Source organism: Thalassophryne amazonica, chromosome 10, assembly GCF_902500255.1.
Source record: "Thalassophryne amazonica chromosome 10, fThaAma1.1, whole genome shotgun sequence".
In the NCBI taxonomy this organism is placed as follows: domain Eukaryota; kingdom Metazoa; phylum Chordata; class Actinopteri; order Batrachoidiformes; family Batrachoididae; genus Thalassophryne; species Thalassophryne amazonica.
Window position 1 is genome coordinate 114401608 of NC_047112.1, and position 127537 is coordinate 114529144.

General features: G+C 44.0%; 1 protein-coding gene across 1 annotated transcript; it reads left to right on the forward strand.

Moving 5' to 3' along the window:
• Nucleotides 1-3135: 3135 nt before the first annotated feature.
• Nucleotides 3136-115513, forward strand: sec16b (SEC16 homolog B, endoplasmic reticulum export factor). The gene is given in 16 exon segments (XM_034179248.1): nt 3136-3234; nt 26687-26760; nt 40937-41019; nt 41022-41132; nt 41411-41544; nt 41635-41696; nt 47471-47609; nt 48474-48698; nt 51261-51358; nt 66802-66883; nt 66988-67105; nt 67196-67304; nt 78610-78718; nt 98778-98912; nt 98999-99112; nt 115000-115513. Coding segments are annotated over 16 exon segments (1713 nt in total). The 3' UTR covers nt 115021-115513.
• Nucleotides 115514-127537: the final 12024 nt, after the last annotated feature.

Here is a 127537-nt window from a genome sequence, read left to right on the forward strand (position 1 = left end):
CAACTGCACCACAGACTAAAACAGTTAAATGTGGTCTATTAAACATTAGGTCTCTCTCTTCTAAGTCCCTGTTAGTAAATGATATAATAATTGATCAACATATTGATTTATTCTGCCTTACAGAAACCTGGTTACAGCAGGATGAATATGTTAGTTTAAATGAGTCAACACCCCCGAGTCACACTAACTGCCAGAATGCTCGTAGCACGGGCCGGGGCGGAGGATTAGCAGCAATCTTCCATTCCAGCTTATTAATTAATCAAAAACCCAAGCTTTAATTCATTTGAAAGCTTGACTCAGTCTTGTCCATCCAAATTGGAAGTCCCAAAAACCAGTTTTATTTGTTATTATCTATCGTCCACCTGGTCGTTACTGTGAGTTTCTCTGTGAATTTTCAGACCTTTTGTCTGACTTAGTGCTTAGCTTAGATAAGATAATTATAGTGGGCGATTTTAACATCCACACAGATGCTGAGAATGACAGCCTCAACACTGCATTTAATCTATTATTAGACTCAATTGGCTTTGCTCAAAATGTAAATGAGTCCACCCACCACTTTAATCATATCTTAGATCTTGTTCTGACTTATGGTATGGAAATTGAAGACTTAACAGTATTCCCTGGAAACTCCCTTCTGTCTGATCATTTCTTAATAACATTTACATTTACTCTGATGGACTACCCAGCAGTGGGGAATAAGTTTCATTACACTAGAAGTCTTTCAGAAAGCGCTGTAACTAGGTTTAAGGATATGATTCCTTCTTTATGTTCTCTAATGCCATATACCAACACAGTGCAGAGTAGCTACCTAAACTCTGTAAGTGAGATAGAGTATCTCGTCAATAGTTTTACATCCTCATTGAAGACAATGTTGGATGCTGTAGCTCCTCTGAAAAAGAGAGCTTTAAATCAGAAGTGCCTGACTCCATGGTATAACTCACAAACTCGCAGCTTAAAGCAGATAACCCGTAAGTTGGAGAGGAAATGGCGTCTCACTAATTTAGAAGATCTTCACTTAACCTGAAAAAAGAGTCTGTTGCTCTATAAAAAAGCCCTCCGTAAAGCTAGGACATCTTACTACTCATCACTAATTGAAGAAAATAAGAACAACCCCAGGTTTCTTTTCAGCACTGTAGCCAGGCTGACAAAGAGTCAGAGCTCTATTGAGCCGAGTATTCCTTTAACTTTAACTAGTAATGACTTCATGACTTTCTTTGCTAATACAATTTTAACTATTAGAGAAAAAATTACTCATAACCATCCCAAAGACATATCGTTATCTTTGGCTGCTTTCAGTGATGCCGGTATTTGGTTAGACTCTTTCTCTCAGATTGTTCTGTCTGAGTTATTTTCATTAGTTACTTCATCCAAACCATCAACATGTCTATTAGACCCCATTCCTACCAGGCTGCTCAAGGAAGCCCTACCATTATTTAATGCTTCGATCTTAAATATGATCAATCTATCTTTATTAGTTGGCTATGTACCACAGGCTTTTAAGGTGGCAGTAATTAAACCATTTCTTAAAAAGCCATCACTTGACCCAGCTATCTAAGCTAATTATAGGCCAATCTCCAACCTTCCTTTTCTCTCAAAAATTCTTGAAAGGGTAGTTGTAAAACAGCTAACTGATCATCTGCAGAGGAATGGTCTATTTGAAGAGTTTCAGTCAGGTTTTAGAATTCATCATAGTACAGAAACAGCATTAGTGAAGGCTACAAATGATCTTCTTATGGCCTCAGACAGTGGACTCATCTCTGTGCTTGTTCTGTTAGACCTCAGTGCTGCTTTTGATACTGTTGACCATAAAATTTTATTACAGAGATTAGAGCATGCCATAGGTATTAAAGGCACTGCGCTGCGGTGGTTTGAATCATATTTATCTAATAGATTACAATTTGTTCATGTAAATGGGGAATCTTCTTCACAGACGAAGGTTAATTATGGAGTTCCACAAGGTTCTGTGCTAGGACCAATTTTATTCACTTTATACATGCTTCCCTTAGGCAGTATTATTAGACGGCATTGCTTAAATTTTCATTGTTACGCAGATGATATCCAGCTTTATCTATCCATGAAGCCAGAGGACACACACCAATTAGCTAAACTGCAGGATTGTCTTACAGACATAAAGACATGGATGACCTCTAATTTCCTGCTTTTAAACTCAGATAAAACTGAAGTTATTGTACTTGGCCCCACAAATCTTAGAAACATGGTGTCTAACCAGATCCTTACTCTGGATGGCATTACCCTGACCTCTAGTAATACTGTGAGAAATCTTGGAGTCATTTTTGATCAGGATATGTCATTCAAAGCGCATATTAAACAAATATGTAAGACTGCTTTTTTGCATTTATGCAATATCTCTAAAATCAGAAAGGTCTTGTCTCAGAGTGATGCTGAAAAACTAATTCATGCATTTATTTCCTCTAGGCTGGACTATTGTAATTCATTATTATCAGGTTGTCCTAAAAGTTCCCTGAAAAGCCTTCAGTTAATTCAAAATGCTGCAGCTAGAGTACTGACAGGGACTAGAAGGAGAGAGCATATCTCACCCATATTGGTCTCTCTTCATTGGCTTCCTGTTAATTCTAACCAGCTCCCAATTCAGATCAGGGAGACAGACACCCTCTCTACTTTTAAGATTAGGCTTAAAACTTTCCTTTTTGCTAAAGCTTATAGTTAGGGCTGGATCAGGTGACCCTGAACCATCCCTTAGTTATGCTGCTATAGACTTAGACTGCTGGGGGGTTCCCATGATGCACTGAGTGTTTCTTTCTCTTTTTGCTCTGTATGCACCACTCTGCATTTAATCATTAGTGATTGATCTCTGCTCCCCTCCACAGCATGTCTTTTTCCTGGTTCTCTCCCTCAGCCCCAACCAGTCCCAGCAGAAGACTGCCCCTCCCTGAGCCTGGTTCTGCTGGAGGTTTCTTCCTGTTAAAAGGGAGTTTTTCCTTCCCACTGTCGCCAAGTGCTTGCTCACAGGGGGTCGTTTTGACCGTTGGGGTTTTTACGTAATTATTGTATGGCCTTTGCCTTACAATATAAAGCGCCTTGGGGCAACTGTTTGTTGTGATTTGGTGCTATATAAATAAAATTGATTGATTGATTGATTGACAAGGGTCAGCGATGGCCAGCACTGGCCCCCATGGATCCTCACTACCGGGTCCCCTTCAGCAGTCCTCAGTATCCTCACGGCCCAGCAGAGCACCAAAGACCACTGACCAGGTGGATCTTCTAAACCAGAGCTCTTCAACGGATTCCAGAAAGGGCAGAGAGGCTGCAGGTTTTCTGTGCAACCACCCACTCCACCAGGTGATTTCACTGATTAACGTCACTGAGCAGATGGAATACAAATAATGAATGTTTATGAGTTCAATGGTATGAATATTTTATTCTGTGAAAGCTGGAACAAACTAGAGCTGACCGCTGTGGATTTTTTGAGGCCAATGCCGATAACGATATTTGGATGGAAAAAAATGCCGATAATCGATAAATCGGCTGATTTGCTGATAACCGATAAAGCAGCAGATATATATATATATATATATATATATATATATATATATATATATATATGTATATATATGTATATATATATATGTATATATATATATATATATATATATATATATATATTTTTTTATTTTTTTTTTTTTTAAATGAATAAAATTTTCTTTTTTGGACCCTTAACAAAAAAGGTATGAGCTAAAAGCTGAAGCTTTATCCTCATATTGATTAACTTTATAACAGAGAAGAATTTTCAAGTTCAAAAAATGCAATCAAGAATTAAACCTTTGTGAAATTAGCAAATACATATTCTTAAAAAGAGTTGTGAAATACATCTGATCTTGTACTTCTTGTTGCTGCAACTTAGATATAGGTTCAGGATAAGGATATAGATCCTTATAAACTTACGTGTATGCTTTTGTCAGCCGATCAGTGCAGTGTGATGGCGAACTATGGGGGCCGGCGATGAACACATTTAAGCAGGGGCGTAAGCAGCTCTCAGTTGAATGGAGTCAGAGCTCCATCTACTGGACAAACGGTGCAAGGACATTTTACATTGCCGACACAAACATTATTTCAGTAACTGTTCTGTTTATGAGAAATTATCGGCGTTCTATCGGCAAACTTTTGGCCGATAGTGAGTACTTTGAAAAAGGCTTATATCGGTCGATAATATCGGCTAGCTTTCAAAGAATGAAAAAAACATTCATTATTTATTTTATCTAACGGCTAAAATAGATCCTTGTCATTTGATATTATATTAATTTACAAACAATTCGCTGTGCAGCGAAAAAAAAATCAGGTCATCCATCACTTAGGGTGGCCGTTTCCATAACAACGAAAAGGATGCCATTTTTCAAGACTGAACAAAATCCAGATTAAAAATTCAAAAATAACATTAAACGCATAACGTGACTGGTTGTACTGCACAAAGAGGTAAATGTCTATTTTTGATATTTTAGGCCTTTTCCTGGCTGCTTCCAGGAGTTTTTTGTTTGTCAAGCATTTTTGGTACGTCTGTGAGCGTAAATGTGAAGTTCACACAAATCTGCAGCTCTGCAGTGACACCGTCCACATCCAGATGATTTCTGTCATTTCTCCATGCTGAGGTCATCATGGAGAAGACACATTCTGGATTTGTGTTGCTGCACGGGATGGAGATGATGTAGGACCTGACCTTCCTCAGGTTAACAAGGTGGACACTTTGAAAGTTGTTCTCAGAGAAGTCATACAGAACAGGAGTTCGCTGTTTAAGTTTGTTGTCCACAGCAAAGCCAAAAAACTGTCCTTCAGCCTCCGATCAAGTTTCCATTTCAGTTCAGTCATCACTTTAACCACAGAGGTTATCCTGAAAGATTTGACCTGAAGTGCTTCGATGCAGCCTGAGAAAACCTTCAGAATGTGACTAAGAGGAAGAACATCTCAGATACTTCAGTGTCATCCTCTGCAACACACTTCCACAAACTCTTGGGCCATTCTTCCTCACCAAGGCTCTGAAAACAGCTGGTCAGGGACTTTCATTACTTTAGCATTCGGTCGATAGATGGCAGCAGAGACGACCACCTGGTGATGATGTGCCGCAGCCCTGAAGTTGTCCGTTCTGCTTTTGGAGATGATTTCACACACACGTCCGTCCACCTCCACTTTCAACCATTCAGAATTAAACAAAGTCTTTCGTTTTGGCATTTCAATGGCTTGCTACCATTGCAGGTGGACTGAGTGTGTTCACGTCGCCTGGCACCACCTGATGTTAACCACATGGCTAATTTGGATACGTTCAGCTGTTGACCAATAGAATAACAGATATTAATTTGACACCGTTTTCATCCAATAATCTGTTAGAACAAATGTCGAAGGGGATATGCAATTGTCTTTAACATGTTTGTTATTTATTGTTTATTGATTTATTTTTATTTAGACCTATTTACTTTTTTATTTTATACAATTAGATGAAATACAAAATAGTGATGATCTCAAAAGGAGGACAAATGAGTGTCCAGCTCAAGGCTGCGCCGGACAGGGGACAGGCCTTTTTAAAACCGGACTGTCTGACTTAAAGCCACCGTACTATCACCAAAACAAACTCCACATGTTTAGCTAAACACTGCCCCCACTGGTGGGTGGGGTTCACAGTGTGCAATGGTACCAAACGTATGGAACCAAAATGCACACTAAATGGAACCAAATTTGTACTCTAAATGGAACCAAATTTGTAGTCTAAATGGAACCAAATTTGTACTCTAAATAGAACCAAATTTGTACTCTAAATGGAACCAAATTTGTACTCTAAATGGAACCAAATTTGCACTCTAAATGGAACCAAATTTGCACTCTAAATGGAACCAAATTTGTACTCTAAATGGAACCAAATTTGCACTCTAAATGGAACCAAATTTGTACTCTAAATGGAACCAAATTTGCACGCTAAATGGAACCACATTTGTACTCTAAATGGAACCACATTTGCACTCTAAATGGAACCACATTTGCACTCTAAATGGAACCACATTTGTACTCTAAATGGAACCACATTTGTACTCTAAATGGAACCAAATATGCACTCTAAATGGAACCAAATATGCACTCTAAATGGAACCACATTTGTACTCTAAATGGAACCAAATTTGCACTCTAAATGGAACCACGTTTTCACTCTAAATGTAGCCAAATTTTCACTCTAAATGGAGCCAAATTTGCACTCTAAATGGAACCACATTTGCACTCTCAATGGAACCACATTTGCACTCTCAATGGAACCAAATTTGCACACAAAATGCAATGCAACACAAATGGAACGAATAATCCATGTCAAGTGACATACAAAGCACCAATCAAATGACAAGGATCCACTCAGCTGTTATATAAAATCAGTTAATCAGTGAAATCATCTGGTGAAGTGGGTGGTTGCAAAGAAAACCTGCAGCCTCTCAGCCCTTTCTGGAATCAGTTTTAGACCTCTGTTCTAAATAGTTCAATAAAACTGACGGGATGAAGAGCTTGTCGGAATGATTTGTTGTTGTCCACGAGTGTGTTGTTGCCGTTGATATCTGGAGATAACAACCAGCCCGATGGGCCTCAGAATCTGTGTAGGACTTACATCTTCAGAAGTGGGAGAAATCTACTGATTTCCATGAAGATCCCAGATTATATGAATCCATATAATCCATTAACCCTGTACTTGCTGGGTTGTGCTTCAGAACGTCACTGTACTAATAGTTCTGTGCATCCGTGTAATCTGTGGACGGAGATCCTCAGGTAGGACTTGGTCAGCTGCAGCTAGACTTCTTGTTGGTCTTCAGCTTGTTTCGACTATTTCTTCAGTGTCATTTGGATGAATGGTGAAATGTTTTGGTGACCAACAAGAAGTGGAGATGCTGTAGAGTAAACGTCAAGGTATGTTCATACAATATGTTAGTGTTGAGACAAAAGTTGCATTACTTTCAAGTAAACAGTACATCCACATACAGTATAACCACTGTGTCTCATTGCCAGCTAGACCAACATCAACTATCCCCATAATCAGGTACCCCCATTATCAATCAGCCACATAACCAGGTTGTCCCATTATCAACCAGCTTCATAACCAGGTAGCCCCATTATTAGTTTCATAACCAGGTAGCCCCATTACTATCTAGATAGCCCTTTACCAACTGGCCCCATAACTAGCCAGTCTCATTACCAACTAGTTTCATAAGCAGGTAGCCCCATTTCCAATAGGGCACCGCAGTCTCGTTTGTACCCTGCATGATATCGCGGGATTTGACCACTTATGAGGACCTCTACTCCCATTGTTCAATATATACACAGCATAACTTCACATGGAAAAATGGTATACTGTTTTGTTTTGGCTGCAGTCGCAAAAAGCATTTTTTTCGGTTCCCAGTGAAGAAGAGTAGACGAGGCAGATGGTAGACGTTGTGTCGGTACATTTTAGCCTACACAGCTAAACAGAGTAGCTCCATTCTATCACATACAAAAACGGCCTTGACACGTTTGTGCTCCGGGCCATAAACAAACCACAACACATGTCCACTTTCCACCAGATCCTCACTTTTCCTTTGCATTTTCACTTTGTTTGCGTGTAATTTTCCCAAAATTCCGTGTTTTCCCCCGGAAGTAGAGAAATTACGTCATATGCATCATACTTTACCCCTTTGACACCTGCCCTCAAACGAGACTGCGGTGCCCAATTAGCCCTATAACCAGGTACCTCCAATACAACTAGTCTCATACCCAGGTAGGCTCCTTACCATCTTGCCCCGTAACCAGGTAGCCCCATTAACAACTATCTCAGTAAACAGGCAGCATCATTACCAACTAGCTTCATAAACAGGTAGTCCCATTACCAATTAGCCACATAACCAGGAATCCCCATTAACAACTGGCATTATAACTAGGTGCTGTCATTACTGACTAACCCCATAACCAGGTAGCCCCATTACCAATGAGACTTCTAAACAGGTAACCTCATGACCAACTAGCCCTGTAACCAGGTATAGCTACATTGTCAATAAGAGCAATCAGAGATTACTGACATCCCCCAAATCCGGATCTGGATCACCTCCAAAATTCAGTTGAGTCTTCCATGTCCTAATATCTATATGTGGTGAAAATGTGGTGAGAATCTGTTAAGTAGTTTTGACGTATTCCTTCAAAGACTATATAAAGAGAAATCCTGAGCCAGAATCCAGATCCAGATCTGGATCACCTCCAAAATTCAATGGAATCTTCGATGCCCTAACATCTATCTGTGGTGCAATTTTTGTGAGAATCCGTGAAGTAGTTTTGACATAATCTTTCAAAGCATATATAAAGGGAAACTTGATCCAGAATCTGGTGTTGCAGACCAAACAGTCTCCCCTAAAAATCGATCCGCCCTGCCTTCACTGCGCATGCGTCATTTCTGTGCGTCAGCAGTGGTTCACCGATTATCACCTTGTTTCTGCTTAAAGCTGCACTCCTGTCATCATCTATCTCAGTGACAGATATCTGAAGCTTTTGTACAACAATCATTTCCACATAAATTCAGCATTATTTCATAATAAAAGACTGAGTAAGTGATCAGAGCGCTGTGCCTATGTCATTTCAGAGCATCAGTAACGACTCACCAATTATCGCCTCATTTCTGCATAAAACTGACTTCAGAATGATTTAAGAGGTTTTGTCGTCTGATGGTTAATAATCACATTATTCCCTTTGGTCGCTTTTGGTGAAGAGAGTCAGACCCAGACGTGCTGCTGTGGTTCCAAATGATGCGTGCGCAGTGAAGGCAGGGTGGACCAATTTATATGGAGGACCGTTAGATCTGCCACACCAGATCTGGATCACCCCCAAAATTGAATGGATTCTTCCATGCCCCAATGACGTAATCCTGCTAGACAAATAAATAAATAAATAAATGCTGATGATTTTATTCTGTCCTTGGCGGACGTAATTAGCCACATAACCAGGTAGACCCCTTGCCAATTAACCTGTAACCATGTAGCACCATTGCCAATTAGCCACATGACTAGCCTTACCAACTAGCCTTATAACCAGATACCCTTCTTACCAACTAGCCTTGTTACCATGTAGCCAGCACCATTACCAGCGAGTCGTATAACCAGGTAGGCTCATTATCCATCAGTAATATAGCAGTCATCATCATTATCATGTTGCAGCTGTGGCCAAGATATCCTGCGCAGGAATAAGAATAAGAGGAACTTTACTAATCCTGAAGGAAATTGTTTAAGGGCTCACTAGTCTGAAGGTTCAGTCGTCTGAAGGTTCAGTCGTCTGAAGGTTTAGAAGCCTGTGTGTGTATTCACTCCAAATTAAGCCAAACATTGCAGTTCACAGAGTCACCCATGAAGGTTGGATAACTGCCATTTGAATTAAATGCCAAAGTCTTAATTACGGAATATTGTGTACGACATTCACGTTGTCCGGTGCATCTTTATAACCAGCGAAGTTAAAAACAAAGTGACGTGTTTGGTTTTTGTTTTTTATTAAAGTAACATTCACTCTTGCATAAGAAACATCTTTTTAATTGAAATGAAGCCTGAACCTGGACCTGAAAATGGACCTGAACCTTCAGAAAAGTGAAACTAGGATTAGTGGGATGTTCCCAGTCTGCACGATTCTTTGCCATACAGTCTTGTCTACCATGGCAGTAGGGAAGTTCTCAACCTTTATCTCCGTATCACAGGAGATTATGTCAGGAAAGGTGGGTTTTCTGCCCTTTGATGCCTCCCATAGAAGCAGGTCCCCCTTGGCATGAAATGCACGGCCTGCACATTGGGCTCTGTATAGCTTGCGATTGCTTGCCATAGCTCCAAGAACTATGGCAAGTGTAACAGATGGTGGCGCAATTTCCTGAAATAGCTGGGCCAGGGTGAGATGTTCCCTCCGAAGTACGTTTTTGTAGCAGCCATCAACCTGCCTCACCTCCTTTGATGTCTCTGAGCCATTTGTTAAAATACGTAGGTTGGATGACTGAACTGAGCTTGATGTTCAGGTTGCACCTCCTGTTCTTACTGAGCTAGTTGCAGACACTGTTCCTCTCGAATTCTGAAGTCCTTTGCTGAGCACATGATGTAAGAGCCAAGATACTGATAGTTTTCTACACTTATGATGGTATTCAGTGACAGTGAGTGAACTGCTGTATTCAGGTTTGTGGATGTGAATTCCATTTTTGATGCATTGTAGTGCAAGCCAAACATGAACAGTCACTTCTTCCAGTCCATGAAGACGTTCTTCTGAGTCTTGAACTGAGTCAGATGTGATGTCATTGTTGTTCATAAAATCAAGATTGGTAACATGAATGGAGGGGTGACATATGCTTTTCCAAGGATGACTTAGGGGGCCCTTTTCATGGTGGTTATCAAAAGATATGCAGAACACAATCAAGAATGATAATGAACAGGAAGGGTACTAGTGTATCACCCTGGAGAATCCCAGATCCAATGTCAAAACTTTCAGTTTCACTATGGGGAAAACACACTGCCTGAATCAGTGTATAGGACCTTGATGGCCTTGACTGTTTCTTGCAGAATTTCATATACTGTATATAGATCAAGTATATCAAATTTTGCTTCTCTGTCCATGTTCAAATGCCTTTTTGAAATCTACAAATCGATTTCTATTGAATCCACTAGATGGCGGATGCAGCCTCTGAGCTGTTGCCAGCAGCTGCCATCTTGCTTAGTGTTATTCTGCATCATCACGCTTTAGATAAAATAGAAATCTATGATGCGCTGACTTAAACTTGGGTTGATGTGATCTGAAAATGCTGTTTTGTGCAGCATTCAGGTGCTGTGACAAGCTGACAAAGGACTATCAGCTGGTTAAATAAATAAAAAATAAATCATAGTAAATGGAGTGAGCTTTCATAAGTGTGTATTATATGTAATATAAGTGATTTGGGGAAATGACTAACATCACTGAATAAAGCTTAGAAAATGATTTATTTTTTGTGTCAATCTGTATTCTGCAGTGACTTTGATTTTACTGCCTGAACACTTTGTCGTGATAAATAGCAGGCTGACTGGGTGACTGTGAGGAGGAAGCGTAGCCCTAAACAGAAGCCCTGTGTACACCGGCAACCCGTTCACATCTCTAACCGTTTTTCCCCACTCGACGACACACCTGCCGAGGATCAAACTCTGGTTATTGGCGACTCTGTTTTGCGAAATGTGAAGTTAGCGACACCAGCAACCATAGTCAATTGTCTTCCAGGGGCCAGAGCAGGCGACATTGAAGGAAATTTGAAACTGCTGGCTAAGGCTAAGCGTAATTTGGTAAGATTGTAATTCACGTCGGCAGTAATGACACTCGGTTACGCCAATCGGAGGTCACTAAAATTAACATTAAATCGGTGTGTAACTTTGCAAAAACAATGTCGGACTCTGTAGTTTTCTCTGGGCCCCTCCCCAATCAGACCGGGAGTGACATGTTTAGCCGCATGTTCTCCTTGAATTGCTGGCTGTCTGAGTGGTGTCCAAAAAATGAGGTGGGCTTCATAGATAATTGGCAAAGCTTCTGGGGAAAACCTGGTCTTGTTAGGAGAGACGGCATCCATCCCACTTGTGGATGAAGCAGCTCTCATTTCTAGAAATCTGGCCAATTTTCTTAAATCCTCCAAACTGTGACTATCCAGGGTTGGGACCAGGAAGCAGAGTTGTAGTCTTACACACCTCTCTGCAGCTTCTCTCCCCCTGCCATCCCCTCATTACCCCATCCCCATAGAGACGGTGCCTGCTCCCAGACTACCAATAACCAGCAAAAATCTATTTAAGCATAAAAATTCAAAAAGAAAAAATAATATAGCACCTTCAACTGCACCACAGACTAAAACAGTTAAATGTGGTCTATTAAACATTAGGTCTCTCTCTTCTAAGTCCCTGTTGGTAAATGATATAATAATTGATCAACATATTGATTTATTCTGCCTTACAGAAACCTGGTTACAGCAGGATGAATATGTTAGTTTAAATGAGGTCAACACCCCCGAGTCACACTAACTGTCAGAATGCTCGTAGCACGGGCCGAGGCGGAGGATTAGCAGCAATCTTCCATTCCAGCTTATTAATTAATCAAAAACCTAGACAGAGCTTTAATTCATTTGAAAGCTTGACTCTTAGTCTTGTCCATCCAAATGGAAGTCCCAAAAACCAGTTTTATTTGTTATTATCTATCGTCCACCTGGTCGTTACTGTGAGTTTCTCTGTGAATTTTCAGACCTTTTGTCTGACTAGTGCTTAGCTCAGATAAGATAATTATAGTGGGCGATTTTAACATCCACACAGATGCTGAGAATGACAGCCTCAACACTGCATTTAATCTATTATTAGACTCTATTGGCTTTGCTCAAAAGTAAATGAGTCCACCCACCACTTTAATCATATCTTAGATCTTGTTCTGACTTATGGTATGGAAATTGAAGACTTAACAGTATTCCCTGAAAACTCCCTTCTGTCTGATCATTTCTTAATAACATTTACATTTACTCTGATGGACTACCCAGCAGTGGGGAATAAGTTTCATTACACTAGAAGTCTTTCAGAAAGCGCTGTAACTAGGTTTAAGGATATGATTCCTTCTTTATGTTCTCTAATGCCATATACCAACACAGTGCAGAGTAGCTACCTAAACTCTGTAAGTGAGATAGAGTATCTCGTCAATAGTTTTACATCCTCATTGAAGACAACTTTGGATGCTGTAGCTCCTCTAAAAAAGAGAGCTTTAAATCAGAAGTGCCTGACTCCGTGGTATAACTCACAAACTCGTAGCTTAAAGCAGATAACCCATAAGTTGGAGAGGAAATGGCGTCTCACTAACTTAGAAGATCTTCACTTAGCCTGGAAAAAGAGTCTGTTGCTCTATAAAAAAAGCCCTCCGTAAAGCTAGGACATCTTTCTACTCATCACTAATTGAAGAAAATAAGAACAACCCCAGGTTTCTTTTCAGCACTGTAGCCAGGCTGACAAAGAGTCAGAGCTCTATTGAGCTGAGTATTCCATTAACTTTAACTAGTAATGACTTCATGACTTTCTTTGCTAACAAAATTTTAACTATTAGAGAAAAAATTACTCATAACCATCCCAAAGACGTATCGTTATCTTTGGCTGCTTTCAGTGATGCCGGTATTTGGTTAGACTCTTTCTCTCCGATTGTTCTGTCTGAGTTATTTTCATTAGTTACTTCATCCAAACCATCAACATGTTTATTAGACCCCATTCCTACCAGGCTGCTCAAGGAAGCCCTACCATTATTTAATGCTTCGATCTTAAATATAAAATCAATCTATCTTTGTTAGTTGGCTATGTACCACAGGCTTTTAAGGTGGCAGTAATTAAACCATTACTTAAAAAGCTATCACTTGACCCAGCTATCTTAGCTAATTATAGGCCAATCTCCAACCTTCCTTTTCTCTCAAAAATTCTTGAAAGCGTAGTTGTAAAACAGCTAACTGATCATCTGCAGAGGAATGGTCTATTTGAAGAGTTTCAGTCAGGTTTTAGAATTCATCATAGTACAGAAACAGCATTAGTGAAGGTTACAAATGATCTTCTTATGGCCTTGGACAGTGGACTCATCTCTGTTCCTTGTTCTGTTAGACCTCAGTGCTGCTTTTGATACTGTTGACCATAAAATTTTATTACAGAGATTAGAGCATGCCATAGGTATTAAAGGCACTGCGCTGCGGTGGTTTGAATCATATTTGTCTAATAGATGACAATTTGTTCATGTAAATGGGGAATCTTCTTCACAGACTAAAGTTAATTATGGAGTTCCACAAGGTTCTGTGCTAGGACCAATTTTATTCACTTTATACATGTTTCCCTTAGGCAGTATTATTAGACGTATTGCTTAAATTTTCATTGTTACGCAGATGATACCCAGCTTTATCTATCCATGAAGCCAGAGGACACACACCAATTAGCTAAACTGCAGGATTGTCTTACAGACATAAAGACATGGATGACCTCTAATTTCCTGCTTTTAAACTCAGATAAAACTGAAGTTATTGTACTTGGCCCCACAAATCTTAGAAACATGGTGTCTAACCAGATCCTTACTCTGGATGGCATTACCCTGACCTCTAGTAATACTGTGAGAAATCTTGGAGTCATTTTTGATCAGGATATGTCATTCAAAGCGCATATTAAACAAATATGTAGGACTGCTTTTTTGCATTTACGCAATATCTCTAAAATCAGAAAGGTCTTGTCTCAGAGTGATGCTGAAAAACTAATTCATGCATTTATTTCCTCTAGGCTGGACTATTGTAATTCATTATTATCAGGTTGTCCTAAAAGTTCCCTGAAAAGCCTTCAGTTAATTCAAAATGCTGCAGCTAGAGTACTGACGGGGACTAGAAGGAGAGAACATATCTCACCCATATTGGCCTCTCTTCATTGGCTTCCTGTTAATTCTAGAATAGAATTTAAAATTCTTCTTCTTACTTATAAGGTTTTGAATAATCAGGTCCCATCTTATCTTAGGGACCTCGTAGTACCATATCACCCCAATAGAGCGCTTCGCTCTCAGACTGCAGGCTTACTTGTAGTTCCTAGGGTTTGTAAGAGTAGAATGGGAGGCAGAGCCTTCAGCTTTCAGGCTCCTCTCCTGTGGAACCAGCTCCCAATTCAGATCAGGGAGACAGACACCCTCTCTACTTTTAAGATTAGGCTTAAAACTTTCCTTTTTGCTAAAGCTTATAGTTAGGGCTGGATCAGGTGACCCTGAACCATCCCTTAGTTATGCTGCTATAGACGTAGACTGCTGGGGGGTTCCCATGATGCACTGTTTCTTTCTCTTTTTGCTCTGTATGCACCACTCTGCATTTAATCATTAGTGATTGATCTCTGCTCCCCTCCACAGCATGTCTTTTTCCTGGTTCTCTCCCTCAGCCCCAACCAGTCCCAGCAGAAGACTGCCCCTCCCTGAGCCTGGTTCTGCTGGAGGTTTCTTCCTGTTAAAAGGGAGTTTTTCCTTCCCACTGTAGCCAAGTGCTTGCTCACAGGGGGTCGTTTTGACCGTTGGGGTTTTACATAATTATTGTATGGCCTTGCCTTACAATATAAAGCGCCTTGGGGCAACTGTTTGTTGTGATTTGGCGCTATATAAAAAAAATTGATTGATTGATTGATTGATAAATATCTCATCATTCGTTTAGCGATTCAATTTCATTTTTTTTCCATTTTCATTTATATAGCGCCAAATCACAACAGAGTTGCCTCAAGGTGACCTTACTTACACAAGTAAGGTCTAACCTTACCAACCCCCAGAGCAGCAGTGGTAAGGAAAAACTCCCTCTAAGGAAGAAACCTCAAGCAGACCAGACTCAAAGGGGTGACCCTCTGCTTGGGCCATGATACAGACTTAAATTACAGTTAGAAGTCTCACTTTCATAAGTTTCATGCAAAGCTCTTACTTTCACCTTTGATTATTTCCCATCTTTAACTTAACTTCTTAATGAAATGAATTAAGGATAGACAGATTTTATTGTCATTACAACAAGTGCAACGAAGTTACAAGTGCAATGAAATTATCTTCACACCCAATCACCTCAGAACTGAGGCAGTGTGAGTGTGGGGTGGTCGCACAGTATCCCACGCACCCGCAAGCTCACGGGGAAATGAAAAGCTGCAGCAGTTGATCCACACTGCCTCCCAGAGGGGAAAAGGAGTTGGCGGTGCAGAGGCCGGGGTAGTGGGGGGGTGGACAGAAACACAAGGATGGGGGGGCAGGAGGAGCGTGCCTCCATATGTGAGGGAACCAGCTACTAGATGGTTTGATTGGTCTTTCGCCCCTATACCCAGGTCGGACGACCAATTTGCATGTCAGGACCACTGCGGGAATTCACCAAAGTTTCCTCTGGCTTCGCCCTGCCCAGGCATAGATCAGACTAGTATCTGGTGTCATGGCAGACATTGTGTGTTTGACAAACTGATGGTATTAATTCCTGTCTGGAGTGGGACGAATACATGAATTCAAGTCTGTTATATAAATAGTATTTGTATTCTGTATTTGTTTTGACAAATCGTGGCTGTATAAATGTGGGACTGAGTGTGAATAAATGTAACAGCACAGAAAATGCAGATTTATGGTGAAACTCTCTTGAAAACATTGATCATGCTCACATTGATTCCTATTTATGTCTGCTTGTCAGACGCTTACCAAGAAGGTGGCGCTCTGACAACAGCCAGTGAATGAGCGGATCCTCCATCTAGTGAGTAAATAGAAATTGATGGTGCTAGAGATGGTTTTTCCAAAAGGTTCTTAAAATAATTGAACCAATTTTCTTTGTTCTTCACTTCAGAGCCCCCTTGATAGTAATAGATGATCTATGGTCCCTGTTAGGTTGTTGACTACTCCTGGGTAAGACTTTAAACTGCCTGAGGTCGTGAGGCTCTGGTTCAGGAGTTCCAGGGTTTTGGAGAGAATGTTACTACTCCCTAGTCACCACTGCTCTGGGGCACCATTGGGCAAGGTGTAGCACCCATGAGCCTCCCATGTCAGGGTTACAATACTGCCACCACTGTGGTATAGATCTTTTTCAGGGTCAAGTGGACAGGGGTGACCCCCAAACATGCCTGACCTGGGTGCAGCCGAGGATGTCTCTGATGGTGTATCTCAACTGAACCGCTTGTGTTTCCCAGTTTCTTGACCACGTCTTGTCCTGGATCCAGAAAGTGGGAAGGCCAAGTTTGGTTCCAGTTTTTGGACCTAATACTATCGCATGCTTCCATTGCAAATGGATTAAAGGCTGGATGCCCTGCGGCTCAGACTGAGTTGTTGCTCAATCCATAAGTCGCCATACTCACCTGTGAGTGGCTGTGACAATGATGACTCCTCATGCTGCTGTATGTTGAGGGGTAGTTGTGTAGTTGTTGTATTGAATTGATTTTTCCCTGGATATGGTTGCACTGTCATAGGCATGCAAAAGCTTCTCACGGGAGTGTTGACCTGGAGCCATGTCCATGCTGACACATGAACCTGCAGTGACATACTCCTATAGGTGGAAACAGGTGAAGAAACTGAAGTTAACCAGAGTGTCCTTTTCTTTTTAGGTATGACTACCCCCTACACAGGCACTGGGACTACAGAGAGACCTATGGACATTATGAACATCACTATTACAACTATAGTCCTTATGAGCACGACTATTACAGAAGACAGCAGGAACACCAAGGTACTGTGAAAGGACATGTCCCATTTTATCTGTGTCCATATGAAAATATAAAGTGCTGCCTGACTTTATCATCACTGCTTCATGCTACATTCAGAGAAACACAAATGACTACAACATAAATTAAATACACCTTTCAAACTCGATTATTCCCTACTGCAAAGTCTTCAGGTTTGTGGTGCCTCTAGCCTTATGGTATGTGGTGTTTCTTGATATAGGCGATATGGTCACCCACACTGGGAGGGGGTGGAACGAGCGCTCGCAGTAAATCAAATAAAAATAAATTTAATTGTGCAAACCGGTCTTGATGAATTTGCATGACAAGTCAGTCTGTATTGTGTCATGTTGTGGGGAGTGGGCCCCATCTGCTTTTTACAGGAATGCCTTCTCAGTCAGCTTCTGAGAAGGTGTCACACATGGTGGACACCCATCAAAGAAGCCCTCACAGAAACAATCCCATCTAAAAGGAGAGAAACGGGGCGCAGTAGATCTCCAATCTGGAGATCTTCCTGTTTTAATTATGCGTAAGCGTTTTACCTTTTAGTTGGCTGGAGTGGTAACAGTCCAAAGTGGGCGTAGGCGAGCACAGGCGGTGTCTTCAACAGCCCCTCTGGAATCAGTGAACGAGAGGCACACACGTGCAAACATGGCTGAACTGTTAAAGTATTGGAAATAAATACATTATGGATCATTACAGTTACTTTGATCTGAAAAGTAACAAGAAGTCACACAAAAGAAGCAAAGAAACATTAATAATTGTTTTATAACACAATCACAGCCCTCTGAAATATAATTGAATTAAATTGTGCAGTGACCTTGATAATTAGCACAAGTCTTAAGTTTGTTAGCCTCTTGCTATCGCTTATACAGTTTTAAGTTTTCAGTCACAAGACTTTTCAATCTATCTGAAATAAGAAACAGATCTAAACATTCAGATATTAGATATCAAACATTATCTTAAACGTTATAGTTTGTGCAGAAGGGGCTGAAGGGAGCGTTGGCCCAGGGTGCCATACACTCTAGAACCGCCTCTGGTATGGTTGTAACAGTAGACTGTATAAATATTAAACAAACCCTGTGTGATGTCACCTGCAGGTTTTCTGTAGAGACCCCGAAGAGCCGTTTTGATGTCCAAAAATTGCTGCTTTGGGTGTCGCCACGTTGACAGCACTTACTCTGCCCACGTCATGGCCAACCCATATCTGGATAAAGAGGTGGAGTGTAGGTGACACATGGGAGGGATGAATGAAGCCTGAACACACCAGGCCCGGATCCAGACCGGTTTGGACTGATGCAGTTGCATCAGTCAATTTTTTTTTTTACGCATTGTTCGTCATCGGTAAAAAAAAAAAAAACTTGAATAATCCCAAATAGTGCCGAATGTGTCCCCGCGGTGAACACAGCTTTTCGATGGTTTTCATGTCAACCTATAGTCCGTAAATTATACGGATTTTTCCAAGTTTCAGAGTCATACGGATGTACAAATATAATCAATCATTTCTGCAGTGAGGCTCCACTTTGAAGTTGTGAACCATTGAAGCAGTGCTTCAATCCACCAGCTTGTTGGTTCTTTGATTCGCTGCTCTTCAGAAACGGTAAGCCGCTTCTTAACCCCTCTCAAAGCCATTAAAATACCGTGAGTCACTTTTGTGTGGATTAAAGTCACTAACTGGGACTCTTGTCTTGTTGCTGTCAAGAAACGAGAATCGTCCTCCGTTCCCTTCACACAGCTTGAAACGCTGCACGGCTCTCTGCTGAGACAAAGTCCGGTTGGAATTACTTCAAAATGAATCACCGCTTTAAATAAAGTGACACCTTTTTCCAAACGTTGTAATACAAACAAGAAACTACAATCGACTAAAACGTTTTTTCCTCCCAAAATGAAACATGCTGTATTTCTTTACAAATTACATCCTGAAGTGAAGCACAGCAGCTTCAGCTCAGCTCAGATATATGGAAACACATTCATGTCAATAATATCTGAAAAGAAATGCCTTTGACAAAAACTACAGATTTTGTTTATTCCTATTCATGTCCAGAGATCAAGGAACGACCATGTAGAGTTTATTATGTCCAAAGTTTAAGGATCCAGTGACCAATTTCATATTCATTTATTTTAAGACTCAATAAAATGTTCAATTTCAATTCAATTTAATCAGCTTATAAAGTGCGAAATCACAACAAAATCTAAATATACTAAAACAAATACATCACAATTGTACACAAATCACAGCTGTGATATGTGTACAATGTAACTGTCTGTATCTCAATATATTATTATTACGAATATATGCCGTCATATGTTTATTGATTTTATCAATTGAAAAAAAAAATCATATATAGATTCAGGTATAATTGAAAGATTTTGGCAATAAATTTGATCCTGTTTACAGTCAATTTTTGTTTTTTAGGACATCATATTTATACAAATAAGAAGTGTTCACTATGGTCCATGAAGTATAATAAATATATTAAAAGAAGTGTGACAGTGTATGTTGCACACAAATAAAAGAATGAGGATTATTGAATAACAAGACGTGTACGATTTTATTTTATCATTGGGCAAAAAGGCATCTGTCAGATTTTCACTCTGGATCCAGCTCTGCACACCCCAGCTTAAAAATTACAGACAAAGATAACAAGCTAACTTTGTTTCAGCTGTTTATTAAATGATATTTTTGCAGGCTGGGTGGTGGGTCTCATAATGTTTGCTTTGGCGTGGGTCTTGAAATTTATAGCACACTAAAGTATAAGTCGCACCTGTCAAAAATGCCCCTTGAAGAGGAAAACCATATATAAGTTGCAGCTTTTTCTGTGTTATGAGCTCTTTAATTTGGGATTTTTGTTCGTTGTTGTAATGTGTTTTTCATTAGTGCCATTTATTCTTTTCAGTGGTGGGCACAACTAACTAAAAAGTTAGCTTCGATAACCGCTAATCCGCTAACTGAGAAGTTAACTTTGATAATGCTAAACTGATAAACCACAAAAAAAAAAAAAATTTTGTTGGGAAAGGGTCGTAACACGAACCCGTAACAGGGGGCGCAAAAGAACGGACAATGGATAAGACAAAGAGTAACAATTTAATGTTGTGAATCGCACAACGAAATACAGATACAGATAGTGCCAATTGTACACAAGGTGACGTGCGGGCAGGCTCGAAGATAGGAGACCTCTGGCGATCTGAGAGCCGGGACCCACACGGCTTCCACCACCAACGGCCTGAAGAACACCGGAGCCGCCAAGTTCTGAGTCCCCAGGTGGTCACCGTCTTCTGTTGCAGACCCTGGTACTGCTGGCAGAAGATGACAAAACAGTTAAGGTGAGTGTGTATCCACACACCCAGTAATCCTTGGAACTAGTTCCTTCGGGAAGGAGAACCTCCACCTCCAGTAAAGAACAAACGTGCAGCTCCTGTCAGTCGCTTCCTTAGGAGGAGTGAGAGGCAAGGACGTCGCTGACTCTCACTGTATACCACTCCAGCAGGGACTGAGACGCAGGAACACGGCTGCAAAGCAGAATAATAATGATAATAATATCGTTAGATACAGCAGAGAAGATTACCTTTGACGGTAGTAGGTTTCTCGGCGAGGAGGTGGAGTAATGATCCGGCTTTTGTAGAGCTGCAGGTGATTGGTGACAGCTGGTGTAAATGAGTGACAGCTGTCACTCTCTGTCTCGGCGCCCTCTCATGCTTGCAGCCCGCACTCCAAGCAGGGCGCCGACTGGTGGTGGTGGGCCAGCAGTACCTCCTCTTCAGCGGCCCACACAACAGGACCCCCCCCCCTCAACGGGCGCCTCCTGGCGCCCGACCAGGCTTGTCCGGGTGTCGGCGGTAGAAATCGGCCAGGAGGGCCGGGTCCAGGATGAAGCTCCTCTTCACCCAGGAGCGTTCTTCGGGTCCGTACCCCTCCCAGTCCACCAGATATTGAAAACCCCGGCCCTTCCGACGGACGTCCAGGAGCCGACGAACAGTCCATGCCGGCTCCCCGTCGATGATACGGGCAGGAGGTGGTACGGGTCCAGGAGTGCAGAGTGGTGAGGCGTGGTATGGCTTTAACCTAGAGACATGAAAAACTGGGTGAATCCGCAGTGAAGCTGGGAGTTTCAGCCTCACTGCGGCCGGACTGAGGATCTTGAGTATAGAGAAGGGTCCGATGAACCGGTCTTTGAGCTTCTGAGATTCAACCTGCAGTGGGATGTCCTTGGTAGACAACCACACCTCCTGCCCAGGCTGGTATGCAGGGGCCGGGGAACGCCGGCGAGCTGCATGGGCCTTAGCCCTCATCCGGGCCTGCAACAGGGCAGAACGGGTGGTCCGCCACACCCGGCGGCACCTTCGCAGGTAGGCCTGGACCGAGGGGACCCCGACCTCTCCCTCCACAAGTGGAAACAAAGGGGGCTGATACCCCAAACACGCCTCGAAAGGGGAGAGGCCGGTAGCAGACGAGACCTGGCTGTTGTGGGCGTACTCGATCCAGGCCAGATGGTCACACCAAGCCGCCGGATGCGCGGAGGTTACGCAGTGGAGAGCCTGCTCCAACTCCTGGTTCGCCCGCTCTGCCTGGCCGTTCGTCTGTGGGTGATACCCGGACGAGAGACTCACGGTGGCCCCCAGTTCCTTACAAAAACTCCTCCAGACTTGCGAGGAGAACTGGGGACCACGATCCGAAACGATGTCTGCTGGTATCCCATGCAGACGCACGACGTGGTGGACCAGGAGGTCTGCTGTCTCCTGGGCCATCGGGAGCTTCGGGAGGGCCACGAAGTTGGCCGCCTTGGAGAACCGGTCCACTATCGTGAGGATGACTGTGTTACCCTGGGACGGCGGGAGGCCCGTAACGAAGTCCAGGCCGAAGTGAGACCAGGGGCGATGAGGCACAGGCAGGGGCTGGAGGAGGCCCCTGATCTTGTGATGATCCGCCTTGCCCCTGGCACAGGTGGTGCAGGCCTGGACATAGTCCCGGATGTCGGCTTCCAGTGACGCCCACCAGAAGCGCTGCTGGACTACTGCCATGGTCCTACGCACCCCGGGATGACAGGAGAGCTTGGATCCGTGGCAGAAGTCCAAGACGGCAGCCCTGGCCTCTGGTGGGACGTAAAGTCTGTTCTTTGGACCGTTCCCCGGGTCCGGGTTCCTGGTCAGGGCCTCCCGGACGGTCTTCTCCACGTCCCATGTGAGGGTGGCCACGACAGTGGACTCGGGAACGATGGTCTCGATGGGGTCTGACAACTCGGCCTTGGCTTCCTCTTCGTGCACCCGGGACAGTGCGTCGGATCGTTGGTTTTTAGTCCCGGGACGGTAGGTGATCCGGAAGTCAAAGCGTCCAAAGAACAGGGACCAGCGGGCTTGCCTGGGGTTCAGCCGCTTGGCGGTCCGGATGTACTCCAGGTTCCGATGGTCCGTGAAAACCGTGAAAGGCACCGTAGCTCCCTCCAACAGGTGTCTCCACTCTTCAAGAGCCTCCTTCACCGCGAGGAGTTCTCGATTGCCCACGTCATAGTTGCGTTCTGCGGGGGTCAACCTGCGGGAAAAGTAGGCACATGGATGGAGAACCTTGTTGGACTCCCCGCTCTGGAACAGAACGGCTCCTATCCCTGTACCCTTTAATGAACCTCGGATAGAAATTTGCAAAGCCGAGGAACTGTTGCAGCTTCCTACGGCTTGTTGGTTGGGGCCAATCTCTCACCGCCGCAACCTTGGCCGGATCCGGGGCGACGGAGTTGGAGGAGATGATGAACCCCAGGAAGGACAAAGAAGTGCGGTGGAACTCACACTTCTCGCCCTTCACAAACAACCGGTTTTCTAGTAACCGCTGCAGGACCTGACGTACATGCTGGACATGAGACTCAGGGTCCGGAGAAAAGATGAGTATATCATGCAGGAAGTCCTGCAAAACGTCATTAACCAATGCTTGGAACGTCGCGGGGGCGTTAGTGAGACCGAACGGCATGACCAGGTACTCAAAATGACCTAACGGGGTGTTAAATGCCGTCTTCCAGTCGTCTCCCCTCCGGATCCGAACCAGGTGGTACGCATTCCTAAGATCAAGTTTGGTGAACATTTTGGCTCCATGCAGGGGCGTGAACACCGAATCTAACAGGGGCAACGGGTATCGATTGCGAACCGTGATCTCGTTCAGCCCTCTGTAGTCAATGCATGGACGGAGTCCGCCGTCTTTTTTACCCACAAAAAAGAAACCCGCACCCATCGGGGAGGTGGAGTTCCGAATCAACCCGGCGGCTAAGGAGTCCCGGATGTAGGTCTCCATCGATTCGCGTTCCGGACGTGAGAGGTTGTACAATCTACTGGACGGGTACTCAGCGCCCGGAATCAAATCAATGGCACAATCGTACGGTCGGTGCGGGGGAAGAGTGAGTGCCAGATCTTTGCTGAAGACATCAGAAAGATCGTGGTACACCTCGGGCACCGCCGTCAGATTGGGGGGGACTGTGACCTCCTCTTTAGCTGTAATTCCGGGTGGAACCGAGGATCCAAGACACTCCCGGTGGCAAGTTTCGCTCCACTGCGTCACCACCCCAGACGGCCAATCAATCCGGGGATTGTGCTTCACCATCCATGGGAATCCCAGAATCACTCGGGAGGTAGAAGGTGTTACATAAAACACAATCTCCTCCCTGTGATTCCCAGACACAACCAAGGTTACTGGCTGTGTCTGATGTGTAATCAACGGGAGTAGAGTGCCATCTAGTGCTCGTACCTTCAATGGTGAAGGCAGGGCCACCAGAGGAAGCCCTACTTCCCTAGCCCATCTGCTGTCCAGCAGATTCCCTTCTGACCCCGTGTCTACCAGTGCTGGGGCATGAAGGGTTAAATCCCCATACAGGACTGTTACTGGGATTCGTGCTGATTTATGGGTTTTCTCTGTGTAAATATTATGACCCACCCTTAACCCAGTTCCTAAGGATGGGCGTTGGAGTTTGATCGTTTGGGGCAGTCTTTTAACATGTGCTCACAAGAGCCACAGAAAAAACACTCCCCGCGGGCCAGTCTCCTTTGTCTGATATTAGGTTTTAATTTGGCCCTGCTCGTGTCCATAGCTTCGTCAGCAGGGGGAGCTGTTGCCACACGGAGCCCTCTGGCAGTGGAACGTGGGGAAGACGACACCCTTTCAGACCCGGAGGAGAGAGGGACGGCTTGAGCCCGACTACGCTTCCCGGCCTGCTCCCGACGGTGTTCACTCAACCGGTTGTCTAAGCGTATAACCAAACTGACAAGCCCATCGAAGTCTTGCGGTTCGTCCTTAGCCAATAAATGCTCCTTCAGTACTGGAGACAGTCTGCTTATGAAGGCGGCACGGAGCGCAACATCATTCCAGCCGGACCTTGCAGCCGCAATGCGGAAGTCGACTGCATAATCAGCTGCGCTTCGGCGCCCCTGTCTCATTGACAGCAGCACGCTCGAGGCGGTCTCACCTCTGTTGGGATGATCAAACACCTGTTTGAATTCCCGTACAAACCCAGCGTATGACGTCAGGAGCCACGAATTCTGTTCCCAAAGCGCCGTAGCCCAAGCGCGTGCCTCACCTCGAAGCAAATTAATCACATAAGCCACCCGGCTGGCATCTGATGCGTACATAACTGGACGCTGTGAAAAAACGAGCGAACACTGCATTAGGAAGTCTGCGCACGTTTCGACACAGCCTCCGTACGGTTCTGGAGGGCTTATGTAAGCTTCAGGGGACGGTGGGGGGGTTTGTTGAACGGCCAGTGGAACGTCTGTTTGTGGCCCAGAGCCAGCAGGAGGAGTCACTGCAGCAGCGCTCGAGTCACGCGCTTCCACTCTGGCGGTGAGAGCCTCCATCCTCCGATTGAGGACTGCATTTTGCTCGGTTACCAGATTTAACTGAGCAGTGAAAGCGGTAAGGATTTGCTGCAGATCACTTACCACGCCTCCTGCTGACGCCTGCGCTCCTTGTTCTCCCATTGGCTGTTCAAGCTGTGGTTGACGCCCCTCGGGATCCATGACGAATGGCCGAGAAATCCTGTTGGTTAAGGGTCGTAACACGAACCCGCAACAGGGGGCGCAAAAGAACGGACAATGGATAAGACAAAGAGTAACAATTTAATGTTGTGAATCGCACAACGAAATACAGATACAGATAGTGCCAATTGTACACAAGGTGACGTGCGGGCAGGCTCGAAGATAGGAGACCTCTGGCGATCTGAGAGCCGGGACCCACACGGCTTCCACCACCAACGGCCTGAAGAACACCGGAGCCGCCAAGTCCTGAGTCCCCAGGTGGTTACCGTCTTCTGTTGCAGACCCTGGTACTGCTGGCAGAAGATGACAAAACAGTTAAGGTGAGTGTGTATCCACACACCCAGTAATCCTTGGAACTAGTTCCTTCGGGAGGGAGAACCTCCACCTCCAATAAAGAACAAACGTGCAGCTCCTGTCAGTCGCTTCCTTAGGAGGAGTGAGAGGCAAGGACGTCGCTGACTCTCACTGTATACCACTCCAGCAGGGACTGAGACGCAGGAACACGGCTGCAAAGCAGAATAATAATAATAATAATATCGTTAGATACAGCAGAGAAGATTACCTTTGACCTTTGTAGGTTTCTCGGCGAGGAGGTGGAGTAATGATCCGGCTTTTGTAGAGCTGCAGGTGATTGGTGACAGCTGGTGTAAATGAGTGACAGCTGTCACTCTCTGTCTCTGCGCCCTCTCATGCTTGAAGCCCGCACTCCAAGCAGGGCGCCGACTGGTGGTGGTGGGCCAGCAGTACCTCCTCTTCAGCGGCCCACACAACAAATTTGACAGCACCTGTACCTGGATGTGTTGCTGTATGTGGTTAAATGATTTAAAAAAATGTTGAAAACATAAAAGGTCCATTCAGTAGTTCAGCGCAGTTGGAACCAAAATAGCGCCATGTTCTGAGATGACGCCACTCTCTGAATAAAGGGGCTGTAGCTTTTTCTCCTCTCCCCTAAGTATTCTCTGCACATTGTCTACACATAGTTAATAATGCACGTGTCTCTTCAGAGACCATAGTTGGATCTGCAGCCACTGTACGTGAAACAGTAAGTTGATGAAATCAAAAGCAGTTTGGCCAAAACTGCAGAGTTTGTGTTCACAACATTTAAAAAAATAAATAAGTAAAAATACAAATTGCAGGTTACATAATTGATTGTAAATAAAAAAGAAACTAACAAATACTGTGTTGGCAAATCTACTTCATGGAAACAACCTCTCAAGGGCTTGTGAAATATCAATAAATTGGTTTGAACATTAATTTAATATTGATACATTTATTCCAGTTTCTGTCAAAGAATTTTGGAGGGTCGACCTTCAGTCCTCTCAGTGGCAGAATGGTCCTTTTTAGGGGTTTTAGAGATTATTACAAATATTGTGGACAAAGGTCACGTGATGAAGTATATTATTCTTTTAATGAAGATGGTGTAAATGTTCTGTCCATCACTGAGTCTGGCCTGTTTGTCCTCTTATGAAGATTGTGGCCAGTGGGCTCAGTAGGACATCAGGAGATCAGATTGGTTCCAGGAAAGGTCAAGCTGGCAGGACTGTTCTGGACGCACGGAGGAACACAGGTGAGCCACACAGTGCAAACCCACACACACTTTGACATTTGCACCTGTGGCTCACGTATTACAGTTGTTGTCGACTTGGAGCAGGAGAAAAGAACAAGTTATTCTCCTGTTCCACAGAGTGCTCTTCCTTCCTGTTTCATCCCCAACAGCAAATCGGGCCACGTTTTGAAGCATCACAGTAACTCCTTGATCCATCTTTTGTCAATCTTGAGCAAACTCGGAATACACAGTAGTTACGGCGATCATCTGTATCAGTTTTGAAATCACAATGAAATTTTAGAAATTTTTGAAAAATTTGAAAAACACATGAAACACTGACACTCCATTTATGTTGTTGGGGGGCAACAGAGGGGCGCACACTCGTACGCATTTCATTTGTGTGGTGGTGGGGGGGGAGACAGTCACACACCATTTGTGTTGCTTGGAGGGGGGAGGACACACACTACACACTCACACACCATATGTGTTGCTTGGAGGGGGGGACACACACTACACATTCACACACCATATGTGTTGCTTGGAGGGGGGAGGGGGGACACACACGACACATTCACACACCATATGTGTTGCTTGGAGGGGGGGGACACACACGACACACTCACACACCATATGTGTTGCTTGGAGGGGGGGACACACACTACACATTCACACACCATATATGTTGCTTGGAGGGGGGGACACACACTACACATTCACACACCATATGTGTTGCTTGGAGGGGGGGACACACACTACACATTCACACACCATATGTGTTGCTTGGAGGGGGGGGACACACTACACATTCACACACCATTTGTGTTGCTTGGAGGGGAAGACACACACTGCACATTCACACACCATATGTGTTGCTTGGAGGGGGGGACACACACTACACATTCACACACCATATGTATTGCTTGGAGGGGGGGACACACACTACACATTCACACACCATATGTGTTGCTTGGAGGGGGGGACACACACTACACATTCACACACCATATGTGTTGCTTGGAGGGGGGGGACACACACACTACACATTCACACACCATATGTGTTGCTTGGAGGGGGGGACACACACTACACATTCACACACCATATGTGTTGCTTGGAGGGGGGGGACACACACTACACATTCACACACCATATGTGTTGCTTGGAGGGGGACACACACACTACACACTCACACACCATTTGTGTTGCTTGGAGGGGGGAGGGGGGACACACACTACACACTCACACACCATATGTGTTGCTTGGAGGGGGGGGACACACACTACACATTCACACACCATATGTGTTGCTTGGAGGGGGGGGGACACACTACACATTCACACACCATATGTGTTGCTTGGAGGGGGGGGGGACACACTACACATTCACACACCATTTGTGTTGCTTGGAGGGAGGGACACACACTACACATTCACACACCATATGTGTTGCTTGGAGGGGGGGACACACACTACACATTCACACACCATATGTGTTGCTTGGAGGGGGGGGACACACACTACACACTCACACACCATTTGTGTTGCTTGGAGGGAGGGACACACAATACACATTCACACACCATATGTGTTGCTTGGAGGGGGGGGACACACACTACACATTCACACACTATTTGTGTTGCTTGGAGGGAGGACACGCACTACACACTCACACACCATATGTGTTGCTTGGAGGGGGGGGACACACACTACACATTCACACACCATATGTGTTGCTTGGAGGGGGGGACACACACTACACATTCACACACCATATGTGTTGCTTGGAGGGGGGGACACACACTACACATTCACACACCATTTGTGTTGCTTGGAGGGAGGGACACACACTACACATTCACACACCATATGTGTTGCTTGGAGGGGGGGACACACACTACACATTCACACACTATTTGTGTTGCTTGGAGGGAGGGACACACACTACACATTCACACACCATATGTGTTGCTTGGAAGGGGGGACACACACTACACATTCACACACCATATGTGTTGCTTGGAGGGGGGGGCACACACTACACATTCACACACCATATGTGTTGCTTGGAAGGGGGGACACACACTACACATTCACACACCATATGTGTTGCTTGGAGGGGGGGGGCACACACTACACACTCACACACCATTTGTGTTGCTTGGAGGGAGGGACACACAATACACATTCACACACCATATGTGTTGCTTGGAGGGGGGGGACACACACTACACATTCACACACCATATGTGTTGCTTGGAAGGGGGGACACACACTACACATTCACACACCATATGTGTTGCTTGGAGGGAGGGACACACAATACACATTCACACACCATATGTGTTGCTTGGAGGGGGGGGACACACACTACACATTCACACACCATATGTGTTGCTTGGAGGGGGGGGACACACACTACACATTCACACACCATTTGTGTTGCTTGGAGGGAGGGACACACACTACACATTCACACACCATTTGTGTTGCTTGGGGGGGGGCGGGGGTGGCAGGGAAACAGCACACTCGCGGGGCACAGAAAATGTGGGGCTGTTCCACTGATCTGAGTATAACACAGGATAGCTCACTGGCCCACACACTCCATACAACCCGCTAAAGCACACTGGCAGCCATCTTATCACTCGCAACTTATGCGGACTGCACATAGACGGATTATTATGCATAATTATGAATTTTAAGCATAAAAATTCAAAAAGAAAAAATAATATAGCACCTTCAACTGCACCACAGACTAAAACAGTTAAATGTGGTCTATTAAACATTAGGTCTCTCTCTTCTAAGTCCCTGTTGGTAAATGATATAATAATTGATCAACGTATTGATTTATTCTGCCTTACAGAAACCTGGTTACAGCAGGATGAATATGTTAGTTTAAATGAGTCAACACCCCCGAGTCACACTAACTGTCAGAATGCTCGTAGCACGGGCCGGGGCGGAGGATTAGCAGCAATCTTCCATTCCAGCTTATTAATTAGTCAAAAACCCAGACAGAGCTTTAGTTCATTTGAAAGCTTGAGTCTTAGTCTTGTCCATCCAAATTGGAAGTCCCAAAAACCAGTTTTATTTGTTATTATCTATCGTCCACCTGGTCGTTACTGTGAGTTTCTCTGTGAATTTTCAGACCTTTTGTCTGACTTAGTGCTTAGCTCAGATAAGATAATTATAGTGGGCGATTTTAACATCCACACAGATGCTGAGAATGACAGCCTCAACACTGCATTTAATCTATTATTAGACTCTATTGGCTTTGCTCAAAATGTAAATGAGTCCACCCACCACTTTAATCATATCTTAGATCTTGTTCTGACTTATGGTATGGAAATTGAAGACTTAACAGTATTCCCTGAAAACTCCCTTCTGTCTGATCATTTCTTAATAACATTTACATTTACTCTGATGGACTACCCAGCAGTGGGGAATAAGTTTCATTACACTAGAAGTCTTTCAGAAAGCGCTGTAACTAGGTTTAAGGATATGATTCCTTCTTTATGTTCTCCAATGCCATATACCAACACAGTACAGAGTAGCTACCTAAACTCTGTAAGTGAGATAGAGTATCTCGTCAATAGTTTTACATCCTCATTGAAGACAACTTTGGATGCTGTAGCTCCTCTGAAAAAGACAGCTTTAAATCAGAAGTGCCTGACTCCGTGGTATAACTCACAAACTCGCAGCTTAAAGCAGATAACCCGTAAGTTGGAGAGGAAATGGCGTCTCACTAATTTAGAAGATCTTCACTTAGCCTGGAAAAAGAGTCTGTTGCTCTATAAAAAAAAGCCCTCCGTAAAGCTAGGACATCTTACTACTCATCACTAATTGAAGAAAATAAGAACAACCCCAGGTTTCTTTTCAGCACTGTAGCCAGGCTGACAAAGAGTCAGAGCTCTATTGAGCCGAGTATTCCTTTAACTTTAACTAGTAATGACTTCATGACTTTCTTTGCTAATAAAATTTTAACTATTAGAGAAAAAATTACTCATAACCATCCCAAAGACGTATCATTATCTTTGGCTGCTTTCAGTGATGCCGGTATTTGGTTAGACTCTTTCTCTCCGATTGTTCTGTCTGAGTTATTTTCATTAGTTACTTCATCCAAACCATCAACATGTCTATTAGACCCCATTCCTACCAGGCTGCTCAAGGAAGCCCTACCATTAATTAATGCTTCAATCTTAAATATGATCAATCTATCTTTATTAGTTGGCTATGTACCACAGGCTTTTAAGGTGGCAGTAATTAAACCATTACTTAAAAAGCCATCACTTGACCCAGCTATCTTAGCTAATTATAGGCCAATCTCCAACCTTCCTTTTCTCTCAAAAATTCTTGAAAGGGTAGTTGTAAAACAGCTAACTGATCATCTGCAGAGGAATGGTCTATTTGAAGAGTTTCAGTCAGGTTTTAGAATTCATCATAGTACAGAAACAGCATTAGTGAAGGTTACAAATGATCTTCTTATGGCCTCAGACAGTGGACTCATCTCTGTGCTTGTTCTGTTAGACCTCAGTGCTGCTTTTGATACTGTTGACCATAAAATTTTATTACAGAGATTAGAGCATGCCATAGGTATTAAAGGCACTGCGCTGCGGTGGTTTGAATCATATTTATCTAATAGATTGCAATTTGTTCATGTAAATGGGGAATCTTCTTCACAGACTAAGGTTAATTATGGAGTTCCACAAGGTTCTGTGCTAGGACCAATTTTATTCACTTTATACATGCTTCCCTTAGGCAGTATTATTAGACGGCATTGCTTAAATTTTCATTGTTACGCAGATGATACCCAGCTTTATCTATCCATGAAGCCAGAGGACACACACCAATTAGCTAAACTGCGGGATTGTCTTACAGACATAAGGACATGGATGACCTCTAATTTCCTGCTTTTAAACTCAGATAAAACTGAAGTTATTGTACTTGGCCCCACAAATCTTAGAAACATGGTGTCTAACCAGATCCTTACTCTGGATGGCATTACCCTGACCTCTAGTAATACTGTGAGAAATCTTGGAGTCATTGTTGATCAGGATATGTCATTCAAAGCGCATATTAAACAAATATGTAAGACTGCTTTTTTGCATTTACGCAATATCTCTAAAATTAGAAAGGTCTTGTCTCAGAGTGATGCTGAAAAACTAATTCATGCATTTATTTCCTCTAGGCTGGACTATTGTAATTCATTATTATCAGGTTGTCCTAAAAGTTCCCTGAAAAGCCTTCAGTTAATTCAAAATGCTGCAGCTAGAGTACTGACGGGGACTAGAAGGAGAGAGCATATCTCACCCATATTGGCCTCTCTTCATTGGCTTCCTGTTAATTCTAGAATAGAATTTAAAATTCTTCTTCTTACTTATAAGGTTTTGAATAATCAGGTCCCATCTTATCTTAGGGACCTCGTAGTACCATATCACCCCAATAGAGCGCTTCGCTCTCAGACTGCAGGCTTACTTGTAGTTCCTAGGGTTTGTAAGAGTAGAATGGGAGGCAGAGCTTTCAGCTTTCAGGCTCCTCTCCTGTGGAACCAGCTCCCAATTCGGATCAGGGAGACAGACACCCTCTCTACTTTTAAGATTAGGCTTAAAACTTTCCTTTTTGCTAAAGCTTATAGTTAGGGCTGGATCAGGTGACCCTGAACCATCCCTTAGTTATGCTGCTATAGACTTAGACTGCTAGGGGGTTCCCATAATGCACTGAGTGTTTCTTTCTCTTTTTGCTCTGTATGCACCACTCTGCATTTAATCATTAGTGATTGATCTCTGCTCCCCTCCACAGCATGTCTTTTTCCTGGTTCTCTCCCTCAGCCCAAACCAGTCCCAGCAGAAGACTGCCCCTCCCTGAGCCTGGTTCTGCTGGAGGTTTCTTCCTGTTAAAAGGGAGTTTTTCCTTCCCACTGTCGCCAAGTGCTTGCTCACAGGGGGTCGTTTTGACCATTGGGGTTTTTACGTAATTATTGTATGGCCTTGCCTTACAATATAAAGCACCTTGGGGCAACTGTTTGTTGTGATTTGGCGCTATATAAAAAAAATTGATTGATTGATTGATATTAGAACGTCAACAATTTTAAGTAATAACTGAGCTGATTCTCTTATTTCATTATTTTTGTTCTCCAGATAATTTAACCTTCATCCCTTCTAATCTATGTCTGCCAGGATTAGCTATTTGAATTATTCACTTTCTTTCTTTTAGTACTTTGACACTTTCTCCCCTTCTGTTCTCAGTTACTCACATCTCACTGGGACAAATACTCAATTCTAAAAATTATGATTCTTTAATCAAAGTTTATACAAGGTTTGTGTAATCATCAGCAACGTTTTATATTTATATATATATATATATATATATATATGTATATATATGTATATATATGTATATATATGTATATATATATACATACATATATATATATATATATATATATATATATATATATATATATATATGTATGTATATATATATATATATATATATATATATATATATATATATATATATATATATATATATATATATATATGTATGTATGTATATATATATATATATATGTATATATATATATATATATATATATATATATACATACATATATATATATATATATATATATATATATATGTATGTATATATATATACATATATATACATATATATACATATATATACATATATATATATATATATATATATATATATGTATGTGTGTGTGTGTGTGTGTGTGTGTGTGTGTGTGTGTGTGTGTGTGTGTACACCATATCATGAACAGAGTGAACAAGAACAAAAGTGGATGGATAACAAAAAGTCATATGCTTTTGACAAAAACTACAGATTTTGTTTATTTCTATTTATGTCCAGAGATCAAGGATCCACCATGTAGAGTTTATTATGTCCAAAGTTTAAGGATCCAGTAACCAATTTCAAATCAAATCAAATCAATTTTATTTATATAGCGCCAAATCACAACAAACAGTTGCCCCAAGGCGCTTTATATTGTAAGGCAAGGCCATACAATAATTACGGAAAAACCCCAACGGTCAAAACGACCCCCTGTGAGCAAGCACTTGGCTACAGTGGGAAGGAAAAACTCCCTTTTAACAGGAAGAAACCTCCAGCAGAACCAGGCTCAGGGAGGGGCAGTCTTCTGCTGGGACTGGTTGGGGCTGAGGGAGAGAACCAGGAAAAAGACTAATGATTAAATGCAGAGTGGTGCATACATGCATTCATATTTATTTATTTTAAGACTCACTAAAATGTTGTTCAATTTCAGTTTAATCGGCTTATAAAGCGCCAAATCACAACAAAATCTGTCTCAAGGCACCTCACATAGAACAGTTCATAAAAAAATTTAAATAAATAAATAAAAATTAAAAACAGAAGTAAAAGAATAAAACAGATAAAAAATAAAAACTATTCATAAGAAAGAGAATAAAAATAGGCTTTAAGTCTTGACTTAAAATGTCCACGGACTCAGACTGTCTCACGGTCACAGGAAGACCACTCCACAGAGCGGGTGCACAATAAGAAAAAGCTCTTTAACCTCGTGTGGCATCAGTCACTGCCCCACTCTGGTCAGGTTTGTTGTTTATTTATTTTTTAACCGTTTGTTTGCTCTTCATTTTGTTGGTGATATAAAGTCAGTTGGAAAACTTTGCTCCTACTGAACGCGGCGCTTTTGAGAAGAATACAGTGAACAAGGCTGACATATTTTCCCATCACTGGATGTTTGCATGAATCACCACATTCACACAGATCATTAAAAAAATAAACAGTCTTACAGACCACTTACACACATAGACACATGTAGCTGAACACACAAAGTAGCCTATATTCATATTTTTTATTGAACATGGCTGCATGTAGTTTCTGACATTTTATCACTGCAGTTCATAAAAATAAACTGATCAGTCGAACAACTTCTCTCTCCCTCTCACACAGTCACTCAGTCACACACACATGCACACACAGACACACACACACCTTTATCAGTATTGTTTAACTTTGTGTGGAAAAATGCCAAGAACGTTAGGTAGTAAAAATAAAGAAATAATTGAAAAAATTTTATTTCAAATAATTGAAATAAAATTAAAAAGAACTTAAGAAACTTAAGTTCTTATGTTCTGAGTTTCTAAAAAAACCTGTTCTGTAAATAGTTCCTTTACTATTGTGATCAGAAACATTGAATCTCAATTCTGAGGCTGTTCTGTAAATATTCATTCATACACTGAAGAATATTCATGTTCTGAGTTCATAAAAAAAAACAAAGAGCAAATAGTTCTCTTATTTTTGTGACCAAAAACATTGATTTGAATCTCAATTTTGGTTTAGGCCCCACCCACTATGAGTACAGATACGGATACAGATCATTTAGATGGTTGAACAGATACAGATAGTGGTGTGCTCGCTCATCCCTAGTTCCAGGTCTCTGCTGTGTAATTCCCAGCAGGTGGTGTTGCTGCACTGCTTGGACCTTTTTTAATTGTGATTATACATTGTTTTAAAAACTGTGTTTGTGAACTGAGGACTTTAGTAAACCCATTTCTAACACCAAAACAGTTTGTCCACATGAATAACTGGAACACTGTGCCAACACTAGTTTCCAATTTCACAAATTTTTACCTTGGAAAAAATTTTCAAGGTCAGACTCCTGTTAGAAGTGGCTCTTCATAAACTAAAATATAATACAAAATGTAGATCAAAAGGACTTTTCTATGTTAAAATCAAATATCCGCTAAATCAGCAATACAGAACAGATGTGGATCATTTTAAGCCCCTTTCACACCGGGCTTGCATACAGTTGCGTTGTGATGCGCATGGACTACGTTAGAATATTACACACACTTGGCGAAGTTCCTGTGTAGGCTCTGTGATGGTGCATGTGGTTGCTTACTGTGTGCTTACTGCCACATATTAGATTAGATATATTTATTGATCTCACAGTGGAGAAATTACATTTACACTCCAGTTACCTCAGACAGTAATTAGTCCACAATTATTACTTGTTTACCGTAATAATGGCACACATCAGAATTAAAGGCAACACATACACATTTGACATTGTTTATGTGCACTAAGTTTGAAGAAGTCCGTTATCCAAATTGAGGCAAGTGGATGAAGGCCACACAGCAACTCTGAGTTGCGCCGCCATCAGTTTGGGGGGGGAGTGACGATATGTAGTCGTCGCTGCTATTTTTCTGCCTCTCAGCCCACTCCTGCCTACAACCCCAATTCAACCATTAAAGCATTAGGGGTCCCCAATTCCAATGAAGTTGGGACATTGTGTAAAATGTAAATAAAAACAGAATACAATGATTTGCAAATCCTCTTCAACCTGTATTCAATTGAATACACCACAAAGACAAGATATTTAATGTTCAAACTGATTAACTTTATTGTTTTTGTCCAAATATTTGCTCATTTTGAAATGGATGCCTGCAACATGTTTCAAAAAAGCTGGGACAGTGGTCTGTTTCCCACTGTGTTACATCACCTTTCCTTCTAACAACACTCAATATGCATTTGGGAACTGAGGACACTAATTGTTGAAGCTTTGTAGGTGGAATTCTTTCCCATTCTTGCTTGATCTACAACTTCAGTTGTTCAACAGTTCGGGGTCTCCGTTGTCGTATTTTGCTCTTCATAATGCGCCACACATTTTCAATGGGTGACAGGTCTGGACTGTAGGCAGGCCAGTCTAGTACCCGCACTCTTTTACTACAAAGCCACGCTGTTGTAACACGTGCAGAATGTGGCTTGACATTGTCTTGCTGAAATAAGTAGGAACGTCCCTGAAAAAGATGTTGCTTGGATGGCAGCATGTGTTGCTCCAAAACCTGGATGTACCTTTCAGCATTGATGGTGCCATCACAGATGTGTAAGTCGCCTATGCCATGGGCACAAACGCACCCCCATACCATCACAGATGCTGGCTTTTGAACTTTGCACTGGTAACAATCTGGATGATCTTTTTCCTCTTTTGTCCAGAGGACACGATGTCCATGATTTCCAAAAATAATTTGAAATGTGGACTCATCAGACCACAGCACACTTTTCCACTTTGCGTCTGTCCATTTCAAATGAGCTCAGGCCCAGAGAAGGCGGCGACGTTTCTGGATGTTGTTGATGTTTGGCTTTCACTTTGCATGGTAGAGTTTTAACTTGCACTTGTAGATGTAACGACGAATTGTGTTAACTGACAATGGTTTTCTGAAGTGTTCCTGAGCCCACGTGGTAAGATCATTACACAAAGATGTTTTTTAATGCAGTGCCGCCTGAGGGATCAAAGGTCACGGGCATTCAGTGTTGGTTTTCGGCTTTGCCGCTTACATGTAGAAAGTTCTCCAGATTCCCTTAATCTTATGATTATATTATGGACTATACATGATGTATTCTGTTTTTATTTACATTTTACACAACATCCCAACTTCATTGGAATTGGGGTTGTAATGCCACGTTCACAGACGTGATCAGATGCTACAAATTCGCGGGGGTCGCGTGGCGATGGACGCGCCTCCTTCGCCCGGTGTGTCGCTCTGCTTTTGCTGTGAAATTTCGCCCCGGTGCGTCATCAAATAGGAGGAGCTTCCATTCCGCTCGCCGGCTCTGGTTGTCAGTCAAGTTAACATGGGGGACCTTGATCACACGGAGCGAGTTGTTGTGGAAAGCTCCCAATACAGGGAGTATCATTATTTGCTGTAGGAGCTGTGTCTGGGTGACGGCTGCTTTCAGTGGTTCTTCCACCTCTGCCGGACCCAGTTTGAGGACCACCTGTCCCGTTCACGCACGCACATGTAAACAATAAAAAAAAAAAGAAAGAAACTCCGCTGCTTGCTGCTGCTCGCTCTTCCCCCCAAAAAAACTCTGTCATAATTGTGTTTAGAAACCAGTCACCATTTGTTTTATTATACATCTGTGTAGTTAAGTAATAAAATATTCTCCACAGACGATTCGCTAGCGCGCGCACGTAGACTAGAAAGAAAAAGAAACTCCGCTCCCTGCTGCTGCGGGGCTGCTGCTCGCTCCAAAAACTGTCATAATTGTGTTTAGAAACCAGTCACCATTTGTTTTATTATACATCTGTGTAGTTAATAAGTAAAATAATCTCCATGGACGATTCACTTGCGCGCGCACGTAACATAAAAAGAAAAAGAAACGCCGCTCCTGCTGCTGTGGTGCTGCTGCTCGCTCCAAAACCTCTGTCATAATTGTGAAATAAAGGACAAAAGAGACATAAGTCCTGCTCACAGGCTGCTACCAGAGACAGGACATGTTCACATCTTCAGTCAAACTTCAGACATCTCCACGTCACTACATAGTCAGTCCCTGATTGGTCATCGCGGCGCGACGAGACGAAAAAGTTCAGATTTTTCAACTTGGGGAGGAGGGCAACGCGACGTGATGCGATGCAATATTGGGCCACAAACGCGCCAGTCGCTCAAAATTGCTTCACTCGCGTCACTTCATTCGCGTCCATCGCATCGCGCTGTGTGACTTGGCGCCAAAACACGTCGTTCCATAGGGATTACATGGCAACCTGTCACTGCTGTCGCTCACGTGGCGCCCGGTGTGAACGCAGCATAAAAGTGGGTACAAACTGAGGAATGTCTCTTTATTAATGGTGAGTTCATAACACAAAGTCAGACTTCTTCTTAAAGAAGATAAATCCAAAACACAAAATCAACTTCTTCCTCTTGAAGGTAGATTCAGGTAGTTAGGAAGGTAGGAAAAAGTAGTTTCATGGCAGCTCATGGACCACCTTACTGACAGTAATCTTTTTGAACCACTGCATTCTGCATTTAGAACATATCTTTCCACAGAGATGGCTCTCACTAAAGTGGTGAATGATCTTCTCCTTGCAATGGATTCTGGCACCACTATGGTTTTGGTGCTGTTAGATCTCTGTTCCCCTCTCCAATCAACTTTATAATCAAACTACGCTGTTCTTCTGAACAATGTCTTGAACGTCCCATTTTCCTCAGGCTTTCAAAGAGAAAAGCATGTTCAACAGGTGCTGGCTTCATCCTTAAATAGGGGACACCTGATTCACACCTGTTTGTTCCACAAAATTGACGAACTCACTGACTGAATGCCACACTACTATTATTGTGAACACCCCCTTTTCTACTTTTTTTTACTAATAGCCCAATTTCATAGCCTTAAGAGTGTGCATATCATGAATGCTTGGTCTTGTTGGATTTGTGAGAATCTACTGAATCTACTGGTACCTTGTTTCCCATGTAACAATAAGAAATATATTCAAAACCTGGATTCATCTTTTTAGTCACATAGCACTACTATTATTCTGAACACTACTGTACCTTAAGGGTAGTTTTTCTGGCTGACTGATTCTGTTTTCTTTTTTCTCTGTCTGAGATGCAGCTGGATTCATGTGCTGAATTAGATGATTTCTGTAACGGACATGGAACGGACTCTGCTGCAGGAACAGATCCAATGAGTGGCACCACAGTGGATTGGATGCTTGCATGGACTCTCATTAATTGTTGTGTTGTGTTCTGTATTGTAAACCTTTTTGGTAGAATGCCCTATGCAGTGGGTCACCCCTTTGAGTCTGGTCTGCTTGAAGTTTCTTCCTCAGTATCATCAGAGGGAGTTTTTCCTAACCACTGTCACCTGTGTACTTGCTCTGGGGTTTGATAAAGTTAGACCTTACTTGTGTGAAGTGCCTCAAGTCAGCTTTGTTGTGATGTTGTGCTATATAAACTAAATAAATTGAATTCAACACACAAAGTCAGATGTCAATTTCACAGAAATTTAATTCAAAATACAAATTCAGTAGGGAAGTTGAACCAAGGAAAAACATCTTCCTTAAATAAGAATGAGCTCAGTGGAAAATACTGCCCACTCAGGGTTACAGAGCTTCCAGGAAGTGTAGAAAAAAACCACAGAAAGAATATCAAAGAGCAAAACCCAAACAGAGTACTTAGTAGCAGAAGTGATTACAGGAAATACTGAGGACAGGAACCCATGAACATAAAATGGATCTCCCAACTAAAGGCAGAACTGTGACTGAAATATCCAAGCTGATTAGTAGCAGCTGCAGAATCCAGACAGGTGAGGTTAATTAGAGAGTATGACGTGTGAGGGACCTGAAAGAACACCAGAGGGCAGCAAATATCAAGACAATGCTTGAAGCATTCAGGCCTCTGTCGAACACTGACAGAGGCCGCTGACATTCGAGGCAACTTCGGCCCACATTTGCCATATTTGCAAGGCATTCTTACACAGCTGTCTGAGTATCCATCCCTCCCGAATGTGCCTCGAATTTTGAGATTTGTTTTTTCCCCTTCAGCCTCATTTGTGCTAAATGTGACGGGGCCTTAAGGCTTTTTTGGATTGTCTGAAAAACCAGCTATTTTTTCCTGTTTCTTTTCTTTTCTTGAAATCAATTCGGAACTTAACCCGTTTATGCCGAGGGTTTTTTTTTTATAAGTGGAAAAAGTTGCATTAGTACCTTTGAGATTTTTTTTATTGTGAGTAGAAAATTGTTGCCAGTGGGGAAAAATGGGTTAAAATTGCGCAGATTGGAGAGTAATGAAAAACCTCTGCATGAGATAGTTGTTAGATTAATATCTGTGCTAATTCCTTATTTTATGTTAGTGATTAAGTATTTGCCTGTTATTTGATTGGAAGTCTCTGAAATCTGGTTTAAACTTTAAACATAAGAGTTAAGTTTCACTTCCATCACGCATGTGCAAGTTGTAGATAAGGGATGAACTCCTCTTGTTTGTGAGAGCCAGTAACAGAACTGTGAGACTAAACCACACCCACTGTAACGCCCGCATTGGATAAAAGTGTTGTGCAAGCTATGTTTGTGGTCCCTTCACAAGATGGACGCTGTCTGTGGGGACCCCAGTCGGGTTTCAACGTGACTTTCAATAAATTCAAAATGAGGAATATAATGTTTTGGTTCTTGGAAAGGGGCAGTATTTTACATAAAGAACTGCGGTAAATTACACAGTCCACAGTCGCATTTCAGTGGCAACACTTTGGGAAATGAAGCCTTAAAGTGAAGAATTACAACTTCATTCATGAGCTATCTGTCTTACAAGTTTTTTTCGTGTCCTTTCTGATTTGTTAATGTGCTGTCCCATAAATGGTTCCTTCGGTGTTTCACACTGCAGGGCCACCATATTTCATACTACACACTGCTGCTTTACTGTGTTTAGGTCTGACCAGGAAAGAATCACTTCTCAGCACTTCCTCAGTGAGCAGGAGAACAAAGAGGATTCCGTTCGTCACACGTGCACCTTGCAAGTTCCAAACACTCGGGACTCTCTTCCAGCAGCTCAGAGCTCAGTCAGTACATCAACGCTGCTGAAAAGCGTCAGCCCGCCACAAAGCCTGTCCATGCATCTGAAGCAGGTGAGGTCATTTTCTGACTTAGGTGGGTGGCTTCCCTCACTCGTCTTCTTTTGGCATTGTTGCACAATTTTTGAAAACTCACTACCTCCCACAGTACCATAGTGTTTGATTAATGTAAATGAAGTCCAAGACATATTCAGTGACTTGGTGGCTTCTCTCACTGTTGTACAGTCACTTGTCTACTTCAGTCACATTTACCATGCAGTACCACGCTGTTTGCATTTCATGATGATTGATGTTCAGTAATGCAATATCTTCTTTTAATGTTCCTGTTTAAGGTTTGGGTGCTCCTTTGAAATACGCTGTCCCTCACGCTGTGGTCAGCATTGGACCAGCAGGCCAGTTGGTCCGCATCACTCCAGGCTTTTCCAGCCAGGACTCTGTTTCCCAGCTGGAAATCCACAGTCTGGAAGTATGCTCATCACATGCCTGTTTGCTTGTTTGTTTGTTTGTTTGTTTGTTTGTTTTTTTTGTGGGTGTGACCATGTCTGTGTGTTTGCAGGTCATTCTGAGTGAGTCACAGGAACAGATGGAGATGAGGAAGTTTCCTGGGCCCTTAAAAAGGTGTTTGCAATTTCTTCTGCAAACCTGAAATGAAACAATACAGTAGTGTTCAGAATAATAGTAGTGCTATGTGACTAAAAAGATGAATCCAGGTTTTGAGTATATTTGTTATTGTTACATGGGAAACAAGGTACCAGTAGATTCTCACAAATCTTAAGGCTCTTAAGGCTATATATATATATGGGCATGTCTGTGTCATGGAGCAACATCAGACAGAGGGAAGATGGCGAGAAAGACTGTTTGAAAAAGTGTGATAAGGAAACAAGAATCCATGGAATTGTCCCTGGCTTCATGAACACATCCCAAAGATTAAAAAAAACAGGAAAAGCGAAACTGCATCTTGTGTCATCAGGAAACACGGTAAGAATTTTTCTCTCCCTGGTAAATAAACATTGTGCTGTTCAAACAGGATTTTAGACAAGATTGTGACTTTTATTATTATTATTTTATTATTGTAGACTTTCTTGCATTGAAATAAAGACATTGTGGCTTTGTGGACTTACAGGAATTTACACAACATAAGTGAACTTTTTTGCTATGAGCTATGTTATTGATATTTTACCATTATTCTAAAAATATTCTACAAGCTTTAGCTGTGGTTTTGAAATGCTTTAACGGTGTTTTCAGTTGTCATGAAGTTCATGTAGTTTAATTCTTCTGAGTTAATGCATAATTTGGTTTACAATTAAAAGGAAAATCATTCCAGGTCCTACTTCCACGTCATATTTTGTTATTTCAACATTATCATTGACAATTCAATGAAAGGTTGAATCTAGAATAATTTAAATAGGCACTTTTTTGAGACTTTTTTTCTTCCTGTTGATACTGAAAATGTATCATTAGGTACAAAATTAATTTGATTTCTGGGGCCCCATGGGCCCCAAACCCTGGCTCCAGGGAGGGCTGTGCCCCCAGACCCCCTACAAATTTTCCTTGGATTTCACAATTTTCATTTCACAGCCCTGTATTTTTCTGTTTTCTGTCATCATTTGAAAGGGATTGTCAGGAATTTGTGACCCACCATTTTGTGGACAAGATTTACAACTCAGGACAGTCACGTTATTGCATTAAACCTGCGATCTGGTGACTGTGGCAAATATGACATAAAACTATGTTTTTGTTCTATTAATGCAAATATATACAGTAGTGTTCAGAATAATAGCAGTGCTATGTGACTAAAAAGATTAATCCAGGTTTTGAGTATATTTCTTATTGTTACATGGGAAACAAAGTACCAGTAGATTCAGTAGATTCTCACAAATCCAACAAGACCAAGCATTCATGATATGCACACTCTTAAGGCTATGAAATTGGGATATAAGTAAAAAAAGTAGAAAAGGGGGTGTTCACAATAATAGTAGCATCTGCTGTTGACGCTACAAACTCAAAACTATTATGTTCAAACTGGTTTTTTATCAATCCTGTGAATCACTAAACTAGTATTTAGTTGTATAACCACAGTTTTTCATGATTTCTTCACATCTGTGAGGCATTAATTTTGTTGGTTTGGAACCAAGATTTTGCTTGTTTACTAGTGTGCTTGGGGTCATTGTCTTGTTGAAACACCCATTTCAAGGGCATGTCCTCTTCAGCATAAGGCAACATGACCTCTTCAAGTATTTTGACATATCCAAACTGATCCATGATACCTGGTATGCGATATATAGGCCCAACACCATAGTAGGAGAAACATGCCCATATCATGATGCTTGCACCACCATGCTTCACTGTCTTCACTGTGAACTGTGGCTTGAATTCAGAGTTTGGGGGTCGTCTCACAAACTGTCTGCGGCCCTTGGACCCAAAAAGAACAATTTTACTCTCATCAGTCCACAAAATATTCCTCCATTTCTCTTTAGGCCAGTTGATGTGTTCTTTGGCAAATTGTAACCTCTTCTGCACATGTCTTTTATTTAACAGAGGGACTTTGCGGGGGATTCTTGCAAATAAATTAGCTTCACAGAGGCGTCTTCTAACTGTCACAGCACTTACAGGTAACTCCAGACTGTCTTTGATCATCCTGGAGCTGATCAGTGGGTGAGCCTTTGCCATTCTGGTTATTCTTCTAACCATTTTGATGGTTGTTTTCCATTTTCTTCCATGTGTCTCAGTTTTTTTTTGTCCATTTTAAAGCATTGGAGATCATTGTAGATGAACAGCCTATAATTTTTTGCACCTGCGTATAAGTTTTCCCCTCTCCAATCAACTTTTTAATCAAACTACGCTGTTCTTCTGAACAATGTCTTGAACGTCCCATTTTCCTCAGGCTTTCAAAGAGAAAAGCATGTTCAACAGGTGCTGGCTTCATCCTTAAATAGGGGACACCTGATTCACACCTGTTTGTTCCACAAAATTGACGAACTCACTGACTGAATGTCACACTACTATTATTGTGAACACCCCCTTTTCTACTTTTTTTTACTAATAGCCCAATTTCATAGCCTTAAGATTGTGCATATCATGAATGCTTGGTCTTGTTGGATTTGTGAGAATCTACTGAATCTACTGGTACCTTGTTTCCCATGTAACAATAAGAAATATACTCAAAACCTGGATTACTCTTTTTAGTCACATAGCACTACTATTATTCTGAACACTACTGTATAAGATGACTGTCAATCTCCATCAGTCTGGGGCTCCATGCAGCATCTCACCTCATGGGGTAAGGATGATTGTGAGAAAGCCCAGAACTACATGGGAGGACCTGGTCAATGACCTGAAGAGAACTGGGACCACAGTCACAAGGATTACATTAGTAACACACGACGCCCTCATGGTTTAAAATCCTGCAGGCCAGCAAGGTCCCCCTGCTCAAGACAGCACATGTCCAGGCCCGTTTGAAGTTCACCAGTGACCATCTGGGTGATCCAGAGGAGGCATGGGAGAAGGTCATGTGGTCAGATGAGACCAAACTAGAGCTTTTTAATTTCTACTCCACTTGCTGTGTTAAGAGGATGAGAACAGCCCCAAGAACACCGTCCCAACCGTGAAGCATGGGGGTGGAAACATCATACTCTGGGGGTGCTTTTCCGCAATGGGGACAGGACAACTGCACTGTATTGAACGGAGGATGGATGGGGTCATGTATTGTGGGATTTTGGCAAACAACCTCCTTCCCTCAGAAGATGGGTCATGGCTGGGTCTTCCAGCATGACAGTGACCCCAAACACACAGCCAGGGCAATTGTCTTATGTCTCTCTATAAAGTCATGAGTGTCCTCTTCACTAACTTCTTGATGTCTCACAACTTCAGTATGAGACTCAAGTTGTATAACTCTCCCTGCTAGGGAGGCTACAACGCTCTCACCTCCATCAGACATCTTGGTTGAATGAAATGATCTGGATTCTGTGTCAGGATCCTGCACTTGTCACCACGGTAACACAAAATGGGGGTGTGACATTGGTGGAGCCGAGAAATGGGGGCTCCTCCATCCACCCAACCATCTATCCATTTTCTTCCGCTTCATCCGAGGTCGGTTTGCGGGGGCAGCAGCTCAAGCAAAGCCGCCCAGACCTCGCGATCCACACACACACCACCCCAGCTCCACGGGGGAACCCCGAGGCATTCCCAAGCCAGCTGCGAGACGTAGTCCCTTCAGCATGTCCTGGGTCTTCCCCGGGGCCTGCTCCTGATGGGACATGCTCGGAACACCTCTCCAGCGAGGCATCCAGGGAGCATCCGAATAAGATTCCCGAGCCACCTCAACTGGCTCCTTTCGACATGGAGGAGCAGCGGCTCGACTCCGAGTGACCGAGCTCCTCACCGTATCTCTAAGGGAGTGCTCAGCCACCCTGTGGAGGAAACTCATCTCGGCCGCTTGTACTCGCGATCTTGTTCTTTCGGTCATGAGCCAAATCTCATGACCATAGGTGAGGGTCGGAATGTAGATCGATCCGTAGATCGATGCTCAGCTCTTTCTTCACCATGACGGTCCAATACAGTGACCGCATCACTGCAGATGCTGCACCGATCCGTCTGTCGATCTCACGCTCCATCTGTTTCTCTCTTGTGAACAAGACCCCGAGATACTTAAACTCCTCCACTTGAGGCAAGGACACTCCACCGACCTGAAGAGGGCAAAGCACTTTTTTCCGGTCAAGAACCATGGCCTTGGATTTGGAGGTGCTGATTTTCATCCCGGACGCTTCACACTCTGCTGCAAACCGCTCCAGTGCACGCTGAAGGTCCTGATTTGACGAAGCCAACAGGACCACATCGTCCGCAAACAGCAGAAACGAGATTCTGTGGTTCCCAAACCGGACCCCCTCTACACCCTGACTGGGCCTAGAAATTCTGTCCATAAAGGTAATGAACAGAACCGGTGACAAAGGGCAGCCCTGGTGGAGGCCAACGTGCAATGGAAACAGGCTTGACTTACTACCGGCAATGCAGACCAAGCTCCTGCTGCAGTCGTACAGGGACCGGATAGCCCTTAGCAAAGAACCTTACTCCCGGAGCACCCCCCACAGGGCGCCTCGAAGGGCACGGTTGACCGCCTTCTCCAGATCCACAAAACACATGTGGACTGTTTGGGCGAACTCACATGAACCCTGGAGCACCTGATGGAGGGTGTAGAGCTGGTCCAGCGTGCTGTGACCAGGATGAAAACCGCACTGAATTTGAGGTTTGGCTATCAGTTGAATTCTCCTCTCCAAGTACTCTGCAATAGACCTTACCGGGGAGGCTGAGGAGTGTGATTACCCTATAGTTGGAACACACCCTCCGGTCCCCCTTCTTAAACAGAGAGCCCACCACCCCGGTCTGCCAATCCAGAGGCACTGTCCCCGACCGCCACGTGATGTTGCAGAGACGTCTCAACCAGGACAGTCCCACAACATCCCGAGACTTAAGGTACTCCGGACGGATTTCATCCACCCCAGGAGCCCTGCCACCGAGGAGCTTTCTGACCACCTCGGTGACTTTGGCCTGAGTCCGCCTCTGAGTCCCCCGTCTCTGCTTCCTCTTCGGAAGACGTGACGATGGGATTGAGGAGATCCTCGAAGTATTCCTTCCACCGCCCGACAACATCCCCAGTCAGGGTCAACAGCTCCCCACCCACACCGTAGACAGTGTTGGTGGAGAGCTGCTTCCGCCTTCGGAGGCGTTGGACGGTTTGCCAGAATTTCTTCAAGGCCGACCAATAGTCCTCCTCCATGGCCTCCCCGAACTCCTCCCATACCCGAGTTTTTGCCTCTGCGACCACACAGGATGCAGCACGCTTGGTCTGTCGGTACCTGTCAGCTGCCTCCGGAGTCCCACCTGCCAACAAAGACAAGTAGGACTCCTGCTTCAGCTTGATGGCATCCCTTATTTCCGGTGTCCACCACCGGGTTCATTGCCGCCGCGACAGGCACCAGTGACCCTGCGACCACAGCTACGAGTGGCCGCATCAACAATGGAGGTAGAGAACATGCTCCACTTGGACTCCATGTCTCCAACGTCCCCCGGAATCTGGGAGAAGCTCTCCCGGAGGTGGGAGGTGATTTATCAGCCCTATTTTTTTCTTGTATCTCATGAGGGCTAGTTTATGAATATAGGGAAGATTTTTGTTGTAATATGTGATAACATAACCAACTTTGCTGGCAGAGATAATAAAATAATAATAATAATGATGATAAAAATAATCAACTGTCTGCACTGGCATTTTAATTAAGCTGTAGAGTGTAAATACTTTCAGGAGGATAATTAACACATCAGTTAATTTATGTTCAGTAAATTACTGTTAAATAAAATCTGGACATTAATGTCACTGATCATTTTTACATCTTTTCAAGGGAACATTTGCACAAAATAGATTCCATTGAATTTGCCACCCAGAAGGCTGCCACCTGCAGGAAAGACAGCACACTGCATGACAGTAGCTCTGCTGCCTTCCTGTGGAATTTCCTCATATTGCTCTGCAGACAGAATGGAGTAAGTGAATAATAACACAAATACAGTGGTCCCTCGCTATATCGCGGTTCACCTTTCGCGGTCTCGCTGTTTTGCGGATTTTTTTTTTTGTGCAATTTTGCATGCTTCTTCTTTTTTTTTTAACTGTCTGCTGTGCTTAGTTGCAGCCAAAATCTGGCAACAGGTCCAGAAACTACAGTCGCTGTTTTGATGCAAAGCGCTCCAGCAGCGAAGAAACAGCACGCGCATTGTGTTCTGCGTGTGTCTGTTTATAAGAATCTTCCTGCTCAGAAGAAAAAAACAGTGCCAACAACTACCCATATCACTCGGAAAAAGACACCTGCACCGAGGTGTCACTCAGTGGAAAAAGACGCTAGTGGAGCGGCGCGATCAGAGGAACTGTGAAATACTGGTCAGTTACTATTAATAATTTCTTATGTGTCCAACCTCGTAGGTTGATCGTTAAAATTAAATTTGTTAGTTCTAAAAGCCATCATAATTATTTATAGGAAAACGTTCTATTTTTATTTCTCAAACAAATGTTTGGGCCTGAAAACAGGTTTTGATCTTTGGTTTCATTCTATAATACTGGACTTATTTTTCTACTAAGGTTTGAACTTTGAGAGTGTTACACAGGAGAGAAAAGTGAGAAAATGTGTGTAGTGAGGGGTTTTACAGCCTTAAAACATCCATAATAATTGTAAAAAAATAATGCTGCTACTTCGCGGAATTCACCTATCGCGGGCTATTTTTAGAACGTAACTCCCGCGATAAACGAGGGACCACTTTATTTCATGTTCCACTTTCAGTTTGCCATCACACAAGAAACAGTCATTGGTCATCATTGATATTTTCTCACAAATGTGTTTTTTTACACTGATGCAGCAAATCGTGGGATGTGACATTGCTGAGCTGCTGGTGCAGGGGTCACACTGGGATGGCAAACAGGAGGCAGTTGGCTCCACACTCATCGACTTCAGTGACAGTCTGCCTCTTGAAGTGCCGCCTGGCAGGACCGAGGACGTGCTGACCGGGAGACGCTCCAGCTGTGACACCTCCAGAGACACCCTGCAGAGATACACCCAGCTGCTCCTGGCTGGAAGAAAGAAGGTGTCTGCACCTCTCTAATCTACGGAACCTGGGAGAGGTCGCTGAAAGTGATCATTTTTTCTGGCCATGTTCATTTGTGAGCATGTGGTCCTTTAACTTAAGAAAACTGAGCTCTCAAAATATTATTTTGTGCTTACATTTTGTCATTTCCAGCATTTTCTCACCATTCGCTGTCACAAACTATTGTACAGCCGAGTAAATAAATGGTAAATGGACTGCATTTATATAAGATGCTCAAAGCGCTTTACAATAATGCCTTACATTCACCCTGATGTCAGGGTGTTGCCATACCAGGTGCTCACTACACACTGGGAGCAACTAGGGGATTAAAGACTTTGCCCAAGGACCCTTAGTGATTTTCCAGTCAGGCTGGGATTTGAACTGAGGATCTTCTGGTCTCACGCCCAACTCCTTAACCACTAGACCATCACCTTCCCTGTAGACTATCTGTAACATAGTTAAGTAAAGTTGGAAAGATATTCAAAGATTTCATTTTCTGGAATCAATAACTTCAAATCAAATCATTGTTTCAAATCAAACCTCTTTCCAAACATTGTAAAACATACAACAAACTACAACAGACCACATTTAAGTGGGTTGTGCCCACAATGTTTTATAATGGGGTTCACTAAATTGTGCTCTCATTATACTAAAATGTTCCCTCATCATGCACACTATAGTAAAATGAGAACACAATTTAGCAAAATGCACACAATGTAGTACAACATGCACACATTCTCTTCATGAATCACGTCCTCATCCGCTCGTTCCATCTTCAAAGCACGTCCACACGCACCCACACCCACGCTGTCACGTCCACACGCACCCACACCCACGCTGTCACGTCCACACGCACCCACACCCACGCTGTCACGTCCACACGCACCCACACTCACGCTGTCACGTCCACACGCACCCACACCCACGCTGTCACGTCCACACGCACCCACACTCACGCTGTCACGTCCGCACCCACACCCACGCTGTCACGTCCACACGCACCCACACCCACGCTGTCACGTCCACACGCACCCACACTCACGCTGTCACGTCCGCACCCACACCCACGCTGTCACGTCCACACGCACCCACACCCACGCTGTCACGTCCTCACGCACCCACACTCACGCTGTCACGTCCACATGCACCCACACCCACGCTGTCACGTCCACACGCACCCACACCCACGCTGTCACGTCCACACACACCCACACCCACGCTGTCACGTCCACACGCACCCACACTCACGCTGTCACGTCCACACGCACCCACACCCACGCTGTCACGTCCACACGCACCCACACCCACGCTGTCACGTCCACACGCACCCACACTCACGCTGTCACGTCCGCACCCACACCCACGCTGTCACGTCCACACGCACCCACACTCATGCTGTCACGTCCGCACCCACAGCCACGCTGTCACGTCCACACGCACCCACACTCACGCTGTCACGTCCACACGCACCCACACCCACGCTGTCACGTCCGCACCCACACTCACGCTGTCACGTCCGCACCCACACCCACGCTGTCACGTCCACACGCACCCACACTCACGCTGTCACGTCCACACGCACCCACACTCACGCTGTCACGTCCACACGCACCCACACCCACGCTGTCACGTCCACACGCACCCACACCCACGCTGTCACGTCCACACGCACCCACACCCACGCTGTCACGTCCACACGCACCCACACTCACGCTGTCACGTCCGCACCCACACCCACGCTGTCACGTCCACACGCACCCACACTCATGCTGTCACGTCCGCACCCACAGCCACGCTGTCACGTCCACACGCACCCACACCCACGCTGTCACGTCCGCACCCACACTCACGCTGTCACGTCCGCACCCACACCCACGCTGTCACGTCCGCACCCACACCCACGCTGTCACGTCCACACGCACCCACACTCACGCTGTCACGTCCACACGCACCCACACCCACGCTGTCACGTCCACACGCACCCACACCCAGAGTGCCAACCTCAGTCTGCGTGGGGCCTCAGAGTGTGTTGGACTAGAATCCAGGAACTTCAGGCTCTACTTGCCAGTGTGCTTGAAGGGAGAAGCAGGCTGGGTCGGAGAAGAGTGGCAGAGAAGGGAAAGTTTGTTTTGATAGAACATCAGGCAACATCTAGTGGCAGATCTAAAGTGGGGTTTGAACTCACAACCTTGTGGTTGTGGGGCGACTGTGTGACTGCTTGGAGAGGCACGGTTTGTGTCACCAGAATGTCTTTCTCTCATGTCTCACTCTGTTCATGAACAGGGTTCAAAATAACATCTTCACAGATACATGATGACCTCTGAGAAAGCACTCAAACACTGTGAAAGGTTTCACACACACACACACACACACACACACACACACACACACACACACACACAGTGTTAAAATAACACTCTTTCAGGTGAAATCAACTCTGGAGCTTTTGACTCTGAGATGCCACCTTTACGGACTGTTTTTTTTGTTTTTTGTAGATACTGCTGACTGACTGACTTTGTTGTAAGTGTAACAACATCTTAAGGGATGATGTCTTTTTGTCAGGAGGCGTTGGAGGCGGCTATGAGCAGTGACCTTTGGGGACACGCACTTTTTCTGGCCAGTAAAATGGACAGCAGGTCCTACGCCACAGTACTGAACAGGTGAGAACATCATGACATCAGAAAACGTTGGGACAACGTGGAAAATACAATCACCCCCCCCCCCCCCCCCAAAAAAAAAAACAAGCATTTTCATTACTTTCACAAAAGTATAAAGATTAAATCGTCACTTTTACTGTTACAAACAGTTCAAACAGTCCAGAGGTGACCAGGGTCCAAAAATATCAAAAAACTACAGCAAACCTCCACCAGCACTAGTTTCCAATTCCACAAATTTTTACATTGGAAAATATTTTCAAAGTCCTGTTAGAAGTGACTTTTCATAAACTAAAATATCATACAAAATGTGATTCAAAAGGGCTTTTCAATATTAAAATCAAATATCCGCTAAATCCGCAAGATGGATCAGACGCAGATCAAACTTCGTCTGTTCATTCACAGTGACAGTTTGCACCTCATGTCACAGCTGAGAGTGACTGACGCACTTTTGATTGAGATAAATTCAAATGTCCACAAAAACCATAATCTGGATCAGATCCGGATCAAACTTTGTCAGCTTACATTCAATTATGAGAGTGATTGGGGCATTTCATTAAGATATAATGTAAAATATACATTAAATGGGGTTTCAATGTTAAATTTAAATGTCCACAAAATCTGTAATCTGGAACAGATCCGGATTAAACTTTGTCAGGCGATGAAGAACATAATTACATAATTTGAAAGAAATTTGATGTTTTTTGACAGAGTTAAGAATTTGGAAAACTCATTCGATATTAAAGATAGGGATTTTTTTCTCCAAATTTCCAAGGTTCACTTTGACCTTGAAAATTTAATCAATTCTTGCGTATCAGGATATGAATCTTCACTAAAGATTTCATAAAGATATATGAAAAATTGTGGTCTCCAGTCTGGGGCCATAATACAACCCCTGGCAAAAATTATGGAATCACCGGCCTCTGAGGATGTTCATTCAGTTGTTTAATTTTGTAGAAAAAAAGCAGATCACAGATATAACACAAAACTAAAGTAATTTCAAATGGCAACTTTCTGGCTTTAAGAAACACTATAAGAAATCAAGAAAAAAAGATTGTGGCAGTCAGTAACGGTTACTTTTTTAGACCAAGCAGAGGAAAAAAATATGGAATCACTCAATTCTGAGGAATAAATTATGGAATCACCCTGTAAATTTTCATTCCCAAAACTAACACCTGCATCATATCAGATCTGCTCATTAGTCTGCATCTAAAAAGGAGTGAACACACCTTGGAGAGCTGTTGCACCAAGTGGACTGACATGAATCATGGCTCCAACACGAGAGATGTCAGTTGAAACAAAGGAGAGGATTATCAAACTCTTAAAGAGGGTAAATCATCACGCAGTGTTGCACAAGATGTTGGTTGTTCACAGTCAGCTGTGTCTAAACTCTGGACCAAATACAAAAAACATGGGAAGGTTGTTAAAGGCAAACATACTGGTAGACCAAGGAAGACATCAAAGCGTCAAGACAGAAAACTTAAAGCAATATGTCGCAAAAATCCAAAAATGCACAACAAAACAAATGAGGAACGAATGGGAGGAAACTGGAGGAAACTGGAGTCAACGTCTGTGACCGAACTGTAAGAAACTGCCTAAAGGAAATGGGATTTACATACAGAAAAGCTAAACGAAAGCCATCATTAACACCTAAACAGAAAAAAACAAGGTTACAGTGGGCTAAGGAAAAGCAATCGTGGACTGTGGATGACTGGATGAAAGTGATATTCAGTGATGAATCTCAAATCTGCATTGGGCAAGGTGATGATGCTGGAACTTTTGTTTGGTGCCGTTCCAATGAGATTTATAAAGATGACTCCCTGAAGAGAACATGTAAATTTCCACAGTCATTGATGATATGGGGCTGCATGTCAGGTAAAGGCACTGGGGAGATGGCTGTCATTACATCATCAATAAATGCACAAGTTTACGTTGATATTTTGGACAATTGAAAGGATGTTTGGGGATGATGAAATCATTTTTCAAGATGATAATGCATCTTGCCATAGAGCAAAAACTGTGAAAACGTTCCTTGCAAAAAAGACACATAGGGTCAATGTCATGGCACAGGGTCAATGTCAACGAGCAGATCTGATTTGATGCAGGTGTTAGTTTTGGGGATGGAAATTTACAGGGTGATTCCATAATTTATTCCTCAGAATTGAGTGATTCCATATTTTTTTCCTCTGCTTGGTCTAAAAAAGTAACCGTTACTGACTGTCACAATCTTTTTTTCTTCATTTCTTATAGTGTTTCTTAAAGCCAGAAAGTTGCCATTTGAAATGACTTTAGTTTTGTGTCATGTCTGTGATCTGCTTTTTTTCCACAAAATTAAACAACTGAATGAACATCCTCCGAGGCCGGTGATTCCATAATTTTTGCCAGGGGTTGTATAACGATGAGAAAAAACAGGAGATAAGGAGAATAACCAAAAAACAGAACCAGAGCTTGAAAATACAATGGCAGGGCAGTGGCGATTCCACACCGAATTACTCCCCAGGGCGATACTCCGTCTGAGTGCCCCCCACCTAAAAAACACAGACAAAATTTTGCAAAACAGCCATTTTTTTATTATTATATTATTAATATTTTAGAAGTGCCCCTGTAATTGCAATTGAAACTGACATCCAAAGCGTGCAGGCTACAATTTTACTCCAAAACAAAACATCCATGAATTTCAAGTTTGAATGAACACGCCCTTTCATGCTAAATATCCGTTATTAGACACTTTATTATTCTGTCTTTCAGGAAGGAACATTAGCTCTTTTATTAAGGTACATATTTGTCTCAACATTCAGCTTGATGTTTGTATGTATTCGGCTAAATGTGTATTTACTTAGCATTAATTAATCTGCAAAAGTTTTAGGTTTGACAGAAATTTGATCTTGTAGTATTTGCCTTTTTTTCCTCCCAATTTTTCGTCTTCATCTCTGGATCAAACAAAAATCTAAACTGTTGCCAGCGTTCCCATGCCAGTAAAATCAAATGTGATTGTTTTTCTCTATTAAATAAACCAGTTAATTATGATGATGAGCCTAATTTTAAATTTCATTATCATTGTTGTTATTATTATTATTATTATTATTTTGTCAGTGTACATGACAACAAAAAGAGTTGCCAGTTGTTGGAAAATTATTGTAAAAACACACTCTTGCAGGCACAAAAAGGTCAGATTCATTCACTTCAGCTTGTAATGTGAACACATCATAAGTTCTCAGCCATCTTTACAAATAGGCAGTCTGTCCTTTCTGCAAACTATTTTCCATAAGTGGGCAGATTCAAACCCGTTCTTACACCCTGTCTGTCTGCTTTCAAATGCCTTTTATTTCATAAGCTGACTGCCTGCCTCGTTTGCTGTGTGATCCGCAGAGAAATGTGGCGCAGAGTTCTGGTTCTGTGCTGCGTCCTACGTGGACGGAGCCAAAGCGGAGCAGACGGGAGGAGAGCACCTGTCCACAGTTTCCTGACGCACACGGAGAGAATTCGGCTGCGCCCAGCTGGGGATAAAGCTGAATCCTCTCTGTGAGTGGCAGGACACATCACACAAATCAGAAAAACGTGCAGGAATTACAAGCCTGTATTTATAATTTTATGAAGGGGATTTGTGTTATTTGGAAGAAAGTCGAGGTGTCGCTGACTTTAGCACATGAACCCCCCCGCCACACTTGTCCGTCCCATTAGAGAAACCCAGAGGTGAACTGTCCACTAAGTGTGGCGCGCCCCTCCCCTTTCTTTCACCATCTCACTGCTTCAGCAAGAAGGGGCACCTGCAGCTGCCTGCAGGGGGCGCCAATTTGCCAATTCTACACAGTGACAAGAAAACCATTTTGCAGTGGAGATTAATTTTTTTTAAGTGCTCGTCCCTATGGTGCTGCCCCTCCATAAATGCTGAGGGTGACAGCCCACATCAAAAACTGACACTGGCAAGGTATCACAGGGAACCAGGTACTTACACGTACCATGGGAAGCAGACAAAGGCAAATGAACTGACAAAGAATGATAAACAAGTCAGAGCGTAAATAAAACAATCATGATCATGTCATGTCATTCACGTCATCAAGGGAGCCATCAGAAAGGCATCCATCCCATCATTAGAGGGACAGCTGTCCCGTCATTAGGAGAGTGCTAACTAGAGCACAATAGTTGCTAATTAGAGCTATTGTTAGTTACTAGCCTATAGCAGTCTGCCTCTCAGTAGGAGGGGTCTGGTTAGGTTTAAAACTCCAGCTTTTGTTGGCTTCTGTTTTATTCTTCTCTACAAGAGTCAGAAGTCAGACTTCCAGAGCAAGAATTTTAGCTGAGGAAGCTTCTGCGATTTGAAGCGAAACGTCCTCGCGTCAAGCAACCCAGTCCAGTCGAAGATTCAAGCTTCTCTACTATGGAAACCACCTGGACAACTGAGAGCCTACACAGAAACAGCGTAAATAATGAATGACTAAATGATGACAACAGGTGTGTGTAAGACAGTGAGCCGGTGTCGCAGACTGAATGGTCCACCCCTAAAAACTGGTCCGCCCTGCCTCCACTGCGCATGCGTCATTTCAGAGCTCAGCAGCTCATTTGAGACAGTCTCTCCACCCAAAGCAATCAAATGGATTAATGGGATTATTAGCCACCAGATGATAAGGTAAAGTCCCTTCAGCTGCTCCCTTGTTTGCACTCGGGGTCGCCACAGCAAATCCAAGGTGGATCTGCATGTTGATTTGGCACAGGTTTTACGCCAGATGCCCTTCCTGATGCAACTCCACATTACATGGAGAAATGTGACAGGGGTGGGATTTGAACCGGCAGCCTTCTGAACTGAAATCAAGCGCATTAACCACTTGGCCACCACCCCCACATCAGATGATAAGGTAAAACCTCTTAAATCATTCTAAAGTCAGATTTAGGTAGAAATGAGGCCGTTTTAAGCAGAAACGAGGCGATAATTGCTGACACTTTGAAATGACTGACGCGCAGTGAATGCATCAGCTAGAAGCTTGTGTAGCTGTGGCGCTCTGATCACTTCCTCTGTCTTTTATGAGGAAATAATGCTGAGTTTATGACTGGAGTGCAGTTTGAAGCAGAGATGAGGTGATACTCAGTGAACCGCGGCTAATGATGCATGCGCAGTGAAGGCAGGGCGGACCAATTTTTATGGGGGACCATTCGGTTGGAGACACCAGACCTAAAAGACGCACGTGAAAATGAACAGAACACAAGAAGATAAACAACTAAATAGACAATAGCCGGTGATAAATAATACAATGGGCATCAAAAGGTGAGTAACAAATAAATAGTAATAACCAAGAACTACAACCACAGACAAAGAGAAATAATAACAGGGAAATCAATCAAACTTAGAGGTGAACAAAGTGCAGCAATATGAAGAACTAAGAATGAATAACAAGGTGATAAAAACATAAATGACAATCAGAACAAAACCACGAGATCCAGAACTACAACAGAAATAACATGTGGAACTCAGAAATAAGCAGCGCACACACAAAATGAAAGAGAAGACACGGAGCGAACACACTAACAGACACAGATGAATGACATACTCAGGGGACGAGACACATCACATACACAAGACACAAAGAAGGCACAAAGGTGGTGCACACCACAACCACACACACAAAGCCCGGAAACGAATGATATATATATATAAAAACACAAACAGGATTGACAAACATTTACAGCCTATTTTTTCTTGAGGTCAGTCAGTGGATCAACACATGAATATTTTTACGTCGCTGAATATGTCTTGGACTTTATGTTGGGAAAGTGTAGTGACACGGACCCACAACAGGGGGCGCAAATGAACAGTCAATAGATGAGCCAAAATATAACAATTTAATGTTGTGAATGTGCACAACGAACATACAGACAATCTCAGAATATCATAACAGTCAATACACAAAGGTGACGTGTGGGCAGGCTCGAGGATAGAAGACGTCTGTCCTAAGAAGAGCCGGAACCACACGATTTCCGCCGCCCCAGAACCTGGTGAATACTGGAGCCGCCAAGTCCCGAATTCCCAGGTGATCACCGTCCCCGACTGTCGGATCTGGTACTGCTGGCGAAGAACAAAGACAGTCAAGTGTGGGTGTGTGTACACTCAGTAACAACAACGGTGGGAATGCCACCTCCACCTCTCACTCAAAATGCTGAGGTATTTACAGTGATCCCTCAGAGGAAAAGAGTGCCGTCCTGCACTCACTCAGCCTCGACAAGAAGAGGGACCAGTACTCCTGCAAACACTCACAATATACAGCTTATTAGAAACACAAATGGCTGAGGATATTACCTCCAATGAAGTATGATATCTCGGCAACGAGGTGGAGATGACGTCTGGTCTTTATGGAGTGAGATGATGTTGAGTAGATGGGTGACAGCTGTCAAGAGGTAATGAGCGACAGCTGTCACCCCCGGCTGTGTCCACGGCGGCAGCGCCCTCTCGTGCCTGAAGCCCGCACTTCAGGCAGGGCGCCCTCTGGTGGTGGGCCAGCAGTACCTCCTCTTCTGGCGGCCCACACAACAGGACCCCCCCCTCAACGGGCGCCTCCTGGCGCCCGACCAGGTTTGTCGGGGTGTCGGCGGTAGAAGTCGGCCAGGAGGGCCGGATCCAGGATGAAGCTCCTCTTCACCCAGGAGCGTTCTTCAGGTCCATACCCCTCCCAGTCCACCAAGTACTGGAACCCCCGACCCATCCGACGGACGTCCAGGAGCCGGCGCACCGTCCAAGCCGGCCCCCCGTCGATGATCCGAGCAGGAGGGGGCGCCGGTCCGGGAGCACAGAGGGGTGAGGTGTGATGAGGTTTGAGACGTGACACGTGGAAAACCGGATGGATCCGCAGTGAAGCCGGGAGTTGGAGCTTCACTGCGGCAGGACTGAGGACTTTGAGGATCTTGAAGGGGCCAATGTACCTGTCCTGGAGTTTCGGGGAGTCCACCTGGAGGGGGATGTCCTTCGTGGAAAGCCACATCTCCTGCCCGGGCTGGTAAGCAGGGGCCGGGGATCGCCGGTGGTCTGCATGGGTCTTCGCCCTCGTCCAGGCCTTCAACAAGGCAGAGCGGGCGGAGCGCCACACCCGATGGCACTTCCGCAGGTGGGCCTGGACCGAGGGCACACCGACCTCTCCCTCCACCACGGGAAACAACGGGGGCTGATAACCCAAACACACCTCAAATGGGGAGAGGCCGGTGGCCGAAGACACCTGGCTGTTATGCGCATACTCGATCCAGGCCAGATGGTTACTCCAGGCCGTCGGGTGCGCGGATGTGATGCAGCGGAGGGTCTGTTCCAGTTCCTGGTTGACCCGCTCTGCCTGTCCATTCGTCTGTGGATGGTACCCGGACGAGAGGCTCACGGTGGCCCCCAGTTCCCTGCAGAAGCTCCTCCAGACGTGTGAGGAGAACTGGGGACCACGATCTGAGACGATGTCGGAGGGTATCCCATGCAGACGGACAACGTGGTGGACCAGGAGGTCTGCTGTCTCCTGGGCTGTTGGGAGCTTCGGGAGGGCCACGAAGTGGGCCGCCTTGGAGAAACGGTCCACTATCGTGAAGATGGTGGTGTTGCCCTGGGACGGCGGGAGGCCCGTGACGAAATCCAGGCCGATGTGGGACCAGGGGCGATGAGGCACCGGCAGCGGCTGGAGGAGTCCTTGGGCCTTTGTGTGTACTGCCTTGCCCCTGGCACAGGTGGTGCAGGCCTGGATATATTCCCGGACGTCTCCATAGACGCCCACCAGAAGCGCTGCCGGACAACTGCCACGGTCCTTCGCACCCCTGGATGACAGCAGAGCTTGGAACCGTGACAGAAGTCCAAGACTGCAGCTCTGGCCTCTGGTGGGACGTACAGACGGTTCTTCGGACCTGTTCCTGGGTCCGGGCTCCGTGCCAGGGCCTCACGGACGGTCTTCTCCACGTCCCAGGTGAGGGTGGCCACGATAGTGGACTCAGGCAGGATGGGCTCCGGTGGATCCGACAGTGCAGTTTTGACCTCCTCTTCGTGTACCCGGGACAAGGCATCCGACCTCTGGTTCTTGGTCCCGGGGCGATAGGTGATCCGGAAGTCAAAATGCCCGAAGAACAGTGACCAGCGGGCTTGCCTGGTGTTCAGCCGCTTGGCGGTCCTGATATACTCCAGGTTCCGATGGTCAGTGAAAACCATGAATGGCACAGACGCTCCCTCCAATAGGTGTCTCCACTCCTCAAGAGCCTCTTTCACCGCAAGGAGTTCTCGATTGCCGGCGTCATAGTTCCGTTCAGCCGGGGTCAACCTGCGTGAAAAGTAGGCACACGGGTGAAGTACCTTATCGGTCTCTCCACTCTGGGACAGCACGGCTCCTATCCCTGAGTCAGAGGCGTCCACTTCAACCATGAACTGGCGGCTAGGGTCGGGCTGCACCAAAACTGGCGCAGTAGAGAACCGTCGTTTCAACTCCTTGAACGTGGCTTCGCACCGATCCGACCAGGTGAAGGGGACTTTTGGAGAGGTCAGGGCTGTCAGGGGGCTAACTACCTGACTGTAGCCCTTAATGAACCTCCTATAGAAATTAGCGAAGCCGAGGAACTGTTGCAGCTTCCTACAGCTTGTTGGTTGGGGCCAATCTCTCACCGCCGCAACCTTGGCCGGATCAGGGGCGACGGAGTTAGAGGAGATGGTAAACCCCAGGAAGGACAAAGACGTGCGGTGAAACTTGCACTTCTCGCCCTTCACAAACAGTCGGTTCTCTAACAACCGCTGCAGGACCTGACGTACATGCTGGACATGGGTCTCAGGATCCGGAGAAAAGATGAGAATATCGTCCAGATATACGAAGACGAATCGGTGCAGGAAGTCCCGCAAGACGTCGTTAACCAAGGCTTGGAACGTCGCGGGGGCGTTGGTGAGGCCGAACGGCATGACCAGGTACTCAAAGTGACCTAATGGGGTGTTAAATGCCGTCTTCCATTCGTCTCCCTTCCGGATCCGAACCAGGTGATACGCATTTCTAAGATCCAGCTTAGTAAAGATTTTGGCTCCATGCAGGGGGGTGAACACGGAATCTAACAATGGCAACGGGTATCGGTTGCGAACCGTAATGTCATTCAGCCCCCTGTAATCAATACATGGACAAAGTCCGCCATCTTTCTTGCCCACAAAAACGAAACCGGATCAGCCCGGCAGCTAATGAGTCCCGGATGTAGGTCTCCATTGATTCGCGCTCAGGTCGTGAGAGGTTGTACAGCCTGCTGGATGGGAACTCAGCGCCTGGAACCAAATCAATGGCACAATCGTACGGACGGTGCGGGGGAAGGGTGAGTGCCAGATCCTTACTGAAGATGTCAGCAAGATCGTGGTACTCAACCGGCACTGCCGTCAGATTGGGAGGGACTTTGACCTCCTCCTTAGCCTGTGAACCGGGAGGAACCGAGGATCCTAAACACCCCCGATGGCAGGTTTCGCTCCACTGAACCACCACCCCAGACGGCCAATCAATCCGGGGATTGTGCTTCAACATCCATGGGATGCCCAAAATCACGCGGGAGGTAGAAGGAGTTACAAAAAACTCAATCTCCTCCCGGTGGTTTCCAGACACCACCAGAGTTACTGGTTGTGTCTTGTGTGTGAGTAAAGGGAGGAGGGTGCCATCTAGTGCCTGCAACCTGCAACGGCGAAGGAAGCGCCACCAGAGGGAGCCCTACCTCCCTTGCCCATCTGCTGTCTAGCAGATTCCCTTCTGACCCCGTGTCCACCAGTGCTCGGGCTTGAAGGGTTAAATCCCCGCTCAGGATTGTGACTGGGAGTCGTGTGGCAATTTGTGTGTGTCTCACTTGAATGTTTTGACCCCCCCCTTAGCCCAGTCTCTAAGGGTGAGTGTTGTCGTTTTGGCCGTTTGGGGCAGTTTCTCTGTGTGTGCTCAGTTGAGCTGCAGAGAAAACACTCTCCACGGATCAGCCTCCCCATTTTGGCCCTGTGCGTTTCCCTAACAACGTCAGCAGGGGGAGCTGTTGCCCCACAAAGCGCTGCGGCTGTGGAGCGTGGGGAGGGCGGCCCCTTTTCGAACCCGGAAGGGAGAGGGGCGGCGCGTATCCGGTCACGTCCTTCGCCTCGCTCCCGACGGCGTTCCTCCAACCGATTGTCTAACCGTATAACGAGATCGATAAGCCCATCTAAATCCCGCGGTTCCTCCTTAGCTACCAGCTGCTCCTTCAGAACCAACGACAGTCCGTTTATGAAGGCGGCGCGGAGCACAACGTTATTCCAGCCGGACCTCGCAGCCGCGATGCGGAAGTTGACTGCATAAGCAGCTGCGCTCTCGCGTCCCTGTCTCATTGACAGCAGCACGGTTGAAGCGGTCTCTCCTCTGTTAGGGTGATCAAACACTGTTCTGAACTCCCCCACAAACCCAGTGTATGCTGATAACAACCGTGAGTTCTGTTCCCAGAGCCCCGTAGCCAAGGCGCGTGCTTTACCCCGAAGCAGAGCAATCACATAAGCTATTTTACTAGCATCTGACGCGTACATGACGGGACGTTGTGCGAAGACGAGCGAACACTGCATAAGAAAATCCGCGCACGTCTCCACACAACCTCCGTACGGCTCAGGAGGGCTTATGTATGCTTCAGGGGATGGTGGGAGGGGTTGTTGAACCACCACTGGAACGTTTATATCCTGCACAGGGTCGGCAGGAGGAGGAGCTGCAGCAGCGCCCTGAGTGCTCGCCGCCATCTGTGCGGAGAGAGCCTCCACCCTGCGGTTCAGGAGGATGTTTTGCTCAGTCATTTGATCCAACCGAGCCGTAAAGGCGGTGAGAATGTGCTGCAGCTCACCAATCACGTCTCCTGCAGACGCCTGCGCTCCCTGCTCTCCCATTGGTCGTTCAACAGCCGGGTGACGCCCCTCGGAGTCCATGACGCTGGCCGAGATATCCTGTTGGGAAAGTGTAGTGACACGGACCCACAACAGGGGGAGCAAATGAACGGCCAATAGATGAGCCAAAATATAACAATTTAATGTTGTGAATGTGCACAACGAAATACAGACAATCACAGAATATCATAACAGTCAATACACAAAAGTGACGTGTGGGCAGGCTCGAGGATAGAAGACGTCTGTCCTAAGAAGAGCCGGAACCACACGATTTCCGCTGCCCCAGAACCTGGTGAATACTGGAGCCGCCAAGTTCCGAATTCCCAGGTGATCACCGTCCCCGACTGTTGGATCTGGTACTGCTGGCGAAGAACAAAGACAGTCAAGTGTGGGTGTGTGTACACCCAGTAACAACAACGGTGGGAATGCCACCTCCACCTCTCACTCAAAATGCTGAGGTATTTACAGTGATCCCTCAGAGGAAAAGAGTGCCGTCCTGCACTCACTCAGCCTCGACAAGAAGCGGGACCAGTACTCCTGCAAACACTCACAATATACAGCTTATTAGAAACACAAATGGCTGAGGATATTACCTCCAATGAAGTATGATATCTCGGCAACGAGGTGGAGATGACGTCTGGTCTTTATGGAGTGAGATGATGTTGAGTAGATGGGTGACAGCTGTCAAGAGGTAATGAGCGACAGCTGTCACCCCCGGCTGTGTCCATGGCGGCAGCGCCCTCTCGTGCCTGAAGCCCGCACTTCAGGCAGGGCGCCCTCTGGTGGTGGGCCAGCAGTACCTCCTCTTCTGGCGGCCCACACAACACTTTATTTACATTAATCATAAACAAGTACAAACACTACGGTATTGTATACGAAATCTGTCTGGAGAAGGCATTTTTCAGAAATTGAAGGACCATGCTGGAAGGAAACTAGTGAGGGAAGCCACCAAGACACCCACACTGTTCTGAAGGATTTACAGTATAGGCTCCTGTGGTTGTGGATGGAGAAACAACGTGCAACTTTTGTCTGTTGCATCACCAGTTATACAGCTTCATGATGAAATGGAATAGAGGAGGCATGTGGAAAACCTGGGCTTGGATTTGATCTGTTCTCCACTTTTACATTGTTTCTCGACTCCACTCCAACATGAAGCTGTGAATGTGGATGCAAAAGGCAAATGTTGAACCATTCTCAGTTTCTCCACTCTCATCCGCGGAAGCCAATAACTCCTTTGTCTGACTCTTTTCAAGTTGTCTGGATGGCTTTCCTCACTAGTCTCCATCCAGCATGGTCAGTCAGTTTTTGAGAACTGCCTACTTGGTACAGATTTAACATACATAGAACCACAACTCCTTAGATCACAAACTGACTCCATGGCCTAGATAGAGTAAAGTATTCACAGCCCCTTCACGTTTTCCACATTTTATTATGTTATAGCCTTATTCCAAAAGGCATGAATTTTTTCCCTCAAAATTCTAGTCACAACACCCCATAATGATAATATGAAAAAAAATCTTTTTTGAGATTTTTTGCAAATTTATTAAAAATAACACAATTAAGAAATCACATGTACATAAATATTCACAGCCTTTGCCATGAAGCTCAAAATTGAGCTCAGGTGCCTCCTGTTTCCACTGATCATCCTGTTTTTACAGCTTAACCAGAGCCCACCTGGGATAACTTCAGTTGATTGGACATGATTTGGAAAGACACACATCTGTCTACATATAAGGTCCCACAGTTGACAGTCAGAGCACAAACCAAGCATGAAGTCAAAGGAATTGTCTGTAGACCTCTGAGACAGGATTGTCTGGAGGCACAAATCTGGGGAAGGATACAGAAATATTTCTGCTGTTTTAAAGGTTCTAATGAGCACAGTGGCCTCCATCCATAAATGGAAGATGTTTGCATCCACCAGGACTCTTCCTAGAGCTGGCTGACCATCTAAATTGAGCAATTAGGGGAGAAGGACCTTAGTCAGGGAGGTGACCAAGAACCCGGTGTTCATGTCAGAACATGAAGTGTATGTCCCAGCAAGTACATGTCAGAGCTCCAGCATTCCTCTGTGGAGAGAGGAGAACCTTCCAGAAGGACAACCATGTTTGCAGCAATCCACCAATCAGGCCTGTATGATAGAGTGACCACATGGAAGTCACTCCTTAGTAAAAAGCACATGGCAGCCCACCTAGAGTTATTTATTGAAGTGGAGACAGCACAAGCACCAGACTTTCTGGTGCGCCATGACAGCCTTTTTGATTTTGGATTCCCCTTTGTGCGTCTGTCACCTCGCCTTCTGATTGGCTGCACGTCACATTCAGCAGGCTGCGTGCTCATTTGTGTTCATGGGACACGACACACGCTGAGATATCGGGCGAAGACAATCCAACATGGTGAATGGCCACGATTTGAGGTCTAACTGGTTCTGACGTCCTTCCGAGCAGATTAGAGGGCTGTTAACACACCACACACAGCAGGAATATCTTTTAACATTATCTTTAACGTCATCACGATTGTCGGGGCGTCCTCAAGATTGTCGGAAGGGGAAGATTGGGTCAGATATCGGCCTAATTATCTTGCCATGGATGGATGGATGGATGAGATTTATTGTCATTGTCATTACAAGTGCAACAACAATGAGATTACGTCCACACTCACATTACCACAGACAAACAGCAATTAAGCCACAATTATTACTTGTTTACTGTAATAATGGCACACATCAGAATTAAGACAACACATATACATTTGACATTTTTTATGTGCTCTAAACTTGAAACAGTCCGTCATCCAAATTGAGGCAATGTGAGTGTGTGGTAGCTGCTGCAACTGGAGTCGCACCGCTGCTAGCTTGGGGGGAACAGGGACCTGCTGCAGCTAAAACTGCGCAGCCCCCAGAGGGGAAAGAGGTGGCGTGAACGGTGGCTGGGATGGGGTGTGTGATGGGGGACAGGAGGGGAGGTAGGAGGGAAAGTGGATCATGCTTCAGTCTTTGTCCATGTGTGAGTCTGTCTGTCCTTGTGTACTGCAGTAAGAAAGATAAGGAGGCAGCCAATCTTCCCAAGGCCATAGAAATTCTTCTGGAGGATAAACAATGGGCATTTTATCCTTGACAGGCTGATAAGCCTGCCATGTTTGTGGTTGAGCAGTGAAAAACACTTTTCCAGCTTCACATGAACAAACCAAAACCCAATTATGAAAAATTCCCCGGCCTCTGAAATCTTCACTTTCTCCTGCAGGGCACACATTTGCTCTGAGATGTTATCCAATTTGCATCTGAGTTCAAGGGTTAACGCAATCTGAGAATGCATCGCCTTGCCCAACTCATTAATAATGACGGACAAGCGAGGGGTTGTGGTTTTGGCGGCAGCCGTCTTGCCAATCTTCCGGTAGATCAGGGCAGCGCATAAGTCAATAAGTACCAGCCCTCCTACTATGAATCCAAATATGAATAAATCCTCGACGTCCTCCACAGAGAAAGGCGGAAAGCATGCAACCCGCCAAGTCTCCCAGGCATCGAGAATATAGCCTGCAGGGTAAGTTCCCTCCGGGCACGCAGGGTCCCCTGGCCCTGATCTTCTTGTAGAAAAAATGGTGTCAGTAGTGTTCAGAGACCAGCTGATTAATTCCAGTGAACCAGGCATTAGTAAAAGGCCTAGTTCACCACCTGGAGTTTGTCAAAAGGCACCTGAAGGACTCTCAGACCATGAGAAACAAAATTTTCTGGTCTGATGAGACAAAGATTGAATTCTTTGGTGTGAATGCCAGGCGTCATGTTTGGAGGAAACCAGGTACCATCCCTACAGTGAAGCGTGGTGGTGGCAGCATCATGCTGTGGTGATGTTGGAGTGGCTTCATGACAACTCTGTGAATGACCTTGAGTGGTCCAGCCAGAGCCCAGACCTGAATGTGACTGAACATCTCAGGAGACATCTGAAAATGGCTGAGCACCGACGCTCCCCATCCAACCTGATGGAGCTTGAGAGGTGCCGCAAAGAGGCCCAAAGATGTAGGTATGCAAAGCTTGTGGCATCATATTCAAGAAGACTTGAGGCTGTAATTGTTGCCAAAAGTGCATCAACAAAGTATTCAGTAAAGGGAGTGAATACTTATATACATGTGATTTCTTAGTTTGTTTGTTTATTTAAATAAATTTGCAAAAAAAAAAAAAAGAAAAAAAAACTTTTTTCATGTCCTCTAATCTTCCTAAGGTGTTCAAGTCATTCCCAGTCCATCTGGGAAAATAATTCCTCCAATGTGTGGGCTGCTGTGAATGATGCCTGTGTTCTGGCTGTGTCAGTGTGCGAGTGGTTATTTGTGTTTTTTGTTGGTAGTTGTATGAGTTAATGTGGCTGTTATGAGTTTTCTTTTATTTATTTGATAACAGCAGTGATTTGGGATACATGTGATGTCTGTTTGTAGTGCTGTGTCACGCTGTGTGTGTGATAGTGCATTGTGTTGTGGGAGGATAACTAAAGGCTGTGCTGTTGCATGGCTGCAGGTGTGGCTGCAGGATGTCACAGTCAGGGAGGGCAGACTGACCGGAAGTGATTTGTAGTAGCAGCTCTCTAATGCACAGTCTTTGTTAACATGTGATGTGCTGCAGGTTCACAAGCCAGCTCGCCACCACAGATCCCCTCCAGACGCTCTTCCAGGTGCTTTCTGGGAGAATTCCTGCTGTCGCCACGGTAGAACATCCAGAACACAGCAGTCACCAGCTTGAATGAGTCAATCTAATTAGCCAAGAGCAGTTTGTCGTTGCACGTGTTTACCTGTGATGTTCTGTGTGCAGTGCTGTGGAAATGACAAACGTGGAGACTGGAAGCCCCATCTGGTGGTTCTGCTCTCCAATGAGACTGTAGATCCTGCAGTACAGCAGAAGGCCATCGTCACCATGGGCGACACGCTAGGTACGGACTCACTGGCTGACTGATAGGTTTTAATATTGTCTGTGCGAAAGACTTGTGAGCGGGCCGTTCTGCGCTCTCATCTCCATACAGCCTCCAGAGGCCTCGTACATGGTGCTCACATGTGCTACCTGACAGCCGGCGTTCCCTTTGGGCTCTTCACTCAGAAGACGGACAGACTGGTGCTCATAGGCAGCAGCCACAGCCACTACCAAACCTCTCTGAGGTGAAACAGTGATGCACTAAAGTGTTTTGTACAACCCCCAAATAAGAAAAGATTGATATGAATGATATGTAAAATGCCAAAAAACAATAAAAACCTCATTTTTTTTTACTTCTGTTTCATTGCAGACAGTATGAACACAAGACATTTCATGTTTTGTGTGGTCATCTTCATGACATTTGTTAATATGCGTCCAGACCTGCAGCACATTCCAGAAAAAGTTGGAATGGGTGCAATTTATTCAGAATATAAGGATTAAATCATCACTTTTACAGCCAGTTTTCTTGAGATAAGTCAGGATATGGATACATGAACGTTTCAAAGTCACTGAATATGTCTTGGACTTCATTTACATCAATCATTAAGGGCCCTGTCCCACTGGGGAGAGGATTAATTGCGCATGAATTGAGTACACAAATTGCGGGCGTTCGTTGTCGTCCGCAACAAAAATGGCCAAAAATGACAAATGTCCCAGTATGAATTACGGATATATTAATAATATATAGTGAATATATGATGAACAATCACGGTTATATAACGCATGTAGTGAGGAAACGGATCAGACACATTGAGATTATCACAGCAGTATTACGGGTGTATTATGAATGCATCGCGCACATGTTGCGTGTGCACGGCACCTGCATTGCAGTCATAAAATAAGCGCACTTGGACCTTTCAGCATCACTATTCACACCAACAATACAGCCTCTGGAGCATTTGCTGGACTTGGACAAGTTGATCACAGAGTGTTGTCATGCGAGGGTTAACTGTTCATGAGTTTGGGGAGCGGGAGGGGGGAAGCCGCTCGGGGTGTTTTTCTTTTTTTTTTGAGTGAGTTGTGGCTGAACAGCAAGTCTTCCTTTTGTTGGTATTAAATAAAAGTCCTGGATTGCAGCAGCTACGTCTTTGTGGATCTACACAGTCAGACCGGCACTGACTGGCAGGTATGTTGCTTTCTGCCACATATAGTACTTTGGGTTTACGTGACGTCTTTGTTATGCATTTACAGATTGTCCACAAATCAGCTGCAAAGCAGATGTAATAAAAACGCTTTATTTGTGGCCAATTTGTATGCATTCGCTACAACATATTTTAGTTTGTGATGTGGACATGATGGGCACGATATATATCTGTTTTACACACTGTCCCAGTCCGCTTCCAAGCTGCAAATCCCCGTCAGTTGCGGATATCAGCGGTTAACGGCAGATATACAGCGCATAGAGTGAGTATGTATTGTGTATGAATTGAGTATATATGGAGTATGTAAGGCGGATGTCATCCGCATCCAGATTTTTGAACAGCTCAAAAATCCTGGCTGCGCACATGCGTGCCTCTGCGGATGATCGCGGACGTGTTCGGATGTCGGCCGACTCATACAGGCATGTTACACGGATATTGCGGATGTTTGGCGAATATGGGCCAATTTTGTGCGCAATCCATACGCAAAACCTCCTAAACGCCACTGGGACAGGGCCTTAAGGAAGAAAGTCATGCAGGAATTAAGGTGGTTCTGTACTGTGGTGGTGGCTTAGTGTTTAGCACAGTTGCCTCACAGCTAAAAGGTTTGGGATCGCTTCCCATCTGGGACCTTTCTGTGTGGAGTTTGCATGTTCTCTGTGTGTTCCCTCCGGGTTCCTCCCACATCAAATATTCGGTGAAATGCAAACTTGAAATTGACTGTAGGTGTGCATGCGGATGTGAATATATTTGTCTGTCTATATGTGGTTTTGCAAAAGACTGTCATCCTGTCCATGGTGTATCCTGCCTCACGCCCTGTGACTGCCACCCCCCCCCCGCTCCCCCACCATGACCCTTAATTGGATGACGCAGGTATAGAAAGTGGATGGATGTGCTGTGGTGGATGTGATGAACACCATCAATCTCTTTAGCTACACTGTTAATACAGTGATGAAAGTTTTCTGGAAATTCACAGAAATCTGGGTTTTTACTAAATCTGTTGAACGTGCCCGGGTTGTTTTTGATAACATACGTCAGAATCCATTCATGTTCCACACCCAAACAGTTGGTTGCAGTAGTGCACTGTAATGATTACAAGCCACAAATAATCTCAAAAGAAGGGTTGTTTTTGGGGGGAGTCGGATGTTTATTAAATCATATTTTTGGAGATTGCGTGATGCTTCTCCTAACAGTGTACTTTGTTGTGGACATTAAAAGTTATGAGCTGCGTTTTTTTTTTCTCAGTAGTCATGCATTAACTGGAGCTATGAGGTGAAGCTGTTGGGAAAGTGTAGGTACACGGACCCACAACAGGGGGCGCAAATGAACGGACAATGGAGGAGGTCAAATAACAACACTTTACTGTTGTGAAATAAGCACAACAAATACAACAGATTACAACAATAGACAAAAGCCAAATCACAAAAGGTGTTGTGTGGGCAGGCTCGAAGATAGGAGACGTCTGTCCAAAGCAGAACCGGAACCACACGATTTCCTCCGCCACCAGACCCCGGGAATACTGGAGCCGCCAAGTCCCGAACTCCCAGGTGGCCACTGCCTCCGCGTGTCGGACCTGGTACTGCTGGCGAGGAACAAAAAACAATTAAATGTGGGCGCGTTTGCACCCAGCAATCCGCACGGCAGGAAAACTACCTCCACCTCTCGTTGGAAAAGGAGTCGCACAAAAGTCACAAAAGATCACTGTCAAACAGTCAGCTGAGTACGTTACCTTCCAGGTAGAACGATATCTCGGCAAAGAGGTGGAGACGTCGTCCTGCTGATGTACCCCTGCCGATCAGATGATTGGTAACAGCTGTTGCAGGTGATGCGTGACAGCTGTCACCCTGGCTGCTCCTGTGAGGCGGCTGCGCCTTCTGGTGCCTGGAGCCCGCACTCCAGACAGGGCGCCTTCTGGTGGTGGGCCAGCAGTACCTCCTCTTCTGGCGGCCCACACAACAGAAGCTACCCAAAGCTTCTAAAAATACTAACGCATTAGCATACAGACGAGAGTTTAACTGTCAGGAAAATAAACTGGGAGGTAAGAAGATATTTTTATTTGATTAGCACTTGCATTATGTATAAGAAAAAAAAATGTTGGCATTATTGTACATTTTATATTTAAGTTAAGTTAAGCCCCCTTCACACATACTGTGAAGTCTGGTCGATATCTGGTCGATTACAGTGAAACAGTTCGAAATTAGTGCACCGTGAAACATTGCGCTGAAACTACTCACTACTTGGCTCATGTTATATTCATCTTTGTTGTTATAAGTAAAGTATGTTTGTTTATTTGATTTGGGTTCATTTGTTATAATACTATTCAGTATTTTCCATGTTTCCTTTATATTGTTTTTATTATCATTTAGTATTTTTCCAAAGTATGATTTTTTACAGTTCCGTCTAATAGTTGATAGTTTATTTTTATAGTCCTTATATTTAGTCTCTGTCTCTCTTGATTTACTTTTAATGAATTCTCTGTATAGCACATTTTTCTTTTTACACGACTTTTGAAGACATTTTGTTATCCATGGGTTAGTGTTATAGTTATTATTTTTATTATACTGTATAATTGGACAATTTTTGTTGTATAAATTGTGAAATATGTTTTCAAATTCGGAATATGCTACATTTGGGTCTTGCTTTTCGTAAATGGGATTCCAATCCTGTAAAAGTAAATCATTTTTTAAGGCAGTGATAGCTTCTTCAGATTGCAGGCACTTAGAATATTGTGTTTTCACAGTACATTTTTTATTGAACTTCAGATCAGTTACTATAAAAATAGTTAAATGGTCACTAATATCATTAATTAATAAGCCACTTAGTGTTTTGGTATCTATCATTTGTAAGTATATTTCCAGTGAGAGTAGCTGAATGTGAAATTATTCTTGAAGGCCAAGTAATTTTGGATTTAGATTTAGACTGTACGTAATGTTAATGAAAGCCTAAGTTACTTTATGCTGATACGGGTTTAAGAGATCAGTGTTTATCTCCACAAACAAATATTCTCTTATTACACATTTGTGAAAACAACTTCCTTGTCCAAATTTGGAACTCTTGAATTTTAGAGCCTGGAGCTCTAGATAGGCAGCTAATAATTATATTTTTGCCTTTTTCAATACCTATTTTGATTGTGATGGATTCCAAAAGATTTTCCACAGTCATTTGATCTTTAATTTTGTAGTTAATCCTTTTGTCAACATACAAAGCTACACCTCCTCCTCTATTTTGTCTATTCAGATGATTGAATTCATAACCCCCCAACTCATAGTTTGTATCATCACCCTCTGTAAGCCATGTTTCCGTTATGGCAATTATACTGAAGGGTTGATAAAATTGTTTTAAATAGTCTTTGATACTCCCAAAATTTTTGTACAGACTCCAACTATTAAAGTGGATTATTGACAATTTCCCATCATTTGTAATGCAGTTATTGTATTGTTCCTCTGTGTAATATTGACAGTTACTATCTATGATGAAGGAATAGAAAATGATTGTCTGGATCTGTCTCATATTCCAGATCTTGTATATGATGCTCAGTATACTGAAAAGGTTGTAATTCCAGACTCATAACCATGTATCATCTTGATTATACTGTTGCTGTTCAGAAGTACCAATGAATGGTCTTGTATGTTTGTCAGTCATTATGAAAGTTTGTTACCTTCACTGGCCATGTTTTATTCATACTTTGCCAGGTATGAATAATCTGATCAGAAACACTTTGGCTTCTTCAGGGGACCCGTTCAATTTGATTAATACTTTACAGTTTGTAGTTCATGTGTTTTGAATTTTTGTTGTTTCCTCAAGTATATTGCCTTCTTTGCTATATCTGCGTTGTGCTTAGTGAGATGCTCATTTAAGTAAACATTGGATCCTTTAAGTTTCTATCCTTGTTTGAGCAGAGTTGTTTTGTCTTTTCTGTTAATAAAACTCATGATGACTGTAGGTTTGTCTGATGAATTCATCCTGGGTAACGGGTGACACGCTTTCAATAGTGTTGATATCCAGATTGATCCCCTTAGTTTGTAGAATAGCAGCAAGTTGTTGCTCTGTGGAGTGTTCATCTTGTTCATTGGGCTCCCCCCGTTACCAGAGGCTGCTGCACGTGCATACGATCTGGGTCTGATGTAGAGCCCAGATGCAACATTGTTCATTCGGGTGTACTGCTCCATCTCAGTCACCCTTCTTTCCAACGACACGATACGTTTGTCCTTCTCCTCGATAAGGCCTCGCAGGTCCTTAACTTCCTTTACAAGTGCCAGTATCTCCTTCTGCTGAGTTTTTACGGCACCAACCTCCTCCGTGAGAATATCCAGAACCTTCTTATTATCCTCCAAATCCTCCGTCACGGGTGCTTTCTTTGGCCCCATTCTCACTGTCTTATTTAACAGCTGCTTGTTGTGCAACAGCTGTTAGCACTTAGCTGTTAGCCAAAACCAGGCTGGCTTAGCCTAGCCTGCAACATCCCAGCTTCCCTGCGGGGCTGGCAGGCCGACTGCTGATGTTAATTGCGGCTTCAAACGAGCCACGATGGGCCCAAGTGGTGTCTCCGGCAGCCGAGGGATGGTGACAACCTCCCTTGAACTACGGGGCTGGTGACGACCTCCCTTGAACTACGGGGCTGGTGACGACCTCCCTTGAACTACGGGGCTGGTGACGACCTCCCTTGAACTACGGGGCTGGTGACGACCTCCCTTGAACTACGGGGCTGGTGACGACCTCCCTTGAACTACGGGGCTGGTGACAACCTCCCTTGAACTACGGGGCTGATGGCGGCCTCCCTTGAACTACGGGGCTGGTGACGACCTCCCTTGAACTACGGGGCTGATGGCGGCCTCCCTTGAACTACGGGGCTGGTGACGACCTCCCTTGAACTACGGGGCTGGTGACAACCTCCCTTGAACTACGGGGCTGATGGCGGCCTCCCTTGAGCCGCAGTCCCGGCTGGGGCCTCTGGCGAGCTTTGGATGGCGGCCTCCCTCTAGCCGCAGCCCTGGCTGGGGCTATATCATTCATTACTTGTTCCATATATGACCTATTGCATTGAGCTTTGGGGAAACACATACAAAACTAAACTATTAGTTTATTAGTCTACTATTACTACTGACAAACCCTACTGTGAACCAACAAATCCATTATTTCTCGGTTTACATATTTTAAAATCCTGGGGCTTGGTTGAGTACGCTACAATTCAAATCATATATAAAGTCAAAACTATTTTTTTTCCCTCAACATGTCCAGGATCTGTTTAAAATGAAGGAGTCCAATTACAATTTGAGAGGAACGTTAGTATTTGAGAAGTCACAGATTTTAACTACTGTAAAAAGTCATTGCATTTCTGTTAAAGGTGTTAATATTTGTAATCATTGTCCTGACAACATCAAATTATCTGGTACATTAGTCGGCTTTAAAAGGCTCTATAAGAGCAATATGATTGCTTCTTATGATGAACTAGGTTTATAGATTTTTGTTACTGTTTTTGGGGGATTGTGCACTGTGTTTATCTGGCTGTGTTTTCTTTTTTATTGATTAATTTATACTGTCTGTGCTGACATTTACTGTGGCAAGCGTGTGTGTGTATATATATATATATTCGATATGAAATAATTAATAATACTTAAATTGCTACATATTTCATTTGTGCCCATGTATAAGGCATATTTCAATATTACACATTTTTTATATATATATATATATATATATATATATATATATATATATATATATATATATATATATATATATATATATAGCGCCTTGGGGCAACTGTTTGTTGTGATTTGGCGCTATATAAAAAATTGATTGATTGATTGATTGATTGATATATATATGAGGTCTATTAGAAAAGTATCCGACCTTATTTTTTTCAAAAACCATATGGATTTGAATCACGTGTGATTGCGTCAGACAAGCTTGAACCCTCATGCACATGCGTGAGTTTTTCCATGCCTGTCGGTTGTATCATTCGCCTGTGAGCAGGCTTTGAGTGAGGAGTGGTCCCGCCCCCTCGGCGGATTTTTATTGTCAGGAAATGGCAGAATGATTTGGGCTTTTTTCCATCAGAATTTTTTCAAAAACTGTTAGACTGGCAGCTGGAAACCATTCGAAAAATTTATCTGGCTTTCGGTAAAAATTTTACGGGCTTCACAGAGAATAAAGACTGTTACTACAGCTTTAAGGACGGCTTTAAGGACGCTCGGCGCGCTGCACTCCGTGCCGCCATCGAGAGCCACAAACCACCGGATCATTTCTAAACGGATGGCTCTGTGGAGCCGGGACCATCGTGTGCACTTTCTCTGGTTATCACAAGAGCTGGACATCAACCATTTTCCGGCAGATTTCACTTTTAACAAGAGATTTTGTCATGGAAAGCCGATTTGCTGATGGAGTGAGACAAAACCACCTCCATTTTGGTCTCACAGGACGGCTTTGAGATGGCGTTCAGACAGCTGTCGGTGGTTTTTCCATCGAGTGATTATCCAAGAAATTGTGGATGTGCCTGGACATGCCAGAACATGTCCCGTGAGGCTTCATCACGGCGTTGCTGTGCGCCATGCGGCACTGCCGCGACACGCGAAGCCTCCGCTCCTCTTTCCATGACAAAAACTCCTGTAACAGTGGAATGTGCCGTTCATTTCCAAACTGGACGCTGTGTTTTATCCGGGACATCGTCTGACTAGCACAGGAATTGTGAAAAGACGTGGACATCAGCACTTTTTCGGCACATTGAGACAGATGTGCGGAGGAATTCTGCACGTCTGTGCACGTCTCCGCTCTTGTGATAACCAGAGAAAGTGCACACAACAGTCCGGCTCCACAGAGCCATCCGTTTAGAAATGATCCGGTGGTTTGTGGCTCTCGATGGCGGCACAGAGCGCCGAGTGTCCTTAAAGCCGTCCTTAAAGCTGTCCTTAAAGCTGTAGTAACAGTCCTTATACTCTGTGAAGCCCGTAAAATTTTCACCGAAAGCCAGATAAATTTTTCGAATGGTTTCCAGCTGCCAGTCTCTAACAGTTTCTGAAAAAATTCTGATGGAAAAAAAGCCCAAATCATTCCGCCATTTCCTGACAATGAAAATCCGCCGAGGGGGTGGACCACTCCTCACTCAAAGCCTGCTCACAGGCGAATGACGCAACCGACAGGCGTGGAAAAACTCATGCATGCGCACGAAGGTTTCAAGCTTGTCTGACGCAATCACACGTGATTCAAATCCATATGGTTTTTGAAAAAAATAATAAGGTCGGATACTTTTCTAACAGACCTCGTGTGTGTATATGTATATATATATATATATATATATATATATATATATAGTATTACAGATGTCTACCCTGTCATCATTGAGTCCATCATCTCCTCCTGCATCACCGTCTGGTATGCTGCTGCCACTGCTAAAGATAGGAGCAGACTGCAGCGTTTCATCCACGCAGCAGAGAAGGCGATCGACTGCAATCCCTAAAGGACCTCTACACCCCCGGGGCCCTGAGCCGAGCAAGCAAGATAGTGGCCGATCCCTCTCACCCAGGACACGCACTTTTTGTTACCCTCCCCTCTGGCAGACAGCTGAGGTCCATCAGGACAAAAACAGCTTCTTTCCATCCGTGGCTAGACTTATAAATAATGCCAGAAACCCCCGTTTACCCTACCTCCCCACCACTCAAAGTACAGATGGATCATCCCTGTACTGTACATCTGCATGCATGCACAGCCCCATTCCACCATATCTATTTGACAGTAAACGTAGCTTTGCCCATTTGTCTATTAGACTCCTTTACTTCTTACAGAAATATTTTTTCCTTTTCTTTTTATTGTTGTTTATGTATCTATTACTTCTTACAGAAGTATTTTCTTTTATTATTGTTTATACACCAATGACATGATTCTGATTCTAATACGAGGTCTGTCCAAAAAGTAATGGACCTTTTTATTTTTTTCAAAAACTATATGGATTTGAATCACGTGTTATTGCATCAGCCAAGCTTGAACCTTCGAGCGCATGCATGAGTTTTTTCACGGCTCTCGGTTGCGTCATTCGCCTGTGGGCAGGCTTTGAGTGAGCACTGGTCCACCCCCTCGTCTGATTTTTTATTGTCAGGGTAATGGCTGAGAGGCTGCCGTTTTGCTCCATGAAATTTTTTTCAGAAACTGTTAGAGACAGCCAGTTGGAAACCATTCAAAAGATTCAGATGGATTTCGGTGAAGATTCTGTCCGCGTCACACGGATTAAGGAGTGTTAAAACCTTTTTAAAGACGACCCACAGCGGCGGAGGGCACGCGGCGCACCGAGCGGCCATCGACAGGCTGGAACGACCAGATCATTTCTAAACTGATTGCTGTGTTGATCCTGGACATCATGTGACTACCACAGAAACGGCAAGAGAGCTGGACATAGCACTTTTGCGGCACATTCCACTGTTACAGGAGATTTTGTAATGAAAGACGTGCAGAGGATTTCACGCGTCGGCATGGAGCCGCTCATGGCGCGCAACAAAAAAAAACACCTCCGTGTTGGAAACCATTCAGAAGATTCAGACGGCTTTCGATGGCTTTTCAGTCGAGTGAGTATCCGAGAAATTGTGTAACAGCTGGACATGCCACAACATGTCCTGTGAGACTTCCAACATGGAAGTGTTTTTTTTTTTGTTGCGCACCATGAGCGGCTCTGTGCCAACGCACGAAATCCTCCGCACGTCTTTCATTACAAAATCTCCTGTAACAGTGGAATGTGCCGCAAACACAGCGTTCAGTTTAGAAATGATCTGGTCGTTCCAGGTTTTAACACTCCTTAATCCGTGTGGCGCCGACAGAATCTTCACCGAAATCCATCTGAATCTTTCGAACGGTTTCCAGCTGGCTGTCTCTAACAGTTTCTGAAAAAAATTTCATGGAGCAAAGCGGCATTTCCCTGACAATAAAAATCCGACGAGGGGGGTGGACCAGTGCTCACTCAAAGCCTGCCCACAGGCGAACGACGCAACCGACAGGCGTGAAAAAACTCACGCATGCGCACGAAGGTTCAAGCTTGGCTGATGCAATAACACGTGATTCAAATCCATATAGTTTTTGAAAAAAATAAAAAGGTCCATTAGGTCAATAAAAAGGTCTGTTACTTTTTGGACAGACCTCGTACTGTCAGGATTTGAGTTTGGTTTGTTTTTATTTCTTTGTTTTGTTTTTCTGTTACTTTCTGTTTGTTCTCTTGCTGGGGTTTTTCCTGCTTGGGTCTGTCCCTTTCTCTCTTGTCTGTCTCTGATGGCTCTTAGTGGTGGATGTTTCCCTCTCTCTAGCCACGCCCCCTTTCTGGTGCATTCCACGCACACCTGCTTCCAATCAGCACCTCATCACCTGGGTGTATTTAAGCTCCTCTCTTTACCTTATTCCTTTGCAAGATTGATGCGCCTAGTGCCTTCTCTCCAGCTCTGTCTTGTGTATTCCCAACCTGCCTACCTCACGTGTGTTACGATTACCTACCTGTATCCTCAGCCCTCAGAGCCATCAGACTGGTGCCTGTCTCCAGTTTCTGTGGTGTGAAGTTGATGAACCTCCATGACTCCCCCTAGATGGAACACTAGGTAGTTGCAGGTTACTTCCCAGCCAAGGCCGGTGTCACAGACCAAACGATCCCCCCTAAAAATTGGTCCGCCCTGCCTTCACTGTGCATGCGTCATTAGCCGCGGTTTACTGATTAGCACCTTGTTTCTGCTTCAAACTTCACTCCAGTCATCATCTTTCTCAGCGACAGATATCTGAAGCTTTTGTACAACAATCATTTCCACATGAATTCAGCATTATTTCATCATAAAAGATGGAGAAAGCGATCAGAGCGCCACAGCTACACGAGCTGCTAGCTGATGCCTTCACTGCGCCTCAGTCATTTCACTTAAAACTGACTTTAGAATGTTTTAAGAGGTTTTACTTTGTCACCTCATGGTTAATAATCCCATTAATCCATTTGATTGCTTTGGGTGAAGAGACTCTGTCTCAGACGAGCTGCTGAGCTCCAAAATGACACATTTGCAGTGGTTCCCGTTTTACAGCTGGGTGGACTGAGACGATGCAGATTAAATGTCTTGTCCAAGGACATAATGGGTAACACAACCTAGATTCAAACCCAGGTCTACATTTTGCCACGCCAGTTCCTTATCCACTGAGCTACCTGCCCTGGACAAGTGTGTGCACACATGCACACCATGTTATGTTTTGCCCTTACTAAAGAAAAACAATTTAAAGAACAAAAAATCACTACAAATGGATGAGATAAATAGCTTCTGCGTCCAGATATAATCCTTGTGTTTTTGAGTGTGACTGCAGTTATTTTTTTCACCTATTCCAGGAAGTCTTTTCAGCACTTTGCCAGTAACTCTGCCATCCAGTGCACAGAGCTGTACGAGTACTGTCAGACACTCAGTGGAAAATTCTACTCCATTCCATCCTTTCAGGTCAGTCCACTGTACATCTGATCACCTTAGTTCTGTTAAAATTGGGTGAAATTGTTGACATTTTTATTTGTATATGAATAAAACTTTTTCCAAACATACACTTCCTGTTGTATTGATGTTTTTCAGGTGGTTAAGTTTGTGTAGGTCACTTTGGAGTTGTTGCAGCGATGCGTTCAGGGGCCTGTTTCAGAAACAAGGCTCGACAAAGTTTTTGGTTCCAGAACAGCTGATTTAAGTTATTTTAAGCAACTCAGTGCAGGTTAACTCTATTCAGCCACTAACAAAAATAAATAAACAAACAAACAAATAAATAAATGTTCAGAAAAACATGGTTGCTGCTGTGCCAGTGCGAGGAACATCATAGGAGAAAATTGATGCTGGAGTCAATGTGCATGTTTGATTTGTTTTTATATAACGGCTGTGTGGATCCTTGTCATTTGATTGGTGCTTTGTATGTCACATGACATGGATTATTCGTCCCATTTGTGTTGCATTGTATTCAGAGTGCAGTTTGGTTCCATTTAGAGTGCAAATTTGGACCATTTCTAGAAAAATGGTGCACTTTGGTCTCCCAGACCCCCCAACTCAATACTGCATTCCTGTGCATTTTAACAGACATATACCCCAATGTTAACTTGACTACAAATTAGGGTTAGGGGTATAAGATCTACAGTCACAGCAAAATATCAAATTTCACGCAATTTTCCAAAATAAGTAATTAAATAAAAGTAAGTGTAATTCATGGCTTAAAGTGTGTAATTCCCTTTGTGAAGGAAAAAAAAAATACATAATGCAATATTCTACAATCAAAACATTAAAGAACAGATTACCCATTTTATGTCATTCAGTAAACTCAGTCCATAATAATAACAAATTACTGTCCTGTCTTATGAGGTAATATAAAATAATGTCATAATAAAAATGACATTTTATAACCCTGTATTTGAAAAAGAAGGTAATTCCTGTAATTTCTTAACAATATTAGACTGAATAAATCAATGCAATATACTTTTGATTGTTAAAAAACATAAGTAAAAAAAGGTTCATTAATATTATATACTCTCTACATACATACCATAATAGCCCTATTCTTATTCTGTGTACTTTGTAATTCTCTGTAATATTGTATAGCCATCTGTCCCTCAGTTCCTGTGACTACAAAGAGACACCATTTATTAAGTAATCCGAATCTTAGCTCAACAAAAAAACATACACACAACAGGAAAAAAAAATGTAAAGGTTTGTAAAATTCAATTACATTTTAGTGAAATCATTTGCTTGTAAAGTGGCTCCATAAACTCACTGTCACTAACATCCTCATTTTGCTTGTGTTCATTTATAGTTTTGTCTTTTTCCATCCATCCATCCATTTTCTTCCGCTTTATCCGGAGTCGGGTCACGGGGGCAGCAGCTCAAGCAAAGCCGCCCAGACCTCCCGATCCACACACACCTCCCCCAGCTCCTCCGGGGGAACCCCAAGGTGTTCCCAAGCCAGCCGAGAGATGTAGTCCCTCCAGCGTGTCCTGGGTCTTCCCCAGGGCCTCCTCCCAATGGGACGTGCCCGGAACACCTCTCCAGCGAGGCGTCCAGGGGGCATCCGGAAAAGATGCCCGAGCCACCTCAACTGACTCCTTTCGACGTGGAGGAGCAGTGGCTCGACTCCGAGCTCCTCCCGAGTGACCAAGCTCCTCACCCTATCTCTAAGGGAGCACCCAGCCACCCTGCGGAGGAAACTCATCTCGGCCGCTTGTACTCGCGATCTCGTTCTTTCGGTCATGAGCCAAATCTCATGACCATAGGTGAGGATCAGAAGGCAGATCGATTGGTAAATCAAGAGCTTTGCCCCCCCTACGCAGTTCTCTCTTCACCATGACGGTGCAATACAGCGACCGCATCACTGCAGATGCTGCACCAATCCGTCTATTGATCTCATGCTCCATCCGTCCCTCGCTCGTGAACCCCGAGATACTTTAACTCAAGTAAGGCAAGGACACTCCACTGACCTGAAGAGGGCAAAGCACCTTTTTCTGGTCGAGAACCATGGCCTTGGATTTGGAGGTGCTGATTTTCATCTCAAGATGCTTCACACTCGGCTGCAAACCGCCCCAGTGCACGCTGAAGGTCCTGATTTGACGAAGCCAACAGAACCACATCGTCCGCAAACAGCGGAGACAAGATTCTGTGGTTCCCAAACCAGACCCCCTCCACACCCTGGTTGCGCCTAGAAATTCTGTCCATAAAAATAATGAACAGAACCGGTGACAAAGGGCAGCCCTGGCGGAGGCCAACGTGCACTGGAAACAGGTTTGACTTACTACCGGCAATGCAAACCAAGCTCCTGCTGCGGTCGTACAGGGACCGGATAGCCCTTAGCAAAGGACCTCGGACCCCGTACTCCCGGAGCACCCCCCACAGGGTGCCCTGAGGGACACGGTCGAACGCCTTCTCCAGATCCACAGAACACATGTGGACTGGTTGGGCGAACTCCCATGAACCCTCGAGCACCCGATGGAGCGTGTAGAGCTGGTCCAGTGTGCCACAACCAGGATGAAAAACCACACTGCTCCTCCTGAATCCGAGGTTCGACCATCGGTCGAATTCTCCTCTCCAGTACTCTGGAATAGACCTTACCGGGAAGGCTGAGGAGTGTGATTCCCCTGTAGTTGGAACACACCCTCCGGTCCCCCTTCTTAAACAGAGGGACCACCACCCCGGTCTGCCAATCCAGAGGCACTGTACCCGATCGCCACGCGATGTTGCAGAGGCGTGTCAGCCAAGATAGTCCCACAACATCCAGAGATTTAAGGTATTCAGGATGGACTTCATCCACCCCAGGAGCACTGCCACCAAGGAGCTTTCTAATCACCTCGGTGACTTCAGCCTGGGTAATGGATGAGTCCACCTCTGAGTAAACAGTGCTGGTGGAGAGCTACTTCTGCCTCCTGAGGCGTCGGACGGTCTGCCAGAATCTCTTCGAGGCCGACCGATAGTCCTCCTCCATGGCCTCCCCGAACTCCTCCCAGACCCGGGTTTTTGCCTCTGCGACCACACGGGCTGCGTCACGCTTGGCCTCCCGGTACCTGTCAGCTGCCTCCGGGTTCCCACCTACCAACAAAGATAAGTAGGACTCCTTCTTCAGCTTGATGGCATCCCTTACTTCCGGCGTCCACCACCGGGTTCGGGGATTGCCGCCACAACAGGCACCAGAGACCTTGTGACCACAGCTACGAGCGGCCGCATCGACAATAGAGGTGGAGAACATGGTCCACTCGGACTCCATGTCTCCAACCTCCTCCGGGATCTGGCAGGGATCTTCAACTCCCACCTCTCCTGGAGGTGGGAGTTGAAGACCTCGCTGACAGAGGGTTCCGCCAGTTGTTCCCAGCAGACCCTCACGATACGTTTGAGCCTGCCAGGTCTGACCGGCTTCCTCCCATCCCAGCAGATCCAACTCACCACCAGGTGGTGATCGGTCGACAGCTCTGCCCCTCTCTTCACTCGAGTGTCCGAGACACGTGGCCGAAGGTCAGATGATATGACTACAAAGTCGATCATCGACCTCCGGCTCAGGGTGTCCTGGTGCCACGTGAACTTATGGACACCCTTGTGCTTGAACATGGCGTTCGTGATGGACAAACTGTGACTAGCACAGAAGTCCAACAACTGAACACCACTCGGGTTCAGATTGGGGAGGCCGTTCTTCCCGATCACCCCCCTCCAGGCCTCACTGTCGCCGCCCATGTGGGCATTGAAATCCCCCAGGAGATCAATGGAGTCCCCAGTAGGAGCGCTATCTAGTACCCCTCCCAGGGACTCCAGGAAGGTTGGGTACTCTGCACTGCTGCTCGGCCCGTAGGCCGAGATAGCGGTGAGAGACCTGTCTCCGACCCGAAGGCGTAGGGTTGCGACCCTCTCGTTCACTGGAGTGAACTCCAACACCTGGTGACTGAGCTGGGGAGCAACAAGCAATGCGACCCCAGCTCTCCGCCTCTCCCCGTGGGGAATGCCAGAAAAATGAAGCGTCCAGCCCCTCTCCAGGAGTTGGGTACCAGAGCCCAAGCTGTGCGTGGAGGTGAGCCAGACTATCTCTAGTCGGTATCTCTCAACCTCCCGCACAAGCTCAGGCTCCTTCCCCCCCAGCGAGGTGACATTCCACGTCCCAACAGCCAGGGACTGTGAGCATGGACTGGGCCGCTGGGCCACCCGCCCTCGACCGCCACCCAATCCTCTCTGCACCCAACCCCCATGCCCCCTCTGCAGGTGGTGAACCCACAGGAGGGCGGGCCCACGTCGCTCTTTCGGGCTGAGCCCGGCCAGGCCCCATGGGCTAAGGCCCGACCACCAGGCGCTCGCGTGCGAGCCCCAACCCCAGGGTGGGGCCCTGGCTCCGCCATACCGGGCGACGTCTCAGTCCTTGATTTTTTACTGATCATGGAGGTTCTTAACTGCCCTTAGTCTGACCCATCACCTAGGACCTGTTTGCCTTGGGAGACCCTACAAGGGGCACAAAGCCCCCGACAACATAGCTCCTAGGATCATCCGGGTACGCAAACTCCCCCACCACGATAAGATGGCAGCTAGAGGGGGAGTTGTTAATGTTAATTCAATTTTCTCTGTTTTTATTATGCTGTGTGTAGCGCCTTGAGGTGATCTCATTGTGAATTGGCGCTAATTAAATTAATAAATTTGATTTGACAAGATGAGGGACCTGTACCTGCTGCTTTGTCTGAAACTAAAGGCCATGGGGTTCATAATGTTAATATTACATTCCGATAAAACATTTTTTTATTGTAAAAAGTTTAACCTATTTGTGTGTGTGTGCATGTGTTTTTGTAGGCAGGTACGTGTGCACCTGGACTGCGGTCATGTTATATCCCACAGAAGATAGGCAGGCTAATGCATGTTTTTCTGTCCTTGTAATAAAACAGACTTTTCCAAATCTGTACATATATAATTAAAGGGACAGCACTAAATGCTCGCAGTTATTTTTAGCATTTGCGTAATTAATTTGTCATAAATGCGCGAACAACCAGTGGAAAGTCAGGGGATATTGGGTCACGACATTTGATTTTCTTGCAGCAGAAGCGAGCGGTCCTGCTCCTGTCCTGTGTGTCATTACAGCAGCAGCCACACGCTGCTCTGTGTCACCCTCCCTCTCCCTTTCTCCCTCCCGTGGGGACTGTGTCCTGTTGGGGGAGAGGAGATATGAGCAGAGCTGCGGCTGCTTATTGACATTCATTCACATTATGTTTTAGTTATTTCACCACCAAAACCAGTGTGGGTTTATCGTGACTTTCCCTTTTAAACTGTGAAGTTTATATGTCCTCAGTGCTGATATTAGCAAGTTTCCTGCGTGCGTGTTAAGATAGTTTTCAAGCTCAGATCTCTTTTCAAGGAATTTGGTTAGCAGCTGTTTTCCATCATTTAGTTTTCTTTCCCTGTCCTTTTTTTCTCTTCTTTTTTGAAATCCGGACATTAATTTTTTAGGAAAGACGTCTTATTTCAGCCTAAACACCTCTCCTCATGCTTTCTGATCCCATTTGGGATGCGTGTGTGTGTGTGTTTGTGTGTAGCAGCGTGCCGCCTGTGCGCCTGGACTAAACCCATTGTACAACTGTGCAGGGGTGGGAAGGGGGCCCTCAGAGATCTTTCAGTATTATTATTAGAGCAGAATTATGTTTCACAACATTTATACATTCATTCTGATTATATTCTTTTACAACATGAATTGTATGGACATTAATAACATCTAACACAAAAATGTATTTAATGGCAGTTTTTTGTGGGGCTCCCCCATGTTCTGGGCCCTGGGTACATAGTACCCTTTACCCCCTGATACACATATGCACACAAAATCCACTCCGCTGTAAGCCATCTGCATGCATGAACAGCTGTTCAGATGAAAAGCTGATGTGATTTTTGGCTGGACTGAGGAACTACACAGTCTTTTTTCTTTTTTATGGAAGTCCAAAGTCAGTGCACAGCATCACTGGACTACACGTCACTATTTGAACTTTAGCAACAGTAGAACACCAAAATGTAAGTCCCCTTTTTGTTGTTTATAAATCAATGAAATATCAAATGGCAAGTATCTATTTTAGCCATTATATAAAACAAATAATTAATTAATGTTTTTACATTCTTTCAGTGGAATGAATATTTCATGAGGTGAAAGTCTCACCGAATGGTTTGTTCAGCTTTCAGCTCATGAAATATTCGTACCATTGAACTCATAAACATTCATTATTTGTATAATATTTAATCACAAATATGACATCTAAAGTGAAAACTGGGAGAATGAACTTAAGATTTAGTTTATTTACAGTGGGCCAAAAAAGTATTTAGTCAGCCCCTGACTGTGCAAGTTCTCCTACTTAGAAAGATGGGAGAGGTCTGTAATTTTCATCATAGGTACACTTCAACTATGAGAGACAAAATGAGAAAAAAATCCAGAAAATCAAATTGTAGGATTTTTAAAGAATTTATTGGTAAATTATGGTGGAAAAAAGTATTTGGTCACCTACAAACAAGCAAGATTTGTGGCTCTCACAGACCTGTAACTTCTTCTTTGAGAAGCTCTTCTGTCCTCCACCTGTTACCTGTATTAATGGCACCTGTTTGAACTCGTTATCTGTATAAAAGACACCTATCCACAGCCTCAAACAGTCAGACTCCAAACTCAACCATGGCCAAGACCAAAGAGCTGTCGAAGGACACCAGGAAGAAAATTGTAGACCTGCACCAGGCTGGGAAGGGTCAAGCATGTACAATAGTCAAGCATGTTGCGAATGCTCTTTGTGGATTATAGCTCTGCTTTTAACACCATCCTCTCTCATAGGCTATTGGCCAAGCTGAGGGACTTGGGGCTGCCACAAAATACCTGTATGTGGATTCACAGCTTCCTCTCTGACCATAGACAAAGGGTTAGTGTAGGCCATTATACATCCACTGCCCTAAGCCTCAGCACCGGCTCTCCCCAGGGCTGTGTGCTGAGTCCTTTAATCTACTCCCTTTATACACATGACTGTTTACCTGTCCATCACAGTGGTCCTCATGTATCAATGTTGCGCACTTGTGGCGTAAATTTACGGCGTAAACTTGAAATACACCAAAGTCGCCGTGACATGTATCAAGCAGTGCGCACCTGCCCATTTCTGGCGTACGCCTGACGTGATCTTGATAAATGCGGCGGGTGGAAATGATCGTAATTATAATAAACACACCCATAAATATTCAGACTCCGCTTCAGATACACCCTCATTTTACGACATGGAAGCCAGGAAGACGGCAATGAAAAAGAACTCCACCAATCACGACGCGTGCCAATAGAGCGCCGAAAGCGGCTGTCGTATCAATTGTTTTGTAGTATATAATCAATAAAGTGTTACAGTGGTCCCTCATTAATCGCTGGAGTTACGTTCTAAAAAATAGCCCGTAATACGCGAAACCACGATGTAGTCAGCGTTATTTTTTACAATTATTATAGACGTTTTCAAAGCTGTAAAACCCCTCACTATACAGTTTATACACTTTCTCAATCAGGCATGAACATTTTCTCACTTTTCTCTCGTGTGTAAACACTCTCAAAGTTCAAAACTTAGTAGAAAATAAGACCAAACTGTTTTCAGCCCAAACATTTGTTTTGAGAAATAAAAATAGAACGTTTCCTATAATAATTATGATGGCATTTAGAACTAACGAATTCATTTTAACAATCAATGAACGAGGTCGGACACATAAGAAATTATTAATAGTGACTGACCAGTATGTCACAGATCGCGCCTCTGCATCCTGACGCCGCGCCTTTTTCCACTCACATCTCGCTGCAGCAGGTGTCTGTTTCCGTGTGACAAACACAGTTATGAGTAGTTGTTGGCGCTCTTTTCTCTTCTGGGCAACAAGATTCTTATAAACAGATACACAGAACACTGTAAAAAAAAAAAAAAGGCATGCAAAATTGGACTAAATACTCCGCGAGACTCCGAGGGCCACGACAGGTGAACGGGTGTTATAGCGAGGGACCACTGTATTCTCTTTTCACATGTCAATAATTCTTGACATGTGGATATTTGCTCGCTCAATTAATAAGACACGCCTAATCTGTCAGATTTCTTTATTTTTTAAATGTATTTCTGTATTTATTTTATTGTGACAACCGAATGGAGACGACAAAACCTGGTTGCAGCACAGACGAATTAAGGGAATGACTAAACTACAGTTGTTATTATCAGTTTTATAGTCTAAAACGATCACACCACATGAAGTTAAGCTCAGCGCTGCTCTGGCTCCAGGCTCGACGTCTGGAGAAAAAGGCGAGCAGCGCTTTCCTTCCTGTCAGCGCTGTGGCCACGGATCGTGCTCCATAACAATCCCACAACAGCGGGATTTGTATTGATTATTATGTAGTATAATCAGGAAAGTGTTATTTATGTAACATATGCATTGATTTGTATAATGGCACTGTTTATCATGTTGATCATCTTCATTTTTATGTGGATTCCAGCGCTGGTTCATTTTGGTGTATAATTTGTGCCACCTCTCAACCTGGTGTATATTTTCAGCAGCGTACGCCAACGACCACATTGATAAATGCCAAGTAGTGCAGCCGTTTTGGCGTACACCCCATATACGCTCAAATATCGCAGTATGCACGTTGATACATGAGGCCCAGTAACACCATTGAGAAATTTGCTGATAAGACCACGATGGAGAGGAGGTGGAGCAGCTCTCAACATGGTGTAAGGCTAATAACCTGCTCCTCAACATAGCAAAAACTAAAGAACTCATCATTGACTACAGGAGGAAGAAAACGGAGGTCATACCACTATTTATAAACGGGGACTGTGTGGGGAGGGTAGCAGACTTTCGCTTTCTTGGAGTACATATTGAAGAAGGCCTAACCTGGAGCGTGAATACCACTGAGCTGCTGAAAAAGGCCCAGGAGAGACTGTACTTCCTGAGACTACTCAGGAGGAATAACATCACACAACATCTGCTGGTAACCTTTTACCATGCCTGCATAGAGAGCATTTTAACATACTGCATGGGTGTATGGTATACAAGCTTGTACAGGGCTCAGAGGAAAGCGCTCCAGGGGGTTCATCAATACCGCCCAAGGATTGTCGGCTGCTCTGTCACCACACTGGAAGAGCTACACCGTGACCGTTGTTTCAAAAAGCTAAGAACATTATCAAGGGACATACACCATCCAGGTCACTCCCTGTTTGAACTGTTACCATCAGGAAGAAGGTACAGGTCACTGAATGTAAGGACAAACAGACTCAAGCACAGCTTTTATCCATCAGCAAAAACTATTCTCAGTGCCATTAGAGGATACAACCCATGGCAAAAATTATGGAATCACCGGCCTCTGAGGACGTTCATTCAGTTGTTTAATTTTGTAGAAAAAAACAGATCACAGACATGACACAAAACTAAAGTCATTTCAAATGGCAACTTTCTGGCTTTAGAAACACTATAAGAAATCAGGGAAAAAAGATTGTGGCTGTCAGTAACGGTTACTTTTTAGACCAAGCAGAGGAAAAAAATATGGAATCACTCAATTCTGAGGAAAACATTATGGAATCACCCTGTAAATTTTCATCCCCAAAACTAACACCTGCATCAAATCAGATCTGCTCGTTAGTCTGCATCTAAAAAGAGTGAACACACCTTGGAGAGCTGTTGCACCAAGTGGACTGACATGAATCATGGCTCCAACACGAGAGATGTCAGTTGAAACAAAGGAGAGGATTATCAAACTCTTAAAAGAGGGTAAATCATCACGCAATGTTGCAAAAGATGTTGGTTGTTCACAGTCAGCTGTGTCTAAACTCTGGACCAAATACAAACAACATGGGAAGGTTGTTAAGACAAACATACTGGTAGACCAAGGAAGACATCAAAGCGTCAAGACAGAAAACTTAAAGCAATATGTCTCAAAAATCTAAAATGCACAACAAAACAAATGAGGAACGAAGGGAAGGAAACTGGAGTCAACGTCTGTGACCGAACTGTAAGAAACCGCCTAAAGGAAATGGGATTTACATACAGAAAAGCTAAACGAAAGCCATCATTAACACCTAAACAGAAAAAAACAAGGTTACAATGGGCTAAGGAAAAGCAATCGTGGACTGTGGATGACTGGATGAAAGTCATATTCAGTGATGAATCTTGAATATGCATTGGGCAAGGTGATGAAGCTGGAACTTTTGTTTGGTGCCGTTCCAATGAGATTTATAAAGATGACTGCCTGAAGAGAACATGTAAATTTCCACAGTCATTGATGATATGGGGCTGCATGTCAGGTAAAGGCACTGGGGAGATGGCTGTCATTACATCATCAATAAATGCACAAGTTTACGTTGATATTTTGGACAATTGAAGGATGTTTGGGGATGATGAAATCATTTTCAAGATGATAATGCATCTTGCCATAGAGCAAAAACTGCAAAAACATTCCTTGCAAAAAGACACATAGGGTCAATGTCATGGCACAGGGTCAATGTCAACGAGCAGATCTGATTTGATGCAGGTGTTAATTTGGGGGATGAAAATTTACAGGGTGATTCCATAATTTTTTCCTCAGAATTGAGTGATTCCATATTTTTTTCCTCTGCTTGGTCTAAACAAGTAACCGTTACTGACTGCCACAATCTTTTTTTCTTGATTTCTTATAGTGTTTCTTAAAGCCAGAAAGTTGCCATTTGAAATGACTTTAGTTTTGTGTCATGTCTGTGATCTGCTTTTTTTCTACAAAATTAAACAACTGAATGAACATCCTCTGAGGCCGGTGATTCCATAATTTTTGCCAGGGGTTGTAGTAACAGTGTGACCGTGCCAACTGTGTATGTGGAGGTGTGTGTGGTGTGAATGTATGCCTGTATGTGTGTATGTATGTATTATGTATATACAGTGAGGAAAAAAAGTATTTGAACACCCTGCGATTTTGCAAGTTCTCCCACTTAGAAATCATGGACGGGTCTGAAATTTTCATCTTAAGTGCATGTCCACTGTGAGAGACATAATCTAAAAAAAAAAAAAAAAAATCCAGAAATCACAATGTATTATTTTTTAATAATTTATTTGTATGTTACTGCTGTAAATAAGTATTTGACCCCCTATCAACAAGCAAGAATTCTGGCTCTTACAGACCTGTTAATTTTTCTTGAAGAAGCCCTCTTATTCTGCACTCTTCACCTGTATTAATTGCACCTGTTTGAACTTGTTACCTGTATAAAAGACACCTGTTCACACAATCAATCAATCACACTCCAACCTGTCCACCATAGCCAAGACCAAAGCGCTGTCTAAGGACACCAGGGACAAAACTGTAGACCTGCCCAAGGCTGGGATGGACTACAGGACAACATGCAAGCAGCTTGGTAGAAGACAACAACTGTTATGGTTATTTATTAGAAAGTAGAAGAAACACAAGATGACTGTCAATCTCCCTCGATCTGGGATTCCATGCAAGATCTCACTTTGTGGGGTAAGGATGATTCTGAGAAAGCTCAGAACTACTCAGAACTGCTCAGAACTGGTCAATGACCTGAAGAGAGCTGGGACCACAGTCACAAAGATTACATTAGTAACACATGATGCTGTCATGGTTTAAAATGCTGCCCTTCAGGATTTTAAACCAAGGTCCCCCTGCTAAAGCCAGCACATGTCCAGGCCCATTTGAAGTTCACCAGTGACCATCTGGATGATCCAGAGGAGGCATGGGAGAAGGTCATGTGGTCAGATGAGACCTGGTGAAAAACTACAGGAAATGTTTGACCTCTGTAATTGCAAACAAAGGCTGCTGTACCAAATATTAACATTGATTTTCATAGGTGTTGAAATACTTATTTACAGCCGTAACATGCAAATAAATTATTTAAAAAATCATACATTGTGATATCCGGATTTTTTTTAGATTATGTCTCTCACAGTGGACATGCACCTAAGTTGAAAATTTCAGACCCCTCCATGATTTCTAAGTGGGAGAACTTGCAAAATCGCAGGGTGTCCAAATACTTATTTTCCTCACTGCATGTATGTGAACTAGTAATTTAAGTTTTTAAATAGTTTTTATATATTTATATACATAGGGATGTTGCACTGACCGGAGAGCATTTTAAAATTTTGTTGTATATATTACAATGACAAAGACATTCTATTCTATTCTATTGGTGTAAATAAATCAACTGTGGGAGCAATTGTAAGAAAATGGAAGACATACAAAACCATTGATAATCTCCCTCGATCTAAGGCTCTACACAAGATCTCATCCCGTGGGGTCAAAATGATCATGAGAACGGTGAACAAAAATCCCAGAAGTACACGGAGGGACCTGATGAATGACCTGCAGATAGCTGGGACCAAAGTAACAAAGGCTACACACTACGCAGAGAGGGACTCAAATCCTGCAGTGCCAGGCGTGTCCCCCTGCTTAAGCCAGTACATGTCCAGTCCCGTCTGAAGTTTGCCAGAGACCACATGGATGATCCAGAAGAGGAATGAGAGAATAGCATGTGGTCTGATGAAACCAAAATAGAACATTTTGGTAAAAACTCAACTCGTCATGCTTAGAGGAAGAAGAATGCTGAGTTACATTCCAAGAACACCATATCTACTGTGAAGCATGGGGGTGGAAACATCATGCTTTGGGGCTGTTTTTCTGCAAAGGGGACAGGACGACTGATCTGTGTTAAGGGAAGTATGAATGTGGCCATGTATCATGAGATTTTAAGCCAAAACCTCCTTCCATCAGTGAGAGCATTGAAGATGCAACGTGGCTGGGTCTTCCAGCATGACAATGATCCCAAACAGACCGCTCAGGCAACGAAGGAGTGGCTCCGTAAAAAGCATTTCAAGGTCCTGGAGTGGCCGAGCCAGTCTCCAGACCCCAACCCCATAGAAAATTTGTGGAGGGAGTTGAAAGTACATGTTGCCCAGCGACAGCTCCAAAATATCACTGCTCTAGAGGAGATCTGCATGGAGTAATGGGACAAAATCCCTGATACAGTGTGTGCAAATCTGGTGAAGACTTACAGGAAACGTTTGACCTCTGTCATTGCCAACAAAGATTATGTTACAAAGTATTGAATTGAATTTCTGTTATTGACCAAATACTTATTTTCCACCATAATTTACAAATAGATTCTTTAAAAATCCTGCAATGTGATTTTCTGGATTTCTTTATCTCATTTTGTCTCTCATAGTTGAAGTGTACCTATGATGAAAATTACAGACCTCTCTCATCTTTCTAAGTAGGAGAACTTGCACAATCAGGGGCTGACTAAATACTTTTTTGCCCCACTGTATATGTTTGTGTGTGTCAGTCAGTTGTTGCACTGATGTGTTCTGGTGTATATTGTTTGTGTGTATCAGGTTCTGTAACCAGGAATGGCTGGACACACAGGCAGAACACAGACACCAGTGTTTGATGTTCAAAAGGCTTTAGTGGGTTAATGAGCCAAGGTCGGTACACAAAAAGGAAGTCCAAAAATAGCAACAGTGTCAAGATCAGTGGGCTCAAGGCGAGGTCGAAAAAACAGGCAGGGTGGTCACAAACCACTCCAATCAAAACAAGGGCAATGAAAACAGGCTGGAAGCAAAGGCAATTAAGCACAATGATCTGGCAGAGAAGAGAGAAAAGGAGCGAGGCTTAAATACCGAGAATGAGGAGCAGGTAATGAGAAACAGGTGTGAGGGAAGAAGCCAGAGCATGTGAGTAGAAACAAAAGAGAACCACCCACCACCAAGCACCAAAGTGACATACAAGAAAAAGCAGTGACATGAACCCCAATTGTAAGAAATACAAGAAAAAATAACACGTACACACAACATAATCCAAACCCTGACAGTGCGTATCAGTCAGTTTTAGCACTGATATGTTCAGGTGTATACATTTGTGTGTCAGTCAGTTGTTGCAGTGATGCATTCAGGTGTATAGGTTTGTGAGTGTCAGTCAGTTGTTGCACTGATGCATTCAGGTGTATATTGTTTGTCTCTGTTAGTTGTACTGTCAGTTGTCCTGATACGTTGAGGTGTATATCGTTTGTCTCTGTCAGTTGTTGTACTGATGTGTTCTGGTGTATATTGTTTGTATGTGTCAGTCCTTTGTTGCACTGATGTGTTCTGGTGTATATTGTTTGTATGTGTCAGTCCTTTGTTGTACTGTTGTGTTCAGGTGTGTATTGTTTGTATGTGTCAGTCCTTTGTTGCACTGATGTGTTTAGGTTTATACTGTTTGTATGTGTCAGTCCTTTGTTGAACTGATGTGTTCAGGTGTATATTGTTTGTATGTGTCAGTCCTTTGTTGAACTGATGTGTTCAGGTGTATATTGTTTGTATGTGTCATTCCTTTGTTGAACTGATGTGTTCAGGTGTGTATTGTTTGTATGTGTCATTCCTTTGTTGAACTGATGTGTTCAGGTGTATACTGTTTGTATGTGTCATTCCTTTGTTGAACTGATGTGTTCAGGTGTATATTGTTTGTATGTGTCATTCCTTTGTTGAACTGATGTGTTTAGGTGTATACTGTTTGTATGTGTCATTCCTTTGTTGAACTGATGTGTTCAGGTGTGTATTGTTTGTATGTGTCAGTCCTTTGTTGAACTGATGTGTTCAGGTGTATATTGTTTGTATGTGTCATTCCTTTGTTGAACTGATGTGTTCAGGTGTGTATTGTTTGTATGTGTCATTCCTTTGTTGAACTGATGTGTTCAGGTGTATACTGTTTGTATGTGTCATTCCTTTGTTGAACTGATGTGTTCAGGTGTATATTGTTTGTATGTGTCATTCCTTTGTTGAACTGATGTGTTCAGGTGTATATTGTTTGTATGTGTCATTCCTTTGTTGAACTGATGTGTTTAGGTGTATACTGTTTGTATGTGTCATTCCTTTGTTGAACTGATGTGTTCAGGTGTATATTGTTTGTATGTGTCATTCCTTTGTTGAACTGATGTGTTCAGGTGTGTATTGTTTGTATGTGTCAGTCCTTTGTTGAACTGATGTGTTCAGGTGTGTATTGTTTGTATGTGTCCTTCCTTTGTTGAACTGATGTGTTTAGGTGTATACTGTTTGTATGTGTCATTCCTTTGTTGAACTGATGTGTTTAGGTGTATACTGTTTGTATGTGTCATTCCTTTGTTGAACTGATGTGTTCAGGTGTGTATTGTTTGTATGTGTCAGTCCTTTGTTGAACTGATGTGTTCAGGTGTGTATTGTTTGTATGTGTCATTCCTTTGTTGAACTGATGTGTTCAGGTGTGTATTGTTTGTATGTGTCAGTCCTTTGTTGAACTGATGTGTTCAGGTGTGTATTGTTTGTATGTGTCCTTCCTTTGTTGAACTGATGTGTTTAGGTGTATACTGTTTGTATGTGTCATTCCTTTGTTGAACTGATGTGTTTAGGTGTATACTGTTTGTATGTGTCATTCCTTTGTTGAACTGATGTGTTCAGGTGTGTATTGTTTGTATGTGTCAGTCCTTTGTTGAACTGATGTGTTCAGGTGTGTATTGTTTGTATGTGTCATTCCTTTGTTGAACTGATGTGTTTAGGTGTATATTGTTTGTATGTGTCATTCCTTTGTTGAACTGATGTGTTTAGGTGTATATTGTTTGTATGTGTCATTCCTTTGTTGAACTGATGTGTTTAGGTGTATACTGTTTGTATGTGTCAGTCCTTTGTTGAACTGATGTGTTCAGGTGTGTATTGTTTGTATGTGTCATTCCTTTGTTGAACTGATGTGTTCAGGTGTGTATTGTTTGTATGTGTCAGTCCTTTGTTGAACTGATGTGTTCAGGTGTGTATTGTTTGTATGTGTCATTCCTTTGTTGAACTGATGTGTTTAGGTGTATACTGTTTGTATGTGTCATTCCTTTGTTGAACTGATGTGTTCAGGTGTATATTGTTTGTATGTGTCATTCCTTTGTTGAACTGATGTGTTCAGGTAAAAGTTATCTTTGATAAAAAAAATAAACCGATAAACCACCCAAAAATGTATCGGAAGTTACAGATAACTGATAAATTCCACTATTGTCTCTGGTACACTTGCAAGTACTAACAATTTGATTTTGAGTTTTAACACCACGATCGCTTTTGGAAGCATTTAAAGGTACTACAGACCCAAACAATGAGTCAGCACTTCTGTCTTTGAGCATCCTGCCCCCTGCTGGAAGCTCCTATTTACTACATGGCTTCCAGCACAGACACAAGCTGAGAAGAGCTATGAAGCTCATCTCTCTGCTCAGTCACAATGATGCCGTCAGGCCGAGGTCTTGGAAAATAAAGCAATGCTGAGTTATGGTTTGGTGTATAAATAAAATTAATACAGATAGAATAACTCCATTAATGTCAATTCTGTCATTTGTACAAAGTTAAAATATAACATATATCTTTTAATGTTGAATAATGCACTAATTCTGAAGTTTTGTAACAAACACAGATCGCAAAGGATTCTGGGTAAAATGTGCCTCAGCTAACAATGATTGGTTTGACTCATACATTATGTAAACCAGCACGTTAATGTGAGGTGTGTCGTGTGTTGGTGTTTACAGATAAATGTGCTTTTGTAAAACATTCCATTTTTTTATTTGTAAAAAAAAAAAAAAGGCATTTTCAAAAAAAAAAAAAGTCACGTAATTAGATAACTATCTGATATAACCTGTGTCAAAAATAAATAAATAGAACACTGTCATGATCTACTGGTGCCAGACATTCAGTACTTAAGCTGGCTTTACACTGTGCGAGTTTTGTCCCTTTTTCAGTTGATTTTTCATTCGTGCGTGAATTTTCTGGATTGCACTGAGTTTCAGGTTAATTGCACGTCCTGCATCGTGTAATGTACATGGAGTAATGAGCTGCGTTTAACATCTCATGACCACCTCCTGAACGCAGATCGTATGGTCAAATGAAAATCAAACCTGTTTGATATTATTCTTGTCAGCCGTCGTGAGGGTATCCTGCTGCTGAAGAGCTACAATCGTCCAACCGCTTGCACTGTGCATGTGCAAACACCGCAGAGCTGTCTTGTAATGTTTTTTTGTTGTTGTTTTGTTTTGTTTTTAAACTTTGATGTCTCCCATCGAGAGTTTTTGTAAATTAAGTTTGAAAAAAGCTTCTGTTTACATTTTGCTTCTGGAAACACGAGTCGACGCGTGGTTTTTGAATGTACAATGTGTGTGAGAACATAACTCGGGCGCTCTGAACTTTTACACCGTGCGGTTTTGTGGTACAGTTTGAACTGAAACCGAGTACAGTGATTAAAAATAGCATACAGTGTCTGCCCAGCTTCAGGACGAATACTGCCATGAACTGCCATGAACACTAGATGGCAGTAGAGACTGTGAAAACTTGCCAAAACAAAATTCCAGATAATCTGTGTCTGCTACATTTAAGATGCGTGGAATTTAACAAACGCAAACACAATAACAGCGTCTATAAACCCAGAGAATATATTCACGAGACTTTAGGCACTAGAGTTTAATGCTGTTGTCCGTGGAGACTGAACAGAGAGTCTGAAATGCATTTGTCCTGTCGTGAACGTACTGGGCACAGCATGTGCTCACTAAAACCTTAAAAATTAGCACATTACTTTAAAACTAAAACATACGAGGTCTATTAGAAAAGTATCCGACCTTATTATTTTTTTTCAAAAACCGTATGGATTTGAATCACGTGTGATTGCATCATCCAAGCTTGAACCTTCGTGCGCATGCGTGAGTTTTTTCACGCCTGTCGGTTGCGTCATTCGCCTGTGAGCAGGCTTTGAGTGAGGAGTGGGCCACCCCTCTCGTCGTTTTTTTCATTGTTTAGGAATGGCTCAGAGACTGCCGCTTTGCTTGATCAAAATTTTTTCAGAAACTGTGAGGGACATCAAAGTGGACACCATTCGAGAAATTCAGATGGCTTTTGATGAAAATTTTATGGGCTTCAAAGAGATTACGGAGTGTTACTGTCGCTTTAAGGACGGCCCAGAGTGACTGGTGGTGTGCCGCGCTCCGAAGCCGCCATCGACAGGCTGAGTGACCATTTCATTTCTAAACGGATGGCTGTATGGATCCGTGACCATCGTGTGCAATTTCTCTGGTTATCACAAGAGCTGGACATCAACCATTTTCCGGCAGATTTCACTTTTAACAAGAGATTTTGTTATGGAAAGCCGAGCAGAGGCTTCGCGCATCACGATGGATTCGCTACTGGAACGAGACAAAACCACCTCCGTTTTGGTCTCACAGGACGGCTCTGAGATGGCGTTCAGACAGCTGTCGGTGGTTTTTCCATCGAGTGATTATCTGAGAAATTGTGGATGTGCCTGGACATGCCAGAACATGTCCTGTGAGGCTTCATCATGGCGTTGCTTTGTGCCATGCGGCACTGCCGCGACGTGCGGAATTCCTCCGCATGTCTGTCTCAATGTGCCAAAAAAGTGCTGATGTCCACGTCTTTTCACAATTCCTGTGCTAGCCAGATGACATCCCGGATAAAACACAGCGTCCAGTTTAGAAATGAATGGCACATTCCACTGTTACAGGAGTTTTTGTCATGGAAAGAGGAGAGGAGGCTCGCGAGTCACGCCCGTACCGCATGGCGCAAAGCAACACCGTGATGAAGCCTCACAGGACATGTTCTGGCATGTCCAGGCACATCCACAATTTCTTGGATAATCACTCAATGGAAAAACCACCGACAGCTGTCTGAACGCCATCTCAAAGCCGTCCTGTGAGACCAAAACGGAGGTGGTTTTGTCTCGTTCCAGTAGTGAATCCATCGTGACGCGCGAAGCCTCCGCTCGGCTTTCCATGACAAAATCTCTTGTTAAAAGTGAAATCTGACGGAAAATGGTTGATGTCCAGCTCTTGTGATAACCAGAGAAATTGCAACAATGGTCACAGATCCATACAGCCATCCGTTTAGAAATGAAATGGTCGCTCAGCCTGTCGATGGCGGCTTCGGAGCGCGGCGCACCACCAGTCGCTCTGGGCTGTCCTTAAAGCGACAGTAACACTCCGTAATCTCTTTGAAGCCCATAAAATTTTCGCCAAAAACCATCTGAATTTCTCGAATGGTGTCCACTTTGATGTCCTCACAGTTTCTGAAAAAATTTTGATCAAGCAAAGCGGCAGTCTCTGAGCCATTCCTAAACAATGAAAAAAACGACGAGAGGGGTGGACCACTCCTCACTCAAAGCCTGCTCACAGGCGAATGACGCAACCGACAGGCGTGAAAAAACTCACGCATGCGCACGAAGGTTCAAGCTTGTCTGACGCAATCACACATGATTCAAATCCACATGGTTTTTGAAAAACATAATAAGATCGGATACTTTTCTAATAGACCACATATATCTGATATTTTCACTTTATAAAACTTCAGATGTGACAGTAATTTTAAATAACTTGTCCAAAATTAGTTTGGTTAAAATTTGAACCGTAAGTTAAAAATGTATGCCTCTGGATGACTTTGGTGATATTGCCAGTGTATCAGTATGGTGTTAAAGGAAATTATTATTTTTTGTGACTAGTTCTCCTTTACCTGCAGAGGATAGAGCGGTTTCTCCTAGAAGCAGCTCTTTTCTCTTTACAGAGGGTAGAACTATACATCTGCTATGAAACTTTTAACAGGTAGGTGCTCAACTGATTTTAAATTTTAAAAATGTTTGTAGCTGTTTACTACATTAACGGTCTAAAAATTATCAGACAAAAATTTATTGCAAGATAATTAGTCCGATAATGGTTTTTAAAGTTATCTAAAAAGATAATCCGATAATGAAAACATTATCTTCGATATTATCGGTTATTGGATTATCAGAACTGTGTCCACCACTGATGGTTTGTATGTGTCAGTCCTTCGTTGCACTGATGTGTTCAGGTGTATATCGTTTGTATGCGTCAGTCCTCTGTTGCACTGATGTGTTCAGGTGTATACTGTTTGTATGCGTCAGTCCTTCGTTGCACTTATGTGTTCAGGTGTATATTGTTTGTATGCGTCAGTCCTCTGTTGAACTGATGTGTTTAGGTGTGTATTATTTGCATGTGTCAGTCATTTGTTGCACTGATGTGTTCAGGTGTATAAGTTTGTGTATGCTACTCGGCTGTTGGACTGTGGATTGTCAGCTCAGGCCTTCCATTACTGTGAGGTGGTAGGAAAGGCCATCCTCCAGCAGATGGCGCCATCCTTTGTGTTGATGGGAGAACTTAAGGTAATTTCATGCACACATTCATGTCTGATCATGTGAAAGAATTTTCTGCCTGAATGCAGTACATGCATGAAGTGTTTCTGCTGCAGCTGGCAGACCGGCTGAGACACGCTGACGACCACTTCAGTGCAGCAGGGGCCAGCAGGACCCAACAAGACCTCAGCTGGCTGACAGAGCTGCGCAAGAGACACAACAGTTTTCAGGTTCAAACCACAAAATGTTCCTGTGACATGCCAAAGTGAAAGCTGACGTGTTAATTTTGCTCCAGAAAGTCACTTACGTTTTCCATTTTCTGAACAAGTTTTTTTTTTTTATTGGTCATCTCACATGAGACCAGATATTTGTCAGTGTTAACCGTGCACACTTTGCCCGTGTGTTTTCCTCAGATGGGGCCTCCTGCCTGTTTTGATCCCGGCTGGCCTCCTGTTGGGTATTTTCTCCTCCAACATTCTTAAAACTTTAACAAGACAAACAGAGTCAAGAACCACCAGTGAGACAGAAAGTCAAATTTATCTCGCGAGGAGTGCAGTCAGGCTGTACACCAAAGCTACACTAAAGTCTGGCCTGCGCTCCTGCTCTTTTATTGGAGAAGCCCTAACCACATCATAAAACTTGTCCTAAGGGTGGGGGGGACAACGCAAGACAAGTTTCTTCCCGTGACATAAACACATACGTCAATAAGTGGCAGCTGTAAGGAAAACAGTTTCTTTCCTTTAATCTTATTGTCGAAGGTCAGCACATCCCGTTCGTTTGTTGCACTTATGCATCTGTTCTGCATCTGCCTAGAGGGTCCTGTTTCTTCACACTAAGCATCAACATATCACAAGGCCATAAATTCCAACGGTCAAAATAACCTTCCAGTTCTTTACTCCCAGTTCAGACTGACCCCAGCATGCTAAAACGAAGTTGAATAATATGTGCATTCTCAGGGTTATCTTAAGACTGTGCAAAACCGCACAATAACGTTTCATAAGAAGAAGACAAAGGTACAAATGTTTAACAGTGATAAAAATATATATATATATAAAATCTTTAACATTTCCCTCCTGTTATCACTTGTTAAACATATAGTAGGCATCACCTAGCTTAGCACTTCTTTTGAGATTTTCACTAAGAGGTTCATCATGGTATGTTCTACAGGCTTACACCCCAGAGGTGATGTCATCATTGTCATCATCATCGGTGTCTGGGTCATCATACTTCCATTGGTCTGGGTACAGGTCATGAGAGCCCTCTTCCTCGTCGTCGTCGTTTTGCCCCAGGAGTGGATATGAAGCTGGTCCCCCTCCTGGTCCTGGACCTATTGCTGTGGTTATCATTCTATTTACAAGGCCTCGAAGACATGGAATACAACAACATCCACACAATGTTAGAATCGCAGCAAATACTGCTATAGACACTAATAGTGAAGAAATCAAAGACCTCCATTTTCCCATCCCTTCCAGCCACCAATCCCAGCCTTCGGTGTTTACTCCACTGTGCTCTTTCATCTTCCTGTTCAACGTCCTCAGACCGTCGATGGCTTGAGTGAGGCTGCCATCTGCAGCTGTGTTGTTGGGAATTAATGTGCAGCATTGTTCTCCGAACATGGCACAAACACCTCCTTTCTCTGCCAACAACATATCCAGAGCAATACGGTTCTGGAAGGCCATAAGGGACGTGGCTTCTAACTGTGAATGGACAGCCTTAAATCCTTCCTCAGTCCAATTTCGTAATTTCTGTACATTGTAGTGGATGTAGTTTATTCTGTCCACGTTCTTATTAATTGAACACCACCAACAGATGGAGGATTCGAATCCAGCTGCTATTTGATCAGCCAGTTTATACTCGTCAGGCACTCCTCTGGGGACTCCTATCGCATCAATATATGTTGGATCTTCCACTCCTTTCCAATCTCTTTTTACTCTATGTCTGATTATGCCTTTCTGCCAGTCTTCAGGAATAAGAGAGGCTGTATATGTCATGACTTCTTCAGGTGTCATGGGCATGGCTTTAACTGGTAACAATAATGATATAAATGCACAATAACCTGACACATTTCTTGGCAGTCTGTCAAAAATTCTGTTATCGCCACACCACCACCATACGTCACTCCTACTGACAGGTTTGAATGTGGAATTACTATGGCCCACATCCTTACACCAGGCAGTGTGGTTTAAGATACCCAAAGTCTTACTTGTCCCTGTCAAGTTTACACATGTATGGTTAGCATGCCCAACTTTGCTTGAAAATAAAGGTTTAATCTTAGTCAATTTGGTCAATGGATAGATCTTGTCCCACTTAGAACAATTGTTGTTTGCTGCAATGTATGTCTGTGTCATTACAGTCAGCAGACAGTCTTTGGGTAATGCTGCCGGTATTACCTGTAATATAGGTCTGGGTCCCATACATACAACACAGTCCTTCTTTGCAGCTAGTCCTGCTTGTTCTGCCCATTAAAAAGCCAATTGTTATTTTGTCCACTAATTCCTGTAGTTACTAGGAACCAGTCATCTGCCTTCATGTCTTTTGTGCCTTGTATGGACACCCCCTTTGCTTGTATGGACACCCCCTTTGCTTGTATGGACACCCCCTTTGACGTACTTAATTCTGTCAATATTGGTTGCTGTACTCTATCTGTTTCACAGAGGGAAAAATGGAAATACGGATCTTTTCCTGATTTGTATACCCAAAGGAGGAACAACCAACAGTCTCCCTTTATATCAGGTGGGAATATGGTTCCTTTTTCTGTGGTATTCACCACTATAAACAGCTTATCATCTGTTTGATACATTTTAAGAATTTGACTCTGGTACTTAGCCCACTCGGTTTGTGCCCATCCTGGTGTCCATCTACTCCATTCATCGGCTACCAACGTTTCCCATCTCTTATCTAGCTGATCATTGGTCATATACCATGAGAAACTATTTCCGTAATTAGTCCCCTCTGTCACCATCCCATGTTCCATGGGTAAGAGCACTATATGGTACAGAGATGACCACAGAAGCATTTCTAGGAATGCAGGCTTGTACACCAAATCGGTACGCATTGTTCCTATCACACCTATGTACTGTGGCATTTGTTATCGGGACTGGGGTCTTCGTTACTTCTTTTGGTCTCTGCAATCTGTGGAGGTGATCCTTATTATCATGTCCCGTGCTTATGGCTTTTTAATAATAAGCCCAATCCGAAAAAGAAAAGTAGCATAACAAGGACTGTCCATGGGGTCCAGGAACCCTCGTTCTTTTTGTTTTTTTCTTTCGCCATTTCTGCACACTACAGCACACCTATGTCAGAACAGTGGCTTCTTAATGTCTTCTGCTAGCTTTCGTGTCTAACCTGGATCTTAACACCAAGCTCACACACTATTACTAGTCTTGTCCTACTGTTCTTACTGTTTGTCTGTGTCTGCAGAAATGACTTTCTTACAGTGAGTTAAATGAATCCATGTACTCTTTCCCAATTTTCAAAGCTGTGGGTGTTGTGAGTAGTACTTGATGGGGCCCTTCCCACTTAGGTGAATGCCAGTGTTTTCTCTTGATGCTTCTTATCAACACCCAGTCTCCAGGTACCACTTTAGGGTCCTCCTGTGGAGAAATGGGATCATCAGTGTTTGAAACTCTCCCTCGTTGTCTTTCTAACATCTTCCTCATGTAATCTGCCAAATTGGCTTCCTCAGGTACATCCCAAATTTGCCCATAATATGGCAATCGGTATTTTCTGCCAAACAATGTTTCATACGGTGTCAACCCCATGGTACTAGTTATGTTTATATACATTTTTACCAAATCTACACATGTGTCCATAGTCTGCCTGTTTCCTCCATTGTCTTTCCAAGTCTGTTTTTTACTGTTCCATTCATCCTTTCCACTAATCCGGCACTTTGTGGATGATAAGCACAATGATTTTTGAGATTAACCTGTAGCGCTTCTCCTACGTATTGCACTATTGTATTAACAAAATGCGCTCCATTATCTGAATAGACTGTTTCTGGTATTCCAAATCGTGGAATGATGTCTTTGCACAATGCTTTAGCCACTGTAAGTGCATCTGCATGTTTTGTGGGGAACAATTCTACCCATTTTGAGAACGCATCAATTATGACTAAACAAAATTCTTTTCCTTCATGTTTACTCAACTGTATATAATCCATATGAATCACTTGAAAGGGATATTGTGGTGTTGGAAATTTGCCTCTTTGGGGTCTCAAATTGCCTTGTGAGTTGTGTTTTGCACGTCATGCATGCTCTTACAATGCTGTTTTGCATATGCATCGAACCCATAAAGACAAAAAAAGATTGAAATTGCGATATCATACCCCCTGATGAGACATGCGTCACGCCATGGCTCATAATAGCTGCCCATTTAAACATATTTTTTGGCAATATGGGTTTCTTTTGTGGTCATAAGTACAAATCATTTGCGAATGTAGCTCCTTTGTGTAACCACATCTGCCTTTCTTTCTCAGGTGCCTGCTGTTGCATCTCAGCAAGCAGTATGTGACCTAAGTGCAAATCTGGAGTGGTTTCCTGTACAACAAAAATAGAAGAAGCTGCTGCTGCTGCCGCCTTCGCAGCTCTGTCAGCAAAATCATTTCCTTGTGAAACTATATCAGAGCCTTTGGTGTGAGCCGCACATTTGCATATAGCAATTTGTTTAGGCAATTTCACAGCTTTCGGTAGTGCAGTTAGGAGAGTGGCATGAGTCACCGGCTTTCCAGATGATGTCACCATTCCACGCTCTTCCCACAGTTTTGCAAACACATGCACTGTGCTGAAAGCGTACTGGCTGTCTATATAGATTGTTACAGCCTTTCCTTTAAATAAATGACAAGCTGCAGTTAGAGCTACTAATTCAGCTGCTTGCGCTGAGAATGATGACAACAGCATATCCAGATTGTGTTTGTCCATAAGCATTTTTAGTGGAGGATCCATCCACATACACAATTGTACTGTTTGGGATGGGTGTGTCCCGGAGGTCTGGGCGTGCTTTCATACAGACTGTTGCTACATCAAGACAATTGTGCGGCTCACCATCCTCAGGTAAAGGTATCAATGTGGATGGATTCAATGTTGTACAGCGCTCTACCGTAAGGTGTGGTTGTGATAATAGCAAGGACATGCACGAAAGATGTCTTGCTGGGGACAAAAAGCTCATGTTTGTCTGCAACAGAAGTGCAGAGACTGCATGTGGAACTTTCAATGTCAGCTGATGGAATAGAACAACATTACTGCTACTTTGAACAGCCATAGAGGCTGCAATTACAGCTCGCACGCAGTGAGGCAATGCACTTGCTACTGTATCCAATTTGGAAGAATAGTAAGCCACTGGTCGTAATTTTGTACCATGTGACTGTACTAAGACACTTGTCATGAAATTATTTTTACAATCCACTGTTTGAGTAAATGGTTTACTATAATCTGGTAGTGTCAAAACTGTAGATGACACTAACGTTTGTTTTACTTTTACAAAAGCTTCCTCAGCTTCTTTGTTCCATTCCAGCACAGTTGACATTGAAATATCATCTTTGTACATCAAATCAGAAAGTGGACTAGTCAATTCTGCATAGCAGGGAATCCATGCCCTGCAGTAATTAGTCAGTCCAAGAAATGACATCATCTGTCTTTTAGTTTGTGGTTTCGGAGCATATAAAATTGCTTCCTTCCTGTCAGACAGGATCGTGCGCCCTGTGGCTGATAATTCATGTCCTAAATATTTTACTTTATCCCTACACAACTGAACTTTGTTTTTACTCACTTTGTGGCCATTATTAAATAAGAAACATAATAATGCTACTGTGTCAGTTATGCAGTTTTCTCGTGTGTCAGAGGCAATCAGAATGTCATCAACATACACTAATAGTTGGCTATCTGCCAGTGGAACGAAATTGGCTAAACATGCTGACATGACTTGAGAATAAATAGTTGGGCTCTCTGCGTAACCCTGCGGTAATCTGGTAAATGTATATCGTTGTCCTTTAAAGGTAAAAGCAAACCAGAATTGACTATCTGGGTGTACTGGCACAGAGAAAAATGCATTACTTATGTCAATTACTGAGAAACTATTAGAATTTGGTCTCAGCGAATTTAACAAGGTGTGTGGATCTGGAACACATGGTGCTCTTTTAATCACAGCAGCATTTACTGCCTGCAGATCTTGAATCATTCTCCACCCCACTGAGGGCGGAGCCTTTTTTACAGGAAATATGGGTGTGTTACATGGTGAATCTGGACATGGCACTATTACTCCTGCTGCTAATAAATTCTCTATTACTGGCCTGATTCCTTCAATTGCATCAGGTTTCAATGGATACTGTCTTACACATGGTCTGTATTCTGTTTTTGGTCTTATAACTACAGGTTGTGCATTTTTTATCAGTCCTACGTCTGAAGGACCTGTTGTCCACAATCCTGATGGTACTGAAGAAAGAAGATCATCTTCTTCAGGACTCAACTGAAACACTCAGGATTGTGAAGTGGACACATCAATGTGTGTTCCAGCTGTCAGCACCAATGAGACATTAACTGGCACTTTATACAATTTAGTTGATGGACTGAACTCCGTTCGTGGTCCAACTCTGCTCCAATCAGTGGCTGACAAAGCTGTTATGACTGTCAGTCCCAAATCTTGCCATTCTGTCAAATATGGTTTACAAAGTGACACATGTAATGGCATACCTGTGAATCTCAATTTTAAAACATCTTCAGTGGCACCTGTCACTGTTATGACAGCTGTTGAGTTGCCATCATGAATCAAATCGGTCATTGTCAGCTTCACAGGTGAGATGTCTTTCAATTTGTTTTCATAGTCACCATCCGGACCTGGAGGATCTTTATACCACATTGTGACATGCAGGTCAGGTGGTGACATCTTTTGTTCAGGATGTTTCAGTAGGGCTGTTGCTTGCAAAACGACATCTTTACCCCATCCTGCAGCATCTTCTTCAGAAATGTCAAATGTATAGTAATAGTGGAATGTGGGGTCATCGCTTTCTTCTCTCACCATGTTAACACCACCTGTGCGCTTAACAACTAATTTCCCTTGTTCCACAATTATGGACAAGCCCAATGCAGTCAATCCGTCTCGTCCTAGCAGATTTACGGGACACTGTGGCATGTTCAACAATGGCATTGTACACGCCATTCCAAAGGGATCTTCCAAGGTTATGGGTTTAGTAATAGGGACGTCTGATGTTTGTCCATTTGCAGAGCGAACCCTGAAGGTTTCGTTGCTTAGTTTATGGACAGGTATGTTGTTATTACATGTGGTTCTACATGCTCCTGTGTCACAAAGAAATACCACTGGTTGTCCATTTACTAACAAAGTCACTTCCGGTTTTGGTACTGGATTTCCCAGTAAGGCACATAAATCCATATCGCACTCAGATTCGCTGTCTGAAGTGGTGCCATGGATTATGGAATCTAGTCATTGTGGATACTGTGGTTGTGGAGGATTATTCCGTTGTGGAATTCTTCCTGCTGTGCCATCAGCAGGTGGATTCGAACAATTTCTAGACATGTGTCCCTCTCTTCCACAGTTCCAACAAATCAGGGGACCACGTGGTGGCCCTCCCTGTCTGCGCTGCTGTTGTGGTTGCCATGGTCCTTGACGTTGTGGCTGTCCACCTTGTCTGTGTTGCCATGGCTTTTGGGGGCGTTTCCACTTCTTCTGCTGTCTTAAGTTACCCTGTTGATAATATATTTCATCATCTCCTTGTGCTACATACACTCCTTTGTCGCTGTTACCTGTCTTTTTCTGCTTTAAGACTCCTTCTGCATGACAACAGTGGGTGTGTGTTTCTTCCAATGTGCCTGTAGGCAGTCCAATCCAATGTTTCTGTATCCAAGCTTTTATATCCTTGTTGGATTGCTGGATCAGAGCGTTTTTCAATTGTTGTTCATACACTGGTGTTCCTGGCATTATGCCACTGTGGACCTTAAATACACTCTCAAATCTGCATCTAAACTCTGTCCATGGCTCTCCTTCTTTCTGAGCTGTCTTGGTAATTTCAGTATAATTTATTTTTGGTCCTACTGCTAAGTCATAATGCTGTGGTTCGTCCTCTACCTGAGGATATAATGATTTTCCAGACGGTCCTGCCGCCTGTTTCTGAGGTTCTTGTGGTTCTTGTTGTACTATTACATCTTCCCTACTCCTTTCTTTTTCCTCATTTTTTCTAGTCTCCTTTTCTCTGCTTCCTCCTCCCAAAACGCCACTAAATCTGCCCCTATTGCTGTTTTTTTTTTGTTTTTTTTTTTTTGTTTTTTTCTCATCACCTTTATGTTCCTTTTCTAACCTTTCCTTCAACTTCTGAATACTAGTCAGGTTCAGTCGTCCGTCAAAGTCATGTTTATTTATCCAGGTCTCCAATTTCTTTGTTGCTTTTGGATTTTTTGCTTCCATAAATTTCCAGTCGTCAGTTGATAAATTTCCCTTATTTTTAGACGTCTTACCCCCCATTTTTATTATCCCTTGTTATAATTTGGACTTCAGACGGGGGCACACCTAGGGTGTTCTAAATCTGAAGTTTTCACTTTCTTTGGACGTGACAATTAATTTGCCGTCGTGTGGTTGATTCCTTTCACCTCCCCGTAGGAAGCAGAATCCCTTGCCTCTGCTTCCACACACACGGTTGTCACTAACGTTGTCCAAAGTATTACACTCTCACACTTTTATTCTCAAAAACCGGTATTACTTCGTATTAAAACAGAGGAGTCCGTACCCTCCTTCCGGAATTTCACTACGTGCGTCCCTCGCAACCGTAGAGGAGTCCGCCCTCCTCGCGGAGTTTAACTGCTTTACATTAACAGACGATTCCACGCCATCGTTTACGGAGTTTAACTGTTTATGTGATCACACTTTTATCCCCTACCGGTACGCGTATATAAACAGAGGAGTCCGCACCCTCCTTCGGAATTTAACTACGTGCGTTCCTCGCCATCGTAGAGGAGTCCGACCTCCTTACAGAGTTTAACTGTGTTTCATTAACAGACGATTCTGTATCATCGCTTGCGGAATTTAACTGTTTATGTGATCTGATCACCACTCACTCAGTACTGTTACAAAGAAATTTTACTCACTGACTCGACTTCCTGTCTGTCTTCTTCGGGAAAATCTCGTCAACCAGACGATGCCACTGGCGGTCGACAATTGCAGACACGATCAATCGATCGGACCTTGGCCAAGGATTTACGTCTGGACTTGGCGACCCCCGCCGGACACCTCCGGTATTGTTGAGATCCCGGACGAGCCCCCAGTCAATGTTGGGTATTTTCTCCTCCAAACATTCTTAAAACCTTTAACAAGACAAACAGAGTCAAGAACCACCAGTGAGACAGAAAGTCAAATTTATCTCGCGAGGAGTGCAGTCAGGCTGTACACCAAAGCTACACTAAAGTCTGGCCTGCGCTCCTGCTCTTTTATTGGAGAAGCCCTAACCACATCATAAAACTTGTCCTAAGGGTGGGGGGGACAACGCAAGACAAGTTTCTTCCCGTGACATAAACACATACGTCAATAAGTGCAGCTGTAAGGAAAAACAGTTTCTTTCCTTTAATCTTATCGTCGAAGGTCAGCACATCCCGTTCGTTTGTTGCACTTATCATCTGTTCTGCATCTGCCTAGAGTGTCCTGTTCTTCACACTAAGCATCACATATCACAAGGCCATAAATTCACAACGGTCAAAATAACCTCCAGTTCTTTACTCCCAGTTCAGACTGACCCCAGCATGCTAAAACGAAGTTGAATAATATGTGCATTCTCAGGGTTATCTTAAGACTGGTGCAAAACAGCACAATAACGTTTTCATAAGAAAGAAGACAAAGGTACAAATGTTTAACAGTGATAAAAATATAATATATATAAAATCTTAACACCTCCCTCTGATGCTTTGAACAACATAACATGCTAGGTGATTTGTTATTTGTTCTTTATTTTTGTCTCCTTCACAGTGGCATGTTTTCTCTCAACGCTTATGAAATATTTTTCCAATATTTCCTTGTTGTTGGTTTTTGCATAAAGCCACACAGGTGAAAAAACCTATTTCTGCTCGCACTTTGACACACTGTGACTTTTTGACACCCAGCAGTCATAATATATTGTGTCTTTGCATGACCTATAAAAAGGATCAGCATGATTTTTGTATATTTGAACATTACAACATTACATTACAGGAAATGTTCAGTTACTTTTCACACACATTATCTGGGTATACAAGTATTAATGAGTAATTTTAATTTTTATGTCCGCCAAGGACGTAATAAAATGATCAGCATCTATTTATTTATTTGTCTGTCTGTTTGCAAGATTACGTCAAAACTACTGCACGAATTTTGACAAAATGTTTTGATAGATATTAGGCCAAGGACTCCATTAAATTTGGAGGTGATCCAGATCCGTTTCTCTTCATGGGTTTTTAAGGATTACGTCAAAACTACTTCATGGATTCTCGCCAAATTTGCACCACAGACAGATTTTAGGGCATGGAAGACTCCATTAAATTTTGGAGGTGATCCAAATCCGGATTGGCGGACATCAGAAATCTCAGATTGCTCTTGTTAATTCATTGTAACACAGCGGCTCGGTGACATGTGGTGGCAACATGGCTGCCTACGGTGAACAGGATGGAAAAAAATTAACACCCGGGCAGAGTTTGGGGGTTTCAGCAGAAACTATATTAAGCAAGTTATGTGATTTAAGTGTCACCAATTGTCCCTAAGGCTGCTTTTCCGGGAGGGTTGGGGGTTAGGGTTACAGTCTAGTGTTAGAGTTAGGGTTAGGGTTAGAGTTAGGGTTAGGGTTAGGTGCTTGGGTTAGGGTTACAGTTAGGGTTAGGGGCTTGGTTCAGGGTTAGAGTTAGGGTTAAGGGCTCGAGTTAGGGTTAGGGGCTAGGTTCAGGGTTAGAGTTAGGGTTAGGGGCTCGAGTTAGGGTTAGGGGCTAGGGTTAGGGGCTCGAGCTAGGTTAGGGTTAGAGTTATGGTTAGGGTCTAGGGTTAGGGTTACAGTTAGGGTTAGGGGCTAGGGTTGTATACCTTATTGCATGTCTGTTTATGTATCATGCCCTGCATCAGGCGTGATTGGACTCGGGTTCATACAGATACGAGGGGCATGATGCAGGACGTGATACATAGACATACGTGATAAGATATATATCACATATTACAACAAAAATAAAGAACATACACGCAGAATGAATAACACAGGTAAATCATGTAAATATGTAAATTATGGAATGTTCTTATGTCTCTCTATAAAGTCATGAGTGTCTGCTTCACTAACTTGTCGATGTCTCACAACTTCAGTATGAGACTCAAGTTGTAGAATTCTCCCTGCTAGGGAGGGTAAAACTCTCTTTCAAAACCTTGATCAGACATCTTGGTTGAATGAAATGATCTGGATCCTGTATCAGGATCCTGCACTTGTCACCAGGGTAACACAAAATGGGGGTGTGTCATTGGTGGGGCCGAGAAATGGGGGCTCCTGTTTGGATGAAAAGCGGAGCGATATAAAGACTGGTATTTTTTTTTTCTTTTCTTTTCTTTTGTATCACCCTGTTTTAAGATTTGTATCACCCTTATTTTATTGCCACAGTTTCCAGGGCAGTAAAATTGATAAGACAAGTGTTTGATTTATCAGCCCTATTTTTTCTTGTATCTCATGAGGGCTGGTTTATGGGTATAGTGCAGATTTTTGTTGTAATATGTGATAAAAGGTTAATATAACATACTGCGCTTTAAGATGGTTTCTGCTGAAACCCCCATACTCCGCCTGGTCTTTATATCTATCCGAACAGGAATGTGCTATCTTTGGATGAAGAACAAGTGTATATTATGTGTACCTTCCTGTCCAAAACTGAAAAGTAGTACCATTTTCAGAGAAGACGTGTATGTTTTTTTTAGAATATGTTCCAAAATGGAATACTTTGGAAAATATGCAAAGGAATTACATCAGTCAACACCTGGCCATGTTGGCAGATTTCAGTAATAATAATGGTAAACCTCCAATACCAAAACGATGGTAGATTACCAAGACATACTACTCATGCTTTGCCGACTCAGAATGGGTTGAAAGAACTACAAAGAGCATCAAAAGTAAAGGAAAAGAAGAAGCTGCAGCTTCTATACCAGAGGTCTCAAACATCACTTTGAGCAGATGGAATCAGTTAATCAGTGGAATCAACTGCTGGAGTGGGTAGTTGGAAAAAAAAACCTGAACCCTCTTGGTCCTGTTTGGAATCAGTTTGAGACCTCAGTTTTATACGTAGGTAAACTTAATATTTCATTTTATGGAGGCTTAAATTTTATATATGATGAATCAAACTTTGTGACTAGTCTCTGGTCCCCTCCCCTGCCGGGGTAATGATGAGGCGTTTAGCAGGCTGACATTGTTAAATAGGTGGCTGTCGCAATTTTGTAGACAGCAAGGCCCATATTCTGAATTCTTAGATGAATTTGGTCCGATCATCTCTAACTTGTCAACGAGTGCAGATAACATTCTCATTATTGGTGACTTTAACATTCATATAAATAAGCCTTCTGATCCCCTCTGCAAATCATTTATGGAAATTGTGGATGCATTAGGATTTCGGGAATGCATTCAGGACTCGACACACCATCCATCCATCCATCCATTTTCTTCCGCTTTATCTGGAGTTGGGTCGCGGGGGCAGCAGCTCAAGCAAAGCCGCCCAGACCTCTCGATCCACACACACCTCCCCCAGCTCCTCCGGGGGAACCCCAAGGCGTTCCCAAGCCAGCCGAGAGATGTAGTCCCTCCAGCGTGTCCTGGGTCTTCCCCGGGGCCTCCTCCCAATGGGACGTGCCCAGAACACCTCTCCAGCGAGGCATCCAGGGGGCATCCGGAAAAGATGTCCGAGCTACCTCAACTGACTCCTTTCGACGTGAAGGAGCAGCTGCTCGACTCCGAGCTCCTCCCGAGTGACCGAGCTCCTCACCCTGTCTCTAAGGGAGCGCCCAGCCACCCTGCGGAGGAAACTCATCTCGGCCGCTTGTATTCGCGATCTCATTCTTTTGGTCATGGTCATGACCATAGGTGAGGATCGGAACGTAGATCGATCGGTAAATTGAGAGGGTCTGCCCCCCTACTCAGCTCTCTCTTCACCACGACGGTCCGATACAGCGACCGCATCACTGCAGATGCTGCACCGAATCCAAGGTTCGACCATCGGTCGAATTCTCCTCTCCAGTACTCTGGAATAGACCTTACCGGGGAGGCCGAGGAGTGTGATCCCCCTATAGTTGGAACACACCCTCCTGTCCCCCTTCATAAACAGAGGGACCACCACCCCGGTCTGCCAATCCAGAGGCACTGTCCCCGATCGCCACGCGATGTTGCAGAGGCGTCAGCCAAGACAGTCCCACAACATCCAGAGACTTAAGGTACTCAGGACGGATTTCATCCACCCCAGGTGCCTTGCCACCGAGGAGCTTTCTAACGACATCAGTGACTTCGGCCTGGGTAATGGATGAGTCTGCCTGTGAGTCCCCAGTCTCTGCTTCCTCTTCGGAAGACATGACGATGGGATTGAGGAGATCCTCGAAGTACTCCTTCCACCGCCCGACAACATCCCGAGTCAGGGTCAACAGCTCCCCACCCGCACCGTAAACAGTGCTGGTGGAGAGCTGCTTCTGCCTCCTGAGGTGTCGGACGGTCTGCCAGTATCTCTTCGAGGCCGACCGATTGTCCACCTCCATGGCCTCCCCGAACTCCTCCCAGACGCGAGTTTTTGCCTCTGCGACCGCACGGGCTGCGGCACGCTTGGTCTGCCGGTACCTGTCAGCTGCCTCTGGGGTCCCACCTACCAACAAAGATAAGTAGGACTCCTTCTTCAGCTTGACGGCATCCCTTACTTCCGGCGTCCACCACCGTGTTCGGGGATTGCCCCCACGACAGGCACCAGAGACCTTGTGACCACAGCTACGAGCAGCCGCATCGACAATGGAGGTGGAGAACATGGTCCACTCGGATTCCATGTCTCCAACCTCCCCCTGGATCTGGGAGAAGCTCTCCCGGAGGTGGGAGTTGAAGACCTCGCTGACAGAGGGTTCCGCCAGTCGTTCCCAGCAGACCCTCATGATACGTTTGGGCCTGCCAGGTCTGACCGGCTTCCTCCCCTCCCAGCGGATCCAACTCACCACCAGGTGGTGATCGGTCGACAGCTCTGCCCCTCTCTTCACTCGAGTGTCCGAGACACATGGCCGAAGGTCAGATGATACGACTACAGAGTCCATCATCGACCTCTGGCTTAGGGTGTCCTGGTGCCAAGTGCACTTATGGACACCCTTGTGCTCGAACATCGTGTTCGTGATGGACAAACTGTGACTAGCACAGAAGTCCAACAACTGAACACCACTCGGGTTCAGATTGGGGAGGCCATGCTTCCCGATCACCCCCCTCCAGGTCTCACTGTCGCCACCCACGTGGGCGTTGAAATCCCCCAGGAGAACAATGGAGTCCCCAGTCGGAGCGCTATCCGAAAAATGAAGCGTCCAGCCCCTCTCCAGCCATTGGGTATCAGAGCCCAAGCTGTGTGTCGGTATCTCTCAACCTCCCGCACAAGCTCAGGCTCCTTCCCCCCCAGCGAGGTTACATTCCACGTTCCAACAGCCAGGGGCTGTGAGCATGGACCGGGCCACCGGGCCACCCGCCCTCAACTGCCACCCAATCCTCTCTGCACATGACCCCCATGGCCCCCTCTGCAGGTGGTGAGCCCACAGGAGGGCGGGCCCACGTCGCTCTTTCAGGCTGAGCCCAGCCAGGCCCCATGGGCTAAGGCCTGACCACCAGGCGCTCGCGTGCGAGCCCCAACCCCAGGCCTGGTTCCAGGGTGGGGCTCCAGCTCCGCCATACTGGGCGACGTCTCGGTCCTTGATTTTTTTTACTGGTCATGGAGGTTCTGAACTGCCCTTAGTCTGACCCGTCACCTAGGACCTGTTTGCCTTGGGAGACCCTACAGGGAGCACAAAGCCCCTGACAACATAGCTCCTAGGATCATCCGGGTACGCAAACTCCCCCACCACGATAAGGTGGCAGCTAGAGGGGGATCAACACACATTAGTGGAAATACCCTGAATTTGGTTCTCACACGTGGTATTGCTGTCACCAATATTGACATCACGCCTCTTGCTTCGGTGGTCTCTGATCACTCCCTTATTAGGTTTTGACATGAAGCAGAAGGTTTGACCACATTACATCCATTATAGCGTCTCTTCACTGGCTTCCTGTTCCAGTGAGATCAGATTTTAAGGTTCTGCTACTAGCTTATAAAACTGTTCATGGACTGGCACTTCCCTACTTAGCTGACCTAATTAAACCCTACGTACCAGCCCGAGCTTTGCTTTCTCAAGGTGCAGGACTACTTAGTGTCCCTAGGGTGAATAAAAAGTCTGCGGGTCACAGAGCTTTCTCTTTTTGTGCCCCTGTTCTATGGAATGATCTCCCTGCATGAATAAAACATTCAGATTCTGTAGAGATTTTCAAGTCCAGACATAAGAAACACTTATTTTCCCTTTCGTATGGCTAGCATACTGGCATAGAATGTTTTTATGCTTTTTACTCTTTTGAAAATAAATTGAAATTAAAATTGAAAATCATGAAAATTATCAGGGGTGCCCAAACTTTTGAATACAACTGTAACTTGTGTTTTTTTTTATTAGAAGGAAAGGTCCTGCAGCTTATACACCAGTGCAATTTAAAGTTTGGAAATGTCTGTCTACTTCCGTCATCCCTGTGCTTTCCCTGCTACCCCCCCAACCACCACCACCACCACCCCAACAACCCTGATATCTCAAAAACTGTAAAAGATATGCAGATGAAGTCAAAAGCACATCAGTTCCATGTTGTCAATATATGTTTTTGGCTGTTGACCCTTGAACTTTACCTTTTAAATTTGCTAAATATACTTATTTGTTTTTTTTGTTAAATGTTGTGGTTATACTGCAGAAAAAAGTCTAATATTTGGGTCATAATATGGTCTTAATAAAGTACCAGTCTCTGGGAAAAACTGACTTGCTGAGCAGGCCAAAGGTCAGTCTGTTTCCTGCTGCCTGTTTGCTGAACTCTTTTTGTTTGTTTGTTTTTACCTTTGCACAGAAGCACCCCAGGATGACCTAAACGGTGATTACTGCAGAAGCAGGGAGGACGTGGCAGCACTTTTTCCTCAGCTTGAAGGGACTGTGGACGTGGCAGCATCACGGGACAGCAGACAAGCTCGGGGGTAGCTGTCTTAAAGTTAACTTCCTACACATGTGACGCCTGTTCTGACCGTCTGCTCTCTTTGTTGCCTGTTTAGGCCGCGGTCCATTTTAATGGTCCCTCAGAGCCCAGAGCGGCCGGCAGCCAACACTGCAGTTATCATAATAGAGAAGGTGCTAATATCCCAGCTGCCATGACACATTGTTACACTAAGTAAGAAGCCATCTGATTCATACCCAAACATCTGATTTGTGTGGCTTTCACAGCTGTGGGCAGTCAGCTTCTGTTTCCCTCTCACATAGCGGATGGAACGTCCGCTGATACAGTCATGGTGAGGACACAGAGAAGGTTGATTCTGTTTTGTTTTCATCTGTGTTTTGCTTTTGAAATGGGCCCATGTTTCATTTTTTCTTGCCAGTGCAAAAAGGGAGAAGCTTTTTGAAGTTTAGGGTCTTTATGTACAACGCATGCGTACGAACAGAAACGTGCCCTATGTCTGTCTCCACGCTAACATTTAGATATATCAAAAGTTAAATGACCGTGGAAATGTGTGGTGCACCACGCCAAAATCATGGCTGGCATGCACACATTTCTACAGCTATTGTTCCTCTGCTGACATGTAGAGGTGATGCTGGGAAAACAAGAAGTCATCAGAGTGATGTGCACATCAGAGACACACTTATGAACAAATAACACGCCATTTATTATTATGGATGGATATAAAAGCATGGATATAAAAGTGATGATGAAAATGACATTAACAATGGCTGCATTAGCATTGTTAGAGGACCTTGCAAATTGTTATGGTTGGTGGTTCGGGTGGAACCAAACTGTTTCAGACTATGGACTCACACACAGGGAGCTGGACACGGAGAGGACTTCAAAAGGAAAATATAATTATTTACCATAAATAAATTAAATGCTGTGCTGGGATTCCTGCAGTATAGAGAGTGGCCCACCTCCTGGCGGTGAAATAAGGGAGCTGCAGTTTCCTGGGCCAGTCTTGAAAGAATAATGTCAACTAATAATTCTATGACCAGGGCCAGGTGGAACGTTCGCCTCAGCAACCAGGACCTCAGGAAGAAGACACACAGGGTGAATGAAAGGCACTTGAAATGCTGTCCTCAAAAACAGTCACAGTTCAATACAGGCTTAACACAGGTTGCCTCAGGGGTCAGGAAATAAAGTTCTCTTCTTACAAAATAAAGTTCACTTTTCAGTAATTGTTCATAGTTGATAAGTTGTACCCAAAGGTCAGAGGTCAAGTGCTGAGCGTTGTAACGCAGTTTCAATTAAGCAGGACTTGATACAGCTGGGATCTCAATGGTTTGATATCAGAGTTCATGCAGTTCTTAGGGAGAGTTCTTGGCACAGTTCAGATGGGGGGAACTTGACTGGCGTGTAATCAAGACAAGTCAAGACGCGCTCTACGCCGAGAGCAGAGGAGTTCCCAAAGTGACGTAGGTGTGCAGGTAGTCAGCGCTAGGATCCAGGTCTGCTTGGGAGCTGTCCTGGAATCGTCTAAAACACCAGGAAAAGACAGTTCACTCTAATACGGGAATTAGAGGGGGAGGCCAGCATTACCTGAGCATAAGCTGCGGGAAGCTTCGGTGTCTGGAGCGCACAACTGGAAGAGTCATGGAGCGGCCATCAGGTGTGGTCCTCCTGGTATCTGTCTGGATCATGCAACGAGGCTCTGAAAGATGGCGAGGCAAAAACGAGGAAAGCAAGGTGACAAACAACAAACAAACGACAAGTCTCTGGCCAGGCTTCGAGAGCTTAGAGAAACATCTGGATCTCATGGAAAGTCATCCTAGAATCTGGCAACTACTGAACAGAAAGTCAGGGTTTAAATATTCTATCAGTAATCAATTACTATCTGATCCAGGTGTGGAAAATAACAGAGGGCACCATCTGGTGGAGAAACTAACGCATGACACAGGTTAAAAGACAACATTAAAACCAGGATTCAGGGGAAATCCTGACACAAATGGTGCAATCTGGCTTGAGCATGTATTCAGGAAACGTGAGGATTTATTTGCAAGTTACGATAATTATTATTATCGTCATTTATTATCGTATATATATATATGTATGTGTGTGTGTGTGTGTGCATTGTTAGGAAATTTCTACTGAAGATTCATATCCTGATAGGCAAGACTTGATTCAGTTTTCAAGGTCATAGGTCAAAGGGCAACATCGGGACAAATCTTGGAAATTAGAAAAATCCCTATCTTTAGCATTGAATGAGTATTCAAAAATTTGTATCTCTATCAAAACAGATCACATTTCTGTCATAATTGAGTGTTATGTAGGTTGGTATCCTTTATCAACTGACAAAGTTTGATCCTGATCTGATCCAGACTGCAGATTTTGTGGCCATTTAAATTTAACATTGAAACCCCATTTAATGTATATTTTACATTATATCTTAACCAAACATGCCCAAATCACTCTCATATTTGAAACTGAGGTGCAGACTGTCACTCCTCACCTGTCTCACCTGACAAAGTTCGACCCAGATCTGATCCGGATTGTGGATTTTGCGAACATTTGAATTTAATATTGAAAACCCCATTTGCTGTACATTTGTGACAATAAGGTGGAAATTGGCACTCACAAAGAATAGACTAAGGTAGCAGGAGGTGGTAAAACCACAAGTCAGAATTTCGATACATCCACTTGGGAAATGATTCACAATATTAATACCAGCATTTTGGCATCAAAATTAATCCTATATCTTAAAAATAATCCCCCACCCCTTGAATGTAACAAAGTATGGTCTATTTTCAATTATCTGGCTATTCTGCTATGTGTAAAATTTGTCCATGCTCTTCAAAAACTTTATAAACACAATTCTTTCACAAAGGTTTTACATCAGTAATACTGTGTGAATAACAAAACTTAGGAGGAGGCCATGCTCTTCAAAAACTTTAAAAACATAAACCATTGTCAAAGGTTTTATTTCAGTCACACTGTGTGAATAACAGAACTTAGGAGGAGGCCATGCTCTTCAAAAACTTTAAAAACATAAACTATTGTCAAAGGTTTTATCAAATTCTTTAGCCTGAGATCTTGTTTTTGGTTTGGCCATGACACTTGATTTACTACAACTTGCCATGCTGTGACTTTAAATTAAATGTGTAATTGCATGATCACTGTAATAATATCAGTACTTATGTAGCTTTTGTGACTTCTCTAAAACAAGTACTACCAAGTCAGGAGCATTATATATCATAAACTCGAATGTTGTGTTCAATGCAGGGTTCATCAAAACTAATCATGAAGTCAAAACAATTACATTCTAATATTTAAAAAAATGTTGAGATTATAGTATATATTGCAGTTTTCTTTTTTGCATGGGGTGGTTTTTTTTTTTGTCATGGTAGACACCCACTTCCTATATGAAATATCTCCAAAATTACACACTGCACAATCTCTGAAGTGGATGTAAGCATATTTGAAAAAATATATATTTTCTACCATTACCACCTCCTGCTACTAAGGACCCGGTCACACGGCACACAATGATAGCTGAATGAAGGAAAAAAGTTACAAATCCTCGAGAAAAAGTGAGCGAATGAGCATGCACTTCTCCCATCACCTAAAAGCCTGCGGGTCCAGCGCACATAAGAGACCAAAACAAAACCGAAACTAAAAAAAAAAAAAATCAAAGCGAATGGTGTCATTGACGCTTTATACAAAATCAAAACGAAACATTCATGATGACGTGACTTGACAGTGGGTATCAGACCGAGTGCCAGCCTGTGATCATTTCTGCAGCCACCCTATACAGGTTTGTCCTCACGGCTGCAATGTGCATGCACGCACACACATTCCAGCTGCAGACAGCTGCAATGTGAGTGCGCACACGCACGTTGCACCCAGGGACAGCTGGAACGTGCGTAAATAATTGATAAAATGACGGTTAAATGATGTCTCCGAAAGTCAATTTCAAGTCCAGATTTCTTGTTTCATTTTGGCTTCAGTGTCCTTTGTTTGTGCTGTGTGACCGGGGCTTGACTTTGATCCGCATGTGATCCATATTGCAGATTTAGCAGATATTTGATTTTAACATTGAAAAGCCCTTTTGATCTCCATTTTGTATTGGATTTTAGGTTGTGAAAAGTCACTTCTAACAGGACTTTGACCTTGAAAAATTTTTCCAAGGTGAATATTTGTGGAATTGGAAACTAGTGTTGGTGGAGGTTTGTGCTCTACGAGCGCAGTGCTGGAGTTTATTTGTGTAATAGGGCAGCTCATTTTCTAGGTTTTAGCGTACACCATGTTTCAGTACAAAGTCCAGTCTTTGTACATTTATTTTTTTAAAACCGTGCTCAGACCCAGTGCCAAAACGAGGCAGGCCATAATTCAAGGCCGACAATTATTAACAAAATGCTCTTTGCTGCCCACACTGTAATATGGTGTTAAATTTCACACATATCACTGCGTGTGGTGAACCAAAGACAACCGCTTTGAGTGCACTTGGTTTTACTATGTAGAATGTATTTTTAACACAGGAATGTATTTGATGTCAACTGGAATGGCGCCACCTTACCAATCCACTTCTGCTCACAGGCATCCAACTGAGTCTTGGATAGGATGGACAATGAGTTATTGTCTATATGGTGAGCTGGTAATCTCAACCAGTGATAGAACTTGTCACACACTGCCCACTTTAAGGCGAAAAACTCTAGCCTGTGCAACGGATACTTGGATTGAGCATAGCTGAGTGATTTGCGAGCAAAGGCTACCAGTCTAGCTATTGAACCACCAGCAGGCACTTGGGACAAGACTGCCCCACATGGACCTTTAGAGCCTGAGGTCAGCTGACACAGTGGTCTGGCTATCACAGAACAGCTCTCAAACTGCTGGTAGTAGACCACCATACCAAGGAGCCGAGGATCATCCATTGTCAGGGTAACACTTGACAGTGAGGAGTGGTGCAGGCAGGGTTCTACCCTCATGCCGTTCTTCCTGCTTTTCATATCTTTCATTTTTTTTCCCTCATTGCAGTTATTGTATTTCTGTTCTATCAGTTTATTCTTGTTCTGGTTTTATTTTGTTCCATTCAGGTTGTCTGCTTTTTTATTGTCTTGTGTGCCCATTGATTTTTCTCACGTGCTTCTTTAGTTCTGGTCGTTATTCACACCTGTATGTAGTTCTCACGTCTTGGTTTGTGCTTGTTGCTGGTCAATTGTATGTCTTTCCTGAGTTTTGTGCCACACATCGTGTCAGTCTCCACTTGTTATTCTTCAGTTTGAAAGTTACTTCACTGTCACCTTTTTGACAGTTGCCTTTTGTTGTATTTAACACCTCGTCTGTCTTTTCAGATTTTTGTGTTTGTGTTAGTCTAGCAGCATTATTTATGCATACTTGTAGTATTTCTAGAGTTTCTTTTTCTTGGATTTTTGACATTTTGATTGATTGTGCCATTACCTTTTTTGGCTTTAAAATACCTTGTTTTTGCACTTACTACCTGCATCTTAGCTACTTTGCATTTGGGGTCCTATTCCTGTCTTGACTGGTACCAAACCCTGAAAGTATAATAAAATACGTACCTGTGTGAAACAGAATATGTACTGATCAGAAATTATGGGCTCATCACAGCGTGTACAGCACCTTACAAGGAATAGCATTTTAGATTAGCATCAAGCTACCAGGTGTTTCCAAATGTGTATTAGTCCATTACAATGTTATTAAGCTCATAAAAGGTACAGTATGCAATTCATTAGCATCCTGATTGTCATAAGCACACACCACAGTTATCCAGCGATCATACAATGGACCATATCACACAATATTTTACCACAGTGCTAACACCAGTGAACCCACCTCAGTCTCCAATGGAATGGCAACATGGTCCCTGTGGCCACTGCACTTACCATAACCAACCACCAAGGTAGGGTGCTGTTTCACCCCATAATGCATAAACCCAAGTGAAAGTGGAATCATACGAGCTCTGTTAGAAAACTATCCGACCTTTTTATTTTTTGCAAAAACCATATGGATTTGAATCACGTGTGATTGCATCAGCCAAGCTTGAACCTTCGTGCGCATGCGTGAGTTTTTTCATGCCTGTCGGTTGCGTCTTTCGCCTGTGAGCAGGCTTTGTGTGAGCAGTGGTCCACCCCTCTTGTTGTATTTTTATTGCGAATAAAATGTCTGAACGATTTGGAGGAATTCCGCGTCGGGACGGAGCCGCATGGCGCAAAGCAACGCCGTGATGAAGCCTCACAGGACATGTTGTGGCATGTCCAGCTCATGCACAATTTCTCAGATAGTCACACGACTGAAAAGCCATCTGAAAGCCATCCTGTGAGACCAACACGGAGGTGGTTTTGTCCCGCGCCATGAGCGGCTCCGTGGTGCATCCCTCCACTTCTCTTTCCATGAAAAAAAACTCCTGTAACAGTGGAATGTGCCGAAAAAGTGCTGATGTCCATGTCTTCTGCCATTTTTGTGGAAGTCAGACGACGTCCCGGATCAACAAAGCCTTCACATTGGAAATGATCTGGTTGTTTCAGCTGGGTTTCAGCCTGTTGATCGGCGCTCGGAGCGTGGCGTGCTCTCAGCAGCTGTGGGCAATCTTTAAACCGGCTGGATCACTCCTTAATCTGTGTAATCCCCATAAAATCGCCCCTGAAAGCCATCTGAATTTTCCAAATGGTGTCCACCTGGAGGTCTCTCACAGTTTCTGGAAAAATTTGATGCAGCAAAGCTCCAAATCGTTCAGACATTTTATTCGCAATAAAAATCTGACGAGAGGGGTGGACCACTGCTCACACAAAGCCTGCTCATAGGCGAATGACGCAACCGACAAGCGTGAAAAAACTCACGCATGCGCACGAAGGTTCAAGCTTGGCTGATGTAATCACACGTGATTCAAATCCATATGGTTTTTGCAAAAAATAAAAAGGTCGGATAGTTTTCCAACAGACCTCGTATACATGTAACAAATTTAATTTATTTTTATAATGCCTCACACGGAGAGCACCAAAAGAATGTAACAAATTTAAATTTAATTATTTTAATCACCTCATACGTGTTATTGGCCTCATGCTGGGGACCAAAAGAATGTAGTGAAATTAAATCACTTAATTTAATAGTTTGGAATGAATGGCACCTCATACGAACACCACAAATATTCAAGGAATAATTATTTGCATCAAATGGGCAGACCAGAAACATAAGGAATTTGATTATTAAGATTTATTAATCTTTAATATTGAAAGGTCCTCTTTGGAGGGACCCAGGTTAAGTCACGCCACATTAGTAAAGCAATATTAGAATAATATTTAATTAACCTCAGGAGCACCACCCAGTTTTAAGGTCTGGGGACCTTGATTTAAACATTAATTAATCAGTCTCAAATTAATTAATCAGTCACACATCTGAAAGTTGCAAATCCTATGATACAATTAACCAAGAGTTTCTCTCTAAACACAAAATGAACCACAGCAGAAATATTTAAATTTTATTTACAAATATACAAGAAAATGAACAGTTTACTGGTATTCTTGAGTTTGGACAGTGATTAAATAAGTTCATTTATGGACACATTTTGCTTCTCATGAGATGGAATAAAGCAGTGGAATGAAGCTTAAGTAAATAAATAAATATCTGATTTGAATTTAGTGATAAATGTTGAAGCCAGTTATTATTAAGAAAATTATTAAACAAATATGTGAATGTTTTAAAGCCATTTTGCACCCATTAACAACAAAGCCTTTGTTGAACCTTTAACGGGGTTACGTAGCTGATCCATTGAAGAGGTGGTTTTGATCCAATCAGCATCGGTCATTGATGGGCCTGGTTCGGCCTTTGCACCTTGAGCTCACTTGGGTCAGGAGTTAAACCAGCAGTTCTCCCGGTGATCCCAAGGCTTCAGTGTCAGCTGAGTTTGCCAGCAGGACAGCCGTTGCTTCAGCAGTCAGGTCCGTCATCAGCTTGCTTGACCAAAGCGGTGAAAGTGTTTGTTGAAAATGGTTTGTGGTAGCTTTAAAAAAGTTTGTTGGAGCCAGATTAAAAGTCTTTGTGAATTAGAAAAAAGTAAAATTTTTAAGAGCGGTGTTGTAAATTATAAAAAGGAAAAGTCACTTTTCTGTAAATTCGCTCATATTCTGAAATGTCCCGCTCAGAAGTTCTCTTAAAAATTTTGATTTTGATGACCCTTAAAAGTTATCAAACACAGAATGAGACAAAGAATGAACACCACGTGGTAACTTAGCTAGACTAGGCTACATGGGGCCTTGTTAACCCAAAATAAAGTTAAGCCTTTTTAGAAAAGAAGTGAGAAAGAGAAGGGCCCAGAAGAGGCATGCAGAAGACGAGTGAAGAAAAGCTGTTGTGACTTTTATAGGGTACTTATGTCATTAAACTCCACCTATGTGGATGGGTAACTTCATGTGTAGAAAGGCAGACCTGAATGAATCGACTATTAAAAAAAACATGATTATGTCATACTGTTTGTTCTAAGACATTTTGGGGGAGGTGATGGTCTAGTGGTTAAGGTGTTGGACTTGAGTCCAGAAGATCATCACTAAGGGCCCTTGGGCAAGGCCTTTAATGTTATGTGTCGGACGCAGCTCGGAGAACCGACCAGCGTTTGAAGGACCCAGTATGAAATAAGCAGAGCACGGTACAAAGGCTAACTGAATTTAATACATAACAGTGATAATATAACAACAAAAGGTGCGGCCTGGCGTGGTGCGCTCCCAGCAGCGCTAACGGTCCGGAGCCAGAAGTTGTTTCGGACCCAAGGACCCCGCCGACACCCCCCAGGTGGCCGCAACAACCGAGTCTGTGAAAGAAGGAACCATTATGTGAGTCCACACTCTACACACAGAACACTTAAAGGTGTACAAACAGCAAACACTTCCTGGCTTGATTACTGATCAGCTTCCCAACCTGCAGGCATGGAACATCCAGTTCACAAAACTCCACTGCAGTGGAAGCTGATACATGACTAACAAACAGCTCAATACAATAAGGTGTGAGGGACACCACATTTACTGACTGTATAACTGTTAGTCACAAAATCTAACGTACCTCAGGAAGTGTGCTGACGAGCGTGAGACCTCACCCCCTCCTCTTTCACAGACTGTGCATCAAACCTGGACGTTCTCAGCATCCGCTGCTGATGAGATGGCTCCCGAGACGACGATCTCACCCATCTGGTCCCAAGGTCGAGTCTCTGGCAAATACACACTGTGCACTCCAGTCTTAAATGCCAACATGTTCCAATCCATCCAGATGCACCACAGCTGTGAGTCCTGACGAGTCGCAGGTGATCAGGGTGAGGTCCTGACAGCCTCAGCAACACAGCCACTCAGTCCCAAACGCATGCCACCTGGGAGGAAAACCAAAAAACAGAAACAAACCGGCAGCCAGGCCCCCCCAGCTATATAACAGTACCCCACCCTCACGGGAAGCCTCCCGGCAACCACACACACCTGGCCCAGGAGAAACACCCCCCTCCAGGGACCATGGCTGGAAACCGCGTCTGCGTTCATCCTCCAACAGACTGGTTGAACTGGCTGCATCTTTGCCCTTGTTTCTGACAGTCTCTTAGCACAGGTGTGGCCAGGAGTTCTTACACCTGTGCGGTCAGCCTTTATCCAAACATGTGTAATTAGTCATAAAACAAAACACAAACAACCAAAACACCCCCCCCTCCCCAGGGGACCGTCCCATCAAACCCCAGGGAAGGGGAGAAAAGAAAAACAACCCAAACTTGAGCTTACAAATAAAAATACTAAAACACCCCCCCCCCCCCCTCCCCAGAGGACCGTTCCATCAAACCCCAGGGAAGGGGAGAAAAGAAAAACCCAAACTTGAGTTTACAAACAAAAATACTAAAATACCCCCCCTCCTCCCCCCCAAACGACATGTAGGGACCAACACCCCCCAGAGGGCCTCCCGCCAGCTCCAGGAGTAATAACCACGACCGAGGTCCCTCTGGGATCCAACGTCACCCACGGGGACTACCAGCGCCTCCCAGAGGACCACTCGTCAACCCCAGGAGACGCCTCCCCTCATGACCAATGGACCCAGCCCCGGCCGTCCATGGCTAGATGGGCCTACAGCCCTTCCCCCCCAGAGGACACCACAGTCAAACCCTGAGGGCGGAAACAGGGGGGGGGAAACAAAAAGATACCCCAAACCCCCCCCCCTCCCCTCCCGGGTGCAGAGGCTACCTGGGAAACGCCCAGCACAACCCAACTGCACCCCTCCAGCAATGCCGACACCACGGCACACCCGGCTGGAGTCAGAGGAGAAGAGAGGGCATAACAAAAAACAAAGAGAAAAAACAACCCAAGTACCACCCCATCACCCCCCAGGGGACCGTTCCATCTAACCCTGGGGATGTGAAACAAAAAGAAATAAAAGAAAAAACAAACAGACCAACACACAGTTGTTTGGGTCCCTTTTTTGTTTTTTTTGTTCTTTTTCAGACAGGCTGCAGGGTCACAACCCCAGACAAATAGTGGACAACAAAAAATAAAATCCCACACAAAAACCAACTCAAAAAACACCCACACAAAATGAACTAACACAAAACAAATCAGTGAGTTATACCGTCAAGCTCAACCAAATGGAACACACCTGTTCCTACTCAAGAGCTTGACGGTAACGTGATTCAGTCACCACAAGGGGGAACCAGAGTGCAAAAAATGAAAAAACCCCTTTGGCGACAGAAAAAACAAACGAGCTGCTCTTATGTGCGCAGCTGAGTGCAACACACAACCAAAATGTGCTCAACTAAATAACGCCGGAGCTGATACAACAGACGCAGTAGTTACCTTTGTCCGGGGAAACGGGGCTACGACTGTAGCACAGGAAGCCCAGCGACCCGTGCTAACAGAGCTCCGCCGTGCGCGTGAACCCATTACAAACGCACTCTTGCAGCTCCCGTTTAAACCTCTTATCCGGTCGGAGCGTGACGCGAAGCCGTCGCCAGTCACACTCCACCACGACCCACGGATAAGGCACAACACAGGAACACGGCTGCAAGAGAGCACAAATCAGTATCCAGTAATGGGTTCTCAAACACGCACCATCCGGGCGGAGAGCCCCGCAACTGATCCGGATAACCACTGAACGTCTGCTGCCGCCTTCCCGGCGCGTTACCGTCTCTGCTACCGCTGGGTCCGTGATGTTTGGCCAGAGACTACTGTTATGTGTCGGACGCAGCTCGGAGAACCGACCAGCGTTTGAAGGACCCAGTATGAAATAAGCAGAGCACGGTACAAAGGCTAACTGAATTTAATACATAACAGTGGTAATATAATAACAAAGGTGCGGCCTGGCGTGGTGCGCTCCCAGCAGCGCTAACGGTCCAGAGCCAGAAGTTGTTTCGGACCCAAGGACCCCGCCGACACCCCCCAGGTGGCCGCAACAACCGAGTCTGTGAAAGAAGGAACCATTATGTGAGTCCACACTCTACACACAGAACACTTAAAGGTGTACAAACAGCAAACACTTCCTGGCTTGATTACTGATCAGCTTCCCAACCTGCAGGCATGGAACATCCCGTTCACAAAACTCCACCACAGTGAAAGCTGATACATGACTAACATACAGCTCAATACAATAAGGTGTGAGGGACACCACATTTACTGACTGTATAACTGTTAGTCACAAAATCTAACATACCTCAGGAAGTGTGCTGACGAGCGTGAGACCTCACCCCCTCCTCTTTCACAGACTGTGCATCAAACCTGGACGTTCTCAGCATCCGCTGCTGATGAGATGGCTCCCAAGACAACGATCTCACCCGTCTGGTCACAAGGTCGAGTCTCTGGCAAATACACACTGTGCACTCCAGTCTTAAATGCCAACATGTTCCAATCCATCCAGATGCACCACAGCTGTGAGTCCTGACGAGTCGCAGGTGATCAGGGTGAGGTCCTGACAGCCTCAGCAACACAGCCACTCAGTCCCAAACGCACGCCACCTGGGAGGAAAACCAAAAGACAGAAACAAACCGGCAGCCAGGCCCCCCCAGCCATATAACATTTAATCCCCTATTGCTCCCGGTGTGTAGCGAGCGCCTTGTATGGCAGCACCCTGACATCGGGGTGAATGTGAGGCATAATGGTAAAGCTCTTTGAGCGTCTGATGCAGATAGAAAAGCGCTATATAAATGCAGTCCATTTACCATTTACCATTACATTTTTGGAATAAATATAACATTATTAAAGTTTCTTACACATCCTGAACACACCACTTGGTTAAGAAAATATTTGTCCATTAAAATATTAATAAGCCAGAAAACACATTTAAACACAACAGCAGTTACAAAGAACACATCATTAAATGGAGTGATTATATGCAAAGCAGTTTGTTTGATTTAACAAAGCAGACAACATGACAATTTTTATATATGCATAAAAGAATACTTTATTTTGCATTTAAAAAAGGATCTTTTTCT